At 43.1% G+C, this 144179-nt stretch overlaps 3 protein-coding genes across 5 annotated transcripts; 2 read left to right on the top strand and 1 right to left on the bottom strand.

The window, feature by feature from the left end:
• The first annotated feature begins 39987 nt into the window (after positions 1-39987).
• Il6st (interleukin 6 cytokine family signal transducer) lies at positions 39988-80183 on the top strand. 3 transcript variants are annotated; one of them, XM_041663276.1, is made up of 17 exons: positions 39988-40117; positions 47726-47812; positions 50882-50960; positions 53194-53499; positions 54439-54559; positions 58612-58772; positions 59401-59555; positions 61644-61803; positions 63231-63313; positions 64224-64434; positions 64848-65030; positions 67026-67127; positions 67295-67441; positions 68134-68274; positions 71023-71119; positions 76391-76472; positions 77169-80183. In XM_041663276.1, the coding sequence occupies exons 3-17, from the start codon at positions 50897-50899 to the stop codon at positions 77904-77906; spliced, it is 2751 nt and encodes a 916-aa protein (XP_041519210.1). In that variant the 5' UTR covers positions 39988-40117; positions 47726-47812; positions 50882-50896; the 3' UTR covers positions 77907-80183. The 3 variants fall into 3 exon arrangements, with proteins under 3 accessions (XP_041519210.1, XP_041519211.1, XP_041519212.1); XM_041663277.1 differs by lacking the exon at positions 47726-47812 and having other exon boundaries at positions 40006-40117; XM_041663278.1 differs by lacking the exons at positions 39988-40117; positions 47726-47812; positions 50882-50960; ... (3 more) ...; positions 59401-59555; positions 63231-63313 and having other exon boundaries at positions 61744-61803.
• Positions 80184-96387: 16204 nt separating this feature from the next.
• On the bottom strand, positions 96388-133853 carry Il31ra (interleukin 31 receptor A). Its single transcript, XM_041663464.1, has 15 exons — positions 133797-133853; positions 131338-131489; positions 129485-129602; positions 125191-125354; positions 119201-119343; positions 118347-118500; positions 115896-115975; positions 113319-113535; positions 107191-107376; positions 105618-105719; positions 104284-104430; positions 102578-102718; positions 99887-99980; positions 98114-98195; positions 96388-96926 (listed from the first exon to the last, which is right to left on the bottom strand). Exons 2-15 carry the CDS (start codon positions 131390-131392, stop codon positions 96459-96461), a joined length of 2151 nt encoding a protein of 716 aa, XP_041519398.1. The 5' UTR covers positions 131393-131489; positions 133797-133853; the 3' UTR covers positions 96388-96458.
• LOC121455782 (ATP-dependent (S)-NAD(P)H-hydrate dehydratase-like) lies at positions 126823-128197 on the top strand. The gene is made up of 2 exons (XM_041663465.1): positions 126823-126865; positions 127030-128197. Exons 1-2 carry the CDS (start codon positions 126829-126831, stop codon positions 127974-127976), a joined length of 984 nt encoding a protein of 327 aa, XP_041519399.1. The 5' UTR covers positions 126823-126828; the 3' UTR covers positions 127977-128197.
• Positions 133854-144179: the final 10326 nt, after the last annotated feature.

The following is a 144179-nucleotide window of genomic DNA, read 5'->3' as shown; positions in this document are numbered from 1 at the left end:
TGTGCATGGTGATAGATATGGATCTATTTTCATTCTTCTACAGATTGACATCCAGTTTTGCCAGCACCATTTGTTGAAGATGCTCTCTTTTTTCCATTGTATACTTTTAGCTCCTTTATCGAAGATCAGGTGTTCATAGGTTTGTGGGTTAATGTCAGGGTCTTCTATTCGATTCCATTGGTCGACTTCTCTGTTTTTATGCCAATACCAAGCTGTTTTCAATACTGTAGCTCTGTAATAGAGTTTGAAGTCAGGGATGGTAATGCCTCCAGACAAACCTTTATTGTATAAGATTGTTTTGGCTATCCTGGGTTTTTTGTTTTTCCATATAAAGTTGATTATTGTCTTCTCCAGATCTGTGAAGAATTTTGATGGGATTTTGATGGGGATTGCATTGAATCTATAGATTGCTTTTGGTAGAATTGCCATTTTTACTATGTTGGTCCTCCCAATCCAAGAGCAAGGGAGGTCTTTCCATTTTCTGGTGTCTTCTTCAATTTCTTTCTTCAAAGACTTATAGTTCTTGTCAAGTAGATCTTTCACTTCCTTGGTCAGGGTTACCCCAAGGTATTTTATGCTATTTGTGGCTATCGTGAAAGGTGATGTTTCTCTGATTTCCCTCTCTGCTTCCTTATCCTTGGTGTATAGGAAGGCAACTGATTTTTTGGAGTTGATGAAGATCCCATTCTCACCACACCTAAGGACCAGTTTTACTCCAGCTCCAAAGGAAAGATGGGAGGCAGGAAAGTAGGAATGGGGAAAGAGATGTGGCGGGAAGAGGTCTAGAACAGACAGCTCCCCTAGAGAAGGCAGACAGAACTGTCCACCCTGGGTAGATTCTGCTAAAGCAATCAGGGCCTGGGAGAAAATGAAGAGAGGAGAAACTATGTTTCCTACATTCTTGCAAGTTTGTGTGATTGTCCCTCCGCTTGGCAAATTGTCTAGGCTCTCACCAGGCCAAGAAAACAGAGGAATACAGAGGGTGAAGAGGACATGGAGGGCTGTCATTTCATCTCATCACTTGTGTTCAGATGACATCTAAGTAGACAGCAGAGATCACCTCTTCTTTCTCTTCCCTGACACTGTATGAGCAAATCTTCCTTGGAGGCTGCCTTCCATCTTGACTTAAATGCAAACCTATCTGCCTTTCTCTTCATGAAACCTAGCAGGTAAACAGCAAAAAGATGGCCAGCAAGTAGAAAAGGCAAATATCTGAAACTGCAATACAGAGACCAATCTATCTACAGAGGCTCAATTCCAAAAAACAAATAAGGGGGCACGGGGAGACAGAGACAGAGAGACAGAATACTTGACCAGGGCCCTCTAAATCTAGTGGTAAGAAGTCAATGCATGTCTTCTTCAGGTTCTAGGACTTAGCTTCATGTGAAAAGTGCAGGGCTGAGCTGTTATCTGATCTTTAGAAGGAACCCCCTCACCACAATACCACAGTGGCTGGGAAAACCCAGAGGGACTGAACTGAACCCCCAGCTCTCTTCTTCTTTTTTATCACCTTCCCTTTGAAGCATCTAGAAATACAAATCCCAGAAGGTGTTCATATATGAGGCTTGACAGATGCCTAAAAATTCAAGTGAGGAACCCGGGGAGTTGGCCGTTTTGAATACGCATGAGCATCTGAATTTGGTACCCACTTCCCAGAGCCAAGAAGGGGCTGGAGAGCCAGCTCGGCAGTTAAAGAACACGTTCTGAGGACTGAAGCTTGATTCCCAGCAACCATGTCAGGTGAAGTATGAACAATAAAAACCCCGAGACAGATATTGGGGTTCAAGCTGAAAATCAGAAAAGCAAAGCAGTCAACCACTAGAGAGACCTTTTACCTCTACTAAATCTTCAGACCAAAAGGGTGAGCTCTTGTGTCCACTAATCCTCAGACACACCAGTGAGCTCCTGTCTCTTCCCCTTTATATTCCTCTCTCCACCCAGCCATATTGCTCCTGTCTCCACCTCCCTAGTGCTGGGATTAAAAGTGTGTAACTCCCAAATACTGGGATTAAAGGTGTGAGCCACCACCACCTGGATCTGTTTCTAGGATCAATTTTGTGTAGCCCAGGGTGGCCTTGAACTCAAGGAGATTCATCTGCCTCTGTCTTCTGAGTCCTGGGTTTAAATGTGTGTGCCACTACTCCTTGGCTTCTTAGTGGCTTAGCTGTTCACTCTGTTCATCAGGCAAGCTTTATTTGTTAAAATATAAATAAAATATCACTACAGTCAGGTGTCTAACTCCAGCTCAAAGTCAGAGCCTCTGTACATACTTACGCATAACTTAAAATAATAAAAAGTAAATCTTTTACAAAAATTAAAGATAAAAAGCTGAGTAGAGGTGCACGCTGAGAATAGAAGCCCAACTGTGCACCTGCACACATGCACACACACACACACACACACACACATACATGCACACAAAAGCTCAAGTGATACGGTAAAGTCAAAAACAGGAAGGGTTGTGACATGGCAGAGCCTGAAAGAAGATTTGAAGGTTTGAATGGAGGGTGGATGTTTTTGAGCTCCTGAGAGTATTTGGTCTCTCTCTTGCCTCTGCTTCTCCATGTGTCTGCTTCCATCTTTAAAGATACAGAAAAAAATCACAACCAGGGTCTTACATATCATTGTTCTATGTTCTTCGTACCTCACACGTCACTATCACATCTCCTTGACCACTTGGCTAGTTTTTCTCATAGCCAAAGGCCTGCCATGTTCTACTGTGATCCTAAGACTGCAAATACTAGGTATCCTATGGTGTGTCTTGATCCAATGAATGAGGTTTCATTAATTTAGAGATTGGGTTAAACAGCTGTATCTAAGTGGTTAAAAGATAAAAACTTGAACTGGAGAGATAGCCCAGCAGTTTAGAACGCTTGCTGTATAATCATGAGGGCCAGAGTTCGGATCCCAGTACCCAAGTAGCAAACCAGGGATCCTGCACACAAGCTCTAAGGGAGCTGAGACAGACACGTTGCTGAGGCTTGATGGCTTCCAGCACAGCTGAGAACACATGAGCCTCAGGTTGGAAGAGAGAGACCCTGCCTCAAAGGCAAGGCGCAGAGTGATCAAGGAGGATGCTCAACATCCTCTTCTGCTCTCCACACATGTGCAGGCATGTACACTTACGTGTGTGTGCACATACCCACGATATGAATAAACCATCAAAATAGTAAAAGAAAACAAAGACGGCTTTAAAAGTTAGAAAAAACAGCAGATGTCCAGAAGGATAAAAATTCATAGCCAGCCAATGGATGATTCTGAAATTATTGTGTGGCTGAAGAGATGGCCCAGTAGTTAAGAGTGTGTGTTGCTCTTCTTAGGGACCCACATTTGTTTCTCAGCACCCAGCTGGAGTCTCACAACCATCTGTAACTCCAGTTCAAGGGATTTTAACTTCCTCTTCTGTCCTTAGCTGGCAGCAATGATCATAGACTTGTCACAGAAAACCTGTACTTGGGGTTTTCTTTTCTTTGGAGTTAACCATACATTCGGATATCTTATTCCCATCTCTCCCGACATCAACCTAAGACTGATGTGGCTAAAAACACACACCACCATGTCTAAGACTCACACAGAAACAAGGCAAAGGAAGAAGGCAATAAGTTAGTGATACTACATGGGAAGGTAAAGCTGTTTTCACCCCGGAGCACAGGAAACACCGGCACATCTCCCTCTGTGGAGTAGCCGTATCAGAAACGTCCAGGCCTCTGACACGCATTTGGACTTTGCGGTTCTCTTTGCCGGCTCCAGTCTGATAGTTCTGCCAAGGCCGCTCTTTACTCTCTCGTAGGTTTGCAGAAGACAGCTACAACTTCACTGAGACCTTCTGCTCATACAGCTTCTTTTTTTAGAGTTGCTGCCGCCTGGGAGGAAATGGAGCTACGCGTGTTTCCTTTCCATCCAACGTTGGCTCTTTGTGGGGAGGTAGCTGAGGGCTCACAGTTTGCTCCCACAGCTTGTAACAGTACTGTGTTTTCTTATAAGCCTCTCTTGAAGTCCCTGTCCTGTAAATTATTTATAAATTGTTTCAAAACCTCCAGGAAACAAGTTGGGCAAGTTCTCCCGGTGCCAGATGGCTCAGCAGACTTTCGATGTTGCTCATTGCATGGCCCTCTCCTAGTGCCCCAAACCCCGAAAGATGCCTAAAAAGAAAGTGAATAAAAAGCACATCACTCCCCAGGTTCCCAGGCAAAATCCCTTCCCACAGGAGAACACACAGAAAAAAAGAGTCGGATCTCTCTTAAGTGTAGAATAATGGTCGTGGTCCTCCAAAAGTTCCCACCACGTGCCTTCGGGTAGAAAAGCATAGGTACCTCCCAAGCACCTGGACTCTACCTCACAAACCATTGTGTTTAATCATGATTATCTATGGTTGAAAACAAACGAGTGCTGAATTCAAGGGACCATACTCGATTGGAGGAGAAGAGCAGAGGCACAGGCCCTGGGGGACCAGCTTCGCACTAGGAACAGAGTATTTTTATCCTGAGATTCATCCACTTCCAGGCAAGAGGCCTCAGAATCAAAAAAACAATATACTTATGACCGTTTTAGAAGCATAGACATATGTGTCAGGCCTCGTGAGACCTCAAATCTGATGTCCCAAGAAGGCTTCCCCAGTGGATAGCTGTTCCTTTTCTCTTATCAGAGAGCTGGCTGCACGGTGGCAGCCCCGGGAGGCTGTGTGAGATGAGTCAAAGGGAATTGTAATCCCCCTTTTAGAAAAATCAGCAGGGTTCACACCTGGGGAGAGAAAGAAGGAGGCTGAGAAAAGAAGGGCACAAGTTGGCATAGGTGTGGACACGGCATCAAAACCACCAGTAGCGTCAAGACGCACCCCAAAACAAGACACAGGATCAAACCTGAACTTGTTGCTACAGAACCAGTTCTGCACCAGACATAAACCACAAAACTCACTTTCTTTTCTTTCTGGGTTCAGAACTGAACTGCATTTCCTAGCGTTCTGTGTATTGCGGCATTGTCATGTGACTTGCTGATGGGCTATGGGATATGCCCCTTTCAGGCCTGGCCCATAATAACGCTTTCATTATCCTCCATAATCTCTCCCTTCTAAAGATGGTTACAGATGATCAAGTCAAGGATTCTTTGACCCTTAAAGCCACAGCTAGGAGGAAGCTCAGGCGTCAAGGATCTGTATTGATCAGGCCTCTTCTAACTATGAGATGAGTTCAGACGTAATTTTTATTGCTATTGCTAACTTATTCCAATGGCACTTGGTGTCTGCAGTGGTTGATTCATCCTGGTACATACTTCTTCATTCCAGTGTCTTTCAAATCTTCAAGAGTCTATGTTCATATAAGAGTTCTATAGCAACAAAAGGGATCCTGAGTTCCAAACCAGGCATGAAACAGACATGGAAATCAACATGTCCCATGACCTTAACTCTCTCTCTCCTTTCTTCTTTCCTTCCTTCTTTCTTTTCTCTTTCCTTTTCTTTCATTCTTTCTATTTTATTTTTTTAACTGAGAAAAATTTCATATGATAGATTTTTACCACGTTTTCTCCTTCCCCAATTCCTCCCAGATCCTTCCCACCTCCATACTCACCCAACTTCATATTCTTTCTCTCTCAAAAAAAAAACAAAACACAAGAAACATACACACACAAGTGCCACCCCCTACCATCACAAAACCACAAAAAAAACAAAACCCAGAATAAACCAGCAAAGACCAATAAGACAAAAAAAAAAGCCAAAACAAAGCATGCTATTCATTAAGACATTACCAGATGTTTTAGGATTGTAATTGCTACAATGAAACACCATGACCAAAGCAACTGCAGGAGGAAACCGTTTATTTGGAAGCTCTCACATCACTGTTTGTGTTGGAAGGAAGTCAAGACAGGAACTCAAACCATCAGGGCAGGTGCTGGTGCAGAGGACAGGCAGAGGTGCTGCTTACTGGCTTGCTCCTCATGACTTGCTCAGCCTGCTTTCTTATAGTACCCAGGACCACAAACTCAGGGATGGTACCACCCACAATGGACCAGGCCCTTACACATCAATCACCCATTAAGAAAATACTCTACAGATTTATGGAGGCATCCTCCCGATTGCAGTTCCCTTCTTTTAGATGATTCTAGCTCTGTCAAGTTGACATAAAACTAGCCAGCACACTGATTTATTTATTATGACTTTTTTAAAACAGATGTATGTTCCCCTCATTCGCCTCTGATCTCATTGAGGACAAGAGCTTTGTCTGTTTTATCCTCCACAGTCTATCTGCACCTAGCACGGTGCCTTTAACATATCTCATGGATATTTGTTAAAATAAATCCAATGAAATAAAAACAGGTAGGTGTAGGAACCTCCAACAGTCTTGTGTTGGTCTTAGAGAATTCACTTCTTGGCCAAGCTTAGCTATATGGTCATTTGAAAATGCATCACTACTTGAATGATAACCTCAGTGGGCAAAGAGCTTGCCTAACAAGCATAAAAATTTGATTTTTTTTTTTTTGGAGAAAGACTCAAAGGAAAAACAAATCCAGGTGTAGGGGGTGCACACTTGTAAAGCCAGCACTGAAGAGGCAGAGATGGGGGTGCATCCTTGGGGCCCCAGGACTGTCTTCTAACCTACTTGACTAGCTCAAGGTCGGTGAGTGGCCCTGTCTCAAAAAACAAAATAGACAGCACCTGAGGAATGACAGCCAGGATTTTCTTCTGGCCTACACACACACACACACACACACACACACACACACACACACTTCTTATACCTACACATACATACACACATATACCCACCCACAGAGGTACACACTTATACCTACACACACATACATATACCTACATATGCCTGTTACACATATGCACACACACACATACCTTCACACTCACAAAGAAAATGCCTTATTAGCTAAAAAAAAATAACAGCATTCATTCATCATTCTCCACTACGCTCTGTCTATACATTAATTTCATAACAGCTAGATAGATTCTGTCTTCTTGTAGATAATATCGCCTTTCTGGAAGGCACAGAAATCCTTTTTTCTATATGTTGTAGCCAAGACTGGCCTTGGAAGTAAAGTGCCCCACCCCCACTTCAGCCCAGGCAGCTGGAATGTTAGTAAAAGGCTCCCTGGCTGCCCCTTGGCTGACCTGCCTACTGGAACCTTTCTCTCAGAGTTCCAGGAATGCGTTGCTTTTGTTTTTTCAGAACGAGATACTGAGAGCACATAGTAATACCATTTTCCTGCTTTGCTTTTGTATGAATCTTGCGCTTCTCCCACAGAGACCTGCCTGCCATTTCCCTCACCCAGCCCCATTTTCCCCCAGCCACATGAAGTCAAAATTCCTCACCTTCATCTCAGTATCTTCTTAGCAATATAAATAATTTTGTAAAGGACATATTAAAAATATACTTTCTGCTTCCTTTGCTTTGCTTGTAACCTTACCAGGGGCAGATTCAGTAAGGACTTACTGATTTTCTTTTCTCCCTCATTTTGAGAATGAGCCCTTGGGATCACTGCTGCTTTGGTGGAGCAGTAGAAAGGATAGTGAATAAATTCTATATCACAGGTCAATGGGTGGAGGAGCTGGCAACTAAACCTGGTGATCTGAGTTCAACTCCCATAGCACGCCATGGAGAAAGAAAACAAAACAGTTCCCTAGAGTTATCCTCTGACCTCCATACATGTCAACACTGAGAACACTGTACTGTATATATATATATATATATATATATATATATGACAAATGGCTGACACAAATTTAGAGACAATGCAACAATCTCATTGTTCCACCCTCTTACAACACTGTAGCCAGAACTTTAGATTAGAACTTCAGATAAGCCTTACCCATTACTCAGAGACTGGCTACAAATGTTCCAGCTAGTCCTCATGGGAATAACCTTTGTTTCATTTTTTTTTTACAGGATCCCATAGAGATACCATTGCCCTCTAGACAACAGGAAGCAATTCTTAAAAAAAAAAAAATCAATGCCCTTATCCCAACAGATTTTGTTTTCTCAGGGTTATGGATAATTGTCATCTGTTAGGAGTTGGTTATAAGGATAATATGGCTGGGGGTGGGTGGGTAGAACAACGTTGTTTAGACTCAGAAATCTCTTTTGAAAAACAGAAAAAGGGAAATAGATAGGATAATAAGGTATCTACTTGTAAACTATTTTAGCAACTATTAGTTTTAGACAGTTTACATTGGCATAGATTCTTATATATTGATACATATATAAATTATTTTTGTGTTCCTGTCTTAGATAATTTGTATATTGATACAAATTTAAAATTGTATTTTTCATATTGTGTATGTTCCTATTTCTGTTTACAATACTTTTGCATACAAATGTTATTGTACTGTATGAATGTTTCTACTTCTGCTTAAAGATATTTTATATATTGATACAAATTAAGGATATTTTTGTCATATTGCACTGTACATTTCTACCTCTGTTTAGGATATTTTTATATATTGTAATAATTTTGAGATCATTGTCCTTATGCTGTACACATGTTTGAAGTCTTTTTAGTAATGTGACACTTTCATCTTTAAGCTATATAGGTCATTAGGATTTACAGGTTACTAGTCACCCATGTTTGTCATACTTATAGTTATGTTAGTTACATTCTCTAGATGCACAGAGATGTACTCCGCATAGATAGGTAATCTTCAAACACTTCAAAGACCTACAAAATATGGCATTTAATCAATAATTTAGAATTCTGTTGCCGTGAGACATGACTGTTCCTGGCAGCACTGATCTACTCCCAGGAGAATGATGGGCACTGAAAACACTCCATATGGAGCTTGTTTTCTTCTTGGCAAAACTGTTCTGTTGGGCAAAGAACTGCACTTGCCTTGACTGCTGACGGTAAGCATGCTGTCTAATCTGGACAAGCAGGACACAAGGAAAAGTGACTACTAAACCTTGCCAAGACAGGGTAGGACAGTCTTCCAAATCTTTCTGCTTCTAAAAATGATTAATCAGATATTCTAGGCCTACAGCCAAAGTTGGTTGCCTCAATGTTGCAGAGAAACTTTAGGTGAAGTTCTTCTGTTGAGAATTCTCTGTTCAGCTCAGTGCCCCATTTTATAATTGGGTTGATTAGCCTTTTGCGGTCTAGTTTCTTGAGTTCTTTATATATTTTAGAGATCAGACCTTTGTCAGTTGTGGGGTTGGTGAAGATCTTCTCCCAGCCAGTGGGTTGCCTTTTTGTCTTAGTGACAGTGTCCTTTGCTTTACAGAAGCTTCTCAGCCTCAGGAGGTCCCATTTATTCAATGATGCCCTTAATGTCTGTGCTGCCGGGGTTATACATAGGAAGCGATCTCCTGTGCCCATCTACTGGCTATGTGGGAGCCTAGGCAGTTTGGATGCTCACCTTATGAGACCTGGATAGAGGTGGGCAGTCCTTGGGCTTCCCACAGGTCAGGGAACCCTGATTGCTCTTCGAGCAGATGAGGGAGGGGGACTTGATGGGGGAGGGGGAGGGAAATGGGAAGCGGTTGCGGGGAAGAGGCAGAAATCCTTAATAAATGAATAAATTAAAAAAAATAAAATAAAATACTTGAAATCCAAAAAAAAAAAAAAAAAAAACTTTAGGTGATTGTCCGTCCAAGCAGCCAGTTGTCTCTGTCATTTCTTGCATCTTTTAAAAGTCACTTGGTTGCACTTTCTACTTACTCAGGTAATATTATTTTCCTTCTCAGGTCTTTAATGGGGCTGAAGACTAGATTATCTTATCTAAGGCATGTTAGGTATGAGACTTAGACTCCTCAGGATAGGACAGCTATTGGAATAATCTTTGTAATCTACCATTCACCTGTGGAGGCCAAACAATGCAGGCCCATTTACCTTGTCTGATAGAGAGTTTGGAGATTTGACAAGCACAGTTGCACTGAGTTCTAACTCAGAAGGTGATTACTTGGTTCTTTTAAAATTAAGATAGCTCAGTGCCATCCTGACAGGTGGTCAGGATATGCACAAGTACTTCTGCTCCTTTCTTAGTAATTATGAGGTCATCTGGGGAAGGATGGTGTACGTGACCTACAGCACCTTTGCTGTCTAGATGGCAGAATATTAATGATTTGATGTCTCAGAGTGATAAAGCAATTGACTGTATGTCATATTATTGAAGTCTTCTGTTACCTCCTCCCCCATTTATGTTGGGTATAAAAGCTGCGGAAAAAATAAACACTGGAGAATTTCAGGATTTCAGTCACTGAAATGCCCTCCCAATACTTTCTATGCTTTCTGTCTTATTATTTTTATGTGTCTTCATATTCTTTACTTATTTTTTTTTTCAATTCCCATGCCCCTACCCTGGTAAGAAGTATTTTTGTCAAGGCTGGTCCTCAACATCTGGACATATAGTGTGTGATTCTTACTTGACATTGTTCTTATTGGTTGTAGTTTAATTTTTGTGTATGTTATTACCCTTTCTTTCTCCTGGACAATACTTAATAATAATTCTTATTGTATATAGCTCTACATTAGATTTAGAACCTTCTTATTTAGACTGAAGGGGGAAATATAGTGGGTATTCACTCCCCATGACCTTGGGCTATCTGATCTAATAGAGGTGCTGCTTCTTGTCTGCCGATCTGACCTCTTAAAAGGAAAGAGGGGGGTGGCCACTCACTCTCTCATGTGGTGGTTGGAGATTGGACCACTGGGCAAATGGAGAACCACAATGGCTATTTGCCTTGTTGTGTATCTGTGAGTGTATCCTAATAAATTCTTGATACCTCTCATGGTTTCTCCTAAGTCTGAACAGAGGTGTCTTAGGCAGTGTCTTTTGACACTGTGTGGAGTGGCAACTTGCACAGAACAAAATACACAAGCTACATCTTCAGAGCCAAGGTGGCAGCAAAGTCATGTGATACAGCACAGTTAAATGCCATCAAGAACACCTTGAACACATCACATGTTTGATTTTGAGTTAGTTTCTGGTGGTTGCGTATTCAAAAACCTTGTATTGTTGCCAAAATTTTTGTGACAACTCACATTTGATCATGTGACCCCAAATGAGGTCACACCCTATAGGGAGAGAAGCTAGGCTTTGCTCGGACTTCTGCCTGCAGGGAAGTTTGAGATCAGGCAACTGCGATTGGAAAGTACTCTGTGACATGAGGGAAGTCCTGAGTGGACAAGTTTGCTTCACAGAAAGTAATTCATTCTTGTGGTGGCTGATCTAGTCCCTTGAGACTCGCTCACCTGCAGAAATATAATCTCCCCCAGAAAGGCATAATTCCATCTCTTGTAAAAGACAGTAACTTGCTTGTAAGAGTAATGTCCCGTTACACCTAGAAAACGTCCTGCCTCCTGACACTGGCACAGTAAGGGATCAAGATTTGGGATGAACAAACTATAGCACCTTCTTTCGTGAGTAAGGAACAGTATTCACACACACACACACACACACACACACACACACACACGCACGCACACACACACAACTTTCTTCACAAGATCTTATAGTTGGTCAGAGTTGAGTTAGGACTTGGGTCTCAATTTGTTTAGTGCCGAACCTGGTTACTTGACAACTGTCATACATTATCTTTCTTACATTCCAAACATTTACTCAAGCTTGGTCTTCTAGATAGTTCTCAGTTATCCTAAAAATAAATCAGATATTTTCCCCAAGAACCTGTTTTCTGGGTTTCTTTGGACTTTCTCTCTAAGAGCCCCGAGCTACCAGATAAGAACTACGACTCCCCTGACACCATCATGCTAGAGATGACACAAGATGACCGGAATGATCATCTTGACTGAGCCCAAACTTCCAGTCAGTGCAGGCTTGCAAATCAAGGCATCCTGGGTTCTCCAGGTCAGCCTGTCCAACCATTGTATGTCACAAAGACGCTTGCCAGCTCGTTAATTGCTAGGAGGACCCAGCACCCCATATTCCATGGGCAGGTGGTCATAGGCTGTATAAGAAAGCTAGCTAAGCATGCATCTGGAAGAGGCAGCCAGCAAGCAGTGTTTCTCCGTGGTTTCTGCTTCAAGTCTCTACTCGCGCTCTCTCCCTGACTCCCCTCATTGACCGGCTGTAACCTGTAAGCTGAAATGTGCTCTTTCCTCCCCTGCGTTGCTTTGGACCAGAATGTTGTATCGTAGCAACTGAAAGAAAACTAGAGCACCAGCCTAAAACAGCCATTTTAGGGTGACTTCCATGTGCTGTGGTACTAGAGTTCAGGAATTCAGAAGGAAGCAACACACTTACTGTCACTACAGAGCCTCCATTCCAGAAGGCAAAGATACTCAGTGAGCAAACAGCCAAGATGGTAACCGATTATTGTAAACGCCATGAAGAGCAGAAACAGGATGCTCTGAGAACACACAGAACCAAGATACAGAGAGCAAACAGGAAGCTTGGATGGAAGCAGATGCAAACACATGCCAAGAGAGATGCCAAGAGGACATAGCAAATCCAGAGGCCTTGGGGTTGAAAGGCTCTTGCTGCATCGTAGGCAAGGAAAGTGTCAGAGAGGAAGAAATGCAGAGGACAAGTAGAAGAGGGAGAGGGACAGATGACTCAGGGGCCAGGCTGAGTTTGTGTTTTATTCTAAGTGCTAGGGAAAGCCCTCGTTTAGGAAATGCATCCTGGTTTACAGCTCTTAGATATTAATCTGCAAAAATAATAGAGGAAGAGGAGGCAATTTAGGAAGCTATTAGAACAGTCGAGTTAGGGTTGCTGGTGATAACAGGGAGGATGGAGACAGGTGCACTCTGGGGCCTTTGCCTCCCAACCCTGGTCTGATCTCTGACAGAGAGATGAAAAAGCTCCCCCTGGGTTGAGATTATCTTTGCAACTTCTTTCCTCAGTGTAGAGGCTGTGAGGAGGAAGAGAAAGGCCCAAGGCTTAGGCAGAGGGAAGGGAAACTGGGTGGACAAAGGTGGCAGCTCCCTGACCACAGAAATCAGTTCAGCCCACAGCTGTCTTGGGCAAGCCCCTGGCCAGTACCCAGGACTGAAGAAACAGTGAGGCCTGCAATGCAAGCATCTTCCTTCCGCCCTTCCCAAATAAGCATCAACTCCCCTTCACTCTACCCTCCCTTGCCCCATCTTTGGTTGGCTCTCTCTTTTTGTTGTAGGAGTGAACGGCAAAGAAAGATTGCTCTAGATATTGCATTTCTCGTGCATTTTCAGTAATCCTCATTATCCCCCAAACAGAAATATGAGATAGGATGATTTGGAAGAGATTAATATCACTGCCAGGTAATCTGGTTACCCATTTTAAAAAAATCCAGCTGCTCCGATTATAAAGGTTTTAGTCATCCAAAGTCCTGGTATACAAAGTATCCAGCAAGCTCTATGTTATCTTCATGCGATATGATGTAGAAGGAGAAACACCTATTTGCAATTCAAAAGTATTAAAAAATTATAAAAATTACCTATGCAAGAAATTGGTAGGTGTGCATGAGAAAAGGCACATAAACAACAGCAAATTTGTAAAAACAAAACAAAAATTAGCAATGTAATTACAATAACTGAAGAAATATTTTATGCTCCTAAAACGCAATTAGTCTATATGTTTGATCCAAATCTAATTTAAAAGATGGTTTTATGAACTTGTAATAATAATGATAAAATAAATGAAAAAAAAAAGCATTCAGGGATAGCAGAGACATATTGAAAGAGAAAAGCTGGCCAGACAAAAAGCTAAGATAATTAAAACAGCGTTGGTTTGAGGCAAAAAGCCGAATCTCTTAGAAAACCTCAAAACAGACTACAGATGATGCAACAACCCAACTTCTGGGTGATAGAGTAAACGGCACAAACCACTGTTCCAATTACTGAGCCGACAATTCGAGTTCTAAGATTGGATTGCAAAGATATTACCTAGTGTACTGACTGGTTTTGTGTGTCAACTTGACACAAGGTAGAGTCATCAAAGAGGAAGGACCCTCAGTTTAGGAAATGCCTCCATGATATCCGGCTGTAGGGCATTTTCTCAATTAGTGATTAATGAGAAAGGGCCAGCCCGTGGTGGGTGGTGCCAACCCTGGGCTGGTGGTCCTGGGTTCTATAAGAAAGCAGGCTGAGCAAGTCATGTGAAGCAAGCCATAAGCAGCACTCCTCCATGACCTCTATGTCAACTCCTGCCTCCAGGTTCCTGCCCTGCTTGAGTTTCTGTCCTGACTTCCTTTAGTGATAAACAGTGATATGGAAGTGTATGCCAAACAAACCCTTTCCTCCCTGACTTGTTTTTGTTATTGTTTTTTTTTTTTGATCATGGTGTTTCGTTGCTGCAATAAAAACCCCCAACTAAGACAAATAGAGAAATAAAGAATCGTGTCAAGATATTTTATGATAGAATTATTTCTAAAATGGAAAGCTTGGCTGCAAAGCCAAGCGTGACGGCACACACCCGTAATTCCAGCACACAAGAGGCTGAGGCAGGAAGAACACAGTGAATTGGACACCAGCCACAGCTGTGTACCAAGTTACAAGTCAGCCAGAGTTGTATAGTGAGACTCTATCTCAAAAATCCCAAATAAACAAGCAATAAAATAATAGAAAAATAAAATAAAATAAATACCAAACAAAACATAGGCGCCAAGCCTAACATCCAATAGGAAAGCATTTAAATAACCTGTAGTACATTCATTAAATAAACATACAAATTTTTAAAAATTGTTCTCCCAGTGCGGGAAGATGTATAACAGATATTTCTAAAGGAACCGGTGAGATAGAAAACCCTGCGGGTGTGGGGGAGGGGGCTGGAAGTGTTCGGGCATGCTCACAGCCACAGCTGCCCAGCAGGCTGAGACACAACCTGAAAAACCACTATAAGTTTTGCACCTGGATTTTTTTTTTTTTTTTTTTTTTTTTTTAAGAAAGGAAAGAGTCTTGAAACATATCAAGGGGAATAACAGAGATTACATTGGGGGATGGAATTTATTTCCTCATTGTACTCTGCACATTCTAAATTTTCCAAAAAGACATGCGTGAAATTCTTTTCTAATCAGGAAACTGGCAATGCACTTAGGATAAAGCTGCAAATGCAATTTTGCACGACTTTCACTTTCATGGGGGGAGAGTTGGGCATGGGTCAGACTTCCCTGGACCAGTGTTTCCACAACAAATGACCTGAAGTGATTTATGAAGTGAGAAGATTGCTCGACTCACATTTCTGTTGATTGCGTCTGGAGATCTGACAGCCCCTCGGTCTGGGACCTATAAGAAGCGGTGTATCCATCAGGAGTGCACTGTAGGGCAAAGTAACTCACCTCATCCACAGAACCCAAAGAGAAGGGCCTGGAGTCTCAAAATCTTCCCCAGGGGCATGCCTCTAAAGACCTGAGGCCCATACACCGAGCCCCTCTCCAATGCTCCCACTGTCTCTCAGTAAACCTTTAATACGTGAGCTTTTAAAAGAACCCTCAGTACCCAAACCACAGCCATCCTACCTCTTCTCCCACAAACCTCCCAGAAACGGAAATGACAAATCTGGAATCCCTGTGAATGAGTTGAGCTGTGAGTGAAAGAGATGAATCTTCCTTCTGTTCTCAGAATCACTTCCTGTGATTTTGATGTGATAAGCACAGCCAACGTGTGAATAAGATACAGTCATAATAGCGAATGGGTTTATTTTTGAAGCAGAGGCAGGGAAGTGAGATAAATGTAACACCCAAGTGTGTTGTGTTGTTGTTGTTGTTGGTGGTGGTGGTGATGGTGGTAGTGGCAGTAGTGGTAATAATGGTGGTAGTGGTGGTGATGGTGGTAGTGGTGGTGATTGTGGTGGTGGTAGTGATGGTGGTGGTGGTAGTGATGGTGGTGGTGGTGGTGATGGTGGTGGTGGTGATGGTGGTGGTGATTGTGGTGGTGGTGATGGTGGTGGTGGTGATGGTGGTGGTGGTAGTGATGGTGATGATAGTAGTGGTTAGTGGTGATTGTGGTTGGTGGTAGTGATGGTGGTGGTGATGGTGGTAGCAGCAGTGGTGCTAATAATGGTGGTGGTGGTTGTGGTGGTGGTGATGGTGGTGGTGGTGGTGATGGTGGTGGTGATTGTGGTGGTAGTGATTGTGGTGGTGGTGATGGTGGTGGTGATTGTGGTGGTGGTGATTGTGGTGGTGGTGGTGATTGTGGTGGTGGTAGTGATGGTGGTGGTAATTGTGGTAGTGTAGTGATGGTGGTGGTGATGGTGGTGGTGGTGATTGTGGTGGTGGTAATTGTGGTAGTGTGGTGATGGTGGTGGTGGTGGTGGTGATTGTGGTGGTATAGTTATGGTGGTGGTGATGGTGGTGGTGATGGTGGTAGTGGTGTGTATATGTTATTGGGAATGAAACCCAGGGCCTTTCATATGCTAGATAAGTACTTAACCACAGAGCTACACTATAGATCTCAATGCTTACTTTATGACTTTAGCATAAAATCTCTCTAATCATTTGATCTCTCTGAATCTTAATATCACCACATTCATCACTTTTCAAGAAAGGAGAAAAGTGCACATCCACAGGACATAGCAGCATTGTCTGGGCTCTGTCGGTGAGTTCCATTGCTTAGCCAGTTCTTTACAATTTAATGTGATCCACAGAGACTGTTAATGTAAAGAAGCATTGCATTTGAACCTCAAAAGAGTGTATTTTATTAGTCATATGTTTATCCATTTATAGAAAAAATTCTATAAATCTCCAAAGCTTCACGCAGTAAAAAGGATGTTATTTACTTTTGTTTCAGTTAACAAATCTTAAGAGAAACATAGGTAGCTATACATGCTTAAAAATTTTTAGAGTCTGGAGACATGGCTCAGCAGTTAAGAGCATTTGTTGCTCTTGGAGACGACTTGGGTTTGGTTCCTAGCACCCACATGGTGGTTTGCAACTGTAGGTTAATTCCAGTTGCAGGAGCTCTGATGCCCTCTTCTGGCCTCCCTGGGCACTAGGTACACAAGTAGTTCATAGGCATACATGCAGACAAAATACTTGTACACATAAAATAAAATCACTAAAAGAGTTTTGCACATTTAATTATTTGGTAGGAGAAGGTAGGATATGCATGCATGTCACATGTGTGTGTAGAGAGATCCACAGAACAACCTACAGACCTGGTTCTCTCTTGCTACTGTGTATGCCCCAAGAATGGAACTCAGGTCACCAAACATGGTAACAGGTGCCTTTACCAGCTGAGCCAACTTGCCAACCCCAAACTCTGTGTGAATTTTAAACCATGTTTTTGTTTTTATCAGGTAGGACAAACATGAGTAGCCCTGGCCTGAAGTAAGGCCAGAATTCTTAGAAAATCCACCAACATTTTTTCCTACTAAAATCAATAGTCCTCCTAAAGTTGATCCATAAACTGTTAGACCTTCGTAATTTAACAAAAGAGAAAATACCTAAGATTTTCAAGAACTAAGATCCTAATGAGGGTCTATGGAACTTTTAGGAAGTCCTCGGTCTCTGTTTCTCCAACTTAAAACAAGGGCTACATAAAACCTAATAATTTGTAGTATTGCCTATCATTACATAACACCTAAGCTATTTGTAGCTAAACATTAAGTGACCAAACCTGTCAGGGTTCACTCGGGCCCTTGACATAAATTCCAACAGTTCCCCTGGCATGGGTGTGGAGGTCAGAGGACAATTTGCAGGGCTGGTTCTCTCCTTCCACCAGCAGGACATAGGGGTCAAACTCTGCCCGTCCTTGGCAACAAGTACCCCTACTCTCTGAACCCTCTCATAGTCCTGCAGATCTCTTTCATGCCCGACAATTGTGAGCAGGTCTGGTGGCTTACTGGCCCAGCTCCCTCTCTACTTTCTCTAGTGCATTTCCCATGAACCCACCAATACTAACTAGGTCATGAAGCTGAAAGGAATATCAATTTCCTTCTACCTGAGACCAAGGTCTTGACCCATCACTATACCCGGACAGGAATCCTTCATCATGATCCCTATGTAATATTCTCACCTAACATTAAGTCTGAGTTTGATGTATACCCATTATTGGTTCTAACCACCTTTCACATATTAATTCCTTTGATTCTTATGCTGACCTGTGAAGTTAAAATATTATACACAAAGACATGGGGAAATAGTAACAGACTAGCTAGCTTGTTTAGTGTCACTTGGCTAATAACTGATAGCACTGAGGTTTTCATAAGGCAGTGTGCCTTTAAAATCCTGCTCTTAACTGCTACGGTGTTACATCCCGAGAAAGAAGTTAATATTTACAGAACTCTTGCTGTATCAGACTATTTGCTGTCTCTATGGTGTCGCTTCTATTGTTTGTCCCTTTTAAAGGCATAAAACTATATTTTAGGAGGCCGGGCGATGGTGGCGCACACCTTTAATCCCAGCACTCAGGAGGCAGAGGCAGGCGGATCTCTGTGAGTTCGAGATCAGCCTGGTCTACAGAGCTAGTTCCAGGACAGGCTCCAAAGCCACAGAGAAACCCTGTCTCGAAAAACCAAAAAAAAAAACCTATATTTTAGGAAGGCTCAGAAACCTACCCAGAGGTCTTCTCCTAGCAAGCCAGGTTGGTGCTTTGAACTCAAGACCTCTACTCCCAAAGCACATGGGTTTTGTAGTTCTGTTTTGTTTTGTTTTTGTTTGTTTTAGTCAAGGTAAAATGTAACTCAAACTGACCTATAACTTACTATGTGGATGAGGATGATCCCCCTGCCTCTACCTCCCGAGTGCTGGAATTAGAGATGTGTGCCATCAGATCCTGTTTATGAAGTGCTAGAGATCCAAGCTGGGCCTTTGTGAGTCTGAGGCAAGCATTCCACATCCCAAGCTGAACACAACACATGCTGTTAAGTAGATCATTTTGGCTTCATCACAGGCTTTCCCTAAAGGAGGACACGTGTGTGGTGAGGAAAACCTGGGCATCTCTGTGGGGAAGATGGTGACATGGGCCACCAAGGACACGCAAATATGTTTCGTGAAGAGGTTGGTTGTTTTGAGTAACTTGGCAATTTGAGGAAGTTAAATGGGAGATTGCTGGCTGTGCTTCACACTGGGAAATGTACTTGCATTTTTAGTTCCTGTGGCTTGAAACAAAATCCCAGAGTGAATCATTAGCAGTGCACTCTGAGCCGAAGCATGGTGACTCTGAAGTCACCAGCAAGGGTGACTGACCTCTCAAGAATTTATGAACTCCTCGAAACTGGCAAGCTCGAAATCCACCACACTCTTAGCTCTGTGTCCTTTTAATCCAACATGACCCCGAGTCTCAGACAATATTCAATCATGAAAGATTGTATGGAAATTGTCAAGTGGGAAGCTTTTCCTGTGATAACACAGCTTCTCTGTAATTAAGATGTTACCCCAATCTTCATAGATGCAGTTGAAAGTTGGGAAGGTGACTATAGAAAATATACTAGCCACATACAAAGATTCATATCTAAAAGTTCCATCAGAGAGTCACGGAGGGACAAAACATAGCGAAAAGTCCCACCTTCTGTCCTTCTTCTGGTACCCATGAGCAGCCTACCATGATGCCAACAGTAAGAGGATGTGGTAGAGTTGTTCGATGCATTCCTTTGGGACATCTTGGCTCATCATTGCTTAGTGTTTCCTCGTCTTTTTGTCTAGTGCAGGACTTCGCTTTATGAAATTTCCTGTGTTTGTAAATATTCCTTGATTATAGGGATGAGCCTCCCTTGAGTAGGTTAAAATATAAACTTTAAGTCAATACAAAAAGAGCTTTAGCTCATGGGGAAAGATAGCTGTTCAAGTAGTGTGGTGGTTTCCTGGGAAGGATTCTTCTTTTCCAAAACAAAGCCACTTGTATGGGGGAAATATTTGTTTGGCTGAAAGTTGGAAAGATGAGGATTTGCAAGATGGCCATCGAAGACACCACTCCATCTATAAAGGTCCATATAGAGAAGATGAGGTTGGGAAATCATGTTAACACATCTACTAGGGAGCAATTGTGTGGCCAACTAGGGTGTTCTTGCTTACATAAAACAATCAAATGCTCGTAATGCAAATATAGTCACTGGTGTGGCATACACTGTCATTTTTAACTTCATATGTCTAGATACCTAACCACACACTAACAAAACCCAAGAATTCTCGAGTATAACCCTGTGGCAATAGTGCTAATATATGTATGCATAATCCAGTCTTCTAAGCAATCAGCAGTTCATAAACACATGTCGACTAAAGGATGGGTGACCCATCAATTGATTGAATGAAGGCATTTTCAAAATCAAATATACTGATACTCAATAAAATCACAAGCCATTAGTCTAAATAAATAACTCAGGGACCATTTCCCAAGCTGAATTAATGGCCACACTCAACAACAACCTTGCATTAGGCATATGTGAAATCAGTAATAAATTTCCAAATTAATCACTTTACTCACAGTTGGGTTGGAGGCAATAAGCAGAAGCAGAAAGGGCAATAATCACATAGTGGGATCTGCTGTGGGATCTATGCCTCAATGAGAAAGAGCATATGCCTCAAGCCCCTAGCCTGCTCCATTTTTCCCATAGCAGTTAACATCTTACAAAAATAATATGAAACTGACTTCTATATTATGTTTGTTTTTTTACTTTTGGCCCCCTCACTCTAGGCTAAAAGTATTGCAAAATTTAAGATTTTTCATTGACCTATACCAGCTCTTGAACAATTTGACTCACGGTAGTTACTCAATAAATATTTGTTGAATTCATAAGCTAGTTTATTAGTTAATAGCTTATACTTCCTGATGTACCATCCCACCACTGTCCAATGCTTATATGTCTCATCCCTGCCTTGGGGTATGAACAAGATCTTAAAGATTATTTAAGATCAATGGTTCTAAAAGTTCAGTCAGTAAGTGACGCTTTATCAGTCTTTAGTGGGAAAGTTGTTGTATGTTGCTTTTCCTTTTCTGGCCTTAAGATGTTCTTCTATTTTGTAAATAGTAGTGGCAGCAGCTGGTAATTAGCTGTGTGTGTGTGTGTGTGTGTGTGCGCGTGCACGCGTGCATGCGCACACATTTGCACACACATGTCCTTTATCTTAAGTTGGATTTATGTTTTTGTGTGGACTGAAAGTTTCACACCCAAAGAACCACTGATTTGGGCTGAAAAGGTGGGTCTGGCTGCCCTTCCAGAGGACCAGGGTTCACTCCCCAGCACCTGCACAGTAGACCACAACTGTCTGTAACTCCAATGCCAAGAGACCTGACAACTGCTGTCCTCCATGGACACCAGGCATGCACACAGTGACCAAACACATATTGGGACAAAACATCCATACACATACAATAACAATTATTATTATTTTTTTTAGAGAGTCATTTATTTGGCTCAAAGTAAGGAAACTCGGGGATAGAAACTACCAGTGCTCCTTACCTGATCACTTGGAAAGTGATAGTTGAATTCAACTCTTCTAACCCCAAGTCCAAATTTCGTTTTAGCTTTCGTGTTGTTTGAAGTCTTTTTTATCTTGGCTGGGTTTTGGGTTTTGGTACTCAAAACTGACCTAACACATGCTAAGTATGCATACTGTCTAACACAGAGCTGCATATCCAGCCCACAGTCTACGCAGCATCAATTTTTGTTTTGATTTGTTTTTCAAGACAGGGTGTCTCTGTGTAATAGGCCTGATTGTCCTGAAATTCACCCTGTAGACCAGGCTGGCCTGAAACTCACAGAGACCCACCTGCCTCTGACTCCTGAGTGCTGGGATTAAAGGTATACGCTACCACACCCAGCATAGCATCAACTTTTAAATAGAAAATCTTTTGCACGGGCCTAGATTTTGAGTGCAGAAATTACAAGTACAAAAACCAGCTGACTCATGGAGCTCACATTGGGATTCTGAAATAGCATTCTTTAAAATCTTCACATTTTAAAACTATGATTTTTGTTCTTGGTAATTTGAGAGACTGCTGGATTGCCAGTTCCAGGAAGAAGCTCAACTAAAACTCCGAGGATTGTAGGCAACCACAGATTTAACCTGTGTATAATGTATTTCCTAGTGGGTTTTCATTTCATGTAGGTGGATCAGGTCAGATTTATTCTTGCTTTCTGGCTTTGGTGGTGTTGATGGCTATGGTAGTTTTTGTTTTTAAGTATTGGATATGAAAATCAGCCTTTCATGCATGCTAGTCAGGTGTTCTTTCCTTGATCTACATTGTGTGTGTGTGTGTGTGTGTGTGTGTGTGTGTGTGTGTGTGTGTGTGCTTTGTGTGTGTGTTTGAAAGAGCAAAGTCAGCATGGTTTTATGTATGGTCCACAAGAAGACATGAAATCTTAATGTACTCAGAACACCGTGGAGAGTTCTAACAAGATGGTTTTGATGAATTCAACACAAGCTGCAGTGACTTCAAAGATAGGCATTCAATCTGGACAGCAACCTAGCTATAGTATAAGATAAACAAAGGAATCCACTGTGAACTCCAATTTTAAAGAATGATTGGAAGCTATATCCGGTGAGATGACCCAGCAGGTAGAAGTGCTTGTTGTACAAGTGGGTCCCTGGAATGTGGTAAAGAAAGAACTGATTCCTAAAAGTTATTCTCTGACCTCCACAGGCACTCTGTGACATATATGCTCCCATGTTAACACACACACACACATGCATACACTAATATTAGTAACGATGATGATGATGATGATGATGATGATGATGATAAGGAGAAACAGAAACAGGAGGAGAATAATGCAAGGCATGATCAACTTTAAGGAATAGAATAGACATAGAAAAGGATACATGTACACGGTGTCTCATTCAGCTCAGGCTGAATGGTAACAAAATACCATAGTCTAGGTGAGCTCCACAAACAAAAAGAAAAGACATTGATTCCTGACAGTTCTGGAGGCTGTGAAACTGAACAGCAAGGTGATGTTAGCTTGGTTTCGGATGGGTTCTCTGTAGTTTACAGTTAACCACCCTTTCTTGATGTGCTCTGAGATGGGCTTTCCTTAGAGATATTTCCCTCTTTCTCCCTTGTCTTATAGGGCCACCAATTATTTGATCCCATCTCTACGACTTTAGCTGCCTTCAGGACCTTCCCCAAGCCCTATCTCTAAATACAGTTTACACTGTGGGTTAACGCTCCAGCAAATAGATTTCAGGAGAACATAAGGCAGTGTGTCTATAGTCCCCTGAAGTAAATGTGGTCAGCCACACAATGTGACTCATTCTATGAAAGCATCATAGTTAAAGCTACTCAACAGTGAAACCAGTTGCTCACTTTCTGAAGCTGTGGCTTTGTGTCCCTCCAGGATGGCGAGAAACACATTCCTAGGGTGAACGAAGTGTGGAAGAGAATGCACTTCACATCCCTCTCGCTCAAAGCTGCAATATTTGAACTTTTTGACACTGCTATTTCAGTACGCTCACCATAAACACCCTTCTTCTGAAAGACTGGATCCATAGATGGTTATTTCATCATGCAGAGAAGGCTTAAAACAACATTCAGACAATGTATGATGACCTAAAATGTCACAGTTCTTGAATTTGCTGTGAGCTCTGAGGTCTGATTGTAATCTGGACTGTGCATGGGTTTGTAATTTTGTGAGAGCTCAGAGGTATGGTTTAGTCAGTTCTTGAACAGCATTCTCAACACTTGTTCTTATCAGTTTCTTAAGAAGAACCGAAGAACCTTCAAGAGGTTAAGTCTGATTCCATGAATGCGATTAGAAGTGTCTAATAGGTAAACTCATTTCAAGCATAGTGCTTGGTAACTATTAGGTAGGAAAAGCCCAGAAAAAGAAACTAGGTTGGGGGGGGGGGGGGAAGCAAGATTATTCGTTCATTGTTTTTCTCCTACACACTCCATGATCTCCCAGTAATTCTACAGATGTAGTTAAATCCACCAGACCAAATTTGGAATTATGGCTCACCCATAAATTCTTGGCAACCAACCCTATTTATTAATTCTGAGCTCTGTTTTACTGTGAACTGAGCTATGGCCAGTTTATGTGTGTAAGCAGAGACTGCTCGTTCATTCCTGGCCATCCAGACCCAAATAATCACACAGAAACTATATTAATTATAGCACTGTTTGGCCTGCTAGCTCAGGTTTCTTATTAACTAACTCTTCCATCTTAAATTAATCCGTTTCTATTAATCTGTGCATCACCATGAGGCTGTGGCCTACTGGTAAGGTTCCAATGTGTCCTCCTTTGACAGCTACATGGCGTCTCTTTGATTCCCCCTACTCTCGATTTATATCTCTTCCAGCCTGGCTATATTCTGCCCTGCCATAAGGTCAAAGCATCTTTATTCATTGGCCAATAAAGGTAACACATATACAGAAGGGCATCCCACATTATATATATATATATATATATATATATATATATATATATAGTATATATATATATTCTATTTTAGTTTAATACAAAATATTATTAAAAGTCATTGAACATAAGACAATAAAAACAAGTTAGTTGCAGTTGGTGCCCCACTATTTGGTAAAATGAATCATGCTATTGAGAATGTTAAGCAAAAAGATATCAAGATGCACACACATACACAAACACACACACACACACACACACACACACAGGAGGAGACTGTTTGTTCGTCTCCAGGTCACTCAGCCCCAAATAATAACACAGAAACTATATTAATTACAGCATTACTTGGCCAATGATTCTAGTGTATTCCTAGCTAACTCTTACATCTTAAATTAATCCACCTTTATTAATCTATGTATCACCACGAGGTGTGGCCTAACAGTAAAGTTCTGGCTTGTGGCTTGTGTCTTTCTTCTTCAGCAGCTATATGAGATTGTCTGGTGACTAAAACTTCTTGCTAATGATACCAGGGTTTTGTAAAGGAGGTAGAAAAAAAATCTTCATTGTATATTATCTAATTACTGATAGCTATCATGGAAAAAAATAAAAGGCATGCTGTTCTTTCTTTCCTTTTCCTTCTTGTTGCTAATCTTGGATGGAGCACATTTAACCATGAATAATCTTAGACTATAAAATAGCTCTGTCTCTAAGTATGATGTCTCAGAGAAGTTTCACCAACTCCCATCAAAGCATCTCCAATGTGGAGAGAGATCATCAGACAGCAGAAAAGACTTGTGATGTGTTTGTTCTCATTCTCCTTGCCAGGTTTGAATTCTTCAACAATTCCTTAGAGACTTCTCTAAGAAAAGTGGGCCTCTTGATCCAACATGAATGATGTCCTTAGATTAGAAGAGAGAGAGAGGGGGGGGGGATGTCTATGTGAAGATACAGGAAGTTATTAAAGTGATGATTCTACAACCAGAGTATCCCCAAAGACTGCCAGTGACCAGCAGAATGAAGGGGAGGAGGCAGAATCTTCCTTTCAGAGTAACAACCAACCCATCTATCTGGCAGTTGCGCTTTCAACTTTCACCCTCTGGAGCGTGAGGATCCCCCATAGTTACACTCATATGTGTATACGCGTGTTGGTGCTATACGTGATGAATATAATAGACCACATTTTTCTAATCCACTCATTAGTTGACAAACATGTAGACTGGTTCCAGTTCCTAGCTATTGTGAAGAGAGCAGCACAAAGGTGGAAGACAATGTGTCTCGGCCTTTGGATGCGTGTCCAGGGGTGGTGGATCTGGGTTTTCTGGAAGATATGATCCTAGGTTTTTGAGGAACCTCCATCTAATTTCCATAGTAGCTGTACCAGTTGTCACTCTCAGCAGAGGATGCAGACTCTGTCATCAGTGGATTTGTTCTATATACACATCTGAGAAGTAAGGACAAGTGATGCTGGGCCACGTTTGCCCTGGGTAGAACTGGGTGGAATCTCTGCTTATGTGCACCGCACCTCTAAATTCCATTCTGTTATCTTTCTTGGAATCAAGAAAAACAAAAGAAAAATAGCAACAGGAGGCAGACAAAGCAGGACACTGGGCTGCCCTGACTTCAGGGGACACCGTGGCCGATGCATCATCATTTGTCACCCTGGCATATTTTATACCGGTCTTCAAAGTGTGGCCCTGAAACAGCAACACAATTGTGACATGGCAGCTATTTTTGAATGCAAAATAGTCCCAGACCTATGGCATCAGAAACCCTGGCACAAAGCTGCTTCTATTCCAGGCTGATGTTTGCAATCTGCTAATAGAAGCCAGTCATAGTCCGCTCCCTTCATCACAGTTTTATATAAGAACAGACAGCAGTAAAGCCAGAGTGAGCCAATGAAATACAAAGAAGGGCCTTCTTGTGACAATTTGGGAAGATAATGAATCTCTCTTGTTGGATGCGCAAGATGGAGCATGTTGCCTGATTGCTATCATGCCATGAACTAAGTACTGGCTCTTTAATGGCGTTCTGTGACTGTTAATTCAATCCATTCAGAAACCCACTCTACCTCTAGACTGTGAACAACTAACTCATTTAAGTCAACTCTTCATTTTCTTGTATTTCCTTTTCTTACCTTTCCTCCCTTCCTCCCCTGAAGAGCACAAAGTTACTGGTGTAAACGGCCAGGATTGGCGGTTTAAGGCAGTTCCATTTGAAGTAGCTGAAGGAATCCCAAGACCAGCGCTCATTTCAACTCATTTGCAACCTATTGCTGCTCTATCCTCTGTTCCTCACAAATGTCACCTTCTCCAAGTGCTCTCCCATCAGTCTCCTCCCCTTTGTATTGAGTCAAATCCCACCCACTCTCCCAAGTCTTTCACGGGTCAATCAAGGTGCCTTGATCGTTCTGTCCAATCTGTCTGCCCTCCTTGGGCTTCAATTTCACTTACTCTGTAAAGTTCCAGTGTGTTTCCGTCACATATGGCCTTCTGTTTTCTCTCCTGTACACTGGCCCCTGTCACTGGACATGACTAAGTAGACATGTGAATGATGACTTGCCCTGCTCTTTGGAGAAGAAAATGTTGGGGTACCGGATGCTGACCCCATCATTAAGCCACGGATATTCTCTAGCTGTAACCACCTCATCAAATCCCACTATAATTGCGACTGTCATCCTATCATGATCTGTCTGGAGTCAGATAAGGGGGGAGGGGGACACCTGTTCAGTGAGGAAGAAACAGAAGAAACCCCGCATCAGCACCCAGGCCTTCTGTGTCTGCTCAGGTCTGTGCTTTGTGGCAGGAAGCAGAGAGTGTGAAGACTACAAGAACTGGGGGTTACAGTGTAGCTTAGTGTGTGAGGATGTGGTCACCACACCTGAACTCTAGAAGGTTCTCTCTAGAAGGAAGCTGTTGTCTAATTACAACCTCCAGGCAAGTCAGTTGACTTCTCTGACCCTCTGTTCCCTTGTCTGTAAAATGGGAATTCTAGTCATCTTGGTCTCGTTATACGACATGGGAAATGTTTGTTAAAGGTCATGTTCATAGACTACGTAGCATCCTGTATGGCACACAGTGAGTGCTCAACAAATAGATAAATGGTAGTCATTGTTAGGGGCCCAACCTTTCTGTGGCTCGCTGCTGGCTTCCCGTTCACCTGTGACGATGGGAGGTGAAGGCCTCTACACAGCCTCCTATTGGGTTAGTCTGTCTTCTGCTACTGTGATAAAAGACCTGAGGAGACCAAACAATGCAGGCCCATTCAGAGAGTTTGGAGATTTGAGGAGCTTAAGTTGCAGGTCCTTACTCAGGAGGTGAGTGCTTGGTTCTTTTAAATTAAGATAGCTCACTCTAGAAGTCACTCTCCTCCAGACAGGAGGTCGGGATATGCAAATGTACTTCTGTTCCTTCTCCAGTACCTAGGGAAGGACTGTCTTCAGCTGCACTGAACCTAGAGCTCCTCAGCTCTCTAGACAAAGGAATGCTAATGATTTGATGTCTCAGAGTGATAAGGCCATTGACTGTGTGAGTTACCCTTTTGTACCAGGTTAATAAAGTCTTCTGTTGCCTTCTCTCCCTGTTTATGTTGGGTATAAAAGAAGTGAAAAAATAAATCCTGAAATCCTGTGAATTTCAGGATTTCAATCACTGAATGCCCTCCCCGATGTGTTCTATGTTTTCTTTCTTCTTATTTTTATGTGTCTTCATATTCTTTACTTATATTTCTTCAATTCCCATGCCCTTACCCTGGTAAGTATTTTTGTCAAGGTCGGTCCTTGACAAATCATTATGAAAGGTTTGCTTTGTATCAGAAGTTTCAATTCATGGTTGTTTGCCTCTGTTGTTTTGGGCTGGTAGTGGCAAAACACACAATGGCAGGAATGCATGGTAGAAGAGGCTTGCTCACTGCAAAGTTACTGAGAAGCAAAGAGAAAACCAAAAAGGGCCCAGGTGCTACATCCCCTTTGGAAGCAAGCTCCGATGCCTTAACTTTCTTCCCATCTTTGCCTCTTAAAGAATCTCCCACCACCAATAGTTAATGAGGCAAACCTTTCATTACATGAGCCTTCTGGGGACATTCAAGACTCAAACTATAGCAGCTGTTCTTAGTCAGGGACGCTAAGGGAGCCGGGACCTGGAGTGCAGCTCGTCCTGGCACTCTGCCTGCTCAGCTGCTGTGCGTTAACTAACGACGAGATGTAAAATATCGCCACCATCCTCGCTCTCAGAACATCCCCTAACTCCCAGCACCACCTCTCTAACCCTGCAACAGGCACTGTCTGTTTCATCCACCCAGCACTCTCTAGTGCTCACAGTCCCTTTCTGTTTGTTCTTTCATGTGGCCCTTACACCAGCCTTGTGTGACAGCTAAGGACAATCTTTATTAAGCCTCCCTTTACCTATTATAAATGCAAAGTCCGGTGACTGCAGTTTGCCAAAGATGGTAGGGTCAGGAAGCTGCAGTCAGGGCTCAGCCCCAGATGATCTAGGCCAGACTTAGTCATTCCCACCCCCTCATGGCCTTGTGCCCTGTACAGGCAACGGGATTTCCCAATGAAACGCGTGTGTGTTCAATGTACAAGATTCTTTCAGCCTTATAACAGTGCTGGGAGGAACTCCTTGGGACCCACTGTATAATATATGGTGCCGCACATAAAGAGGAATAGACTTTTCAATGAATTGGCCATCTTTACTGTCATCCATTGCTTACTGGCCTGTTTCCTATGGCCTGCTCAGCAGGAACTCCAGGAGGAGCCATGGAGGACCATTGCTTACTGGCCTGTTTCCTATGGCCTGCTCAGCCTGCTTTCTTACACACTCCAGGGCCACCTGTCCAGGTGTGGTACTGCCACAGCAGGCTGGGCCCTCCCATATTAATCACTCATTAAGAAAGTGCCTCACAGGCCAAACTTATGAAGGTATTTTTCTCAGCTGTGGTCCCCTCTTCTCAGATAACTTCCTACCTCTGTCTAGTTGCCAAAAAACAAACCAAAACAAACAACAACAACAAAACACACACACACACACACACAAAACAGGGCACTTGCCTCCCAAATCTTTGGTTTCATCTCTAATAGGGGAGAGTAATACTAATATTCACAAAAGCAAAAGGTTTAAGCTGTCTGCTTAGCTTGTTATCTGAGTAGCCTACCAGTCTTGATTGGCATATGGCGGGTATCATTTCTAATCCTAAACCATGAGTAAGCAATGCTCTCTAAGCTACACCGGCACAGATAATACAATAAAGTAGCATAAGAAAACAACCCAAATCCAATGCTTATTCTTCAGCCTCCACCATTGCTCAAGAGAATTTCAGATATCTACCAAAAAAAGATGCTGCAGCCAGGCATGGGAACACAGGTCGGCAACTCCAGCACTCGGCTGGCTGTGGCAGGAGGATTGTGAGTTCAAGGTGAGCCCTAGTTACACTAATTGTGCACGTGTGCATGTCTGGGTATGCGAAGGATCTGCCATTCATGTTTTCATTGTTACTTTGAGAACTTAAACCACAAATTCCAACTTAAGCTATCGCAGTCAAATTGTAAAATATTACAGTCAAATTGTAAGTCATCACAAGCAAGCATTAAAGTAAAAACGATGACAACAATACAGATGACAATTATAGAAAAAGAAGTCATTTTCACATAGATGACATTCTATCTCACAATCCCTTGGTGGATGAGACTGTATTCCCATTTCACAGATAAGGAAACCAAGCTTCCGTGTCTCCATAACAGAGCCTCCGAGTCTCCTACCTCTACATCTAGACATTGCTGTTGATTCTTCTTCAGACATAGTAAAGATTACCACTTCTGTCAGATGCAAGAGACGGCACGGCCCCAGCAGAGTGGAAAGGAGAGCCAACCGCCTCTAACCCCTTAACCAGAACCTTCCCCTTTACTTACAATGTGGTTACCATGAGCTCTGGCAGCGGATACAGCATCCAGCCAGCCAAGGTCACAAAATGCAGCCCATCATTCTCCCAATATTGGAATGGTCCCATCCTTCCTTTCTAGAACATTATTTTTACAAAGGCTATCATATAATTTCCTCCAGGGAAGTTTTAATGAAATGCCCTGTTTCCTTATATAAGAAAGGCTCATGAAAAATCCTGGAACTCGCCTGTTATATCAAAGAAGATAAATATTTTGGTTGGCACGCTGTCAACTATTAATTCCCAAGTTCAACTTGACTATTTTGCTTAGACTATGAACTCATTAGTTTGGGCTCACAAATTTAGGATCTGAAACATTCTGGGAAAAGCCTAAAGGAATTGGCCTTCTTACCCATGAAAAGCACAACCCCAATGAAAATCACCTTTCATAGAGGTGCTCCTGTGTTTCTTAAGAGACCAATGCCAGGGAGTGCTGCTGGTTTTCAGGGTTGTTTGATGCTAGCTTCTTCCACTTAGCATCTCCAGGACCCTAGTGGTGATTTCTCCCACTTTTGGCTGTTTTTTTTTTTTTCACACAAAATGGGAGGTGTCTTAAGCTACAAGGAAATGTGAACTGGTGTCTAGCGTTTTTGTTATTAGGAAATGGTGGGGATGGGCAAAGGAACCACAGTGCAGGCCTGATGTTTGAACTGGCCATCTCTCCCTCTTCTCCCCTCCCCAGCCAAGCCTCAGAAGTTGTGTGGAGAAAGAACTCTCAAAGCTTGGCTATGACAAAGGCAAGACTAATGGGGGAGCAACTGGGCAGCTTTTCCTTCCAGGACATTAACTCAGGCCAGTCTGAAGAAAATATAGCGGCCAGCTAGGTTACTGCTGATATCTGTGCAGGCTCCACTGAGAGATTTCACTGGGCTGATAAAAATGTCATGAGTGTAGTCAGTAAAATGAGTTTACAAACAGCATAGGAGATTATTTAGGATATGGGGCAACAAAAGAAACAAAGTAAATGCATGTAAAAACACTGTTAGAAAAAAAACTAAAAGAATGCACTAACATGGTGATAACCCAAAGTCATAAGATGTTTCTATTATAAACAAATGATATAAACACACATACACACAATAGACACACAATCATAATAAATAGAATTTAAAAAGGAAGTCAGGATGGCAGTCATGAGAACTTGAAGTCATGAGAGCATAGTGGACAGCTGTCTCTTCCAGCCAGTGTACACTTTCTCCAAGAAGACAGTACTTGCTATGGGGAAATGCCCCCTTCCATTCCTAGAGGTAGGGCTGGGATGACTGACAGAAGGGGATCCAATGAACTGCAGGTAATCATCATATGTAGCTCCTCTGGGTATGGACACGCGATCTGATGAGACACGGGGAGAAGTTTCCTAGAGCTTCGAGGAAAGACGAGAGTTCATGCATCTGATGGAATGGTGTGCCGGTGGGAGGCTTGAAACTGCTGGAGTCATTTAGTTACCACAGACGGAAGACATGAACATGACTCAGGCAACCACAGAGGAGAAAGCAAGACTACAGCCATATTACCAAGGCTGAATGGAGGGATGGAGAGAAGGCTGGACCCTTTCGGCAGTGTGGATCAAAGCTTGCCTGAGGCCTGTGCACTTCTCAGGAATGTTAAGGAGAGTCCACTGATACATAACTCTCTCTGAGGATGAATTCTAAATCTACACTGTAAGCTGTGAATACTATTTCCACAGTGTTTAAGAGTCAGATCCCAGTGTCTGCAGATTCTGCCTTCCTACTCTGACAGTTGCTTCTTTGTCTGTGTATTATACCAACAATGAAATACTAGCTATTTCACCGCTGGAAGAGTTAGCTACCTTGAACTAACTCAGAAGTGAACATTATTACTGCCATCCTGATTTCCTTTTTAAATTGTATTATGATTGTGTGTGAGTCTGTTGTGTGTGTATATCATTTGTTTATGATATAAACATCTTTTGACTTTGGGATACTACCATATTGGTACATTTTTAATTTTTTTTAACAGTGTTTTTTAAATGTAGAGAGCCAGGCATGCTGTCTCTTGCATCTTACAGAAGTCATGTGTGTGCTATGTGTGTGCATGCTTATGTATGTGTGCAACTGTGTATAGGTGTCAGGTATGCATGCCCTTACACACACATACACACAGAAGCAAAAGACATCCTTCTCTACCACCCTCTACCTTATGCCCTTGAGACAAGTTCCCACTCACTGAGCCAGGAGCTGGCCTGGCAACCAGTCAGCCCTAGCAATCCTCCTGCCTCTGCCATCCACCGCACTGGAGTTACAGTTGAGTACACAGCACGCCCAGCTTTTCTCATGGCTGCTGGGCCATCATGCTTGCAGAGCAGGCTCACTGAGCCCTCTCCCCAGCCCTAATTCGGAAGATTGGATTCTTCGGGACAGAGAGCATCTCCAATATTATCCAGCTGATGGATCTTTGGGTTTTATAGTCTTCAGTACTCATATAAATAGGTAATGAAAAAATGGCAGAAGTACATTCAGGCTTATTTTATAAATCAAAGCCAAAATTTATTCATCAATTTTTAAATGAAACTCAAGTTAGTAAGTCCAACAGCAGACATTTTAAGGCAATCCAAAGATAAAGTAATTTAACACATGCTGCGTAATAACAGTGGGAAAATACTGCCTTTGTTTTCCTAATTAGGCCATTGTTTGTTTGTTTGCTTGTTTGTTTTTGTTTTTCAAGACAGGGTTTCTCTGTAGCTTTTGGAGCCTGCCCTGGAACTAGCTCTTGTAGACCAGTCTGGCCTCGAACCCAGAGATCCAACTGTGTCTGCCTTCCGAGGGCTGGGATTAAAAGCCATTGTTTCTATAAGAGCAAAAAAACTGTGTTTTCAGTCAGAGCAATGCAATTCATACACACAACAGTCATGATTTGGACAGCATTGTGGGCATTGTGTGGTCTGGTGGCATATGGAATGTTCAGGGCATGCTGGCTGTGTGTGGTGAGGTCACCAAGGCAACACAGGTGACTGCCACCAGAAACCCCTCGCATTTGTGTCGTCTTTGGTTTTGAATGACTTGTTGGTCATTGTAAGTTCAGAAGCCTTTTACTCTGGCTAACCTTTGTGTGATCCCCACACTCAGTTCTGAGACTCTGCATTTAAACAGCACTGTTTCGGAGGCTATGTCTCAGAATACAACACTGTAACTTCTTCCTTGACACGGGGCTTCACCCTTTCACACCACCCACATCTCACCCAAGGCGTAACCACTGTATCCATCCCTATTGGCTCCCTGGCTTCACTACCTGCTTCCGACGATGACTAAAGGGAATTAAGACTGTGAGTCCACTCTCTCGGTGCCATGCTACTTACCTTTCCACGTTTTGTCAGCCTTCAAGAAATCTCAAATGCACGTGCTGTCACTACCGACACAGATGAGGGCTCTTACATTCTAAGATGTTGGAAATTACCTAGGAACTGCTGGTCACACTCTTAACAGAGAGCTGTCCACACGTTCCTCACCACACCTCCTGCTCGCTGTAGTAAAAAGGGCGGCGGCGGGGCTGCGTCCCTGGCATCCCAGCCGCCTGCTCGGCTAGCTTATGCCCCGAAATAATTACACAGACACTGTATTCTTTTAGACACCGCTTGGCCCTTTAGCTCTAGCACTTACAGGCTAATTCTGTTATCCCGATCAACCCATCTCTAATAATCTGTGAGAACCGGTCGAGCAGTAAGTGGGGGCTACATGAGAACCTGTCCAAATGACAACCAATAAAAACACCATAGTGCCTCCCTGCAAAATAAAGCCCAAATTCTCCACGTGGCAAGGTATCTAAGGAAGGCCTCCTCCTTCTTGTACCCTTTTATCTCTCTCCCCTACACTCTGCAGTACTCTCATCTCCCGATAATTTGTCTTTTCACCGTCTTACTGTTTCCTCTTGCTGATCCCTTTCCCTGGAACTACCTCCGAGTTCTCAACTGCTGAGTTTATCTTTTCAGAGGTTGCTTTCTGGACAGAGAGATGATTTAAGGAATAAGGCACTTCCCAACAAGTGGGAGGACCTGAGTGTAGATCCCCATCACCCACATGAAAGCCAAGAGCAGTGGTACCTGTCTCTAACTCAGCACTAGGATGATGGAGAAGCAGATCCTGACTGCTTGCTGGTTAGCCAGTCTAACCAAAGAAGTGAGCTTCAGGTTCAGAAGAGTCCCCGTCTCTCTGACTCTGCCTACTTTCTCCCAGCATTCAGTTTAGTTTTTCTGCCTAGCTCTATTCTGCCCTGCTGTAGGCCCAAGCAGTTCTTTATTCATTAACTAATAAAAGCAACACATAGGCAGAAGAATTTTCCACATTATCTCCCATTTTCTGTCTAAATAAGAATGGTCTTAACTTTAACACATTACATACAACAAAACAGTTATCAAACAAGAATTACAGTTAGAATATTTAGTCCATTTACATTTGGCAAATTAAAGAAAATATCATTTATCCTATCTTTGCAAGTCTAAAGTTTTATATCGTCATAGAGCTGCTGAAGGAGAAAGATGCCCTCTGGAGCCCTCCAGAACTTTGCTAGTAGGTCATAACCTCATGGTGATGCACAGATTAATAGAGATTGCTTAATTTAAGATGTAAGAACTAGCTAGAAATATTCAGAAGTATGCATAAGCTAATAGGCCAAGTAGTATTTTAATTAGAAAATAAAAAGAGTCTCTGTCTCAAAATTAAGGTGAGGAGAAAGATATCCAATATAGTCTTCTGGTCTCTGGTCTCCATATACACACAGCCACTACCACGTGCATCCAACCAACCGCACGCGCGCGCGCACACACACACACACACACACACACACACACGGCTGATTCATAATATTGTATGTGTTGCCAGAGACTAAGGTGAAGAACAAGAAAATTTTCTAGTTTACCACGTAACAAAGTATATTCATTTATCTGTGTTGCTATAACTCAATACCAGATGCTGGTTGTTTTGTTTTTGTCTTATAAAGAAAAGTTCGTTCTTGAAGGCTGAAAGTCCAAGATGGAGTGACTCCTTCTATCTGGCTTCTGGTAAAGGTACCCTGGCTGTGTCACAAGATGGCATAACAGCAGAAGGAAATGCCATGTGTCGACGAGGCCACACACGTGGGGCTAGCTCCATAACAACCTCCCTTCATGAGATCAACAGTAATTCATTCCAAGGTGCTGCCCCTGTACCATGGCTACTACCTTCCACTAGGCACCAACTTTTAAAGGTCCCGTCTCCTCTCCACACCACCACACTGACAACCAAACCTTGAGGGAGACACATTCCAATCAATGTCACACCCAAATCCGGCTCTCTCTTTTTGCTCCAACTCCTTTTTCTCCCTGTGGTCAGAAGTTTCCAACCTCCCCAATTCCTTTTCTTGGATGAAAGGTCATTCATTTGAAATGATCTGAATTTTTGCTGTGAGTTTCTCATGGCCAAGAGTCGACTTCTGGGTCGGAACAGTCCTTAGATGAACGCCGAAAACTGGCAAGCAAGTTAGGCCACAACAGGCCATGGGAACAACATAAGCTGTCTTCTTCTTGGCGTGGACGCAGAATACAGCATATTGGATCTTGGCCCAGGAACCATTAACAAATAGGTAATATGAGCCGCTAGAGCACCTACAGCGGGAGGTCATGTTGGGAGACAGGCAGGGGGAAAGGCCAGGCTGTAGAGGACTTTATAAAAAGTCTTTGACAATAGGAACTGTCCATAGCTGCAGGGGAGCAAAATGGCCAGAATTTCAGTGTGTTGTATGATTAGTTTGAGGGCTTTTATTTACTGCTCTTAACAAAACAGTGATTCACTGTTACATTTTTATCTTACTATAATTTCTGAGCTGGAGATTTGGACGGGGTTCATCTAGACAATTCTGCCTCGGTGTCATTGATTGGGGCCACAGATTCATCTCATGGCTAAGCTGATCTAAAGTTCCAAGACGGGTCTCACTCACATGCTTGGTGCATAAGCAGGGGTAGCAGCAAGGCAGACATCAGCAGGACCACCTTCATTCCTCAGAGCTCTTGAGGTGATGCTCTCAGCTCTCTTGAGGTGGTCTGCTAAGATGCATGGACTTCATACATGGTGTCTCAGCCCTCCCAGAGGCCACAGGGGGAGCCCCCAGCTCAACTCAGGTTCGCTTGTCTGTATTCCTTCCATCAGTGCAGACTCAACTTCACATCCAAGAAGGGAACTAGTTCTAATTTTACCACAGAGTGTTAAGGGATTGTGGCTGTTTCTAGCCCAGCCAGGGATAAGTTTGTACATGAATGAGCCAGAGAGAACCACGCTCTTGAAATATTCAAGAATAAGTTCTCCCAAAATACTCTTTTTACCTTATCGGTTGCAGTGTGACATCGAGGTCATCCTTATTTGCTTATTTATCTATGGCATTACACTTTTTGCCCCTCAAGGAAAATATACATCACTTTAGATCTATATCTCAGTGCTGGCATGTAATTAGTAGTGAATGTTTAGTGAGGAAACACGCTGAACAATTGGAACAATTCATACCTGTTAGCACCTAGGCACCCTCACCCCCAAGGTCTCAACTCACGCCATATTCCTAACAGTACCTCCTTAATTCATAGATTCAGGACCCCCAAACAGCCCACTGTTTGATATAATTTTATTCTTCAGATAAAGATCTTAAGAAAAGTTTGATTGACAGTAAAATACTATTCCTTATGAACATTTTTGTGAAGGACCTTCCTTTTTGGGAGACAGAAGGACAAAGAGGAAATGGATACATGTCTACAGTAGATGAATCCTAAACTGAAAACAAAATCAAAGATGCTCACAAATGGTAGACTTGATTTTCCTGAGAATATGAGATACATCTCTATCCTAAGATAAGCACTGGATACAGCCCAAGGAAAGGGAAAATTGTTAGCAACTAGGCCGATAAGGCAAATATGGCTGAAGAAACAAATGACAGGACGGTTTAAATGACTGATCAAAAAGTTCTCAGTGCTTAGGAAGATGAGAACAGGTAGAAGATAACTGACAAGCTGTGAGAACAAGGTCTGGAGGTCACACTGAGGGCAGGCTGCAGGTTCCGAGGGAGTGAACACGAAAGGGAGGTGCAGAGGTAGGTGGCTAAGGACTGAGAATGAAACACAGCCCCAAGTTTGGGAGAGGGAGCGACTTCAGTCATAAACTGACGAGGATGAAGGTGTGGCTTTACCTGCAGGCTGCTTGCATAGAAGATGAAGGCGATGATCACAGGGAAAGGATGAGAAACTGCGAGCTCAGAGCAGTCACTGAATCATCGAGACGCACGCTGCAATCGTTAGATAGCAGGGTGTGTGATCAACTGTAGGTGTGACACAGAGTTTCAGAAACATCACAGGGCGCAGGCATAGGTCAGCAGAAGCAGGTAAAGGTTGTCTTCAGCTCTTGTCACCTGCATCCTGTAGCTTGTGTCATTAGCTTTCTTTGTGGGTCCCAATCACAGTTTGGGGGGGTCATATGCCACTCCTCTGCCCATTCTCCTTCCTGTTCTTTATTTCACTAACTAGTACTTATTATCAACCACATTTAGAAACAAGACGTTACGAAAAAAAGGTGCGTGTTGCGATGTTTGACAGGGCTGTCTAGTGACAAATTCTTAACCAGAAAGCGCTCTCATTTCAGGATCGACATTCTGCAGAGAGGTCTGGAAAAATCCAGCAGCCTCCACAGAGTGGGTATTTCCTATTGTCTTGTGGTTCTGGAACTTCTTTGTCCAACACTGATTCATCTTTTCTGTTCAGGATTGTTTGTCAAACTTATTTTTCTTGTAATGAGTGTGTGTCCTTTTGAGTTTATGTGTACCATGTGTATGCAGGCATCCTTGGAGGCCAGAAGAGGGTACTGGAGTCCCTGGAACTGTGAGCCACCTGATATGGGTGATGGGAATTGAACTTGGATCCTCTGCTATAGAGCATCAAGCATTTTAACTGCTGAGCCATCTCTCCAGGCCCTTTGCTTAGGATTTTAATTAATCTCATAAAATGTGAATTTCTTAGTGCCATGAAAGCCATAAATGAACGATAAGGTACGTATGTGTAAGGGCAGCATAGACCTTCATATTCTCCACCGATGGGTCAAGGAGGTGCATGTGTTTCAAGATACTAACCTCCTTCTACTCATGACTACCTCAGAGAAACCGAACTTTAAATGAATGCTGTAATGCAGGAAGGCCTGAGAAGCAATGGCATAAGAGACATTCAAGGATAACTGTTATAACCATGTGTCAAACCCTTTCTGCCTTTTAAAGAATTTCATTCTTGCAACGTAGCAGGCCAGAACCTTTATCATTTTGCAGACAAAGAAACTCCGGACTTTTCCAGGGCCACGGCGATCTGTACTTTTGACAGTCTGAAGCAGAGGCACCATGAACTGCTATGCATTGTTCCAAAGCCACCTTAGCTGCACCTTTGTAAGCGTTTCAATTGAACAACGCCTCTTCAAGTCTTTCTACCCCTATCTAGTCACACTCCGAAGTTAGCAGACAGCAGTGGCGAGAGGTGAACACATCTTTGGTTGAAGCATCAACCTCAAGCGTGTCTGGAACTCCTTTAATAGTGGCTTTGCAAAGCATCTCACCAACAGCTAAGGGGCCATGACTTAGAGCTGGGGTACAGAGATCTGCAGCAGAGAGAGAAGGAAAGGGGAGTAGGGAGATATGTTGTGCTAGATCCGTTTTATTCCAGCTGAATCTTCAACATAACAAAGAACTTTAAATGACTAATTTATGGGTATCATTTGCTCCATCACTGTAGCCTACCTTTCTCCCAAAAGTCCCTTGCCTGCAGTTTCTCTCTTTTTGAATCATTTTTTTTCACTTTTAATCTTTTTAAAAAATTTTATTGAGAATTTTATAGAGTATACTTTTATCACATTCTTTGCTGTCCCTCAACTCTTCCCACACACCCGTCCATCCACTTCCTGTCCTTTCACTCCTTTAGAACAAAACAAACAAAAAGATAGATGTTGGGAAAGAGAGAATCAGTTTTCTCCAAAGGAGTTACACTGATATCAACCACACTCCAGGGCAGGCCCCATGCTCAGCTAACCAACATGAACTGAAGTATTACTTTACAGATACACATTACTTATCTTTAAGCTTCCTATCTTGCTTTATGTGTGGGAGGGTACACACACACACACACACACACACACACACACACACACACACACACGAGAGCCTTTAGGTTCATTTTTTAGTCGAGGGAAAGGTGGTGAATTACAATGAAATTGGTTTTTCCGCGGTACTTCTAATCACAGATCAGGAGACGCAAACCACAAAAAAAAAAAAAAAAATCTGAGTTTCATGGCAAGTCACCAGTTCTGGGACTCACTGATCAAATCAATCACACCCAAACTCATTTACTAACAACAAAACACAGCACAGAAGCAGGGTTCCTTTACTTAAGCCTAGGATTGAAGTGGTCACCACTGGCGTGTGCATTTACAGCCACCAAGCCCTGCCCTATCCCCAGGGAGCTCCCTCGCCTCCAGAGCCCCAAGGGCCTCCGGGCGCTCTCCCGAGGCTAGCAGGCCCTCGGGGATGACCGCCCAAGGAGGCAGGCGAGGCCGGGCGGGAGGGATCGCGGGCTGCGGTCCGCGACCCCATTACCCTCGGGAAAATGGAACCTTCCGCCCGGCCACCCGCGCAGGAGCGGCAGCGGGGAAGCCTTCGATCTCGTCTGGGAGAGAAGACCGGGCTCAGCCACGGGAATCCGGGATGCCGGGAGCCGCATTACGGGAATCGCAGCTGCACGCAGCCCCTCCCCTTCGTCTCCGGCGACCCCGGACCAATGGCCACGCGCTCCGGGACTGATCCGAGCCAATCAGCTCCAGGGGTCCGACTCTAGGGGGCGGGCCCCTAAGGGGCGGGGCTAGGAGAGCCTAGGTCGGCCGCGGGCGGAGGGCGGCGTGTGCCGTCGGGAGGCCAGAGTTTCGAGCCCGCCGGGCTGCGGCTCAGCCGAGGGGCAGGCGGAGTGGGCCCCGATCCGCGAGGCTGCGGGACGCGCGGGAGCGGCGAGGCTCGCTGTCTGAGGTGAGGAGAGCAGGGCCCCGGCGCGGGAGGGGGCGGGCTGCCTGGCGCGGCCGCCACCTGGCACCCGGGGCCCAGCGGGGCCAGGCTGGAGCGTCGCGTACACCCGGAGCCCGTCAGGCCGGCTTGGGAATCCCCGCATTCCTTCCGTCCCCACGCCTGGCTCCCACTTTCCTGGCGTTGTCACTCGGCTTCTCCAGCCGCGTTCCTGACGCACAGTTCCGGAGCCCCCCACCCCAAAGTTCCCTCGGGATCGCGCGTCCTGGGTGACCGCGTCCCGCGTTCTCCCAGTTCCTGTGCCTTGTCCCCTGAACCAGCTATGGACATGGCTCCAAAAAGTGTAGTCTTCTGTGTCCCCTGAAATGCCACCCGCCCCAGACTTGACTTCACTCCCTGCTCTTGATTTCTCTTTCCCAAAGTGAACTTTTCACCCAGAAATCGCAACGTTTTGGCGTTGATGAAAAAGTTCAGTGATTATGAATATTAACGCTCCCTCCCGTCCCTTTTACGCACCCTTCCTAATACATCCCACTTGCCTTACAGCCCGAGAGCAATCCCATCTGTCTGTAAATTTTCACCTCCTCTCGTAAGGGAAAACGTTTGTTTGTTTGTTTGTTTTTCCAAGTAGCGGGGGCTCTCTTCTTTCCTTGATGGATGACGTTGACGTTGTAATTCAGAACGCCAAACAAGACATTGTCAGAGGCCTGGCCCACTGCTCTTTTTGTCATTTTCCCATCAAAAGGAAACTCATTTGGGCTTAATTTGTATAGTTATTGGACGTTCCAGCAGCTGTACCGCTTCAAAAGCCATCAGTTGATACTGGAACGTCAGGGTGAATCCTCCGCAAGATTAAGCTGTTTGGTCTGGTCAGTGCAGTAAACAAACCCTTCTAGATCATGTGTGACTGCCGGCTTCCCGTTGGAACAACTCTTAATTTGGAATTACTGGCTCATTATTAGAGGGGGTGATCGCCATCACCTTAAGTTGATGTTCATATTGGACATTTTGAATTATTTTTGAACTCTAAGCTGGAATACTGTATTAAAAGAATTAATCTGATTGTAGGTTAAATTGTGTTTTCCACAGGTTACTTTTAGGGAATAGCTATGCCCATTGGATTCGACTCACAGATGAAAGAAAAAATTTGCAAGGGGCAAGTGTCAGATAAGGATAAACTTTATAGTAGAATTTTTCACTCTTATTTGTATTATTGACACAGATGATCTAGAATATCATAAACACTGCTACCTGCTAATTTAATACAACATTGTTATGTAACTGGACATTTTGTTCTATTTTATTCATGACAGTTTTCATTTAAAAATACTTTTCCTAAGAGAATGTGACATTTCAGTTAAATTCTAGGATGGATGCTGATTATTATATACCTGTGATGTAGTTGTTACAATGTCTCCTTTTTAGAAATGGAAACAGGCTCAAAAATGATAGGACTCCAAATCCTGTGTTCACAAACCGCCCTGTTGGCAGATTTCTTATGGAAAATTCATTAGTATAGTTTGAGTGTTGCCCACAGCACTGCAGTAGCAGAAAGGGGTTTTCCCTAGGCATGATTTCAGACCTCATTTTGCCGCATATCACCTGGGTCCTGATACGTGTTGCTAAAAGGAACATGGAAATTCTCACAGCTTTCTCTGTGTCTTTGATTGCCGAGTGTTTTGATCATAGTGAGGTTTCTATTGAGATTATTTTACTAAGCATTCAGCCTTTCGTGGAATTCATAAAGATTCCTGAGATAGCATCTAGGTTCTTGAAAGTTTGCAAAATTGGATTGACAAACTGGTGTGTGAAAAATTACCTGGATACAGAGGCGTTTCATGTAAATAATGAGTGATGGAAAGATTGGAATTGAAGTAGCCAGTGTGTTTCCTAGAGGTCAGCCTTGAGACCCGGATAAGGTTTGGATAAAGGGGAAGCTAGAGAGATCCTGTTCAAACAGAACGGAGGGGACTGTAGAACTTCGTCAAGGACTGCCATGTGCTGTTACTTACAGGATATTCATTTTAGTAACCAGTAACTTGTGCAGCTTGTATGTCAGTCTCTGAACATAGCCTTACAGAAGTAGGCCTTAGTAGCCTCTGGCACACAATAGCAAGCCCCCAAACACAGACATTATGGTCAGATTCCATATTTATACTTAGATAATCTGAGTTTAGGCTGAACTCTTAACTGTAGTACATGCTACTTTTTTATATTGTCTACGTGAGTGACAGGGTAAAATGGCTCTACCAGGTCCTTGAAAGCTCATCATTAGGCTGGGAACGTGCCCAATAGGAGAGTGCTTGCTCAGCATGTGCCTGTCCCGGTTCAGTCCTCAGCACTGCATACATGTGTAATTCTCCATCAGTACCACTTCCACATGTGCATATATACATAAACTAACCTCTCCTTCAGTTGTTGGCTAAGGGCTTCAGGATTCTCAGCTTATGAAGCTGTGTAATTACTGTGCTCGAGTTTGGATCCTTTCAGGGAACTCTGAAAGTGCAGTGGGAACACAGATGTTTGTGCTTGTGGGGGAAATTCCACAGAGATGTTCATTTGGGTTTTAAACAATGGAACAGGGCAGAATCAGCAGGGCACTGGCCTTGTAGAATCAAACTGGAAGGCCTGGCAGGCACACGTTCAAGAAGGTGTTTTGAGGAAGTCTAGAAGTCTCTTGTCACTGGAGCTTACCATCTAGGTGTGGCTGCCATGGAAACGATGAAAGTTAGACCATTTTGCTGAGGCCATGAAAAACGGGGAGCTTAAATGTTTACTCTGCAGTTGGAAAACTAAAAGAATAATTTAAGCATAATTGGAGTAAAAAGCCAGATTGCTTATAATTCTCTCTGGGATTATAGCAGAATCGTTTGAGAGACATCTAAGGAAAGGGTCTGTCTTATGTAGTGGGCTGGGAGTTGAACCAGGGCCTTTCCACACTGGAAGCAAGTGCCCTACTATGAACTGTACCCCACCTCCTCTATTACCATTATTTTTAAATCAGACTGGCTGTTGGAGATCAGTTGGGCAGTGCAGAGAGATGAAACCAGTTCTCTGATAGACGAAATCTTCTAAGTGCCGTCATCAGAGGAAGAGGAGGTGGTGGTAGAGGAGCTGCGGTACCATCGTTAAGTGCTGTGGTCAGGTCCAGTCAGCAACAAAGACAGGTAGGTGAGAGGGCCGTGGAAGAAGTCTGGGTAAGGATTGTAACAGAAGTCAAGTTAAAGTGTAGATCAGAGAACCTAGGCAACCGAAAATGAAGAGTTGTTTATTGATGTGTGTGTGGGGGGGGGAGTTTCTGTGTGTTGGTCCATTATGTTGTATGTGTACATGAGCATATATGTTTGTAGGTACTTTTGAGGGCAAGATTTATTAAATTGATTTGTATCAGATGCAGAATATCTAAGATGATACATAACTAGAATTGAAGATTCAAGCCAGAATTCTTAAAATTTGTTTTGAAAGTAAGGTAATCGTTGAAGTTACATGTCTTCAAAGTACATATTTTAAAAGAAAAGTAGATTCTGAGTACTTTACCTTTGGGTTCGTTCATGGCCAGGAGATAAAAGCTAGCAGAGAAAAAAAAAGTGACTAAAGGAGAGAACCAGCTGCACTGCGTGGTTGCATTTTGAACCAGAAGCTAGCTCTGAGGAATTTAAAAATCAAGGAGGTAAACGGAAGGCCTCAAAAACACCTGTGCTGTCACAGAGCTGCCAGGACTTTTTGTTTAGAGTGATTTTGTGAGTTTCTCCAATCCCGAATCAATGCGCTGTGTCTGTTAGTGTGTGCTGAGACTAGACTGATGCTTTCAAGCTGCCTGGACTGCTCTCCAGACAAGCACCTAAATAAATGCCTTCAGTAAAGCAGGTGAGCTGCCTGTTAAAAGTTGAATGTCCGGCTTCCAAAATTCCAGAGTCTCTTTAGTAGCCACTCTCATCCTTTCTGTAAGGAAGGGTGGGTTAATTATTACTTGTAAATAGTGGGGTGCTGTCTCCTGTGCAGTCCTTTCTTGTGTAGAGGTCCTGTCTTACATACATGCCCTGCAATTGCACCCCCTAGTGCAAGCTGATTTCCTCAGAGCTCTGTTTCAGATAGCACAGTTCTTGTTGGTAGACCTTCCCATTGGTGATCTTCAACCCTACACAGTTTTCTTGTTCTCAAAACTGTAACCTTGTTTTATAGCTGGGTGCCCCGAGCCCCGAATAGGATATTCTGTTCCCAAATCACTTTGCACATATTTTACCTGTTAGCATTCAGCTTCCTGTAGTTGAGAACTGTTTGTCATCAATTGTATTTGCAGTGTTTTAGGTCTTGAGTGAGAACATGGCTCTTTATCAAAGTACTCATGAAACTCTCATTGACTAACATAGGCAAGATAACTTGTAAAAGATTTGTTCTCAAAGGTCATAAATGTTTTGTGTTTTCCAATAAGTTTATAAAATCTGACTTTTGTGCTTATTTTTTATTAACTTTGAAATGTGTTTGTATAATAAAAATATCCTTTTGTACTTTTCCTCATAGGACTTGTTCTAAAGTATATCTTTGAATAATGACATGAGAGGCAATATATATATAAGATATATACAATATATACATATGTGCATACATATATACGTAATACAGCCACACACACACATATATGTGTGTATATATCTTATATATTTTACACACACACATATATATATATGTAAAATCAAATTTTGTTTTGTATGCTGTCCCTATATTGCCCACGCTAGCCTCCAAGTCTTAGGCTTAATTGATTTTCCTTCCTCGGCCCCCCAGCTGAGACTTACAGGTGTGTGCATGCCCAGTTTATAATTTTTTTATTATTTATCTGGAATTTTTGTTTGTTTGTTTTGTGGTCAAACAAAGGGATCAAAACAGAGTCATGCACATGAAGATGTGCTGTGAACCACTGAGCTACATCCATCCTAAAAGTGATTATATACACTTGAACTTTTTATTTCATGCTGTTGACTTGTCTGTTCTTATGTGCCCATGCATGTTTTATTCTTTATATGTCTGAATGATACACTAAATCCTCTTTTTGTTGTCTGAATATTGGCCCTTAGTCTCTAATTTTTAATGTGAAATTTTAATTAATGTGTAAAGTTCTATAATAAACTATTTTGCTATTGGGTCAAAGTAGTCTTACGTTTTTATATTGTGAAATGCTTGTATAGTTCTGACTAGATTTTTCCTATTCTAGTGTTGCTTTTGGTGCTCGTATGAGTAGTATTTTTTTTCTATTATATTTCTTAGTTGGTTATTACTGATTGCAGGAGTGGTATTTTTTTAAATAATTGTTTATTCAAATACTATATTAAAGATCTAGGAGTCCTACTAGCTTAGCATTTTATCTTTGTTTGACATTGTAACAGCCACATATTTCAAAACTGGTGAAGCTGTCACAACAGTGGAAAAGGTGCATAAGAATAAGCAGATAGGTGGGAAAAGGCAAACCTTTTGTCTTGTTGTTCTTGTCGTTGTTTGTTTTATAAAGTGTTACAAGAACATAGTGCATGCACACTGAAAAGGTTTTTAAAAATTTTCAATAAAACGACAGGCCACAAACTGACTGCAGAACAATTACGTACAAATCAAATGTCTAACAAAGGCCTTATATCCAGAATATATATTCAAAACTGTCAAGCCTAATAATAATGACGCAAGTCTAATTAAAAGTTAGCAAATATTTAAATGTTCAAACCATCCAGAAAGCTCTATAGCTAAACATAACACCTGCCACATGGCCCGGCCATTCTAACCCTAGTATTCATTTCTTAAAGCTATGGCACGTGTCTGCACACGGACTCAGCACTAGTTAAGTTGCAGTATTTTAGCTGGGCGGTGGTGGCGCACGCTTTCAATCCCAGCACTGGGGAGGCAGAGGCAGGCGGATCCACAGAGCAGTCCAGTGTAGCCAGAGCCACATAGAGAAAGCCTGTCTGGAAAAACCAACTAACCAAACAAACAAATAGGTAAATTTACAGGTTGACAAACAGATAAAATTAGAGTATGTTATTTTCTCCAGAAGCCATAAGTCCTGGGACTGGAGAGCCTGCCTTGGCTCCCCTGGCCTCCAGTATTACTTTAGCGTGTAGCTGTGTCACTCCAGGCTCTGCCGTCTGTCATACGGCATTTTTCTGTGTCTCTCTTATGAAAAATATTTTTCTAATGTTTCAAATTCTAGGGCTTTGTTGCTGATCACATCAGCAGTGGTCCTGTTTCCAAAGGAGTTAAGTCTTGAGTCCATCTTTTGTAGGGGACACAGTTCAACCTTGAACAAACAGTAATCAAACTAAGAAAATTATGTGGCAATCTAGAGTAGGGCTTGACAAACAGTGGCCTACAGGCCAAATCTGACTTGCAGTCTTTCTGTATAGCAAGACTAAACATTTATCTGGTTCAGTATACAAAATATTTGCTAGCCTGTTTCAAATGTCTCAGATATTATGAAGGAGAAAACAGACACCAGGAGCGCAGGGCAGTGGGAGCAGTTCGGAGAGGCTGAGAAAGAGCTCTGTGGGAGAGCAAAGGCTGCAGACTTAACCTGTGCGGTGTGCATAGACCACTCATCACAGGTGTGAGCCTGACTGTATAAACAGAAACTTGTAGAATTTGGTGAAACTATCCAGCAACATTTTCACTAGCTATTTTTTCTTGGTAAAATTATAGAGACTCCACCACCTCCCCAAAACCATTTTTCACTTGAAAATTTAAAAATGTTTAATATTTAATTCCTTGTTATTGTGTCATATCAAAGGTGTAACATGTAGAAAGCAGCAATACAAGATTCAATTCTTTGCCTAAGTTTTAAGTTATCTCAAAAACTAGCTGGCACTGCTCAATTTAACCAAGTACCAGGCATGGCTGGACAGTTGAGTCAGCAGTTTTAACTCGGTGCAGGTAGAAGACGAAAGGTGTCATCCTTCTAAGGCCAAGGACCAGCTATTATTATCTTCAGCAAAATGTTCTTGTGGCATCAAGGGCGTTGAGTTAGATGTAGGTGACTTTAATAGTTGCGACTGTGTATTAAACCAGTGGTTCTCAACCTTCCTAACACTAAACCTTTGATATAGTTAATGTTATTGTGACCTCCAACCATAAAATTATTTTCATTGCTACTTTATAACTGTAATTCTGCTACTGTTATGAGCCATAATATAAATATCTTTGTTTTGTTATGGTCTTCGGTGACCCCCATGAAAGGTCATTTGACCCTAAGAGGTCACAGCCTACAGATTGACAAGCACTATTTGACTAACTGGGTCCTAGTGGTCCCAAAGGCTTGAGGCAGGAAGATTACTTGAACTCTAGTTGTTAATGGCCAGCCAGGACAACATAGCAAAACCTTTTCTTGAAGGGGGAAAAAGACATACTAATAACCACTGAGTTATTGAATATTCTCACCCAAGTGTTTGTGGGATTATTCTGAAGTGCTCTCACGTGTGCTACTCGAAAACATGAAGGATTTTAAAGAACACATGTGCAGATGGATCCAGGAGTTAGAGAAGGAGTAGGGCTGAATATGAACAAAATAGAAGTTCTCAAAGACGCTAGTACAATGCTTACCAGAGTCAGCTTTCTAAACAAGGCTCTCTGTCTTCACAGGGAGACCCTGAGGAAGGAACAAGACTTTTGGAGGCAGAGGACTTGCTTCAGATCCATGCCTTTTCATATGCTAATTCTGTGAGTTGGGTAAGTAGTTTGTCTGAATTTTTGCTTTTCTTTTGTAAAAGTCCAATAAATAGCTGGGCGGTGGTGGTGTAGGCCTTTAATCCCTGCACTCCTGGCAGAGGCAGGTGGGTCTCTGTGCTGAGTTCAAGGCCAGTCTAGTTCCTGGACAGGCTCCAAAGCTGCAGAGAAACCCTGTCTTGAAAAACCTTAGGGAAAAAAAAAGGAAAAATGACTAGTTATGATAGCATTCTGTTCAACAAAACAGTTCAGTATCTTAGCATAAACTGGAAAGGAGTGAAGGGTGGGTGATAGTAAAATAATTTAGCTCAATTTAATGTAGTTATGGCTAGTATTTTGCAGATGGAGTCTGAGTAACACATTCTGTAAAGATCACCTGATCTCTCCCCAACTCACCAGGGAACCCAGCTGGGCTTCACATAAGGTCTGCAGTCCTGGCTGTACCTTCGTCATAGTAACAGCTGATACTGGTATCCTGCTCAGTGAATGCAGTGCTTACTCAAGTCTTTATCCTGCCCTTGTTAGCTTTTTATAAATGGAAATAAATATGAAAGTCAGTGTAGGCAAAAATACTTAAAGTAGCACAGTTATTAAATATTCATCAGTTATAATTACACTGCTTTTTTCCCACTTGAGAAATCCGTGGAATGAAAGAACAAGTAGCGAAGCAGTTACTGCATATTTGTTCTGAGTTCTCCAGCAAACCGTCCATATCTGTGTGCCCAGCATTACTCGAGGAAGTCACTGCTGACACACCTTTTAGCACAGCACCGGCCGCTCACCAGAGTGGAAGAATCAGCAGTATAGAAGAGCCACTTCTGAAATGGACCTTTCTAGATCTGCAGTTACTAGTCATGTTTTCACTTTGTAAAAGCTTCCTAGAAAGCCTTTACAAATTCAAGGAAGTAATTGTATGCAGTTTTTTTGCAATATGTGCATATTCTGCAAGAACTATGGAGTAAGAGGAACATGTAATCCTCCTCTAATTTGAATGTTTACTCTCAATAGAATCAAAAGAAAAATTCAGCAGAATACTGTCCATATTAAAACAAAATAAGCCACAAGCGAAGTTGGTTGTACAGGATACAACACAGAACCCATCTGTACTTTGATGTCAGGCACTTTAATAGACGCTGTTTCCTCACATCTCAGTGAGAGTTTTAAAATTAGGAAGTAATGCTTCTAGTCACCACAGTGAAAGCTTTTCCATTTCCTCATGGCACTGTGCAGTCACAAGCCCACCCCGCTCTAGTTCTGTAGTGCGTGCGAGAGTTCACCAGGCTGTCCAGACTTGCACATTCTTACTGATTGCTATGGCTCGGTTACTTGACTCGGCCAGTTTGTCTGGCTGCTTCTTAGCAGCTTTGGGATGTGTTTTGGTTTTTCTTATTGCTGGGGGTCGAACCTATGCCCCGAGTATACTGTGAACCTGCTCTGTGGAGCTGCACCTCCTTGGGCATCCATGAACCATTTCTATATGTATACCCTTTGGAAGACATTAGCACGTGTTTCTTTCGATGTATGTAGACCTTGCCTGTATAGTGTTATTTGGTTATAATTAAGATTCAATGTGTAAACACTAAAAAGAGTGGGTCATTATTTTTGCATACTATATGTCTTAGTTGCAAAAGCCCTGACTGCCCCACCCTTACTACCATTTCAAGGATGTTGAAATACTGTTTCTCTTAGGAAGGCTTGCTTGCAGTTTAAAAGACAGCTGTAATGGCCCCCTCTAGAGTAAAAGGCCAGACTGTCTCCTACTCACTTTACCATGTGGTTTCCTAAGCCAGATCTTTTTGTCTTGTAAGACAATTGCTATCTGCAGGTGTCACCTGACTTTACAGAAGTCTGCGGAATGAGCTAGTAGTTAGCAAAAGAAACTTCGTTGCTGCTAAGAATTTTGTCTTTTGTTCCTAACTCAAGGTCTTACAATGTTTTGCAGGTGTTCATGAGACTACAGCAAATTAATTATCAGTTTCCAAGTAGAGTAGTCTCAGATCAGAGCCTTTGTCATGTTGGCACAATTCAGTGACGCTTCACAAATACTTAGAGCCTTGGTAAAGTCACCACCAAAATCAAATCAAGTTACTGAATAGCTCATCATCGCAAAAGACTCCGTCCTTCTCCCCTCTACCTCAGCTTAGGGATCCCTGATCTGCTATGTGTCTTCTTAGTTTGCCCATGCAACCTGTTGTGGTTGGCGCCTTTCACTCCACACACTTCTGTGAAGGATTTTTCCTTGTGCTTGATGTATCATTAGTTTGTTTCGTTTATTGCTGTGTACTATTTATTCTGCTTTGTAGATATGCCCTGAGCTGATTTGCTTTATCCATTCACCAATCAATAGACAGTTGGGTTGTTTCCTGCTTGAGATTTTTCTGAATAAATTTTCTATAAACATTTGAGTATGTCTTTGTGCAGACATACGTTGTTCTTATTTTCCTTAGATAACGTTGTTAGGTGTGTAATGCCAGGCCTTAGAGGATGTTCTTTAATAAAGCCTTGCCCACCCTACTATTTTCCAGAGTGTTTGTATCATTTTTGTTCCTGTCACTTTTTTAACTTGCATCTCTTTGTGAGTAGTTTAAAAATGTCTTTTCACATTTTAGTTACATGTGTTTATTTTTCTATAAACTGTCTACTCAAAAAACATGCTTGTTTTTCTATGAGGTGTTATAATCTTGAGTACTTTGTAGGCATCATCCTCCTGTCTCAGACAGTTTTAGTCACACTGAGCTGAATTTCCCATTTGTCTGGGCCTTCTGAGGTTCTTTAGAGGGGACCTTGCCATTCAGACATTTCTGAAGTGTCCTCCATCTCACATCATACATATTATGCATGCACTTGTATGTATGATTTCACACATAAAATAGTGGGATCTTTCCTTCACTATTGATGTCATCAAGCGGTTTTGTGAAGCCATAACTTTAGTGAATGGAAAAATATTCCCTTTCTGTGTTCACATAGACATTCTACCACCTTTCAGAAAATAGCTGCACAGTAGAAATAAGCCTTTGTTTAGCTTGTGTATAAGAGAACGGGTTTTTAAATTTCACAGTGTGTCTTTTACAGGAACATCGATGCAAGATGTCAGCACTGAGGATTTGGCTAACACAAGCTTTGTTTATTTTCCTCACCGCTGAATCTATAGGTAAGGTTCATGAAATATCCAACTCTACAAATTTGACTTTATATTTTATATACTATATAATTAGGCTCATGTTTAAACAATTGTGCTTATATATTCTTTCTAGGGTCATTATTGGGAGAAATGTCACTAGTACAGTTATGCCTGATAATATGTTTTATATCATTTATTTGAGTCATAAATACTGAATGAAACTCATTAGCTATATTTAAATAATGGTAAGGTTGGGGGCATGCAAAAATGTTTTTAAATAAAGGAATAAGAGAAAAAATCTGTTAATTTTTAGCACCTTTCTTCTCCCCAGTTACCCAGAAGTCATCAAGCAGTGTGGTTGCATACCAGAATAAGGAAGCTAGGAGCAGCACAGTTGATACTAATATGATGGCCACTTGAGAGCAAATGAATGAAGAAATTAAGAATATATATTTAGAAAACTTTAAGGAAATTTTACCTGTATGGGTGTTTTGCCTGCATTTATGTCTTTTCATGCACCACACATATTCCTGGTGCTGGGGAGGTCACATAAGTGTGCCAGATCCCCTGGGACTGGAGTTATAGATTTTGAGTCGCTGTGTGGGTGCTGGGAAGTGAACTCCAGTCCTCTGTAAGATCAGCAAGTGTTCTTAACCATTGAGCCATCTCTCCAGCCCCTAGAAAACGGTTTGACATAGCTATGACAACCAAGCATTGTTCAGTGGAGTCAGCAAACAGAAATATAGATCTGTGCAGATTGAAAGGAAACCCCTGACCTCTGTGGCAGATAGTTTGCAGAGCACTGCTTTAGGTCAGCTCTCTTCACACTGCGCAGGTCAGCTTCCCTTCAGTGAGAGAAAGTGTCACCTTACACGGAAGCCCAGATAGGATGGGTAATAGCCCAGAAACCCACTACCAAGCCTTGGTTGGGGCGGGGGGGGGGGGCAGCCTTAAACTCACAGATGCTGAAACTACAGAGATGGGGAAGGCGACTACAAGGCATCTGACCTGGATAAGTGAGTAGGAGGTAGAGGCGTAAGCATAAGAAGTACTGAGTGTGAGCTAAGCATGCTGACGTGTTATCTGTAGTCTTAGCACTCAGAATACTGAGGCAGGAGGACTTCAAGTTCAAGGCCAGTCTGGGCCCTATATCATTACTTTGAAAATGCTTACTATACCAACATTGTCTGATACTAAAACCAGGCAACACACAAATATACAAGCTATACACCAATACACTGATGAACACAGATGCAGAAGATCTTGAATGCAGTCCAACAGCACATTATTACTCTGATTAAATGCCTTAATTACAGAGATGCAAGGACTATTTACCATATACAAATGACAGCACTGACGATTGGAGGACAGAAACTGTATGGTCCCCTTAGTAAATGCATTTGATAAATGTCATGTAAAACTTTTCGTAACCTAAAATAATAAATTGGGTATAGGAAGAACATTTCAGCACACGTATATGTATCTCAAGTCCATAGCTAACGTGTTTCATGGAGAGAAGCTGAAAGCTTTTTCTCTAAGATCCTGGTACAAGACAGAGGTTATTTTCACTACCTTTATTTCTAACAACCTCTATTAAATGTGATATTTGAAGACCTAACCAGAGCAATCAATCAGACAAAAGAAAGAAATATAAAAGACATACTGCTGGGCCGGGCCGTGGTGGCGCACAGGCAGGCGGATCTCTGGGAGTTGGAGGCCAGCCTGGTCTACAGAGCAGTTCCAGGACAGGCTCCAGAGCTTTGGGTCACTCTCTTGCTGCAGTCTGAAGTTTGGTATATGGACATTATGTCTGTCTCTCTGTTCCTGCAGCCTCGCCTCCACCGGCATCCAGTGCTGGAGGGAGAGACTGACCACCTGCTTTCTGGAGTTTAGTTGAAGCTTTCTGAATCAGGGGTTGTGTGGGGGATGGGCAGCTTTGCATGACTGGTTTCTAAGAAAATCAGAATATTGAACCATGGGCTCAGTGATTTTTATATTTCGTACATTATCATTTGTGTATTTCTTTACAAATTTAGGTATTGAATTCAGACCACAATTTTTTTAGTCTTCCATTTCCTTTTCCTTCAGAGAATGATTATAATAAATTTGTGGAGTCTACATTGAGTACTGCTATCTGGATACCATTTTGTATTGGAACTATTTTTTTACCTTGTTCCTGTCCCAGTGCCAGGCCTTGAACCTAGGGCATCACATGTGCTAGGCAACATCAGGCCACTTAGTACAGCCTGTTGTTCTTTTTCAGGTCAACTTGTGGAGCCATGTGGTTATATCTACCCCGAGTTTCCGGTTGTCCAGCGTGGCTCTAACTTCACTGCCATTTGTGTGCTGAAGGAAAAGTGTCTTCAGGAGTTCCATGCAAATGCCAGTTTCATCGTGTGGAAGACAAACCATGTTGCTGTTCCCAAGGAGCAGGTCACCGTCATCAACAGAACCACATCTAGTGTCACCTTCACAGACATGAACCTCCAGGAGGTCCAGCTCACCTGCAATGTCCTGTCATTTGGGCAGATCGAGCAGAACGTGTATGGAACCACTGTACTTTCAGGCTGTAAGATTCTTGTCTTGTTTCTACTTTGCCAGACTCATTTTTAGTGATTTCTGTTAGTGTCCCAAGAACAGTCTTATTACAAAAATGTTGGAAATACTAAGCATGTTTTCACTGCTATACACGAACATATCGTCAGGCTCTTGGAAAATGCTTTGACCAGAGACTTTTTGGTATCCCCAAGAGTATTTTTTACCGATTTGCAGAGCTTCTACAAAGTTGATAGCAACTTTCTGTGTCTCCTCATTACTGAGAAACAGGTCCCTGAATAAAGAAAATGGAGAAACACTTGAAAAAAGAGGCCATGGCTTTGGGGAGAGCATGCAGGTGCATATGGGAGGCCTTAGAGGAGGAAAGGAAAGGGGAAGTGATGTAATTATAATCTTAAAAATGCATTTTTTAAGAAGAGTGGAACCAGCATTTACTTTTCTTAGGCTCCAGTGTCATAAAACAATAAGGACAAAAATTTAGCAGCAAGGTGTGGTAGTGCATGCCAGAAATCCCAGCACCTGGGGTGTGGAACAAGAGGATTGAGAGTTTGGGCCAGCTTGGGCTACATAGTAGGACCCTATCCTAAAGTACAAAAGCAAAATAAAGTATAGATGAATCAATCATTTTTGCTCCTGTAACTGCCTTTATTATTTATTAGTTTTAAAAACACTTAATAGAGACATTACTGATAATTTATCTGATTATAAATAAAAAAAAATTATATAGAAAACTAATGTGAAAGCAATAAATTAATGACATATGTATGTAGTGACCTAGAAAGTATTTAGAAGTTTGAAGAAAAATAATTAATATCTGGTTCTCATTACTCCCATATCTTTATCTTGGGTTTGTTTATCTAATTGGGGTGGGTCTTAATATTATATAAGTTGAATAACATTTGTGTATAAAGGATTTATTTTGGATAATAAAAAAATGCTTATATCCTTTCAGTTCCCCCAGATATTCCTACAAATTTGAGTTGCATTGTGAACGAGGGGAAGAATATGCTGTGTCAGTGGGACCCAGGAAGGGAGACATACCTGGAAACAAACTACACTCTGAAATCCGAGTGGTAAGTTAATGCCAGATAGGCCCTCTGTTGAATTATCAGACACTGTTGCTGGGGGCTTTCATTTTGTCAGTAGTGACACTGGGTGAATATTTTATAACATCTCACATCATCTGACAACAGAATTAACGTGCTCTTCCTGGGCACCGGTCACCAGCGAGCAGCGTGGATTCTGCCCCATGCTGACATCAGGAGAAACCCAGCCATGTTCTCTTCGTAGAGATTGCAGTGCACAGCTCTAAATAATGGCTTTCAGACACATTCACAGACCATGTGTCTTTGTCAGTGTTCTTTTCCTATGAAGAGACACCATGAGCATGCTAACTCTGAAAGAAACCATTTCATTGGGGCTGGCTCACATCCAGAGGTTTATCCCACTAACAGCATGGTGGGCAGACGTGATGCCAGGAGTTAGCGGAGAGTTCTCCATCCAGATCAGCAGGCCGCAGTAAGAGAGAGAGAGACTGTGCCTGACTTGAGCCTTTGAAACCCCAAAGCCCACCCCAGTCACACACTTCCTCAACAAGGACACACCTCCTAATAGTGCCACTCCCCAACACCAAGTACTCAAATATATGAGTCACACTATTGTTCTATCCCAAAATTTGAAATATTTTAATATCAAACTTTCAGCTACTATTTCCTATCTCCCATAAAATGTTTTCTTATAAAAATATTTTAAAAACGATAGAAAAAAACCCTTCCTATCTTTTAAGTTGATAAATTCTTCTCTTTCTTAAACATGCAATGGAGTTACTTGTTGGGTATTGTGTAACATATTTTCTCCTCCCTTTATTTCCTAAAGATTGTTGTCAGGTCTATATATTTGCCCAAATTTGGGTTGGATTTCTTTCCCCAGAAATTTCACCCACCACATTGTTTTCCTAGCATTAAGCTGAGGGCTGGGGAGATCGCACAGGCAGGAGGCTCTGAGCTCGGTTGCCTAGCACCTGCACATCAAGCCAGATGCAGTGGTCCAAGTCTGATTTCAGCTCTGGGTGATAGAGAGAGAGACTGGAACTTGCTGGCCAGCCAGCCGAGCTGCTGAGCTGCAGCTTCAGTGTGACACTGTCTTAGAAGTACAGTGCAGTGGGATTGAGGAAGACACCGACTGGCAGCCACTGGCCTATGTACATATGCACACACACTGAGCATTTTCTAATGCTGCCAACCTTATGCAAATTAAAAATCTGTTTTTTTGATGCGCACCAAAGCTAAAAGAATGGTAACCTGTGCACCCCTGTCACCTGATTCTCCAGTTACATCTTACTAGGTTTGCTTACCGCATGTATCTGCATCATCCTCCCCAGCAGTCAGTTTATTTCTTATGTAATGAATTTCAAAGTGAGCAGTGGGCATTAGTATGATTTATAGTTGAACACTTCAGTGTTCACATGATTAGATCAATATTTGAGTGTACTAGACTCTGCATATAGTACGCGCACAGATCTACCTCTAATGCGGTAAGTTTTGACAAGTGCACACACCTGTAGAGCTCAGATGATCCCTGAACTTTTACTGTGTTTCTCCTCAGTTAATTCTAGCCCCAACCCCAATCTATGAGGTAGCTACTAAGATTGAACAAGCTTGGGCCTGGAGAGATGACTCAGTGGTTAAGAACACTGACTACTCTTCCAGAGGACCCTTACTCAAACCACCACAGTCCTCTTTCTGAATTATTTTCTGACCAGTAGTGTCTCTCGGGACTGATGTCATTCACCTCAATTCAAATCATCTTACATGCAGAGTGTTGCCTTACAGCGTGACAAGAAAAGTGAGTACAATTGTAGCGGCATAAACGAATGCAGACAGATTGTAAAAATATATATAGTTTTAATGTAGAAATAGACTTACAGAACCACCATTCCCGCGGAGACCAGGAAAGCAGAAGAGACAGCTCGGAGCACGCTCGCCAAATTTATAGGCAGACATTAGCCCGAGGCGAACACGCCCCCAAAGGGGCGGGACTTATCCCTACATCTCCCCTTTTTGTCTAAATAAGACAGAACTAAACCAAATACAACTACCTACAATAACAACAAATAATAAATATAACAAACAATATTGAGAACAAAAGCTTTGCTAAACATTCTATCTCAAGGAGTCCAAATAATGTAAAGAGTAACTACAATCATATAATCTTCAACTCAGTCAAAGATCTGAGAAGGGAATAAACACTACTCAACAAACGAGATATATCCAAAATGTGCAACAATTGACAGAGACAACTGACTACCTGGGCAATCACCCAAAGTCTCGTTTGCAATGTTGAGTCAACCAATTTTGGCTAAGGCCTAACATAACTGACATACCATTATTAAAGGCAAGGAACTTTTCAAAACTATCTTACCATGTCTTGGCAGGATTTGACAGTCCTGTTTTATCCATTGATGCACGCTCTGTATCTGTGTCAGTGGTTGAGGTATGGGCATTTCTTTGCCCAAAGGCCAGTTCTGCCAAATAGAAAGGCTCCAGGTGGAGTGTCTTTGGTGCTCAACATTCTCTCGGGAATAGAGCGGTGTTGCCAGGAGCAATTGTGTCTCACTACCACAAAACTCTGAGTTAGATTAAAGGCCATTTTCTACAGCTCTTTGAAGAGGTTGAAGATTATCTATCTATACTGAGTATAATCTCTATATATCTAAAGAACCTGATTAGTCTGATTATAAATGACAAACTTAGATGACTATTTATCTATATAATTCTCAATATCTATCTAACTTAAAGACTAAGACAATAAACAACTGTGTAACAAATGAGGATAATGACCTCCAAATATAAACACTGTACAAATATACATTGCAATATGGTAAATATATATCAATACACAAACATTATATAAGTATCTTAATCGGAGGTAGAAATGTACACTGCAATATGGTAAATATATACAATATATATTTATCAATACAATATATGTCAATACATAAAAAATGTTTTAAACAGAGACAGAAACATGCATGCATACAATAGTCAATATAATTTAACTTTGTATCAATATACAAGAATCTATACCAATATATTTGTCTAAAAGCAGTAACTCACAATTATAAATCTATTATCCCATCACTTTTTTTTTTTCAAAATGATCCCTGAGCTTATAAAATTCCTCCCCCAACCTCCCAACCCCTAAATGATGTCCCTAAACCCAGGGGTAAATTTTACTGGGAGAGGGGACGTCATCCTCTAGAATTACTTCCAGCTGTCATGGGGGCGACGTTCTTTCTGGGGATCCTGTGAAAGTAAAATGATGGTTAAATTTCAAGATCAATGTCTTTTAAAATTGCAAATAGTCTCTGAGTATTTTGTGGAGGTCTGGCCAGAATGTTGTACAAGATGTGCACCATTTCAGCTAACCAAGTTGGGATCGTCTTGTGCAGCTGGTATCCAAAACAGGTCTTGTAGTAGCGCTATCAGTATCATGACGTCATATCAACCAGGTAGAGTTGTTGTTGTGGGGCCCCATCTTCTTCCTGGAAACTTCAAATGTCACTTCAGGAAAAACTCATTGTTCATTGTGAAAAACTTAAACATTAATCATATAGACATACATATATATTCAATGAAAGGCATGATAAATATATTCAATGAAAAGTATGATAGATATGAAGAAAAGCAAAGATGTTTTCTAAACTCATATTTAGGAAGAGGCTGTTAGAGATGTTGATATACCATACTCAATTTAGAGCTCACATACCGTCAAAGTGAAGCACGTGGAGTGTGTATACCTAGGATTTGGTGTTGCCCAACATGTCTTTATGGATGAGGTAGATCTGCTATTCTGAGATCACAGGAAATAGATAATATTAGTGAATATTTAAGACATAGCACAAAATTCTAAAATGAAGTTCTCTTAGATGAACAATGTGGAAATAAGACCATAGCTGTAGATCAAGTGCAGTTTTAAAAATATGTGATCTGTCATTGGTGACCAACATTTATTGGGAACTTTGTTGTAACAGTTCGGGTCATATCTAACTCTTTTCCAGTGACTTTTTACACCTTTATATTTCAAATTTATTTTTAATGGCTGATTCTTCCAATTTTATTTTTAGGGCAACAGAGAAGTTTCCTGATTGTCAAACAAAACATGGCTCCTCATGCATGGTTAGCTATATTCCTATCTATTTTGTCAACATTGAAGTCTGGGTAGAAGCAGAAAATGCCCTCGGAAAGGTCTTGTCGGAGGCTATCAATTTTGATCCCGTGGATAAAGGTACCTATAAGCCTGAATTTGAGAGTTTATCAGACTACACATGGTTTGTAGATTGCCTTTCAGACTTCAATTAATATAAAAATACTTCTTAGTGTAGTCTTTTTATAATATTATTAAATGTAGTTTGGAAACAGAAAAATAGCTATAGTCTGGCCACACTCATGGCCATTTTTTGTGCTTTTGTAATGTTTAATCATAGCTGTTTGTTCTGTGTTGTTTTGTTTTTGAGACTAGGTCTCATGTAGCCCAGGCTGGTTTTAAACTGACTGTATGTCTGAGGCTAACATTGAGCTGGTCTTCCCAATGTTACCTTTTGGTACTCATCCAGTTTTCCAACATCTCATACCATTGCAATCTCAGTGACTTTCTTGTTCTATTTTTATTTTCTTTTTAAAATGTGATTTGTTAAAAAAATAATTCACTGTTTTTTAAACCAGCATCTGAAAATTAGCAAACATATTGAGCAGACAAGAAGTTTCCTTAGCACCTTTTCCATTGTATAGCATCGTTTCTAGAGAGTTCATTTGGTAAAGATAATCTTATCAAGAAGGTCATAGTTGGTTTGACTTTGTATATGAAATTATAAAAGTAAAACATGACTAACCTTAGGACTTGTTTTATTCTTCAGTGAAACCCAGCCCACCACATAATTTATCAGTGAGCAACTCAGAGGGATTATCCAGTATATTAAAGTTAACATGGATCAATTCAGGCTTTAGCAGTTCGTTAAGGCTAAAATCCGACATTCAATATAGAACCAAAGATGCCTCCACTTGGATCCAGGTAAATTGAAAGTTGCTATTTATCCTAATAGGTTTTTGTTTTGTTTTGTTTTAACATTTATGAAAAATCTTAACTCTTTTCTCAGTGTCCTAAGTTTCTGATTATGTGAAACATTTCTTTTGACAGACATGCTGATAGAAATACACAGTGACTTTAAGGAAGTAATGCAGGGTCTTAGGAAAAGCATAACTAATAGAAATGAACGTATGCAGTGCAGGTTGATACAGAGATTTTAACGATGAAATAAAGCAGGGCTTGGCATACTTAGTTCAGACCATCCTTGCTACAGTGGGCTAAAACCTGCCACTGGCTTTTATAAATGGATTTTTTTTTTTTTTTTGGTTTTTCGAGACAGGGTTTCTCTGTGGCTTTGGAGCTCGTCCTGGAACTAGCTCTGTAGACCAGGCTGGTCTCGAACTCACAGAGATCCGCCTGCCTCTGCCTCCCGAGTGTTGGGATTAAAGGCGTGCGCCACCATCGCCCGGCTATAAATGGATTTTACTGGGACACATTTGTTGTCTTTATTTTGGGGGTTAGATTGGAAAAATTGAAGAGTTGTAACAGATTTTTCTGGCCCACAGCCCACTATACTTACTCTCTAACCCTTAGTAGAGGGTTTGCCAACTTCTAAAGTACAGGGAAGGATTAATGGGAATTTCAGAATTGGAAGGGAAAGGGTGGCTCTTAGCAAAGGAAGTGCTTGCTCCTGTCTCAAGGCCAGCACTTCATTGACTGCCTGGGTTATTTTTTGCTGCAATTCTATTTATCACTAATAGCCTACTTTTGCCTTAATTGATTGATTGGTCCATTCATTTATCTTCCTACCCTGGTTGCATTATGAACTTAGAAGGATATTGAGCCCAAAACCTTGGTACTACTTTCTGCTGCTCCATTTTCACTTGGGGCTCAGTTTGGGTTCGTGAGTCATACTGTATACAGAGGACGTGTACCTAAGTTCTTTAGGGTGTGTTGTAATACCTTAGATTCTTAATTCAGCAGTACAAAACCCCCACCCAACTTAACATCAATTTTTATATCCAGTATCTAAATCTTAGAGTGAAAGAAAAATTAGTAATTTTGTATATTTGATCTCCCCATGCCCAAATAAAAGATAAGTTTATTTACTAAGCTAGCTTCTGGTTTTCTTTTCTTTTTTCAACATTCATTTATTTATTTATTGTGTGTGTGTGCACATGTGTATGAGTACATATCACAGCATAGATGTGGAAGTCACAACAACTTGCAGAAGGCATTTTATCTTTTCACTATATAGACCCCAGAACTCATATTGTCATGCTAGTGGCAGGCGCCTTTATCATCTGATCATCTCAACAGCCCTAGCTTTTATTTCCTTGATGGGGTTGGATAGTCTCCTTTTCCCTGACAGAGGCACGTCCTTCCTTCTTGTGACTCCTGTCTGGTGTGCTGGCCTGGATAATCTCACTGTGGGTTCCCATTCCATCTGCCTTCCCATGGGCTAATGCATGGCAGAGTCTTGATGGGAAGGAGAAGGAATAGACTTGAGAACAACATGTTCATTTCTTCCTTCTGTGGAGTAAGCTGTCTCTAAGGCTGTGCCTATCAACGCTTTCCTCTCTGACTCTTCATCCAGGCTCTTTGTCCCTTTGGACATGGAGTTAGTCAGTAACAGTACAATTCCTAATGTACTAACCACTCGGATTCGTGTGTGTGTGTGTGTGTTTACTTGCCCATATCTTTTTACTAAGTCTCCTTGAAGTGTTTTGTTCTTGTTCTTTGTTAGTTGCGTTTAGTTGGTTTGGTTCTTTGAGGCAGGATCTCACTTCAGCAGTGTGGTCTGTCTTCACTAGCACAGTCCTCCTGTTTGATGTCACAAGCACATGTCATCTCTCTCATGTTGAGAATCCTGAGTATTGCAGATATCAGAAAAAAGAAAAGAAAGAACAGATGTATGTAAGCTATAGATTATCATATTTTTACCTTCATTCTTTCCAGAGGTTGAATTTATTAATCTTACATTAAATTGATTTCTAAAATTGCACTCAGTTTAGGAAACCTTATATATCGTGAGTGTTGGTGATGATGTTACTCAATTTGCTTTATTTTCAGGTCCCTCTTGAAGATACAGCATCTTCTCGAACATCGTTCACTATCCAGGACCTTAAACCTTTCACAGAGTATGTGTTTAGGATTCGCTGCATAAAGGAAGATGGCAAAGGCTACTGGAGTGACTGGAGTGAGGAGTCAAGTGGGATCACATATGAAGACAGTAAGTAGACAGCTGGGATCACATATGAAGACAGTAAGTAGACAGCTGGGATCACATATGCAGACAGTAAGTAGACAGCTGGGATCACGTATGCAGATAGTAAGTAGACAGCTGGATGAGGAGAACACACCAGTGGAATTCTTGCTATGAATTGTGTTGCCACATTTTAAAGATACAGACCTCTCTGCTCCTTAGATATGATCATTTTAGCCAAACTGTAGTGTTTTATTCTTTCATTGTAAGGGCATCACAAAGTAAAACTTGATATGTATTATTGATAGTGTAAATCTTTTTGATACCTGCTTAGGTTACATTTTTATGAAAGAGTATTTTAGTTGTTATTAAAAAATCATTCACTTAACTCTATTCAAAGAAGGTGGTCTCAAGATACCCCTAACTAGAGAATCGTTTCCTAATTCATTAAAAATCACACTGTCAAAGCTGGGTGTGGTGGAGCATGCCTTTAATCCCAGCATTGGGGAGGCAGAGATGAAAGCTCTCAGTAAATTTGAGTTCCAAGCCAGCCAGAGCTACATAGTGAGACCCTATTTCAAAAACAAAATAAAACACTGTCAAAAATATGTGTGACACATTTTTATTTTCCCTTCCAGCATTTGATAAGCCTTTGGAAAAGGAATGATTTGGGCTTTGGGTTGGTTTGCTTTAATTTTCCTTTTTTCATCATTGATTAAATTATAATTACAAGTACTGTACAGAATATAAAAGCACAAAAAGGTCTAGGGTCTAAAAATGGTCTCCTTGGGTCTAGTGAGGTGGCTTAGTGAGTACGAGCACTTGTTCTTTTGGAGGCCCGGAGTTCAGTTTCTAACCTCCCCATGGCAGCTCATAGTCTGTAACTCCAGTTCAGAGGATCCCACTCTCTCTGTCCTCCACGGGCACTGCATGCTATAGTGCATAGATATACATGCAGGTGAAACACTCAAAGTCTAAACAAATACACTCTCTTTACAGAGCAGCCTGTAAATACAGTGAGGCTCCATGCAGGAGGAAGCATTGCAACACAAGAAACAAATAGTGATGCCTCTTTGTCTGTTTGTTAGAATATACTTAACATTAAGATTAGAAAAGCTTTCCATTGTAATCCACAGCCAGGCACCATGGCATAGCTGTTCAGGAGGCCGAAGCAGGAGAATCATTTGAGTCTAGAAGTTCTGACCAGCCCTAGCTAACAAGGCAAAACCCCATCTCAAATAAAGAAATTGAAAGGTGGTGGTGTTCTAAATGATCAGCTGTTGCCTGACTAGTAAAAGACCCGGTACACTGTACTGCAGTGGGCCTGCTGCTGGAAAGAGAAACACTGTGATTGAAGGGCAAGACCATCAAGAACAAAAAGAATCGCTTCAGAATTTTACTGTATCATTAAGATAAAAAACATTTTATTTTATGAAGTTTGTGTTTTCTTTTAGGACCATCCAAACCACCAAGTTTCTGGTATAAGATAAATTCATCGCATACCCAGGAACCTAGATCTGCACGGCTCATATGGAAGGTAAAAAAAAAAAAAAAAAAAAAAAAAAAAAACTACAAAAAGATTTATACTCATCCCCCACATAAATGCATGTAAATGTTATTTTAAGTTTTTTAATACTTAGATTTTTATTCTATGTATCTTAATTTCCTTCAGGCATTTTATAATGTTAATGTAAAGAACCACAAAGCCTTATACAGCTAATGAAGAAGCCAACCAAGTTTCTGAACTTAGCTGATCCCTCATTTGGGAGTTCCGCACAGTTCATAAAAGGGTAACTTCTGTGAGAATAAGGCCGGTGTTATGAACTTCCCTGGACTCACTAGGGGAGCCTCCTAGAGAGAAACTGAGAAAGGCTTAGAGACAGCAGAATGTGGGCTGATGAGGCCACACATGTGCTGATTCAACCCATCATACTTTAAAAAGTAGAGAGAAAAATTCCAAAAGGTAAATAATGTAGACCAGCATCTCAGCTGCGCAGAACAGTGTAGAACCAGGAGCTAGACCATGCTACAGCCCCACTTCAGTTAAAGGGCTCTTTTCCTGATTTTGTTTATATTCTTTCTTGTAGTACTAAATTCAACACGAGCTCAGACTGAAGAGACAGCTCAGTAGTTATGAGCACTGGTTGCTCTTCTAGAGGATCCAGGTTTGGTTCCTGTACCCATATGGTAGCTTACAACTACCTGCGCCCCCGTCAGGGAATCTAGACTCTGTCTTCTGGCCTCCATGGGCGCAGTCATGAACACAGTATGTGTACAGACATGCAGGCAAAACACTAATATACATAAACATAAATAAATCTTTTTTTAAAATGAGTTTGTCTTTTCCTTCCAATTAAATATTTACAGGTTTGACATACAGAATTTGTGAATGTGAAAAATGATTATTCAAGACTCATAAAATAATTTTTGGTAAAATTTTATTATAGGAATTACCTCTTTCAGAAGCCAATGGAAAAATCTTGGATTATGAAGTGATTCTTACACAGTGGAAATCATTTTCACAGAATTACACAGTTAATGGTACAGAATTGATAGTAAATCTCACAAATAATCGCTATATAGCATCTCTAACAGCGAGAAATATGGTTGGCAAATCAAGTGCAGCTGTCCTCACCATCCCCAGCTCCCACTTCAAAGGTGCGTATAAGGCAAAGCCTCACTTGCGGGTGTCGGGGTTAAATGTGGACAGGGTCCCAAAAAGCACGGCACAGCAGCTGCTCTCTGTGCTCGGCAGCAGTGGCCGCAGACTGAGATCAGGAGGCTCCACCATCAGTACTTAGGAAGTACCTCCAGCCCTGTGTGGCTCACTTAAACTTTACAGCTAGCTTATTAAAAGGACAGAGACACAGTAATAACTTAAATACATAAAAACCTCTGGGGATTTTAGAAAAGAGAGAATTTGAGTTTAAAAAAATAAATTGACTACCTGTGTAAGTGCATTTTATTTTGGAGCTTTATGAGCCACATGGTTTGGATATGATGGTAAAATATTGAAATATCAGATCTGTGAGTGTTGACTGATTCTATCTTCATTAAACTTTGTTTTAAAGCGTCTCACCCTGTAGTGGATCTTAAAGCATTCCCCAAAGATAGTAACCTCTGGGTAGAATGGACTCCTCCATCTACACCTGTGAAGAACTACATAATTGAGTGGTGTGTGTTGTCAGAAAACTCACCCTGTGTCCCAGATTGGCAGCAAGAACTTGGCAACGTGACGCAAACCTACCTAAGAGGTATACCTCCCCAACCACTTAAGTAGATTCACTTGTCTGACTCCTTGAGACAGTTTCCTTTGCATGCTTTTCTTGTTTCCTGTTTACTAGGTGTTGTGAGCCACTGAAAAGACGTATAGCCTCACTACAGACTAGATGTGTGCTCTTGGCGAGTTACACTTAACACCTAGCCTCTCTGAACCATAGGGTCTCTGTGGAGAGAAGGCCCAATGCTTTTCTAGACACTTACAAAACTAATGGAGAATCAAGTGCAGCCTTTACTGCCTGTTGGTTGTTATGTGCTTAACTCAGCTAACTCCCTATGATGTAGTACTCCCTCCAGATGTAGAACAGTTCCCTAGTTGAACTTTGAGGGCCCTTGAGTACAGGGAGCCCAAAGAGGGGCTTCCATATGCATTCAAGTTCTACCATAGAGTGGTAATGATATTACAGGGTTCAAACAGCACTCTTCTATATGATTGTAGGTGCTACCCACTACCACATGACTGCAATCATATAACAGCTTTAAGGAAAAGACAGCGCTCTCTGTGTATGCCCTTTACTCATACAGAAGGGCAGTCCCCAGAGTCGGTGCTCCAGAGGGCGCTCTAAGACAGTGTTCTCCGTGTATGCCCTTTACTCATACAGAAGGGCGTCCCCAGAGTCGGTGCTCCAGAGGGCGCTCTAAGACAGTATTCTCCATGTATGCCCTCTTACTCATACATAACGGCGTCCCCAGAGTCGGTGCTCCAGAGGGTGCTCTAAGACAGTGCTCTCCGTGTATGCCCTTTACTCATACAGAAGGGCGTCCCCAGAGTGCTCCAGAGGGCACTCTAAGCAGGTGCTCCAGAGGGCACTAAGCAGGTGCTCCAGAGGGCGCTCTAAGCAGGTGCTCCAGAGGGCGCTCTAAGCAGGTGCTCCAGAGGGTGCTCTAAGCAGGTGCTCCAGAGGGCACTAAGCAGGTGCTCCAGAGGGCGCTCTAAGCAGGTGCTCCAGAGGGCGCTCTAAGCAGGGGTGGCTGCTGCAAACCACTTGTGCTTTACTGTAAAGTGCCCTGTTTGGCTCTGACCAACCTGCTGTCAGAGCCAAATGTTAATAAGCTTGGGTGTCTCCTTTGTCAGCTTACCCTATAAAAACCGTGGAGCTCAAAGAGCTCATCTAGAGAGAAGGATTCAAGGCCCACTACCCTGGAAGCAGCATTGTTAGAGCAATCTTTAGAAATGGCTAACTTTTTGGTAATAGGTGTCAAGAAAAGGTAAAATTTCTTTTTTTAGGAAGAGGAAAGGCTTGTATAATTTTATGGATGTTAGTGAGGGAAATATAATTCATGTTGAAGGTATAACTGTAATAACCACCTTACTTTTCAGGTATGATTGAAATATATTTTATAAAAGACCATTTTAACTGTTGCCTGCTAAACCATACCTTAGTTGCCTGCTACAACTACTTTGACCATTTGGAAGGATTAGAAATAAATGAAGTACTATATTCAAGTTTTTTCTTTTAAAATTGAGGGAAGCAGCCTTAGCTGTCATTTTCCCAGCACCTGGCCAACCGCAGCTGTGCTTGTGTTCATCTCACGGTTTTGCTGCTGGCAATTGACAGTCTCAAAATTAGCTAAAACACTAAACCGTCTCATAATAATCTGAAGTGTTTTACATACAGGCAGTCTACTTCTGTTAACAATATAAATACTTTTTATATTTCTTGGTTCACTCTCTTGTCAATAAAAGTGGCCTTTTGGTTTTTGTGTTTGTCAGCTAGGTAGCTCTCATAGCCCTGAACTCAGAGTGTAGCCCAGAGTCATTTCCTCCCACTTCAGCCATCCACATGCCAGAATCACACAGCCAGCGTCTTACTATATTAAGTTTGCATTTGGTGTATGAAGGGCAACTTTATATATAAAATTGCAGTTTCTAGAAGATAGGAAAATTAAGTAGTCATGAAATTATAAGGTAAACATGGAATTTAAATTAAATTTCTCATTTGGGGGGAAATTACTTTCTGTTCCTGTAGGAAGCCTTCTGGAGAGCAAATGCTATCTGATCACCGTGACTCCGGAGTTTTCCAGTGGCCCTGGAAGCGCTGAGTCAGTAAAGGCCTACCTCAAACAAGCTGGTGAGTCCACCCCTCCTCGCTTGCTTTGAGAAATGCCTTTAACATTCACTAAAACCTCAATCACTTTTAAGTAAGAATCCTTATTATGTTCAAATAATTTTATTACATAACTCTTTACTGGCGTGTGTTGCTTCCTAAACTTACCAGATGCATTTACTGTCTTCCAGCGCCTGCTAGAGGGCCTACTGTCCGGACAAAGAAAGTGGGGAAAAATGAAGCTGTCTTAGAATGGGACCAGCTTCCTGTTGATGACCAGAACGGGTTTATTAGAAACTACTCGATATCTTACAGAACCATTGTTGGAAATGAAATTGGTAATAAGATTGTGGCAATTACTAACTAAGGATATGTTACTAGAACTTTTTCTTCAGCTTTTAAATACTGGTTTCTCACATAATGTGTCTTACAGTATAGAGCATCCTTAGCAGACACCTGCAGATGTCTCTACAGTTGTGTTTATGAATCTGTTTTCTAAAACACTGTATTGTAAGCTGGTAGTGTGTCTCAGCAGGTCAGGGCATTGCCCATCGAGACTAATGCCCACAGCTCAACACGGTAGAGCTTGAGGGGAGCAAATTGAGAACTGATTCTCAAAAGTGATCCTCTGACCCTCACACATACGCACAGAGGAGTAAAGAAATGGGATTTTGTGATGATTTCAAACTTTAAATATTTCTTTGTCCTTAAAGAATTTTTAGTTTGGCTGAAGAGATGGCTCAGGGGTTAAGAGCACTGCTTACTCTTCCAAAGGTTCAGAGTTCAATTCTCAACAACCACATGGTAGCTCACAACCATCTATCATGAGATCTGGTGCCCTCTTCTGGCCTGCAGGCATACACACAGACTACTGTATACATAATAAATAAATAAATCTTTTTTAAAAAAATTTAGTTGTAAAAGTTTGCTGGAAAAGTATTTTTATTCCTTTTTAATACTTTACAATGCCAAATATATGACAGATAAATCAAATACACTGGATAAAAGAAACATCATTTTTTCCTTGCAGTTGTGAATGTGGATTCTTCCCACACGGAATATACACTGTCCTCTTTGAGTAGTGATACCTTGTACATGGTACGAATGGCAGCGTACACAGATGAAGGCGGGAAAGACGGTCCAGAATTCACTTTTACAACACCAAAGTTTGGTAAGAAGTCCTGAAGTTTATCTATTTGAAGTTTGACTAGAAATGGATTTACTCTGCTGAAACGTTGTTTAAAAGTACACTGTTGGCGGATGAAGATGCAGCATAGCGGTTAAGTGCTGAACAGCATCAGAGCCCTGGCTGTGCGTGTGTGGGAATGGGGGCGGGTAGAGTCATAGAATGGTGTGTGCACATTAGGACGCTTATGTTGTTCATTTGGTTTAGGTTGTTGCGTTATAGGAATTCCTCCCCCTTTGGAACCTGCTTAACTGGTGGCTGAGCCCACCTGTGCTGAAATCCCAAGGGCTTACTGACCATTCTTTGCAGGTTCTTCTATTCAGAGGGTGGTTTGTGTTGAGTTTGCATCTTTCCTACACTTGGTCCCTCTGCTTGAGACAGATTGCTTGAGAACCTAGTCTGGCTCCTTCGCTGCCCTACTGAAGTCAGTTCCAGCCCTGCCACTCCTGGTGAGAGGCACTCGTCAAGGACCCATTGCACTGCACTTTTCCAGGTTCTGTATCTGCAGCGCTCTGTCACTGGTCCAGTTTCCTCATATGCCGATAAAGACTCCACACACAGCTGCAGCTACCTTCTCCTTCCTGCCACGGCCATCCAGCTGTTTGCAAAACCCACAGATTTCGTAGTAATTGTAATAGATCTCTTTGTATTTGTCCCTCACATAATGGAAGGAAGCTGGGTGGCTTGTGCTCCATTCCCTGTTGGAATCAGCTGCCCCTGTGACCAGAGGTCCATTACTTTACCTCATCCTGTCTTTGCAAGTGAACTCCTTCCTTGTTTACATCCTTACCCCCTGGTGTGGCTGCTCTGTTATCTTCCTGAAGACTTACAGCACATTCTTTTTTGAATCATTGTAGACTTTCTCTTATTTTATTGAAACTATTTGTAATTTCCCAAATGCTGCTAGGGGAATGGTCTATAGTAATGTCCATGTTCATTGTGGGTTGAATGTAAAGATAATATATGAGTATGATTACATAAAATCCTGGTCTTTTCTACAAGGGAAAATTAATGTAGCTTCTGGAATGAGATCCCATGTGATGACATGTTCGTAGATCCATAACAGCTAATACTTGAAACATAAAGTAAACTTTAAAAGTATTTCCCTAGTTGCAAAAGCCATAGTCACTATAGGAAATTTTTGCAATACATTGTAAAGAGGATTATGAATTCTCTTTACTTTAGAGGATTCTCTAAAGTAATCTATCAATGTCTCTTCTCTATTTACATTTTTAAAAAATGATTCTGTTGTGGTGGTAGTTACCTGTCTGCAGCATCCATTACAACTTCCTCAAATGGCATGGGAGTCTTGCCTCAAAAGAGAGATACTGCCAAAAGTAATTAAAACAGCTATTTGGGAAATTTAATTCACAAACAATGCAAGTCTAAAGCCATCAGCAGGGGGTGTTTCACCTTTCAAGAAGGTTCTTGGAGGAGACAAAGCTGCATATATGATGTGGAAAATAGGACAAAGAAGGCATCTTGAGGACAGCAGGCACAGGGCCCAGGACAGGCACAAGAAACGCAGAGCTTGGCTTAGTAGCAATTATGAGAGCAGCTGCCCCTAAGTTAGGTAGTCTGTCTGCCCACAGGATCCTAGCACTCAGGATTCACATCTGAGTGAGAATCATGGTGTATGCCCACCAGTTCTGAGGAAGGGGTGGAGACAGGAGGATCCCAAGTTAAAGTCTGCCTCAAAAGCAAAAACAAAAGCCAACTACTAGTTTATTCCTAGCATTCATCTGTTTTTTTTTTTAAATTTCTGTTGGTTCTCATGGAATGTAGGTTACTTACAAGGGAATATATGTGATAGGAAACCAAAAATAAGTAAGCTCTATTTCTGAAGGGTTACGCTCCTGTTTTCATCCTATAAAGAGTAATGAAAAGGCATTAGCTCCGTGATAGATGACAGAGCGCAAGCTTAGCATGTGGTGGGCCGACTTGAGGCCTCAGCACCAGGAGGAAGGCAGGTGGAGAGAGCTGGAGGAGGTAACCAGGTGCTGCCACAAGGGAGATCGGTTAAGATGTCTCCAGCATCTCTCCCTCATGAGTCCTTTGTTAAGTCCTCTTTTAAAAGCATATATATGATTTGTGTGGCATTTAAGAATTTCAGATTTATTTGCATCTTTAAATATTTTATTTGTTTTTGAGACAGTATTTCTAGTGATATAGCCCAGGCTCAAGTCTGGCCTCAAACTCCCAGTCCTCCCCTCCCTCCACCTTCTGCATACTTGAGACTATAGGCAAGCACCAGTGTGCCGGGCCCACTTTGCTGCTCTTGAATGAGTTGTCTACTTGTCCACCCTCATGCCTCATGAGCATCCCTCCTTAAATTCTTAGTCTTAGAGCAGATATATTATCATTCTGATGATCATGACCCAGTGAGCTAAACTCATTTTATCCTCCCAGCCAATGTGTGTTTTATGCTTACTACATAGCCAGGTTTGCAAGTAAGGACAGAGAGAGGAAGAAAGACTACCTCAAAACTGAAAACGAGCAGGGCGGGCAAAAGGAATGTATACTTGGTTGATAATCTGCAGTGTAGGTACTTGGAAGACAGACAGACAAGACAGCCTAGGTGGGCTCCTTAGTGAGGCCAGATCAGCCTGGGTACATTGTGAGACACTGTCTCCATAAACAGAAAGTCAGGCAGTGTCCAGTGAGGACCTTATGCTTTTTTCCCTCTTTTTGTATGTGCTAACTGTTACTTCTCACTTACCTTTTGTCTTTTAGCTCAAGGAGAAATAGAAGCCATAGTGGTGCCTGTGTGCTTAGCGTTCCTCTTGACAACTCTTCTGGGAGTCCTGTTCTGCTTTAATAAACGAGACCTGTAAGTGCCAGTTCTCACATTGGAGCTGCAGTTTGTTACATAATAGTATTTAACTGTTTGAAGTTTACCATTGAACTGACTGTGTACAGATGCATCACCGCCATGTGTCCCCACTTCTCAAAGCCTCCTCGCTCACTCCTAACCTGTTCTCTCAGCCCCTGCCCCTGCCCCACAGGGACTAGCCCGTTTCCCTTGTAGCTTTGTCTTAGCTGGAATTTCCTGTGCTTGCAGTCTCTGTGCGTCTCACATTTAGCTGCTTGTGAGCTCATTCATGCTATTGTATTGCTCAGGTGAGTTTTTTTCTTTTATGCTGCTGCAATACGGTCTGTAGTGTAGTATATAAGGGAGTTTAGAGGTTACTAATTCTTGCCTATTGTTTATAATACTCTATGAATATTCACATCCCAAACTGCATGGGCACATGTTTTCATGGGCCTCAGATAATCACTTTATGAGAGGCCGCTGGAGCCAGGCATGCACCTCCATGGCAGAGCGTTCATATCACAAGTGCGAGCTTCTAGGTCCAGCTCCAGCACAATGAAAAGAGTAAAGAAACAGCCCCAAGTTTTCTCAGTGCTGCCCTCTTGCAGGCATCCCACTGTTACTGGCACTTGGTACCAAGGTGTTTCTGAAAGTGTGGGTGTGGCCAAGCACTCCTGTGTCTCATGCCCACCTTCCTGACCCCGGGGACTCTTCTCATGCATTGCCTCACTCATTAATGCTGTAGCTGGTGCAGTCTTTGTCCACTTTTAAATTGGGTTGTTTTGCAAATATTGAGTTGTAAATGTTCTTTTTGCTTGAGAACGAAAAATGTTTTCAAATGTTTTGCAAATTTTGTTTCAGTTTGTGTGTTTTCTTTTTTCGGGTTTTTTGTTTGTTTGTTTTTTTGTTTTGTTTTGCTTTTTAAACTATGACTTTGGGAAAGCAGAAGTTTTTAATTTTGAAGTGTCCTTTCCCAGGCTTTTCCCTCTGGTTCTTGCATTTTGTAACCTTTTTAAGAAATCTGTCTACCCTGGGGTCATCTGTTTTCTTCTAGAAGTTCACTGGTTTTAGCTCTATCATCTGTAATCCACTCTGAATTAATTTGGGGCATAGTTTGGGTCAGGGTCAGGTTTCTCCCTCCCCATCTAGTTATATGAATTTTGAAACAGCTCTTTTCAAGTAAATGTATTTGTTCCTGTGCCAAAAATCAGTTGTTTCTGTAAGTCCATATATACTTCTAGACTCTCATTTCTGTTCCCCCAAACTATGTTTATTCTTTTTGAATTTTTATGTTTTGAGATTGGTTTTATATAACCCAGACCAGTCTTGAACTCCTGTCCTGAAGTAATAAGGGCGGCGGCGGGGCTGCGTCCCCAACACCCCAGCCGCCTGCCTAGCTAGCTTATGCCCCGAAATAATTACACGGACACTGTATTCCTCCAAACACTGCCTGGCCCATTCTCTTCTAGGCTAATTCTCACATATTAATTTAGCCCACCTCTAATCATCTGTATGTAGCACCCCAAGGTGCGCTTACCGGGGAGATTCCAGCCTAGTCCATCCTGGGTCGGAGCTTCATCCCGGGAGCGGGGCATGGCGTCTCTCTCTGAGGCGTCTGCTCCCGAGAGGAAAGCGGTCGAGTCTCTGAGCTCACTTCCTCTTCCTCCCAGCGTTCTGTTCTGTTTACTCCTCCCACCTATCCTCTAACCAATAAAATGGGCCAGGGCAGTGCCTTTATTAGCCAATGACCTTCCTCCATCATTTCCCCTTTTTCGGTTTAAACAAAAAAAAGGCTTTAACATAGCAAAATTACATATAACAGCCGGGCGGTGGTGGCACACGCCTTTAATCCCAGCACTCGGGAGGCAGAGGCAGGCGGATCTCTGTGAGTTCGAGACCAGCCTGGTCTAGAAGAGCTAGTTCCAGGACAGGCTCCAAAACCACAGAGAAACCCTGTCTCGAAAAACCAAAAAAAAAAAAAAAATTACATATAACAAAACAGTTATCAAGTAAAAGTTACAATAATCTTTATCATAACTAAGGAAAACTATAACTATAACTAACTATTCTTAACTCCATCAAAGACTCCAGAAAGATATATTACCTAAGTAAACAAGAACTAAGAAACTTCAAACTCTAGAAATGACAAAGACATCTCACTGCCTGGACAGTCACCCAAAGTTCTTTTGTACCGTTGGGGCATCCATCTTCAGCCTTCAGGCCCATGGTATCCAGCAGACATTTCCATAAAGCAGGAAAATTCAAAGTCAGTTCAGTCACTATCTGTTGTGTCCTGCAGAATGTCTCGCAGACTCTTTCAAAATGAATCAGGAACCCTGAAAGATCATCTCACTTTAGGCAAGTTCAGTAGTCCTCTCTCTGCAGGTTCTCTGTGTCCAGTTTATGCAGTAGTCCAGGCAAGAGCAGTTTCTTGCCCAAATGGCTATCAAACTCCATCAGGTGCCTCTTCGATGCCCATCTTCCTCTTGAAGTAGATTGGTGCTGCCAGGAGCAGAGTGTCTCATTGTCATGAAAAGTCCTCAGTTATTAAAACATTAAATGTCCTATTCTGTAATCTTTGAAAGACATGAAGAATGTCTATCTAAAATATATCTCTATATATATAGAAAATCTAACTAACATGACTACAATGATTATCCATTAACAACCTATATTTCTTAATTATACATTACATATTTAAATGAACTACACAATCACAATACCTTAATCAAAATCAGAAACACTTATACATATAACAAAATTGACCCTAAATTTCTATCAATAAAGCAAAGTCTATACTAATGCAAATTATTCATACCTATATCATATCCCCCTTTAAATGTAAAAGAACATTTATAAACCATATTTGGGAACATGGGCGCAGTTTTTTCTCTCCAAACTGCTTCCTGCTGAATGGGGGCGTCGTTAATTAGGTCTTTCATGGTATAACCTGTGTGTTAGCTTCATCTCAGTTGGCAGTAGAGCGAAGCAATTTTTTGAAGGCGTTCACACCAACCCTTCAGGAGGGCGTGGTCCATCATACCAAATCGGAATAGAAGAAATGAACAGCGTCTCATCCTCTGTGAAAACAAAATAAGAAACTCCTTTCCAAAGCATCATGTCCTTAGGTCCAAATTTCAAATTCAAGGCATCAAAATATCTATGTTGGATTAGCTCAGCAGCATTTATAAATAAATATCTTTTAGTAGCTTTTGCTCTTTCCTCAGCATTCAAATAATTCAAAGAGAGCATAATAGCATACAGTATCAAAATTCTCTGTGTATTTTCCATCTTTGTTCGTTTTATTTTAACCTCTATTTTGTTTATTTTTGCTTTTAACTTTTTGCTTTTTGAGGCAGGTTCTCTGTATCTTTGACCTGAAGTAACTCTGTAGACCAGGCTGTCTTTGAACTCTCAGAGATCCGCCTGTCTCTGCCTCCCAGGCATTCGGGATTAAAGGTGTACACTACTACACCTTGAACTCACAGAGATCTGTTTGTCTCTGCCTTCTAGGCACTGGGAATAAAGGTGTGCGCTACCACACACAACAACTCTCTTCCTTTTTTTTTTCTTACTTTAAGAACTTCAACTTTTAGCTTGTACATATTTTTAACACACTTTAAACCATTCAGAAATTTTCTCTGTCTTTGAATCTCTCTTTACTGTATATCTCTCTTTTTCTGACCACATGAATCTTTAATTTACCAAGCAATATCAGTAGGATTAAAGGCGTGGCTTTGCTGGCTGGATCCAGCCCATTCCTTAGCTTTCCAGCCTCATGGCTGAGGTACTGGCTGTAGCCAGCAAGCGAGCTTCAGCAGCCTGTGCTTGCAAACCGCACAAACGGCTTGCGTAAAAGAGTCAGAGTTTGTCCTGACAGGACAGCCCAGAAAGCCGGCATTTTTAAACGGCGCAGTTTTTTTTCTGCTACGGCTGAAAACCGAAAAGCATGCATTCAGCTTTTCGTCAACACCGTTTAAGTGTTTCGTGGCAGGACCTCTTAATGAGCTGCAGGCTTTGCAGCTAAAGCTGAGTCAGGAAGCCTCTCTTAGATGAAAGCGCATGCTTGCCTCTAACAAGCAGAACAGACCCAAGAACACAGCGAGTCTAGTTGCCATCAAACAAATCGTAGCACTTTACTCCAAATGCTCTATTCAAAAGCTCTGTCTCCCGCAGGAGCCAGACAGAGATCCCAGTGGCGGCACAGCCCTAGGAAGTCTCGCTCTAAAACGACACAGCGTTTTTTTCTGCTACTGTTGCTGAATCAGGAAATCTCTCTACAGCACGCCACCAACAAACAGCAAAAATCTGTGTTAAACTCTCTTTCCCTTATTTTTAAGCCTTCTCAGGTTTTTTAAATGGGTTTAGTTGTCCACACGTTGGGCGCCATATGAAGTAATAAGGGCGGCGGCGGGGCTGCGTCCCCAACACCCCGGCCGCCTGCCCAGCTAGCTTATGCCCCGAAATAATTACACGGACACTGTATTCCTCCAATCACTGCCTGGCCCATTCTCTTCTAGGCTAATTCTCACATATTAATTTAGCCCACCTCTAATCATCTGTATGTAGCACCCCAAGGTGCGCTTACTGGGGAGATTCCAGCCTAGTCCATCCTGGGTCGGAGCTTCATCCCCGGGAGCGGGGCATGGCGTCTCTCTCTGAGGCGTCTGCTCCCGAGAGGAAAGCGGTCGAGTCTCTGAGCTCACTTCCTCTTCCTCCCAGTGTTCTGTTCTGTTTACTCCTCCCACCTATCTTCTAACCAATAAAATGGGCCAAGGCAGTTCCTTTATTAGCCAATGACCTTCCTCCGCGCTGTTTCTGCCTTCCGAGTGTTGGGTTTATAAGTTGAGTGTGCCACCGCTGCTACCTTGTCTTTCTGCTCCATAATGTCTTATTTTTTTTGGGAAAAAACAAGTTTATCATATTTTACTTGATATTAGTAAGCCATTTTTATTTAATTCTCTGACTGAATACTTTTAATTGAACGTTAAATGTCTTTGCATTTGTTTCTGATAGGACACATCACAACCTGTTATGATCTAAAGTTCTTAATTGATTTTATTAGAGGAATTGAATACTGATAATTAGCATTGGTATTGTTAACCATTTTCCATTAGGAATACAGTCTGTATGTGTTTTATTAATATCTTTTTCTTGGTAACAAGTAATAATTTGTTTGACTTTAGGATAACAGATTATTTTTGTTGGTTTGGTACTTAAGATGCTTGGATGACAAAGGCTTCTCATTGTTTTATGGTTCTACAAATGCCGTTCTTCTTTTCTCTTCAGAATTAAAAAACATATCTGGCCAAATGTTCCAGATCCTTCAAAGAGTCATATTGCTCAGTGGTCACCTCACACACCTCCAAGGGTAAGATAATATCTTCTTACTGTTTATAGTATACAGGCTTATTTATTAGTGTATGTTTATAGAGTTTAACTAAAATATATTCAGACCTGGTAAAAATAGATTAGTTCTTAAATAGCAATTGTCACACCGTAAATAATCTCTATCCATTCTAGCACATCGTTTGTCATAGGTCGTTTGTGCATTCCTCGTGCTGTTCAGTAAACACAACAAAGACTTTGTTGAAAATGGAAACTAAGAGCCTGTTATAGGGATCTGGGCTGGGTGTTAAGTGCTGGTGGCATCCTGCTGTCTTCACCCTGAGCAGATGAGTCCTGGGAACTGCACTAGACTCGTCACACACAGACCATACCCTAGAGGGGCAGTCCTTCCTAGCCCTAGAAATCCTAAAACTTAATAAGTCATACCTGTAAAATTTTATAGTTTACAAAACCTCACTTATTCAACTTTGCATTTTTAATGTTTCCAAGGCATTTCTTTTGTCTATTTAATTCTAGGCCTACTGTAAGTATGAAATATTCAATACTATTTAGAGCCTGTTTATAGCTTATAACAATATTAATTTGGAAACTGGAAATTGCACTGATTCAGACTTCTTTATTTCATTTATCTGCACTGCAGCTGGTTATAGAACTTGCTTAGGTGGCTAAAACAATTGGAATATTCCCAGAGTAATTGTTCATTTTTCTTTCTTTCCAGCACAATTTTAGCTCCAAAGATCATATGTATTCAGATGGCAATTTCACTGATGTGAGCGTTGTGGAAATAGAAGCAAACAATAAAAAGCCTTGTCCAGATGATCTGAAGTCATTGGACCTATTCAAGAAGGAGAAAATAAGTACAGAAGGTCACAGCAGTGGCATTGGGGGGTCCTCATGCATGTCGTCTTCCAGGCCCAGCATCTCTAGCAATGAGGAAAATGAGTCTTCTCAGAACACCGCGAGCACTGTGCAGTACTCCACTGTGGTGCACAGCGGCTACAGGCACCAGGTTCCCTCAGTGCAGGTCTTCTCCAGGTCCGAGTCCACCCAGCCCCTGTTAGACTCCGAGGAGCGGCCAGAGGACCTGCAGTTGGCAGATAATGTCGACAGCAGTGATGAGATTTTACCCAGACAACAGTATTTCAAACAGAACTGCGGTCAGCCTGAGGCCAGTCCAGATATTTCACATTTTGAAAGGTCAAACCAAGCCTCGTTGGGCAGTGAGGAGGATTTTCTCAGACTGAAACAGCAGCGGGTTTCAGAGCACATCTCACAGCCCTGTGGGTCTGCGCAGCAGGGGCTGTTTCAGGAAGGCCCTGCAGATGCTCTTGGCGCAGGGACTGGGGGGCAGGTAGAGGGATTTGAATCATCTGGAATGGAGACAGCAATGGATGACGAAATCCCTAAAAGCTACTTGCCACAGACTGTGAGACAAGGTGGTTACATGCCGCAGTGAAAGACTGGCTCCTGCCCAGCTTCAGTGGGACCTGTAAGGGAAAGCTAGAACACTCGCCTGTGACTTCAGATGAAATAATCATCGCCCTCAAGGACAAAGTCACAACGGGGCCATCTCTATTCCAGGTTATCTGGGATTCTCCTTCAAGCACTACATGAACTGACTTTATCCTCTGAATAGCTGAAGGACTCTGTGCTGTTTCAGGACGTTTGCACTGAGATTTGTAAAGTTCTTTGTTTAGCTGCATAGAGAGTAGGGAATTCAAATAAGCCGTAGTGCCATGTGGCTGCGCTGCTCTAAGGAGACTGACTAGCCGTCCGAACCGCAGGAGCAAGGGTCCAGACCTCCTCAGCCAGCACTGCCATAGGGCCGCCTGTCCAGATTTTGTCATCTGGCCAAAGAGATGGTTAGGGCAGATTCATTTCTGGTTCTACCAATTAGAAAATACTGGCTTGCGCCCTGCTGTTTTTACCAATGTTACCAGTTGTTACTGAGGAAAAGAATGAACTTTTAAAATGAACTATGTAAAAGTACCCATTTTCTTAATATTACCCAAAACCTCACAAAAATCTGCTTATTGATAACTTCTTTCAAAGCCAGTTTCAGCAGCCCTGTAGAAGGCACCCATAAGGGCTGGCAATGAACACCATAAACTCTCTCAAGCATTTAAATATCACTGTTTAAGTTGGGGACACTTTTCTGGACACAGACAAACACCAGGACAGATGGCTCCAACGTTTGGTTGAAGAGACACTTTATACACTGTTTCTTCCGCTTAAAATTTTTCCAGTTGACTCCACCTTGCTTTGTTTTCAAGGACAGCAAGGAGGTGTTCACTGAAAGGCAGCCTTCACCACGGCCACAGGCAGAATCCCAGAACACCCACTGATCTCAGTGTCCGTCACAGCGGTAGAGGTCCTTGTATGGAGCTGAAGGAGCCGCAGGGTCTTGTAAAGTTTACTGGGTGGGGATTGAACCCATGGCCTTGTACTTGCTGGATACTCACTCTGCCACTGAGCTACCCACCCACACATCTCATTATGTTGTTTAGGCTCAAGTGATCCTCCTGTCCCAGCGTTCTGAGTGTCTGGGACTTTGGGTGTGTGCAGGCACACCCAACAGAAGATGGTGTTGTTCATATCTGCCATTTCTGAGGTAGAGTTTTACATGCGGCTTGGGAGTATCTTAAACTTGGTCCTCCTGGTTGCTTTGTTATTGAACAATCCAGGTATCCGGGGCTTAGCACTAAAGCCATTAATGCGTTTGTGCCTAACTTTCCAGTGTGACATGGAGGCAGGGGCTTCTCCATTAGTGACTGATTACCACTAGGTGTGCTCACGGGAAAGTTTCAGAGTTTGAGAGCATGGGCACACTTTAATAGTTCATGGAGGTTACCAAACAAAAGGCTATGAAGAGTGAACTCATTAGGTTGGATGCAGATTTACTTTTTACTCTCAAGAATGTTGTTTATATTAGACTTGCTGATATATATTACCATCTATATTTTTATAATAGCTGATACTTTTCTGATTTCCTTCACATGTATAACCGTCGTGAGACAGTAGACACTTCTGTTCTCATAATATTCAGTTGCCCACTTGGCAAAACCAACCTGATACTGGGAAAATAGCAGAACTGAAGGTAGATAATCAAAGTCAGGCTCAGAGAGGTCAGGTGGGGCCAAGACCAGAATTCACACTACAGGGCAATGGCATCATCACCATTCAAGCTGGACATCAATGTCTGGTCTGGGGCAGGACTGAGCTTTCTATGTATATATGCCCAGAAATGAACACTTGCTGTATTTTCCATTTTCTCACCGAAGGTAGCCCAGTCATATTGCTGTATTCGTGTTTAGCGGCAGCCTTCCTCCTGTCTAGTAGCGGTGCTGTGAACATTGGAGCATGAAGTCTACACGGGGGTTGGGGATGATTATCCAACGTAAGTTCACGAGTGAGCATGAGAGATCACTGAAGGACGAGCCTCAATGAAGCAAGTTTGCATGTTGACTCCCAAACAGGAAATGTCCCAGTGAGCCAGTGCCCTCACCAACAGAGACAGTTGTGTGGCTACTGCATGAGAACTCATTCGGGAAATGTCTAATGGATCAGCTTTGCCCCAAGAGAGAACCAGTCATAAAACTCGATTTAAATGTAGACTTCGCTACAGCATGTTTTAGAATAATCTGAGTGCATGTACCTTGTATTTTAGATAGGCAAAGAAACTAATCTGGCTTCTTTATGTAAAACCAGTCTAATAAAGCTAGTTGTATAGTTACTGCTTGACTCTTTGATGTGTGGAAGCGTAGTTGGAAATAAGGCACACTGGAAAACAGCCTCTCTTGGCCTCCACTAGCTCTTTGCTTCTAATGCAGTTACCTCAGAGAAAAAGCAGTCAACATAGGTTACACATCCTGCCATGGTCTCGTACAGATCTAATGCTAAATCACTATTACAAAACTGTAGAATTTCAATCTTTAACCTACTCAAGCAAAAAAGTTAATCCTCTTAAAACCCCCAGTCGGTATTCGGGGACACAAGGAAGCAGATGCAGGGAGAAAGCTCAAACCCCACCTGGTTCTCGTTTATTCAGTCTGCAGAATTCCGGGGTGCACGTTTGTCAGCTCATCCGGGGACCGTAGTTCTGTAGTGACGTTAAAGGTTAATGAAGTAGAAGTGTTTATTAAAGCTCAGGCTTAAAGCAGGACAGCCCGAGGACCTTCGGACATTAAATACCATTTTTAAAGCTCTCTCTTTTTTCTACCCACATAATTAGTAAAACTGGCATAAATCTAGACCTAATAATAACAGGAGTTTGCTAGAAGTTCGCTCTTCTTTTTCATGTTACTGAGTTTGCTTTAAAAACAAGTTCTTTTTTTTTTTTAAACTTTATTTAACCTTATTTCATGCACATTGATATAACGATGTTAGATTCTCTGGAACAGGGGTTACAGACAGCTGCGAGCTGCCATGTGGTTGCTGGGAATTGAACCCAGGTCCTCCGGAAGAGCAGTCAGTGCTCTTAGCCACTGAGCCATCTCACCAGCCCCTAAAAACAAGTTCTTAACCTATCTCCATTGTAAGGATTTTAGGGAGATGTGTGAAATCAATAAGCTGCAGAAACTGTAAAGGTCAGCTGTTAACAATAACCCTTAGGCTCACTCTACTGCAGGTGTTAGGATTATTTGGCCTGGATAAGATTACTTTTAAAATGTGCTGTCCTATAAACTGGAAAACACACAGCCATCAAATGGCAAACTGTTTAGGGCTAGCGTAAAATGGGGCACTGCAGACTTCAAAGGTGTAAAACAGCAGACCAACCCCTGGCCAATCTGGGGCTGGGCACCATTTTCAAGTTATTCATAAGCAGTTCATATGTCAAGACAGAATTTTATCCAGCTAGATGTGCGATCTCTTGGCTTCGTGGTTTGTTTTTTCTGTCACAGGTAGATGGGCGTTTGCTCACTGCGTCCAAGATACAAAGACAGCTCCAGGTAAACCGCGTTACTCATTTATCTTACACTTTTACAGGGCTTCTTGCCCCACCCCCCGTAAGCCCCACACACTGGTTAGGTTTTTATTAACCAGTTGTTAGTACCGTTGATGGGTCGGGATGAGAAGGCACTAGGCTGGTTCCGTAGAGGATTTAGTCCTGTTACCACCAGCGTGGTCAGGTAACGACAGGTGCAAATGCTGTTCATGAATAGTGATGTGTGTTGTGTCAGAAACAGGGATGCTACGGAGGTGAGGATTTGAAGACCGTAGCCGTCAGTTGGAATATACTCGGGAAGCAAGTGCACTTGGCTCGCCCAGTGCGGCCGTAGGCCTGAGGTATGGCTCCTTTTCATGGCTTTGCTCTTGGTTGTGCTTCATTTGAGCACAGGTTTGCCTACTGTTTAGCACCTGCCTTCACCCGTGTAGCTTCTTTTGGAAAGCTCGTGCCCGTTATTAGCTCTAGTGAGTTGCAGGTGCCGAGCGTAGCCAAGGCTGCCAGTTTTATGTTGACTTAACCCTCAGTGTCTCGCTACATCAGCTCTAATCCTTTAAGACAGAAATTGTTGGATTTTCTGTGCGTGGTCACCACTATCTGTCGTGCATAATGTGTTGGTATTTATCATTACTGGTGTTCTTTAATATGGGTATTAGTATAGATGATGTTTTATGAGGGTTCTATGGCTTTTTAATGCTATTTTGGCATAATGGAATAGGAGTTAGAATAAGCTGATACACCGTGCTGGCCTCAATAACAGAAGACATGACAGTTTTCAGATTTACTCCACAAATTCTGGAATTCCAGCATTTTCCCTCCCAATGCATGGTCCCCTAATGCATTTATTTGCTCGGGAACCAAATATAGTGGTGCCGCGCCACCTTGTGGCCAGTTGGTGATGCTGCAGTCTCCACATTTGCCTCTACTAGAAGCTAAACCAGCAAGGATAAAGGTCCCAACTACTTAGGTTTCATCTAGAAACACAGTGGATCAAATCCTACAAACTAGCCAAGGAGTAGATTTCACTCCTAATCTATATTGAAATTTATACAAAAACCTTCACTTCGGAGTATTTGTTTAAATCCCATATCCACTACAGTTCCTAGAGACACAGCCTGCCTTCTAATGTGCTATCTGTGGGTAGAAGTCCTTCCTGCTTTCCAAAGGGTCATTGTTTTCCTAAAGGGAAATGCTTGTCTTACCTGTCTATTGGTTTGATTTTTCTTAGAGGAATATATACAAATCCTTCCACCAACTACATGTGTGCTCTTCCACGCAGAGGACTCGGGATGGGTGTAAGCATTTAGGCTGGGCTTCCTGTCTCCGCAGGAGAGCGGGAGATCTTCTAGTTCTCCAAGTGATTGACTCTGAGGAGGGCACCCAGTATTTGAGGGATAAATAGACCAAAGGAGATAAAGCCGGAGATTGGGAGCCATTGGGTGAAGTCTGAAGTGGGCCGAGAGCAACAGGAAAGGGGACAGCAAAGACAAGAGGCAGCGTGACTGACAGACCAAGGGTCCTGGGAAAAAGGAAAGGCAACCACTGTGCAAATAAGATGCAGCCCATTTCTGAAGCTCTGAACACATCTAAACAGCTCTCTCATGGCTGGTAAGGAGGCCCCAGGCTCTGGGTCCAGGAAATCCAGCCTCCTCCCCAGGGCAGCACCCAGGGAGATCTTGACATCAGGGACCCATGCCAGGCCCAACAAGGCTGTCTATGAGAGCTCAAGAAAAAAGCCGACAGCGAAGACCACAGTATGCAGCCTGGGCAGGTGTCTTCACTCAACCACACTGGAAAACAGGAGCTGGGAAACAGTCTGCATCCTTTCAGGGAAATTACAATTACACACCCAAGAGGAGACAAGAAAATGTATTCCTAGTAACAACTGGTCCACACCCTCCTGAGTTCAACCCTTTCTAGTCAGAGACCCATCCTGAAGTGAAAGAAAGAAAGGGAGAGAGAGAGAGAGAGAGAGAGAAAGAAAGAAAGAAAAAAAAGGTGCAAAGCCATACTTAGGAAAAGTTGGGGCTTTGGAGGACTTGGTGCAGCCTCTTAGACACTCTTCCTTGGGGTGACAACAAGAACCACCACCGTTGTTCACAGAACACCCGGTGCGTGCTAGACCCCACACAGTCCTGTCAGCACTGGATTAAATCTCTCAGACATGAGGGTGATGTTCTTTCCCCCCCTCTTCAGGTTACAGCAAATGGGGCTTAGGAAGTCATCAAGCCATGGGTGAGAGGCAGCAACTTTGAGGCTCAAAAATGAGTGAAATCACAACCTTCTTGCTCCAAATAACTGTGTTCTGCCTTAAACACTGGGGAGCACCCGTCCAGAACCAGGACTGGTAAAAATAACCTCTGAGAAGGCACTGTGTGGTGCGCTCAGCTGAGTCTGGCAGGCCTGCCCAGCTTCTCTAGAGCAGGGTTGTGATGCTGACTGGCGCTGACCGTCCCATGGGGGTGGTCTCAGCAGTGGCTGAACATTGGCAGTGTGGACGTCCATCCCATCGCCTAGATGGACATGTTCAGAGGAGCACCGCTTACCCTCAGGGTCTTCCGTGGATAGGGCAGGAGCTTCCCCTGTTCAGGGGTCTCCCCATCCTATCAGGTTTCTCTTGGTCCCTTACCATTTCCACCTGGGAGTGGGTCCTTAAGTCACCACACCTGGATGTATCTCATTTATGTCTGGGGAACTCTGATACCTCCCGTCTCTGTCCTCACTTCTGTACAAAAGTAACATTCTGATTTGTGATAGTCCTCTGGGGAGTGACAGTGGCCAGGTGAGCAAGGGGGGGGGGGGTAGGAGATGGTTAGTTGTGGAATTGTCTAAAGTGACAGACTCATTGAACCCCAGTTCACCAGACTTCCTGGGCTCGTGGGAGTGCCTGCTTTCATGTCACTTTTAACACCTAGCGGACCCCTGGCTCCATTTGGAAAACTGGCCAGATCCTGTCAGCCTAGACGCTCCCTTCCTGCTTCTACACCTGATGCTGCTTTAGCTGACCCATGTCTTCCGCCTAGAACTACCTGCCTTCAAGGGAAGAGCAATCTCACCTTTGTGTCATGTGCCATGTCTAAGTGACGGTGGTCCCCAAAGTGATTCCTGGATAAGCGCTAGTTGGGTGTGTCCATTTTAACACACAGCATCCATCTGTACATCTGGCATGAGGGGGATCTAAGGCTATTGAGTTCTTCAGGAACCTACAAAGCAATATACTTAACCTTAAATAAAGAGCTATTGCCAGCAAGCCAAGAAAAAAATTGTGAAATTGAAATAAAAGAATATCTCATTAAATGTGTAATAAAACATGTCAGCATCATTCTCTTGGAATTTATAAAAATGTTATTCATTTGTAGAACACTTACAAATGTGGCTAGAATTGATGCCTATTTTAATTGGCAGGACTCCTGAGCCAGTTTGGTGGATATATATATATATATATATAATCACAGGATGTGGGACGCAAACATCAGAGGATGGCAAGAACTCACCATGGCGAGTTCAGCAGCATATTATCTCCAAAATAAAAAATGTTAAAGTGATTCCTAAGAAGTCATAAAAACTTCCAACCCTTCCTAGTTAGAGACCCACCCAATACTTTCAAAAGAAATGACACATTAGAACCTTTAACAAGTGTTATCTGTCTTTCTTGGTTAGAACTTGGATGGTCCTAGTTATGATATTAGAAGATGTAATACATTTCTTAATACACTAAAGTTCTGAGAATATTGCAAGTAGGAACAATTTCTTACAAATAGTTTAAGTGCTAGGATCATCACTATCACTTCAGATGAATTTTATTTACATTAAAAAACAGCTCATAAAAAATCAAAGGTAAAATGGAAAATTGATCTCAGTAATTTTACGAGAAGATCCTTGTTTTAAAATATAACACATAAAAGTATATGCTCTACGATGTTCATAGCAGCATTGTTTGTGATAGCCAGAACCTGGAAACAACCTAGATGCCCTTCAATGGAAGAATGGATGAAGAAAGTATGGAATATATACATATTAGAGTACTACTCAGCAGTAAGAAACAAGGACTTCTTGAATTTTGCATACAAATGGATGGAAATAGAAAACACTATCCTGAGTGAGGTAAGCCAGACCCAAAAAGAGGAACATGGGATGTACTCACTCATATTTGGTTTCTAGCCATAAACCAAGGGCATTGAGCCTATAATTAGTGATCCTAGAGAAGCTAAATAAGGAGAACCCAAAGAAAAACATATAGGCATCCTCCTGAATATTAACCTTCAGCAAGCGATGAAAGGAGACAGAGACAGAGACCCACATTGGAGCACAGGACTGAAATCTCAAGGTCCAAATCAGGAGCAGAAGGAGAGAGAGCACGAGCAAGGAACTCAGGACCGCGAGGGGTGCACCCACACACTGAGACAATGGGGATGTTCTACTGGGAACTCACCAAGACCAGCTGGCCTGGGTCTGGAAAAGCCTGGGATAAAACCGGACTCTCTGAACATAGCGGACAATGAGGACTACTGAGAACTCAAGAACAATGGCAATGGATTTTTGATCCTACTGCACGCACTGGCTTTGTGGGAGCCTAGGCAGTTTGGATGCTCAACTTACTAGACCTGGATGGAGGTGGGGGTTCCTTAGACTTCCCACAGGACAGGGAACCCTGATTGCTTTTCGGTCTGAGGGGGGGGGGACTTAATTGGGGGAGGGGGAGGGAAATGGGAGGCGGTGGTGGGGAAGAGACAGAAATCTTTAATAATTAAATAAATTAAAAAAAGAAAAAGAAAGAATGCTAAAAAACAAAACAAACAAAAAAAACAAAAAAAACAAAATATAACACATATATTTACTCTTTTTATTAATACATGTTGTTCATTGACTAAGAAAAAAAGTCATAGCTGAAAGATACATAGTTAACATGAAGTGAGTTAAGTGTTTCATTTTTTTGAGACAGGCTGTCCTGGAACTCACTATGTAGACCAGACTGACCTCAAACTCACAGAGACCTCCCTGCCTCTGCCTCCTAAGTGCTGGGATTAAAGGCGTGCCTCACCAAGCCCAGTGAACTCAGAATTGATAGTATGTGGACCCCTGGGGTGCAGGACAGCTCTCCCACCTTTAAAACATGCTAAGCCAGATCCACCCACTGTCACTGATCAGCAGGCTATAACTCAATCATTCAAAACCCTGATGGACAGGCCAGCAGCCAATCGGAATTCACTGCATTCTCCAGTGGGTTATTTATTTTTTTATTTATTTTTTATTTTTATTTTTATTTATTTATTTTTGGTTTTTCGAGGAGGGCCGTTCATGGGACCTCTGAGAAGATGGTTGCTCGAGGACAACGATAGATGCTGCCGGCCAACCGATGACTTGTCCTGTTGTTATCCATCGCGGGTGGCTTCCTTGTGCTACTGTGCCCCTACGGAGAAAGGTCATCTTAGGGGACGAGACAAGGCAAACCTTCAACTCGGGCCCCAAGTTCACTGTCTCGCTGGTGAGAACAAGTTAAAATGGGTGTCGGCCCCACAGTGAAGCAATCTTCCCGCTGTGAGGAAGGCACGCCGTGTCTCTGAGACTGACTCTCTATGACATGACTACATGTTTTATGAACTTTCCTAGGGAGTCTATTTATAGTCACCCCAAAGAGAGAGGGCAGTGAGAGATCAAAGAAACGATCCCACCCCAGTCCAGTGTGAAGAAGTGATGGGTTTGTGACTCACAGCAGCATGGGGAGGAGTTCCTTACAGAAGCACAGGCAGCAGCAATTCTGCCAGTTCCCCCCCTTCTCAGCAGTTGTGCGGGTCACGTGTGGGTAACCCCAGTGCTCTGATTGCAAGAGCCCACAGCTCCTTGCCCCATGGGGCCAACCATTTCCCTAGCCAAGGGTTTTGCCTAAGCTGACAGTACCAAACGTGGTACCTCTTGAGGGTGGGTTTCAATTTCATCTGAAAGTGGCTGGTTGCGCCTGTGCTAGTCACGTCATGATTATAGCTATGGGCACATTTTGCCTCGCATGCTGACAGAGTACCATGCTTTGCCTCAGCCAGGTAGGACCATCGGCAGCCATTGCTCTCCAGAAGCCTGCGGCTCATCTTCCATCACTGCTAATGGCAGCCAAGGGTGTGTGTGGTAGTGGGGGTGCAGTCCAAAAGGTTCGGGGCTGATGCCACAGGCCTGTCTCTCCAGTGGTTACACCTAGCCGAAACAAGGACCCTAAGCAGAAGGAACAATCTCTGCCTCAAAACGCTTCTCTTCAGTGAGAAATGAACACACTTGCCCACCCCTGAGTCGCGTTTCGTTCTTTATATTGCTCTATCTCCACATCCGTCCGGCGCCCACTGTTCTTAATGCTCTAGAAGCCAAGGCATACTTGGCCCCGGATCCACCCAAGTCCAAATATTCTGTACCCTGTAAGAGACCAACAGGTCCACAATGCAGTATGAGGTCACCAGTCATCCTGCCTGGTCTTCACCTGTAGGCAGCCTTGGCCATCCTCTAGGGAAGCTGCTAGAACCATTCCAAGCCCATGAGGTCTCCCTTCCTCCAAAACAGTGGAACCCCTCCCACCCTTCGATGGCCTGTGTAGCCGTAGCTGTCAATCCCGAGGGAACACAGAATCACTTTTGTGATTTTTACCCTGAGGACTCCAGCTTGACGCAAATCTTGCCACGTGTGCCTCCGGGTGACCCTGACAGGCTCCCGTATTACCGTTTCTCATTCCGCATTGGTTGTTCTAGCACAGTGCTTCTCAACCTTCCTAACACTGGGACCCTTTAAGACAGTTCCTCATGCTGCGGTGCCCTCCGACCATAAAATGATTTTCATTGCGATTCCATAACTGTAGTTTTACTATTGGTATGAATCATGATGTAAATAAATATCAGATATGCAGGATAGCTGATGTGTGACTGACTCTTGTGATGGGGTCGTGACCCCGCGACCCACAGCTTGAGAACTGTTGCAAGTCCCTTCTAAGCTTGCTGTTTGCCTGCTAGTCTAAGCCACTCTGGACCCTCCAACACTTGTAAAACTCATGAACCGCCATGGGGCTAAGCCAAACCACAAAGCCTACACCATTTCTGAGATCAGCTATGAACTTGGCTACAGGTTGTGTGCATCTGAGGCTTCATCAGGGTGTGGGACTTCAGTGCCCAAACACCAGTGTCCTAGGCATAGGAGAAGGTGTGAAAGCTATCGATTCGGTCCCCTCTGATCCTGACCCCTCCCAGTTCCACAGAGGCACAGACTTAGACCTACAAAAGCTGAGTGTGACGTAGCCGCAGCTCCCAGCCTTTGGCTAGCTTGTGGCTGATGACCGCCCTCAGGAGAAGCAGCCCCCCCCACCCACCCAGAGAGGAAAGAAAAGAAGTTGGCCAGGGGAGTAGAAGCCGGGACTATCCAGGAAGGCTTTGTGACTTGCATTATAAAGAGTGTTACTGGCAGAGATTGAGTCAGATAATTCTGTGTCATTGAGCCCATAATGAAATGGTAGCATGGCCTGGGATTGTAATGACCAAAGAGTGTAAATGTCCCCAGGCCAGGGTTCTCCCAACTCTCACTCCCTTCCCTCTGTCCCTTTCTGAGGTCTGGTCCCAAATTTACGTACTGCACTCCAAATTAAACACGCACAAGCTGCTGGGCCCACAAGTCTGCCTTTCTTCCCACACACCAAGTTAGCCACGTCTTGCCTGACCTTAAGCATCCATAGTGCTATGTGGCAATGGGCCTCATACCATAGACCTTGCTCAAGGGACTGTCCTGGGCTCATCCCCTCAGTTTTCCCAGCCAAGACCTTCAGGGGGTTCCAGAGAACACTCATGAGGCACACATCCCTGTCTTCTAGTTCATGTAGAAGTTTTTTATATTGGGTTTTGTTGTCGTTGCTGTTTCTGGTTTTAATTTGGATTGGGGAGGATGCTGACGCTCTCTATTCTAGAAAAGGGGAGGGAAATATCGTAGGCCTGAGAGCAATTGCCTTTGGGTGGAGCCTGCCGCCTGATGATGAAAGGATGTTCCCTGGAGCTAACCCATAAGATGCCCTGACTCCATCAGCTAGGAGGCTGTTGCCAGGCTTGTGCAGAAACCAACAGACAGCAAGTTGTCATTTTTCCTGGAACTCCTATTGATTTCCTGGAGGGCAGCACAGCCTGGTGGGTAAACATATCTGGGGAGGGGGGAGGGACTGGGCAGACCCCTTAGTACATGTTGATAACACACTAAAAATGGACAGCCTAGTGTCTAAGTAAACTGTTGGTTGTGGAAAGGCCAGCTACACTACTCTAGGTGCGCTCCGGCCTCACTGCTGCAGGTGTGCTCTGGCCGCTCTACTGTGGGTGTGCTCTTTAGAGCTGCTGTGAAGCACAGAGACCACGGATGTCCCCATGTCTAGCTGTGGTTATTGGGTTGGCTGGTTGGATAGCTGCACGGATGGATGGATGGACAGACAGACGTACAGACAGATGGATCGATGGACGGATGGATCATCGGTGGGTTTTTGTTGTTTTGAGATAGGGTCCACGACATACTCTAGGCTGGCTTCCAATGCTCCTTTCCTACCTGTTCCCCGTGTACTAATGCTGGGATTACTGGTGTACACAGCTACACCCGAACCACTTCTGGTCTCAGCCCTCCTAGGGCTCTGAACATTTCGTTAGTTGCTGTCCCGTGGGCCGTCTGGGATTCTGAACTGAGATGGAAGTGCTTAGCCCCGCCCTTCCCGTGCCCCTCCCACACTCCTCTATTTCTCGGAGCCTGCCTGCAGATGGCGACGCGCACGTGTTTGCTCTGTGCCCCCCCCCCCCCAAAGAAAGATTTGCTATCTCTGCAAAGCCGAATGGCAGAGGTGCAGCTGGGCCCGTGGCCTGATGGGCGCTAGGGAGTGTCAGAGGCCCAGTTCTAGGTGCTAGGCAGGGTGTCAACAATAAGATGAATTCCAAGCCTCAAACTGCCTGCAGCCCCACCAGGTTGAGAGGCATGACTGCGGGAAAGCAGAGAAACACAGCCCTGATGACTTAGTAGAGGGAGGAAGAGGCCACAGCCACAGGAGGAGTGTTGAGGACCAGCCTCGACTGGATCCACAAGTTCCAGGGTAGCAGAATGAAGATTAGAATTATTAAAAGTGAGCAGAGATAAGAGAGAAATAAGAGACAGAACACAGAACAGCATTGGGAGGGAAATTCAGTGAACACTGAGCTGCCCCTTTATTTTCCATGTCTTTTCATACCCCACTCCAAAATGGGAGGGGGAGCAACAGACTTCATTACAGAGTATCTCTGGCCTTTGGTCAAGTTGGAGCTGATACACCTCTGCACTCAAAATACTACTTAGCCACTCGAGGTCAGGACCTCCTGTTTTGTAGCCACTTGTCAACAACTTTGAAAGAGCAAAACAAACTCGCACTCTCTGACCTCTGGTAAAGGTGGAACCGACTCACATCTGTGGGCCCTGGCAGAGGGGGGCACGTTCTAGGAGCTAGGAAGGGTTAGCATGCTTCTCTGGTATGTGGCGCGGCTTTGACTTGGGCCCAGAGAGACCCGGTTGGACTTCCAACTGATACGACTCAAATATAATTATGTTTGCTTAATTAAATTGATGATGATGATGATGTGCAATAGTAATGAAGGGGCTCAGATGACAGGAGACTTCATGGAAGACGGGATTCCTGGGAGGAGGAACAGAGACGTGACGACCTGGAGAATCCTGGTCACCTGGGGTTCATCCCTCCACCACCACACACCCTGATCTCTGTTCACTGTGGGCTGCCCTTGCCCTATGCCATCATGGCTGTCTTTCTGTGTAGACAAGACTGGCTTCAAACTTGCAGCAATCCTCCTGCCGCTGCCTCCCACTCTGCACCATCACACCTGGCCAGGTTAAAGGATTACAGAATGAAGGAGGTGAAACCTTAGAAGTATAGAAAATTACAAAGGCGGTCTTATGGCTTTATTACGCGGATGCTCAAATACAAACGTGTTGACAGTGAAGTACCTGGAATGTTCCCCCCGTAGCAGTCCGCATGTCTTCCTCCCCACTCTGCGTCCCAGAGTCATACATTACCCAGACACATAATAAATCTATGGAGAAGCAGACATGCCTAACCTCCAGGGATGCAGAATGATTTCTGCTGCAATCATCGGACTCTGTGACCTTTCTGGTTTCCGTATTTTTATTTTCGTTTCAAGTCTAGGCCTCAAGACAGTTCTCTCCCATCTTGCCCTATTCATAACAGTTGAGAAGGATAAAAGACCCCATGTCTACGAGTGAAGTTGGCAGTGTATGTATCCCACCTTCTCTGAAGAGCTCTGGAAGCCCCTGCTGACTCAGCTTTTGTCCCTCCTGAGTCCTTCTTCTAGATCCTTCTTGGCAGCTCAGGGGAGGTCCCTTGCCCAGGGCTCTGCACACAGAACTCAACACAGAGGGGCAGTTGTGACCTCTGGGCTCCTGTACCATGGGCTGGCGCTGTTTGTGATCATGTAAAACTCCCCACTGACCCCAGTGTGCAGAGGGAATGAGGACCTGTAGTGTCCTCTCTAGGCTCCACTCTCGCAGACCCCCACAATAAGAGGGCAAGACACCAACACCACATAACTGATTGTAGATAGGCCTTATTGTTATGGCTTAGATAAAACACTGCAGTGCCCGGAGGGATGCAGCAGCAGGCCACGAGGGCCAGCAGGTCCCAGGCAGGGAGCCACCGGCGGGTGAGAGACAGAGATAGATAGGTACGCCATGCAGAGAAAGTGGGTATTTATTTAGTGGGTTATGGAGGGGAAAGGAAAAGGGGGAAGGGGTGAAGGGGGAAGAGCAAAGAGAGGCAGAAAAAGAAAGAAATGGGAGGGGAGGAGAGGAGGAGAGGAGAAGAGAAGAGAAGCTACCTCTTTGGGAGAGAGATGGCAAAGAAGGAATCAAGCTGGATGGAGAGAAGATCCCCTTGCCTCGGGGTTAGGATGGGGAAGGATGGGGGAGGGAATGGGAGGGACTTGTCTCTTAAAGGGACAGGACAGACCATTACACTTATCATAGTTAACGTTCTCAAAAAAACAATTAACAAAAGCAAAATCAAGCTCACAGCAATGAAAGAGCAGGCTGTCAATGGAAAAGTAACCAGCTACCCCCCAGGCATCTCTGGTAACACCAAAAATCACTGTAGCCTTAAGAGGTCATATCAGGCAAGATGTGATCATAAAACCTTCAGCAAATTCAACTTTGTAAACAGCTCCAAGTAGACAGGACAAAAGTAAGAAAAGCTCCCCTGAACAAAGATGTTTATCGTAGTCACTCCCTGTACTATAAAGATGTTCAGCACAACCGTGTTGACTAAGGACTGTCTCAGAAGCCACAGCGTGTAAATACATGGACCTCTAGGGCGGCTGTTCTAAGCATTCCACCCCAGCATTGCTGGCATTTGGAGACCAGTTCCTTAGCTATGAGGATGAGGCTGGTCGTGCCCTGTGGGCAAGATTTCAGCCCTGCTGGCTGCTGCCCACTAGATGCCAGTAGCACCCCTCCCAGCCATGGCAGTCAAAGCATCTCCAGGCATGGCTCCTCTGACGTTGTAGGCGGGAGGGCAAACTCACCCTGACTGAGAACAACCAGTACAAACGACAAACAGATGACAAATAGATGCCAGCTCTCCACAGGGCTGGGTAGAGGACAGGAAGTGATAAGGGCTGGGCCCCCAGTGTGTGCCCTTCTACAGGAACCAAGTACTCAACTAGAAAACCAGAAAGGTATCCTGGTTTTGTTGTGGGTTGTGTGCCTACATATGTGTATGATGTGTGCCCACTCATGTGCCTAGAGGTCAGAGAGGGAGGCTGGGTGTCTTCCCTCATCACTCTCTGTCTTGTTCCCTTGAGACAGGGTCTGTCACTGAATGAGGAGCCAGGCTGGAGGCTAGCACACCCCAGGAATGCTCCTGTCTCCACCCTGCAGCCCTGATGTTATAAACATCTATGGTGACACCCAGATTTTTATGTGGGTCCTGGGGGTTTGTGCTCAGGTACTCACACTTGTTTGACAAACACAATTATCAGCTAAGCCACCTCCCAGTCCCTTGCTTTTTTTTTCTTTTTCCTTTTCAATTTAGCAGCTAGTTCAGAGTTAATGATGTCTGAGCCCTACACAGGAGCAGAAGTCCCCAGAGCTTTGGCAAAGGGGCAAATGGGAAACACCACAGGCTCTGCCATCCTAAGTCTCTGCCAGTTACTGAAGTTGCTTTTGGGCAGAAAGGGGAGCAGCCACAGATAATAGGCAAATGAGGCATGGTTAGCCCCTCCTCTAGTAAGCTTCATTTGCAAGCCCTGAAATTTTAATTTCAGGTTAGAATGTTAGGCATTTCCTTTGGATGGTCTGCTCTTGGGTGATGTTCAGGTAAATCTCAGTTTGTGGTTCTTCCTGCAACCAGGTATTGTTTCAGGGTAAACTACTGAGCCGCAGGCCTCCATTAAACTTAAGGATGGCTGAGTCCTACACTGGCAGGTGATAATGGTTGGAAGTAAAGAACTTCCTTTGGGTGGTCTGTTTCTATTTAGCTTATCATGGCTGGCTCCTACATTGGCTGGCTCATCCTTTTTCTTTGACAGAAAAGAGGGAAAACACAGATGGCCTTCTTTACCCAGGGAGGCAACCCCCTGGATGCTAATAGTGGACGCCTATGGTGAGTGGATTCAGGAAAGGAATCCATCATGGCCTCTGAGCCTGCATCCTGTGATTCCGCCTGGAGAATGCAGTGTGGAAACTGTCCCTAGAGCTGCCTCTGCTGGGACCACCCCATAGCCCACCTGGGACAACACAGGGCCAAGAGCAACGAAGGTAAATCTGGGGTGTGGCACAGGGAGGCCGAGAGGAAGAGAAAGAACTGAAAAGAAGTGGAGGTAGCACCTGAAAAGAGGGGAACGCAGACCAAAGGCAAACCAGGGAGGCTGAAGTGAAACAGAAGGGGGCAGGACAGCTGGTGCAAAAGACAACCCAGGATGCTGCTGGCATCTGTGATGCCAGGGTAGCAGAGGTAGGCAGGGGGCATTGTGTGTGTGTGTGTGTGTGTGTGTGTGTGTGTGTGTGTGTGTGTGTACGCATGTGTGCATGTATTCTTCCACCTCTCTTTTTCTCTCTCTCCACTGTTCATGGGCTTCAGATTCAAAAGCATCATCATGCCTTTTTTTCCGTGACCCCCTTGAGACTCCACCAGCTCCACTAACCTCCCACAATCCCCCAGCTAGAGGCTGAAGGGTCAGAGAGAAGAGGTATAGGAGTGCCCTTGATTATCCCTCCCCAGGTCAAGCTGGAAGGCTGAGTTGAGCCTCCCGGGGGAGAGGCTCTGAGGAGCTGTGCTGAGCTACACAGCAGGAAGGGAACCAGTTCAGAGTGGCCTAGGATCAAATGTCCCTTTGGTTAAATCACTTCCTAGGCTTGAGGGCAAGACAAGGGATAGGAGGGTGATCTCCAAAGTGAGAGTCGGGTCCCCTCAGGTCCCTCCCTGGTTCCCTATAAACCTTCACTAGGGACAAAGGAAGGGGCTGGGGAAGACTGCAGCCACTGAGGCACGTTTTTTAAATGGCCTATGGAGGGAGGGAGGCTTCGGGAAGCAGCCTCAACTTCCTGTGCCCACAGTAAGATTGCAGCCAAGTGACTGAGGACCCAAAAGGACAAATGCGTGCATCCACTGATCAAACTATGTCTGGGCAAACACACGACTCTAGAAGACTTCAAATGCAGCCCTGCAGACGCCAGGCTCTTGAACATCCTCAGAATCCGTCCCAGGGAGGACTGGGGAGGTCAAGTCTTGACAGCAACATTGGTCTGTCATTATCTCGAAACGTCAGGGTCTTAGGCTAGAGATGAATTCTGCTGAGAGGAAAGGAAGGCGATGCATTTGCACAACTGAATGGTGGCTTGTGAAATGTATGTCTGTAACCCAAGCACCGCCTACTCAAACTCTCCTAGCTTCCTGGCTGCACATCACCTCCTGTCACTCAGCCACTGTCCCGCCCACTGTGATCTCATCAGGTTCCCAGGGACCGGCCCACTACTGTGCACAGCTGCACAGTTCCCCAGGCCCAAGCATATAACAACCCCCCCCCCCCACACACACACACACACTCCCTCTGGTCACGAGCTCTGTGTTTGACTATAGCAAAGGGGCAGAGGTCTCAGGACACAGCAGTAAAGTTGCTGAGCACTGTGTGCTCCCAGGCCCTGATTGTATGTGGCTGGGAGAGACCTTTTCCGGTCTGCTCAGTAAGCATTCCGGGGCTCCATGCCAGCGTGAGGGGCAGTGTCTCTGAACAACAGCCACTGCAATGTTTGGTGCCTTCTTCTCTACTACCAGATATGGCGCAAGCCAGAAGAGCAGCGCGAGCTGAGAAATGGCCAACAGCGTGGGCATACCTGCTGCCTAGCCCACGATCCAGGCCAGTGTCTTTCTGGAGCGTCTCCCATTTCCTGATTTAGTAGCTCTCAGTGTGTAATAAACCTGGGGCAGATGGGATGTGGAGAACACTTTTGCCTAACATAAACAAGACCCCGCTGGGTTCAACCCCGAGTGTTGCAAAAATAAAAAACTAAATATAAATTGGTGGTGAAGAGTCCCAGGAAGGGCATGAGGAAGACCCTTGAGATGGAGCAAGGGCTAAGGAGCCTGGCAAACCATTAGGAAGCCACTCCACTTCCTGGCCTCTGCACCAAAGAGAGAAATCTTGTTCAGGAACAGGGTGAGGAAGGGTTGAGATCAGATTCCCACAGGAATCGAGTACCAACCAAACAACCATCCTGGAGCCCTGAGGGCAGCTTCAGCAATGGCCGGGGTAACTTCATCCTTTAGGATCTGAAACTGGGTCCTTCTCTGGAAGTCATCGTCTCAAAGGGGCTGGGTGAGATACTCGGAAGAAAGTGACTTGATTTTCCTTGTAAAGCACTTCGTTCTTCCTAGAACAAGTTGACATCTGTGTCACCATGTTCCAAGAGACTTAGCAGCAAAACGAATGGGGAGGGGCCAAAGAAGACTTCTGGAAGTCTTGGTGTCTTTGCTAGGGAAGGGACCCACGCAGTCTGCGAGGGCTCACTCCACAGCGGCGCTTAGATTTCTCTCTTGATGTGCTCTGGGATATTTCCATGCACAAGAAACTCTCTGGTGGTCACTGAATTTTTCAGATACGGATTCGGAGGTCGCTCCTCACTGAGAGGCTCTGGTCCTGGACTCTGACCGGAAGACAGAAGTTGCTCATTGAATTCTGTGTATGTCTCTTCTGTCGTTCCCAAACACTGGTTATGGGTGTCTCCAGGAATAACCTCGGTTGCAGGGGGCCTCTTAAAGCTTCCCCCCGGGGGACAGTCAGGCCTCGACGGAGAGGTCACATATTCATTCGCCTCTCCTCCCAGAATGCTCTCCTGACCTTTCCTAGCTTCCTCTGCAGAAAGGACTTCCAGAAAGTTTTCAAAGTTTACCACCAACTTGTCAATGAGGTCAGCGGGGATAGAGCATGGTTTTAGGATCCTGTCTTCTGTGCTCCCAGGGTTGTCAGACTCCTTAGGACTGGACTTCCTCTACAGAAAGAAAAGGGGGCAGACACCCCGGGAGTCATGTGAGGAGTACAAATGGCAGAGCTGAATCATTAGATTTGGGACACAGACTCCCTGCCCCCATGTACAGCCCCTCACATCTCTCACTGGTCCAGATGGTGACCCGCCACTTCCTCAGGAGCTGAGGAGCAGCACCCCACGGCCCACACTCCCTCTAGAGAGTTCAAATCTCTCTTCTACAGCATATCTGCAAAGCTCCAGGTGAGATGAAAACCCTTAGGGAAAAACCATAAAGGTAGGCACCACCAGGAAATCTAAGGCCACCTGACAACAGGGCAGGGCTCTGCCATTTTTGTCTTCTGCTGGCCCATGCCTGGCAGGCAGATGAGAATTAACCAGTGCATGCTGTAGAGGCCTGACCTGCACACTCTGCAGAGTACATTTCATTGACTTAATAAACAGGAGAACAAAGAGGCCAACATAAAACACAAGAAAAGGAGGGAACAGAAACAGTTCATTACAAAAATGCTCCTTTAGAAAAATAAATTCTGAATTGAAAAAAAAAGACTAACATTTTAAATTCTTGCATCAAGGAAAACCTATGAAAGGGCATTCAATAATAAGGATTTAAGAGCTATGGTTCACTGAGCTGATTTACTCTTAAGGGGGAAATCATAACTTAGGCATTTTTCAAGTTTCCTATTTAAAAACATACTTAAAAGGAGGATTTCTACTTGGAAAAATATATCAGGAAACGCTACTGCCAATTAAATAATTTTTGACTCTCTCTCCATTGAAAAGATGCCCTTGGGTTACCATTTTCCCCAGCATCCTATGTCTCTGAATGGCCTCCAGATTAATTTGCTCTTGATTGCTTTTTAAATGACCACAGAGTTGACAGTCAGGCCTCTTGCTCCCCATCACAGAGCCAAGTCTGTTAACACAGTCCCTTCTCTGTGGCATCCTTCAGGATTGGTTTTATGTTGGGAACACCTCAGGCCCTGGCGATGCTCTTTCCTCTAGCCCCGAGGGCAGGGCGAAAGTCAAGGCTGGAAGGCTGATTCCAGCTTCCCTTTCAGCTGTTTCCTGGGTCTTTCAGACTTCAGTTCTTTCTTGATGAACCCTGAGGAAAGCCTCTCCCATGCCCATCCACCCACTCCACCTCCCCCAGCCAGCCTACAGTTTCCTAGACAAAACCCAGTAGAGTGTACCTTGAAATCATCTCCGATCCATGTGGCTAAACTACTTTCAGCAGGGTTGGGAACATCAGGACAACACAGACGAGTCAACCAGCTATTAAAAGATGAGATTTTAGAAGAGGAGGTAAGCTCGAGGCGTGGTCCATGTGTAGTGCGTGGCTGAGCTAAGGGCAAGGCTTTCTAAAGGCAACTGTGTGACTCTCTGTTCAAGAAGAGCATTGTTATTTGAATTAGAATGTCCCCCACAGGCTCATATGTTCAAATACCTGGACCCCAGTTGGTAGAACTGTGACCTTGTAAGAGGAGGTGTGTCACTGAGGGCAGGCCTTGAGGTTTCAGAAGCCCACCCATCTCTGTCTCATATGGCTGTGTCTCGAGATGTGAGCACTCAGATCCTGCTCCAGAGCCCATTCGGCCTCCTGCCACGCTCCCTACTGTAACCATCATGGACTCTAACCCTCTGAAACTGGAAGTCTCAAATAAAAAGTTTATAAGCTGCCTTGGTACAGTGTCTTATCTTAGCAATAGAAAAGGAAAGACAGAAGGTAACTGCATAGCTCCCTATTCAATAAGTGTAAACTTCCACACTCTAGCCTGGCAGGAAATATGGAGCAGTTGTCTATGGGATACCACAGGAGATGCATGCTTCCCCCATGTAATTATGTCCTTACCTTCCTTTCTCCATCACCCCTGCATCCCTACCCTGGTCCTGATGATGGAAACTGAATTAAAGCCACTCTTGGCAGATATATTCTTGGGAGCAGTTAATATACTAACCACCCACGCTTCTACATAGTGGTCCCCAAAGCATGTTCCCAACTTCAGCACCAGTATCACCAAGTAATCAAAATCCAGATTCCTAATCTTATCCCAGAACTCTGAGTCAGACGCCCTTGGGGCAGGACCTGATTTTTTGACGTGTGCCAAGATTAAAGCTGGTTACTCAAGAGCACGGTGTACAAAAACCTGGGCTGTGACTTGGCTGCATCACACTGTTGGTAATTGACGTTGAAGTGTGTGCTTAATCACGAATGAATCACAGCTGCTGGGCAGAGGAAGCTCAAGGGCCAATGTAGAGCGCTCTACCAAGGAGAAACGGGGGCAGCATAAGGCTCACTGCAGGGAGTAATACAAGATGCTAAAGACAAATATTTCCCTCACACTGGCAAGAGCAAGCAGGACAAACGTGCCTGCAGCCAGCCTTCCAACTCCGCGCCACAAAGAACAGGTCTCTTTTCCCACCCAGCTGGCTAACGCCCCGATCCCAGGGCTCAGTCTCCTCGCCACGCCAGCGTCAGGTGATAAACAGACACTGACAGAAAGAGCCTATGGGGCAACTGGTACTCCTTGGTCTCAGAGGAATCTAGACTTGGTGTACAGACCTGTACAAATATGTCTTCTTGTTTGTTAGAGTTCTGATGAGTCCGAGGGTGTGGCCTTTAATCATTTCCACAAAGATGAGCCAAAGGAATGAATGAATTCCACCCCCTCAGGGAGGAAGCCCTCTGATACCAGGGCCACGGCACCTTCCACTGCTTTCTGCTGCTCATTTCATTTTATTTTAATTTTTTTAATGATTTTTTTAACTTTATTTTATGTGCATTGGTGTGAAGGTGTCAGATCTCGTGGAACTGCATTTTCAGACAGTTGTGAGCTGCCATGTGGGTGCTGGGAATTGAACCCGGGTCCTCTGGAAGAGCAGTCAATGCTCTTAACCGCTGAGCCATCTCTCCAGCCCCTCTGCTGTTCATTTTAAAGATAATCACTTTCCTTTTAGAAACTCACTTTGGCTTTTTGAGACCAGACGTCACCGTGAAGATGCTAAGGAGGAGAAGGCCTCCTCCAACCAGAGATGTCAGGAGGATAATTTCAAAGACACCTTTGCAACAAAGAGAACAAAATACCATTGTCAATATAGTTCCCCGATTCATTGACAAAAATCAAATAACTTTTTCTTTTAGCCTCAGCAACATCTCTCATTAATTTTCTTCTATTTGAATTCAATTTCTTTCTATTAAAACCATTGGAATTTGGGTTCCCCATCTAGCTGTCTTTCCCCCATGTGATATGACAGATATTGATAATTTTTCTTTTGTATTAGCATATATCACTTATACAGAACAATGGGCTTCATCATGACATCTTCAAACATTATACATTATATACTGATAGATGTGTTCACCAGGGTCATCTTCCAACTTCATTCATTCAGTCAGTACTTACTGAGCATAGCTATTGGCCAGACATCATTCTGAGAAATGAAAAAAATAAGAAAGCAAGAAATACCAGATCCTTTCTCACTGGTTCTTATATACTGGGGTAGAGAGACACACACAGTAAAACTCTGACACTTAATCTAACTATTGATTTGCCTGGATGGAGGGATGCCTACAGAACAGTAAAAGCGTGCTTCTGTGTCTCTGTGAGGGTGTGTTCAGAGGACTAAACTGGAGAGCAGCTTAGGGGAAGACCAACATTCAGGGACCCGAATAGGATAAAAGTGGAAAAAGAGAAAGCCAGTCAGCAAGCGCAAGTTCCCTTCTTCCTAAGCCTGAATGTTGATTGCTAGAGGCATTACCCATGGATTTCATACTTCAGCTTAGCCAGCATTTGGACATGGACTCATGCTAACAACTCTCCAGAGAGCTCCCAGGCCTCCAGCTTTAGACAGGGACTGTATCATTAACCCAGATCTTATTCTAAAACTGAGTGGCTCCCAGGGTCTCTGTTTTGACGGCATGCTGATGACCACTGTTGGAAAACCTAGACTCCACCTACATAAACCATATCTGTTTTGTTCTTCTACAGAATCTAAAACAGAATAAAGGGTAAGGTGGAGGGAGGTTAACAACTTAATTTTGCATTTATGTATCATTTATCTAATTTTTTAGATAGGGTCTGCCTCATTGTGTAGCCCACACTGGCCTGAACTCACCGTGTAGACTGATCTAGCCTCACACCTCCCATGTTCCTGCCTCTACCTCTTGCGTGCCGAGGCTGGCATATAGCACCATGGTTAGGTATGCTCACGAGAAAGAGCTGCCCTGCACCACTACAGAGAAAAGCCTCCAGGAGATGCATAAGCCTTGGAGAAGGAGCAAGTGAGAGAAACCAGAGGCAGGGAGTGAAAGGAGGCAGGGGCGGGAGTGACCGGTGGGTTTTCTACAGGGAATCTAGAACTTGAAACTGTGACCGCTGTGTCTGAGTGTCTTGTAGAGGGCTGAGAGACAGGTAAGAACACTAGCTGCTCTTGCAGAAGACCCAGGTCCAGCTCTCAACACCCACATGGCTGCTCACAACTGCCTATAACTCCAGTTCCGGGTGATGTGAACCCTCTTCTGTATGTGGTCCACGTAAGTTCACTCAGCTACACACATTTTTCAAAAGAAAAAAAAAAGGTGGGATGGACGGAAGTTGAGTGGTCTTAATCTAATCTACAAACCAAAGAGGGAAATCCTAGGCTCCGACACAGTATCTTGTTCTCAGCTTGATCCTGAGAGAAAATACCATGAGCTGCCCAACTTGTATCCAGTGCTCTGAAAACACAGCATGATTTTTTTTTAAAGAATTTTTCAAAGGCAGCATCAAAGAGAATGCCAAGATGACATTGCTAGTCCACGGAGGAAAACATGCTTTCTGTGCAAAGGCAGATGCTCTGCTCGGGGTTCCCAGAGGCACAGTCTGTTTTATTCTTTTGGAGTATGAATCACAAAAGGATTTTGAGATGCACGAGAAGACTCTTTGTTTGGCTTGTCCTAGTTATTGCAAAACCTAACAGTGTCACGTGTGTTTTGTTTTTCCAGTTTTCTGAAACAGGGTCCTCCTGTGTAGCCCCAGCCATCCTGGAACACGCTCTGCAGAGCAGACTTTTCCCTTCTTTTTCCTTCATCTAGAACACATCCACTGCCTTCCTACTACATATCTCCCTTAGCCAACAACCATATGAACCGCTACGTTTTACATGCTTGTTAATCTATCAAGGTCTTCTTGCTCTCCGTGTTTTCAATGTAAAAGCTGGTAAGCTGAACACACACACACACACACACACACACACACCTTTTTGCTCAAAACCCCACTGAGTCTCTTCCTGTTCACTGGTAACCTCTGATCGGCCAGTTTTTTCTTCCGAGGTTCTGTTGCACAACCCCTGACATTTAGGAACTAGCGAGTGAGAGGTGGGATGACAGCCTGCCCTGGAACTACTCATGGCTGAGGCTGAAGTTGATTGCTTTCCCAAAGGCTATTGGGGGGATGCCTATCAGGAAGGAGAAGCAAAGTGAGCAGTCTGTCTTACTCAGCCCTCAGTGCGCCTGCTCCTCTGCAGCTCCTTGGTGTTCATCTTTCAGGGAGGTGGCCGACCCAGAGAGAGCACAAGGCTTCATGCTCTGCTGCATTCTGCTGGCTTTCCAGCTCTTGCCAAATGGCATCTCCCACCCAATGGAAACTCCACGCGGGGGGCCTGAAGCTGGTACTCACTGATTGACGAGGTCCTGAAGTTTATTGTTTTCCCATTGGTCCCCCCAGCTCCAGTGTTGGCCATAACCCATACGGTATAAGAGGTCCTTCGTGTCAAAGACTCCAGGTCATACTGCAGGACTTGTGAGTTAACTGTCTTGGCTGGAGGGAGAGACAGAAGCTGAACAGTTCAGCAAGCCAAACTGAAAGTACGCATTAGTGCTGACCCTCAGAGCCCTGGCCTGAAATTCTAGCCAGCCCTCTCTCAACTTTTGCTTAATTCAAGTGCATCGAGATGGAACAAAGACCTAAATATAAGAGCTAAAAGTATAAAACTCTTCAAAAGCCAAAATAAATAAGTCACAACTTTGAATTGTGAATGGTTTTTTAAAATATGATACCCAAAGCATGAACAACTGTATAAAACAATAGTAATCTGAACTTCATTAAAATTAAAATGCCTTTGTCCATCAAAAGACAGTGTAAGACTAAAATAACTATCTACAAAATTAAGAAAATATTTGTAAGTTATATATTTAATAAGGAGCTTGTACCCACATTATAAAGAACTCATAACTCAAAACCACAAAGTCAACCCAATGTTAAAATGAATGAAGAAGTTAAGAGGATATTTCTTTGAAGAAGATGGACAAGCAGCCAATGCCTACACAGAGGGCTGCTCCATATCCGTAGTGACTAGAGAAAAATAGTTTTCTAAATGAGATATACACTGTAAGATTTATTTATCTTATCTTGCAGTGAACTCAGAGCCTCGTGCATGCTAGGTAAGTGCTTGAACTCTGCGCTGCCCCCTCAGCCCTGATTACATCTTTGAAATAATCTGGGCAGGAAATGAGTAGACAGTCTGGTAGTTTCCAGAGGCTGTGGGGGGGAGGGGAATGGGAGCCACTGATTAAAGAATACAGAGCTCTCATAGGGAGAAGAAACAGGGAAAGGTGACGGCTACACAATACGATAAAGGTTCTTAAGATCTAAAAATGTTTAGTGCTAATTTTTACATTATGGATACCCTACCATAACAAAATCAAATTTAACCTAAATGAGAATCCAAACATAGCCCAGAGTTTACGGTGCCAGGAGATACTGTGGACTTAAAATGAAGCACCCAGGGTAGTGGGCGGTAGAGCTCTGCAGCCAGGCAGTGCCACCAGACAAAGTCTGTCCCCCGCACATGAACCCACTCCTTAAGCTGGGCAGATTCCAATAGGGATAATGGTCATTGAGTCTAAGGGGGTGGGTCAAGCCATTCCGTGACTGAGCAGGAGAAATCACTTCAGCGCCCCCCATTCCTCTTTAGGGGGCTTGCCTACATTCTTCTTTAAACTCTTTCAACTAAGCCGGGCAGTGGTGGCGCACGCCTTTAATCCCAGCACTCGGGAGGCAGAGGCAGGCGGATCTCTGTGAGTTCGAGGCCAGCCTGGTCTACAAGAGCTAGTGCCAGGGCAGGAACTAAAAAGCTACAGAGAAACCCTGTCTCGAAAATCCAAAAAAAAACAAACAAACAAACAAAAAAAAAACAAAAAAAAACCTCTTTCAACTATTTCATGAGGTGGTGCTCTTGACTCTACATACAGAGAGGTACAAAGAGGCTAGGTATTTGTGTAAGGTACAGATCATAGCCCTGGAAGTCCCCCCCTGTGTCAGGTCTAAGTCACATCATCTGGGGAGAGGGGCCGATTGAGTTTGCTCAGCTTGAGAACACTTACAGAATTCTTTTTCACCTTCAGCTTGGCAAAATATGGTGTAGTTATTGATAAATCCCATTCTTCTATTCTTGGGAATCTCTTCCCACACGACTGTGGCTGTCTTCAGACCGATGTTCTCCACCCTGGTCCTAGGACCTTCGCATGGAGCTTCAGCGGACAGGGAGATGAAAAAAAAAAACACGAAGGTTGAATCCCACCCAGGAAGATCCGCCCCTACCCCAGAGTTGCTACCATTGTTCAAGTAAGACCTGAAATGCTGGGGGTGAAATAAGGTGGATGCATCAACTAGTTTGTACAGGTTGTTTGTTTTGTTTTCAGTCAGGCCTATCATATACGACCACAAGGAATTTCAAAGCACCAAGAAAATGTGCTTTCTTATAGGTCCCCCATTCCAATGATCACCCAGCTTTCATTTCTATATGTAAAGCACAGCTATGATCAGCTGAAGTCTAACCTCCCTGGCCGAACTGTATACACCAGGAGACAGTTGCCAGCGTTGAAGCTAGAAGATGCTAACTTTCAAAAAGATGAAATACAATCTGAATAATGTGCAGGAAAGCCCATGCTCCTGGAACAAGCTCTTGTAGACCAGGCTGGTCTCAAACTTACAGAAATCCACCTGTCTCTGCCTCCCGAGTGCTGGGATTAAAGGCGTGTGCCACCACCGCCCAGCACTTAAAAGATATCCCGGAGGCTGCAAGACATCAGCCCAGTGGCTAAAGCGTTTGCCATGCAATTCTGAGGTCCAGTTAAGCTGGCCATGGTGACCTGGCTTGTAATATCGGAGCTGAAGCGATAGAGACAGGCAGATCTCTGGGGATTGCTGGCAAACCAGCCTAGACTGATGGGGAAGCCCAAGTCCCAGGGAGAGAGTCTCAAAAAATCAAGAAGGTGGATGGCTCCCGAGAAATGACAAGCGAGATTTGACATCTGGCCTCCACACATGTGTACCAAAACACACACGGCCAGTATGCACACACTCACAGAGAATCACTTTCAGCAAGTATCCGATGAACGTGATGGGCTTCCTGGATCGATCTTCATTAATGTTAACTTTGGTTCCAGCGCTAGTTGCTGCTGTATTGTGCCGTCAGGCAAGGAGTTTCGCCTCTGTGAACCTCGATTTCCCCTTTGTAAAGTGGGAAGTGACCGGGTCTGTTGAACTCTTTATTTCTATCTGCCCACCTTTGAAATCTAGTCACTCTGTACCTGGGGCCCAGGTGTGCCCAACACGTTTGAAAGGGAAGATTAAGCTGTGATAGAATTGGACCTGATGACAACCCAGCATCTGAATTCACCAAAGTGGGCCCCCGCCAAGGTTGAGCTACACGTACCTCCTTCTTTGGCATAAGCTTGGATGGTGTATGGCTGGCCCACTTCTTGTCCCAGCACTGGATACACTGATATATTATAGCACAAGAAAGGCTTTAATTTATCTTGAGGTAAGAGGGGGATGGAGAGAGAGAGAAAAAACTGCATAAGTACACATAATAGAATAGAGGAAACGAAGGACTACACCCCGCAGAAGACATTCTGTTTCTAGGTAAGATGGTCTCTACCATCTCTTCTGTTCTAAAATGGTCTAACTCCCAGAACTAAACTGAGGACAGTTCTAATAAAATTTACAGCCCCATCTTGAACAGGGAGAGAAGCCAGTCCTTCCTCCTCCATTGCTGATTGTATCATATGATTTGGGCACATGCTGAATAAAATGTAACCCTTCTGACAACAGCATATATGAAAATACCCTGAATTCTAGCTCCTCTATCTGCCTGTGTTACTTTATATGGCTTTTGGTTTGTTTTTGGAGACAAAGTCTCATGATATAGCCCAGGATAGTCTTAAATTCAAGATCCTCCACTCTACCCAGCCTCCTCCAGAGAGCCGGGGCTATAAATACATGCCAACCATGCCTGGCTAGCGTGTTCTTAATATAGATGCCATGAAGTACCCGGACACAGCCAGAGTGCTGAGACATCCCAGGCGAAGCTAACTTAAGTCTTACATGGGGAATGGACTTTCTTGAAATAAAGTCTGTTTACTCTGTCTGTCACTGAGGAAGGGGCCTAACTCTTAAATGGGCCACTGAGGCAGAATGGAGCTCAGAGGTAGGACAAATGGTACCCAAAATCTGGTTTCACCCCAGGATAACTGGGACTCTCCTCAGGTAAAGGTGAAGATTGTGGGTTTTGGGGGCGGGGCAGGTGCACTATATTGTTGAGCTCACAGCGGCTGTGTTCACTGTGGACATGTTCAAACCAGTCAACATTCCAGCATGAAGTGGGCAGGAGCTCATGAGCCCCACTCCAGCTGAGGCACGATTATGGACAGTTGACGATGGATAGTGAGGGGAGAGTCATCTCTCTTAAGCGTGTGTACCCCACTCTGCGATAGTCAACCACTATCCAGTGGATGGCCACACACCTATGCCCATATGGGCAGCACTAATTAGATTCAGTGGGTCATTAAAAAATAAAAGGAAAAAAGGGAGGAACAGAAGGTTGTGAGGGGTATGGAGAAAATGGGAGAAGTCAGAGGGAGGAATTAGCATAGATATGGGCAAAATGCATTGTGTGTTCACATGAAATTATCAGAGTCAATTAAAATATTATTTTAAAAAGACTCCCTTTTCTATGTCAAATTATGATTAGCCCTGGCAGGGTATCTAGTAAGCACCATTATTCCCTGTGTCTCTATTGACATGTATGGAGAAGGTTGTGTTTACTTCCCCCACCTGGGGACAGGCTTTCTGTGCCAGCTTCACCCGGGACATATTGAGAACTGTGACAGTTTACTAAACTTCTCCAGGGCTGTCCCTCACGTTACAGCTTTAAAGAGAATTCAAAAGTTGATTTCAGTGAAACCGAATCCCACATCAAGGGAGCCTGCAGGGTCTGTGCCAGCTACCTTGCTCGATGGTCCAGTTTGTGACGTGAAACACGGACTCCCACGAAAGGGCAGAGAACTCCGACTCTGCCATTTCTGGGAGCCACTCCACCATCCAAGAGTCCACCTCGGGAATGGAGCTCTCCCACTCCACCACCAGCAGAGGCTCAGCAAGGCGGGCCTGCATATCTCTGATGCACTGGATGGCTGAAGAGAGAGGAAAGGACAAATTCCCAGCTGCCACACTCGGCCCAAATGTACCAGCCCCACAGGCATCCCTCACTGCCAGACTGCAAAATCTCCACTGTATCATCTCTTGCCACTTTATTCTCATCCTTTTCCCCTTTCTTTACCCAATATCTCTGATGATGAAATGACTTCTTAATCTGCTCTTACAGCCCCCCCTCCCAAACTGCTTTCCAGAAACAGACCTCACTAGTGAGCTAGAACCCGAAGGGACATATGTCCCATGCCTTCTCTGCCAGTCAAAACCTCTCCCAGCAGGAGTGGGAACCTAGTCTCATCTCTAAAAGCTCATGGGTTCCCAAACTGACTCTGGACTTGAGATTCCAATTGCTACTCCTGCACGAAAGCCAGGTAATCTGTCCACTTGGAAAGGTGGCTCTGGGAAAAGTGAGGCTTGAAGATGTTAAGATGAGGCAGGGGAAGAGCCTGGGAGAGAAGCGCGGAGCCCGGACATCATTGCCCTCTCTTCCTCAGGACTCCTGACTCTTCTCCTCTGCCCCCTCTTGCCTCCCCCTACCTCCCCCTACTTCCCCCGCCTCCACCTGCCTACCCCTTCCTCCCCCTGCGCACATCTCTTATGAGTCGATGAATATCCTCCAAAATGATATCCCCAGTGCTACAGAAAACGACCTTATGAGAAGATGGGATCACCGTAGATGTGGTGTGGATGGGGGCCCTGCGTTCAGCATAACTGATGTCCTTATGAGAAAGGGATGATTAGGGAGGGCAAAGCCAGGAAGACGGCTCAGTCAGTAAAGTGCTTAAGACACAAGCACGAGGAACTGAATTTGATCTCCAACACCCACATAAAACACTGAGTTCAGTAGACTGGGGAGACAGAGACAGGGGAATCCCTGAAACTACTCAGTTAGCTGGTCTACCTAAGCTGGTAACCTCTGGGACCAGTGATTGAACCGTGTCTCTTTATTGCTGGGATGACCTAGCAGTAAAGAGAACTTGTTCTTGCAGAAGGCTAGAACTGAGTTCCCAGCACCTACATTGGATGCTCACAAGTGCTGTCAGCTCAGGGGGATCCAATGCCTATGGTCTCCTGGGGCACCTACACTCACATGCACACACCTACATACAGGCACACACATATACACATGATTAAAAATAGTAGGAGGATTAAAAATAGGAGGAAGTGGTGGTGCATGACTTCAACCCCAGCACTTCAGAGCCAGAGGTATGAGGATCTTCTTTGAGGCCAGTTAGCCTACATAACAAGTTTCAAACACACACACAGAATCTTAAAAAATAAAGTGGAGAGATTGGGGCTGGAGAGATGGCTCAGTGGTTAAAAACAGTGGCTATTCTTCCAGAGGACCTGGGTTCAGTTCTCAGAAGCTCACAACTGTACTCAGGTTCCAGTGGATCTGATTCCCTCACAAAGAAACACAAGTCAAACACCAATGCATATAATTTTTTTAAAAAAATTAGGAAATAAAAAATAAAGTGGAGAGCAATTAAAAAAGACAACCGATGTCTGTCTCTGGCCTCCACACATGTATACAAATTAACATGCACAGAAACACATTCAAGAGAAAAGGAAAGGAAAGGAAAGGAAAGGAAAGGAAGGAAAAGAAAGAGGAGGAGGAAGGGAAATAGGAGCTATTGGAGCTGCCCCAAGCCAGAGCCTAGGGCCCCAAGAAGCTTGGAAGGATTAAGGAGAGTCCTCATCTAGGGACTCTTGGGGGGAGCATGGTCCAGTCCACAGCTTGCTTTTTATACCTCTAGCCTCCCTAACCAATGTGTTCCTGTTGTTTTAAGCTGCCCAGTTGGCAGTGGGACAATAAGGTGGTACCTTGGTTTAATTAGCCTCCTCCCTGCCTGCCTATGTCTTCCACTTCCTTCTCTGGTCTCCTGGAGACACTTTGGTAACAAATGCCTTGGCAAGGAATCCTGCCCTGCAGATGAGTGAGCGTTGCTTCCAAACCTCACACTCTTCCTGCCCACCAATCCTGGAGCTCAGAAAGAGCAGGAGAGCTAGGTCTACTGTGCCAGGTATGAGGCTAGGAGAAGATCATGAGGAGGTTGGAAAGGAGTCCAGAAACTATGAGTCAGTCATGCAAGAGGGGAGGCCTGGCCTCAATAAGGAGCACTAAGAGACAAGTTTCTAAATCACCCTACAGAATAAAGACTAATTGCTGGCTCCATCCATTCCTCAAGAGGAACCCGCTCCCGATATAAAACATTCTCAAGAGGAAGAGGAAAACAAGATTAGCCCCAAAAGCAGGGAAGAGGTTAGACTTCGAGCATCATTGATGTCTTACGACAGATCACCCTGGATCTAGTAAATACCATTCTCAGGACCACTTCCCCCTTGCCAGCTGAGACTCATCACCAACTCTCCATGATGCTGTCGCCACTGTCCCACAGGCTAACTCACCACAAGTGGCTTATCTTTTCCACATCCTGTACCAGACCACTGCTGCCCGTGACCAAAGACACATAAAATTCAGGAAGTTCAAGTAGAGGGACCCTGAGGGTTATCTCTGCCAAACCTTTATTCTAAAGATGAGAACATGGGGCCCACAGAGGCACATAATCATCTTGGCTTGTATAGTATCTGTGACCAGAATCCCAAAGTCACCTTATGAATATGAATTTCAGCAGTTTAGTTCATGGAGACAGGCTGGAATCACACTGGGAAAATCGTGCACAAACTGCAAAACTGTCCCGGATCTTTTCATCATGTGGAAGACAGATCTAACAGCATCTGCATCATGGGGCAATTCACAGCTGAGATAGCCTGTGCCATCTTACCACAACACCTGACACAGCCCAATACACAACATGCACTGATCATATTAATGCAATGATAGCTAAGTGTCAAAAATATTATTACCTAACTCCCAGGTGATTTTATTTTATTAAACAGAATTTTGTAGAGTCTTAGTTTTCTGTGATAAATTATGATAAACACTGAAAGAGCAGTCAGAGGTATAACGGACATTATCTTTTCCTGTGTCTCCATTAACATGCACGGATAAAGCCTTTGACACACATGGGTGCCGCACCAAATAGCTGCTGTTGTCAGTGGTCACCGATACTGGAAAAGGAAGACTTATGCTTTCCTAGTTGTCTATGACAACATTCTGCAAACTTCCTCTGTAAGAGCCAGACAGTAAGCATTTTAGTGTTCACAGGCTATATAACACAGCCTCCTAGAACACAACGGTTGTACAAAGAGGCCACAGAGCACATGTAAAGATGCATATTAACAATATTTCAAAAACTTTGTTTGAAGAAAATAAAAGTGTACCAAGCTGGATTACCAATACTTTGTCTAGGACCATTATAGGCAATAGCTTCAATACAAAAATTAAAAAAAAAAAGGCCCTCAGTGAATTTAGCATAACTTTAGCTAAAGTGCATTTTATAGTATTTTTAAGTTGACAACCCATATCTAGCAGAAATGTATTTCTTAAGAACGATGGTAGTGGGTAGGGATATCAGTGGTAGACAGCTTCGCTGTATTGCACCCCCAGTGCTGCAGAGGGAGGAAATGAGACAGAGACACGGAGACAAGAGAGAACGACGACAATGAGACCAGAGATGAACTCAACTGGTAGAGTGCTTGAGACCCTGGTTCAATCCTCGGCAGAGCATGTACCTGGCTTGGTAGTACACTTGGAAAGAAGGAATACGGGAGTTACAAACTCAAGGTCATCTGCTGCTTTGTGCACTGAGGAAAACCCAGTTACATGAGACCCTGCCTCAAAACAAAGATGGTAGTGATCTGCGTGGGACAACATTTCCAGAGAGGATCTCACTCCCTCCTCGCAAAAGTTTGTGATGTGGTTGTATTATGAAAGCATTCCAGGTTACACCCATCCTAAAGAGGTTAGCTAGCTTTCCCAATGGAATGGTGCCTTTTGGAAGAGCAAAAAAACCCAGGGCTGCTGGACTCCAAGGACAATGTATCCATCCCCTGTTCTCTATTGCTTCCCATGACGGAGCCACGGTGGGAACCGCCAGTACCTCCATTTAATAAGAAACACATATTCCAATCACGTATCATTTGTTGAAAATACCACTAGAATCCTAGACACTGGAACAAAGGTGTTAAGGACCAGATGGGCATGGTGGTGCAGATCTTTAATCCCAGCACTCAGCAGACAGAGGCTGAGGGATCTCGGAGTTCGCAACCAGCCTGGTCTACAGAAGGAGTTCCAAGATAGCCAGTGCTGTTACACAGAGAAACCCTGCCTCAATACCATTAAACATTGACTCAAAACACAAGAGTATGAGTTTCCCAGAATCCTGAAATGAAGACAGAAGAGGGTTTAAGAAGAGAAGAGGGAAGGGAAGGCAGAGAAGTCTAGAGCTAGTTGTACAAATGTCTGAGCCAGGCTGAGCTGTACAAATGTCAGCTGCTATGTTGTTTGGTGTGTCCGAAATTATATTTTTAAAAAAGAAACAAACAAACAAAACCTGGCAAATGAACAGACAAAACCCTGCCCTCCAGGTTCACTCTCAAGAGTAGTGGGACAACACAAATTGGACTCATGGTGGGAGGGAGAAACAGAAGAAGAAAACTCTAATCGGGGGAGGTGAGGAGGCTGGGGGAAGAGGGTGGATCTAGGAGGAGGTAGAAGGAGACGAATGTGGTCAAAATACATAAATGACATTCTCAAGAATTAATAAAAATATTATTTTAAAAGATTTACTGCCCTCGTGGGGTATGTATTCTCTTGAAAAAAGAAAATGTTGGGAGGGAGGAAGGGAGGGAGGGAGGGAGGGAGGGAGGGAAGGAGGGAGGGAAGGAGGGAGGGAAGAAGAGAGGGAGGGAAAGATAGAGAGAAATTGTACTTAGAAACCTGAGGAGGAGGGAAAGGTTGAAATACCAATCCCAAAATGAGGAGGCTGAAGAGAAAGCTCAGTAGGTGTTTTCTAGACAAGCATGAGGGGCTGGGTTTGGGCCCTGAGTACCCACTTAAAAGCCAGGCCTGGCAGAGCATGTCTGCAGTCACAGCATGGGAGGAAGCCAGGAGGGAGTTTCCTGTCAGGTCACTAGGTGAGGGATCATGTTCCAAACAGTGGCGGGGAGAGAGGAGGAAGGTGTCGACCTCTGGCCTCCACAGCGGTGTGCTCTGGTTCCCTCACGCTCGCTCGTGTACACACACACACACACACACACACACACACACACCCATGCAAACGTGCAGTACAGCGCTCACTCCCTCACACACAATCCACCTAGGCTTTTTATTCCAAAACATAGAAAATAAGGCTTTGCTGCTTTGCCTGTGTTTGGTAAAATGCTCAGAACTACTTCAGCAACAGTGTAACTGCCAGACATGGTGGCTATTGTCAACAATACCATCCCTCATGAGGCTGAAGCAGAATGGTCTGTAAGTTAGAGGCCAGCTACAGAGTGAGATCTTGTCTCAAAAGAATTTAACGAACAACTAACTGGCAAGTTTACATACACATATAAGCAGTTTTCCTAGCTGGTCCGTCAAACAGAAGGGGAAGGAGAAAAAACAGGAGAGTGAGCACTAAACCACAGGGCAGAGCCATCTGGGAAGAAGAGGGTTCAGGAGAACACACAGTCATTGAGGACACAGGCCTCAAACACGACTGTTTCTTTTCTGTGGCTCAACCCATCACCCAGCCACTTGGACCAGAACCAACAAAAGTAGCGTGCAGAGCTTCCAGGCGCTGACTGTGCTGTGTGATTCAGGCTCTAAACATGCAGCCCAGACTTTGCTCTGAAGGAACTGTATCTTGGGGTGAAAAGTCTTACTGGTTATCAGCAGGTTCTGTTCCCCCACAACAACCTAAAGAGCCCTTGCTCCAACCCTTCTATTTGATTCAGGAGGAACAACTATCCCGAGGACACGGACTGCTCTTTCTTCAACCAGATGGAACTAGACGCTCGAGGAAGGGGTACTTACTCTCCTCATGAGCTGCTGGGATCCTCAGGACGGCCTCTTGAGACTGACCAAGAAAATTAAAAGAAGTCACAGACACGTAGTGTGTCTGGCCCGTCAGAAGCAGTTCATACTGCTGGTTGGTAACATTGTTTATCTCTGTGAGGTTGGTGCTGTTTTCTGCAAAGTACTGTATGTTGTAGCCAAGTGTTCTCTCCAGGATGGGGGCTCCTTTTGCCTTCTGTATCCAAAGAAAAGAAAGGAGATTGTCGAAACCAGAAAGAGAAAGACATGGGGACAATGATAAATGGAGCAATGTCATGTTAGCCATCAGATGCTAAGTTGTAACATTTGCCCTGTGGTGATGTTAACCCTTCAAGTGCCAGAAGAAATGATTTACCAAATGGTGCCTGCATATCAACTCTCAACATGAAACCAGTTTCATGGGTCTAAATTGGGACTAGCAAGCCACATCCCCTTCCTTCTGCGTCCTTCATTCTGTCATGCGCAGGTAGAGGTATAAAAGCTAAAAGGTCAAGGCTTTCCCTTCTGGGTCAAAATCAAGTTCAGAAGTCATCAAAGGTGGGTGGGTAGCTGTGCCTTTATCTTTTACTCCCACAGCTCCCCGCTCTAGAGAGGGAAGACAGATGTCCTGGACCAGACATCCAGCTAGGTAATCCAGCCAAAATACTCAGGGTTTCCCTGCCAGTCCCCTCAGCAGGAAGCCCGAAGTGCAAGTCCATAAACTGTGACTCAGATTCCTATTTGTAGTCTTAAACTTGGAGCCACTGACCAGATGTTTTGTCTGCGAGTAAACATATGAATTATTTCCCGGGAATTATAGGGATTCCAAGTTTTCCTGTATTAGTTACTGATTGCAAACATCATGGAGTAGAATGAGAGGACCTGTGGTCAGACAGAGTTTTAATTCACTTTGGCACAACATCATCACAGTCCAGGAATTCCCTTTCATTGACCACAGCAATGAAAGACCAGCTAGAACCTCTAAGGACAAGGATCCCCCTGTCTCCCAAGACAGTGCCTTATCTTTCCTTCCCCTTTAGCCTTTGCCGATATGGTACTCATATCTTATAAAATTTGCTGGGTTTTATTTTCTGTTCATTTTCAGTGCTAGAAATCCCACCCGCAGCTTTACCCACACTAGCCAAACTCCCCACCACTGAGCCCATCTTAGTCACTACTTCAGTGTGTCCAGATCAGCGATTTTCAAGACAATCATAGAATCTCACCACCTTTACCACTATCAAGACTTTCGAGTCTTTTAGTGAATGCTTTGCTAAATAAGTTGACTTCTTAGAAAACCCTCTCCTACTGAGGCATAGAGAAGACAGTCCTCTAGGAAGGAGGAGGAGGCAGGTGGGGAAGCCTGGTCACTTACTTCCCAGGCTGGCCTCTTGCCTCCTACCTACCACAGTATAGCTAAGACCTCGCAAGGTTCACCCCTCACTTTCCTGCCTGAAGACAAGAGTGTGAACAGAGCCGTCTCTTTCCACACCTTACCGCATCTGGGGTTCATATCAATGACTTCCCAACTTTGGCTGTGCTCTCCTATGCCCCTGTCTCTGCCACCTAAGGATGTCCCAAGAACATAGACAAAAGCAGTGTCAAGCCTGCAGCAATTGGTTTTGGATGTCACTCAGCCAGCTAGGGTGATGTCTCCATTTAAAAAGCTCTAAGCTGCCAAGCGTCAGCAAATGGATCACTTCCTAGTGGCCCTGGAGACACATTAGATCGAGCTCTAACACATTTTCCCTCTCGCCATCTCTTCTTCCCTTCAACCTCTCCTTTATCTCTTTTCTGCTTCCTGCAGCTTGTCTTCTGCCCCTTCCTTTCCTGTTTACCTCTTTGTTTTCCTTTCTGTCCCTTCTCCTCTTCTTTTCTTCTTAGTTCCTCCCTCCCCATCTTCCCTGTATCACCTACCATCTTCATTTTTCCCCTCAAGCCCAGGTTGTCATCCTAGAAAGGATCATGTAACCGCTCTTCTGCCTTTGCACACCACACTACTTTAGTACTTAAAGGAACACACGTCTCAAATATGTTGGCAATATCAGATGACCTGCCCCCCGTCGATGCTCTTCTTGGGTGTAAGGATGAGGTTGCAAAATCTTGCACTATATTCTAGGGGATGGCAGTCCCGGGGGAGCTTCCTCAGGAAGACCATGGTGCATTCTGCCGTTGCACTTTGTAATTGCCCCAATTATAATGATTCAGATAGAAGAAAGTATCCCATGTCTGTGATGTGTACTTGGGCTTTCTACACGGTAGCTGATGGGGAGCTTCTGACCTGCACAGCTGTGAGTTCTGAGGTAGCACAAGGACCTATAGGACAGGATGGTAGGGTAAAACATTGAGAATCATGGGGTTTTAAGGGGAGGAGACTAAAGGTTTTTTGTTTTGTTTTCAAGTTTTTTGAGATAGTGTTTCTCTTCGTAGCCCTGATTATCCTGGAACTCGCTTTGTAGACCAGGCTTGAACTCACAGAGATCCACCTGCCTCTGCCTCCTGAGTGCTGGGGTTAAAGGTGTGCACCACCACCACAGGCTTCTAACCAGGGAGTTAAGTACAGCGAAGGAAGATCACCTTCCACAGCAGCACCACCTTCCTCGTTCCATCCACACCGGCCGGGCCCACAATTCTCCACAGGTCCAGGATGTGCGGAACTGGAAAGAACAAGAAGGACTGCGTAACTGACAGAACGGGGTTGTAGCAGCAGATATCCCCTGGACCACTGGGCACTCTGCCCTTGGCAAGGAGGGGACAAACAAAGCAGAGAGGAGGGAGTCAGCCTTGTAACGCCCAACAAGGTCTTCATTCCAGGGCTGAAGGGCTGGAATCAACCACATCTCCAAATAAATCTGCTCTTCTTCTGATAACTTAATAACAGTGTAAAGGAGGAAGAGTAAAATATGCTCCATTGGGATTCACCTGGTCCCCTAAAGCTGGGTGGAAACGCACTTTGTCCTCTGAAATTTGACACCTGTGTACATTAACACACTAGCCCTTCCATCTGCAATCAATCACATACTAGTAGACCTACCAATGACCAACAGTGACAGTGGCTAACTTCTAGCAAGTACCACTGCACTAAGTGTCTTATCTGGATGAGCACATATAATCCCTACAGCCCATCACTGTGGGGATCTGACATTACCATCCTCATAGAGAAATGAAGGAATTGCCAAATTATACAAGCTTTAAAGTAACACAGCCAGGATTTAAATCCTGGATATGTACCATATGAATAGATATTTAAACAGAACTTTTCAGATTATTAGACAGATAGTCCTAATAATGAATAGGTTAAAAGAAAAAGGTAGCACCTCAATTTGGCTTAGAACTTTTCAAATAATTATAAGGTTTGAGAAGATACGAATTAGACAAATAGAATTCCATTATGAAATAGGGAATAGATGATTTATGAATTGGAAAACAAGAACTTAGGAACTTCTGGAGTTTAGGTCATACAATCATCTAGCCCTCTCAGATCCTGAAAAAGAATGAAGAAAAACAAAAGCCAAAAAAAAAAAAAGGCTCTGCTCAGAGCCAAAGTTCTCTGGGGGTGGTTTGTAAGTGTTGATCTGGTTAGTCAGCAAATGACACCCAGCTGAACTAATAAACAGAAGAAATAATAACTTGTCATGCTGACAGCAGAATAAGTTGAGGACATGACATGAGGACATACTGGACCGAGAAGCAGGCTAGGCTTTTTTTAAAAAGAATTGTTAGAATGGGCCATGATAGCACCATGAAAGAAAAATGATGGCAACAGCAAGGAGATTTGGACAAGCCACAACCACACTCTAGGTGCTATTTCATCACCGAACTACCCGGTGAAGGGTGTAGCTGGGAAGAGGACAGTTTGGGCCATGAACGTGAGGTTCATTCTGATGTTTGTAGGAAGAGTGCAGCTCAACCCTGATTATTCAGCACACCTGGCTGTTTTCAGCATGCATTTTATGTGATGTTTTATACCTATAGTTATTTGTATTGCTTGGGCATTCGGAGATGATGTTTATAGAATATATGATAAACATATACAATTTTAATCAAAAAATTTATTTTTTTAATATAGCCATCAATATGTGCTAGACCTGGTCCTTTGACCCAAGCATGTGGTTTTGAATTTTCTGTGGTATCTTTCCCACATTACCAGAGCATGGCATGTAAGAATTGAATCTCAGACGAGACGGGCACAATTCCCCATGCCTGAAGCTACATCCATGAAGAGAAGGTTACAGACTAAGCCTGAACCCCTCCCATGAGGAATGCAAATTCAAAAGGTATCATGTGGGTTCCAGAATCCAACCAAAAGGCTGAATATAGCAAATATGTGATAGTTCCAAGCTGGTCTCACAGAAATTTAAGCAGGCTCGGGAAGAAAAACAAATCCTGGGTCATGAGTACAGAAGTTGTTCCAGCGGCCAGTGTGTGAACTGACTCTTTCTCTTGCTGTCATTAAAAATATGACCTATTTTCTTGTATTATCACTACAGTCATATACTTAGTGACTATTTTAAAGATTTTTAAGATGTATAGTTTCAACTTATCATAGGATGTCATTATAGGAAATCATATCACTTCTAGTGTGTAAGAATCTCCTAAGAGGGATTGGAGAGATGGCTCAGTGGTTAAGAGCATTGGCTGCTTCCAGGGGTCTTGAGTTCAATTCCCAGCAACTACATGGTGGTTCACAATCATCTATAGTGGGATCTGATGTCCTCTTCTGGCATAAAGGTAAATATGCATATACATAAAACAAGCAAATAAATATTTTTTTAAAAAATCTCCTAAAGAGTATGACAGATAAGATCCTATTTCTCTGGGAACATAGGTTGCTATAGTAACTAGTCATCTGAGGAACACGGCTCCCTCCCAGGGGCTCAGCAGATACTATTAGTGCTTATGAAGAGGGGGCCCGCAGATACGCTAGGACTTGCTTTTCTCAAGATGAATCCTAAGCATGGCATGTGTCAAAAGCCAGCAAGACTAGAACCAGGATAAGCAGACTTTGAATAGCAGAGAGTGGCTTGCCTTCCTCCATAGTCACTCCATTTTTTTCTTGGCTCCAGTTGCTCCAAAATCTTGACTCATTGGTCTTGAATCGTAGAGCTATGACATATTCCGTGAAAACCTGAAGCCCCGTGAGGTTGTAGACCTTGTTATGATCCTCGAAACTGACCTCTTTCTGAAAGACAGAATGGATGCTAAGCAGAAACAGAGACAGCATGGATTATTTTACTGTGTGTGGGAAAAGGTCCATGACAGCTGCCTAGACATGTTTAAAACATAGGCTGAATGTCATGTGACTAGATATAATCACAGAGGTCTGGAAAATAAATGATAACCAAAGAAATAAGAGTCACTGTCCCTGAGGGTCTGCTGGCTTGCCACAGGGCTCTGAATCAGTCACCACTTTTATGAATGATAAAGCTATAGAAGTTATCAAATCTGAAGGTTTTAAACATCAGAAAACAAAATGTTAATGGTAAGTTTGGGGTAGCAGAATAAAGAGTCTAAATAGGCTGAAATAATGGATGAGACTTCCATGAAGAAATCCAATGGTAATTAAAAAACACTTGAATTTTGGTTAATTTTCTGGTGGCCGACACTGCTGTACACAAACCAGGATATACTATAAATGCAAATTTCTAATTATTTAGGGTGTTATTGTGCTCAGAATACAAAATGCATATGGTAGAATATGCTTCCAAGCTAAAATCACAAATGGAAGATGGAGAAGTAGAATAGTACAATAGTCACTATTATTTTTTTTCCTGCTTCCCATGTAAAAAGAAAAAAAAAAAACCACAATTCCAGATGAGCAAAACTGCCAGTGAAATCATTCCTCGGGTCTCTAGCAGAAATACCATAATGGCGGAACTTACCCAGTGGGTACTGTTCACAGCCCTGAACCGAAGGGTGCACCTTAGAGGATCGATAGGAATCTTCTCACGGGGTTTCCACCATATCTGGAACATCTGATGCGAAATTGGATTCACACTTAAAATTATAGGTGGTTCAGTTTTCACTAAAAAAAAAAAAAACAATAAAATAAAACCCTCATAATTATAGACTGACAGAAGATACTAACAACATCCACCCAGAGTTGAGTGCGCAGACACCCCAGAGAGCCAATGACAGCCCATAATCTGTGGCTTGCTGTACGCAGATCCACCAGCAGGCCAGTGGGAAGAGAACGTCACTCTCCCAAAGCCCTGTACCGAAGGAAAGAACATGCCCAGCCAGAAGAGGAGTGCTCCCATGAGTCCTGCGCAAATAAGTCCTTTACTCAATACCAGGCAAAATGATAGCAAAACAAAAGAATATGTTCAGTGACGACAATGATGCAGTCATAGATAAATATGGCTCGTGGAATAACCTACAACCGAATTATTTATGAAGAGTTGGCAGAAGCAACTAGCAGGCCTGTGTCCTTGGCCCCCATGCTGGAGAATGGCCAGCAGAAAATGCCGCTCATCTTCCTTGCACACCGCCAACATCATGGGCCCAAATTTCCTTTCTTGAAAATATGTATTTTAGTCAAGCATGGTGACTCATATTTATAGTCCCAGAACGTGAAAGGCTGGTGGATACAGACCAAAGCCCTGGCTTAAAGAAATAAAAACAATTTTCTTGAAAAATCCTGAAGTAGGGGGACATCACAACAGACATGGAGGAAACCCAGAGAATCATCAGGTCATACTTTGAAAATCTGTGCTCCACAAAATTGGAAAACTTAAAATAAATGGACAATTTTCTGGATAAATTTCACCAAAATTAAATAAAGACCAATTAAGCAAATTAAATAGACTTATAACTGCTAAAGAAATAGAAACAGTCATCAAAAGTCTCCCAACCAAAAAAGCCCAGGACCAGATGGTTTCAGCACAGAATTCTACAAGATTTTCAAAGAAGAACTAATACCAATACCCCTCAAATTGTTCCACACAATAAAAACAGAAGGAACAATGCCAAACTCTTTTTATGAGGCTACAATTACCCTGATACCCAAACCATAGGAAGATATTACTAAGAAAGAGAATTACAGACCAATCTCACTCATGAACATTGATACAAAAATACTCAATAAAATACTGGCAAACTAAATCCAAGAACATATTAGAAAAATCATCCACCATGACCAAGTCGGCTTTATCCCAGAGATACAGGGATGGTTCAACATATGAAAATCTGTCAATGTAATCCACCATATAAACAAACTGAAAAATAAAAACACCATATTATCGTCTCATTAGATGCTGAAAAAGCTTTCAACAAAATACAACATCCCTTCATGATAAAGGTGTTGGAGAGAGCAGGAATGCAAGGAACATATCTAAACATAATAATGGCAACATACAGCAAGCTAACAGCCAACATCAAACTAAATGGAGAGAAACTTAAAGCAATTTCACTGAAATCAGGAACAAGACAAAGTTGTCCACTCTCTCTATATCTATTCTATATAGTACTTGAGGTCCTAGCTAAAGCAATAAAGACAACAAAAGGAGGTCAAGGGGATATGACTCAGAAAAGAAGTCAAACTCTCATTATTTGCCTATGATATATGATAGTTTACATAAGTGACCACAAAATTTCTACCAAGGAACTACTACAACTCATAAACACCTTCAGTAATGTAGCAGGATACAAGATTAACTCAAAAAAAAAATCAGTAGCTCTTCTGTACACAGATGATAAATGGGCTGAGGAAGAAATCAGAGAAAGCCACAAATAGCATAAAATAACTCGGAGTAACTCTAACCAAACAAGTGTATGATAAGAACTTTAAGTCTTTGAAGAAAAAAATTGAAGAAGAAACCAAAAAGTGGGAAGAGCGTCCATGCTCTTGGATAGGTAGAATTAACATAATAAAAATGGCAATCTTAGCCGGGCGGTGGTGGCACACGCCTTTAATCCCAGCACTCGGGAGGCAGAGGCAGGCGGATCTCTGTGAGTTCGAGGCCAGCCTGGTCTACAAGAGCTAGTTCCAGGACAGGCACCAAAAACTACAGAGAAACCCTGTCTCAAAAAAAAAAAATGGCAATCTTACCAAAAGCAATCTACAGATTCAATGCAATACCCATCAAAATCCCAGCAAAATTCTTCACAGACCTCAAAAGAAAAATACTCAACTTCATATGGAAAAGCAAAAACCCAGGATAGCCAAGACAATCCTGTACAATAAAGGAACTTTAAATACTTCTCTGACATCAAACTCTACTACAGAGTTACAGTACTGAAAACAGCCTGGTATTGGCATAAAAACAGATAGGAGGACCAACGGAACTGAATCAAAGACCTGGATATCATTCCACGCACCTACAAACATCTGATTTTTGACAAAAAAGCAAAGCATATAAAATGGAAAAAGGAAAGCATATTGAACAAATGGGTACTGATATAACTGGATACTAACATGTAGAATGAAATAGATCCATATCTATTGTCGTACACAAAACTCAAGTCCAAATGGATCAATGACCTCAACATAAAGTCAACTACACTGAACCTATTGAAGAGAAAGTGGGAAGTATACTTGAACGCATTGACACAGGAGACCACTTCCTAAATATAACACCAGTAGCATAGACACTGAGAGAAACTATTATTAAACAGGACCTCCTGAAACTGAAAAGCTTCTGTAAAGCAAAGGACATGGTCAACAAGACAAAATGGCAGCCTACAAAATGGGAAAAGATCTTCACCAACCCCATATCAAACAGAGGGCTGATCTCCAAAATACACAAAGAACTTAAGAAATTGGTCATCAAAAGAATAATCCAATAAAAAAAAATGTGGTACAGACCTAAACAGAGAACTCTCAATGGATGAATCTAAAATGGCTGAAAGATACTTAAGGAAATGTTCAACATCCTTAGCCATCAGAGAAATGCAAATCAAAACAACTCTGAGATTCCATCTTACACCTGTAAGAATAGCCAAGATCAAAAACACTGATGACAGCTTATGCTGGAGAGGATGTGGGGTAAAGAAAACACTCCTCCATTGCTGGTGAGAGTGCAAACTGGTACAACCTTTTTGGAAATCAGTATGGTGATTTTTGATTTCTCAGAAAATTAGGAACAACTTTCCTCAAACCCAATAATGCCACTTTTGGGCATATATCCAAAGGACATGTGCTCAACTATGTTCATAGCAGCATTGTTTGTCATAGCCAGAACCTGGAAACAACCTAAATGCTCCTCAACAGAAGAATAGATAAGGAAAATGTGTTACATTTACACAATGGAGTACTACACAGCAGAAAAAAAATGACGTCTTAAATTTTGCAGGCAAATGGATGGATCTAGAAAACATATTGAGTGAGGTAACCTAGACCCAGAAAGACAAATATAATATGTACTCACTCATAAGTGGCTTTTAGATATGAAGAACAAAAGCAACCTACAATTCACAATTCCAGAGAACCTAGACAACAATGAGAACCCTAAGAGAGATATACATAGACCTAATCTACATGGGAAGTAGAAAAAGACAAGATCTCCTGAGTAAATTGGAGAGTGGGAATCATGGAAAAAGGTAGAAGGGGAGGGCGGAGGAAGGGAGAGGAGTGGAGAAAAATATATAGCTCAACAGATCAAAAAAAAAACTACTGTTAAAAAATGTTTAGTTTCTAAAAAGAATGTCACACTGTTAATCTTTAAGTCCCTGTATTAGAAGTCTGGTTCTCACCTGTGGCTACTGGAAGGTCATGGCACTTTTAAGGGGTGGAGCCTAGTAGGCAGTTTTGGGGCGGCACTAGGCATTTACTTTTGAAGAGGACAATGGAGCTGCGATGACTTTCTCTCTCTTCTGTTTTGTTCTCCAGCCAGGAAGTAAAGGGCTTTGCAGCAATGGGGCTGACCAGCACAGACTGAACCCTCTAAAACAAGTCTTTTCTCTTTAATAAACAGTCTAGATATGTGGTATAGCAACAAAAAGCTGACCAACACTGTTAGCACTATGTTTAAACTACCCCAGGAGGCTAGAGACATGGCTCAGAGTGTGTAGTGCTACCACAGAGGACCCAAGTTCAGGTCCCAGCACCCACGTCAGGTAGCTCACAATCACCTTTCAGCTCCAGCTCCAGGGGGTTCGACTCCCTTGGCCTTTATAAGGTCCTGGGCCCATGTGTGTGCATGCTCCCACACCCACATGCAAAATTAAAATTAAATAAAAAGACACCTTTTAAAAAGTGAGCTCAATGGGCCAGGCATGATAGTACATGCCTATAACCCTAGCACCTGAGAGGCCGAGGACATGAGAATCAAATTTCATTTTAGCTGTATAATGTGAGGCCAACCTGCCCCCAAACACTGAAGTCAAACAATCAAAATTACTTGGAATGGAACAAATGGGCAAAGTGCAGTCATTTAAAAACCTTAGAAGAAAACACAGCAAAAAATTAATTAAAGTTGGTGATGATTTGTTTCTTAGAGGCAATCTCTGAAGCACAAGCAATAAAAGAGAAACCAGTGCACTGAGTTCATCAAACTTATTTTGCTGTCTAAAAAGACACTATCAAAAAATTTAAAAGATCAAAAAAATGTTAAAGATCATCCAAACAAAGGGAGAAAATATTTGTTAATCACCTATTCCAAATAGAAAGAAACCTTAAAACACAACAGAGCTGGGAAGGGATCAGTGGGGTAGGAGCAGGACAAGAAAAGTCATGGGAGGAATATTATCAAAATATGTTTTATATGTGTGTGGAAAGGCCATGATGAAAGCCATTGCTGGTGATTAATATAGCCAATGAAATACTTTTCAAAAAAAAGTAAAAATGGGCAAGATTTTTAAATGAAACAGACACTGCAGATGCCACAACGTGAATCAGGACCCCAGTGGGGTACAAATCACACTGACCCACCAGCACGACTATAAAGAAACCGGAATCTTCATACACAGTCAGTGAGAATGGTAACGGCTAAAGAAGAAGTTAAATTGAGTTGCCAAGGGACACAGCAATTGCAGTAGGTATAGATCTAAGATCATTTAAGATATTTTCAAGCAAACATTTATACCAATGTTCACAGAAGCACTATTTATACTAACCAGAAAATAGGAACAACCTAATTGTACCCCAGCTGACAAATGGATCGATGTAAGACGACACACCCATTTCATGGAATGTAAGTCAACCATTGAAATGGAGCAGCGTCTTAACAAATGACAGACCTTGAAGTCATTATAGAAGCCAGATAAAAAGACCACAGATTACACAATTCTATTTATATGAAATGGTCCTAGTAGGTAAATCTATAGGGATAAAAAAACATGCTTGAAGTTGCTAGAAGTTGGAGGAAAAGGCAAAAAAAAATAATTAGGAACTTGCTACTGTTAAGTGTGAAGTTTTTTTTTTAATTATATTGAATTTAATCCTATTATTGAATTAGTGGTAATATTTAAAGAATTTTATGCACATAATAAATCCACTGAATTGTATACTTTAACACTTTGAATCTATAGTATATTAATTATATTTAAATAAAGCAGTCACTTTAAATTTATGGTTAAAAAAATTTTTTAAAGTTCGAAAGACAACAATTGGTGACAGTTTTTTTAAAAATAAGAGTTCCTCTTTTCCTTCACGAGCAACGATGACATGCTGGGGAGACCCTGTTTATTTCATACCTCATACTGCAAAAGAGATCAATGGTCAGCCAGAACCCTCCTGTTTATCACTCTTTTTCCTCATTTAATTAATTTCTTCCATCTTCTCCTTCCCTCTCCTCCCCTTCCTTCTTCAATAGGCATCTTTTCTAGGCCCACAGCACATACCTATTACTCCCTCAAACTCCGAGTTTATTTTGAGAAGGAAGTGGGAGAGTAATTATTCCGTGTAACGACGCTGATGTCATCAGCCACTCACCGATGTGGCCGAGGTTCCAGCTTGTGATGTCAGATTTCGTGCTCCCGTCTCTGTTCTGAGCTTCTACTTCAACAGTGCAGATATCTGGGTGTATTATATACGAACGGGAAAAAGAACACGAAGCATTTGTGACCTGCTTGATGAAACTCATTTTCCCAAAGGAGCTTCGAGAGAAAAGGAAATTCACCATGAGTTCAGTACAGACTGCTGAAAACAAAATCACACTTACAAGTTCTAAGTAGTATTTGTTAGTTTTGCACTGGGTTTCTCAGAAGTGTCTGGTCCAGGGTTTGTATCTCTCTGTTAAAGGTCCCTGCATCCTGCCTGCCTGAGATGCCGTGAGCTACACAGACCTGGAGACAAGCAGACTGTCTATATGACTGTGTATTCTTACCATCAGAAACACAAACAGATTACAATCAACCCCATAGACTGTGTGATAATGCATTCCTACTTTAAGAAATAAAGAACAGATTGTTCAAATGCAGACTAGAATTAGAATATTAAAGCTAGAGCCTTAAGGATTTATCCTTTCAAGCCAGGCACTGGTGGTGCATGACTTCAATCCCAGCATTCAGGAGGTAGAGGCAGATGAATCTCTGTGAGTTCAAGGCTAGCCTAGTATACAGAGTGCATTCCAGGACAGCTAGGGTGACATAAGGAAACTATCAGAGGGTTTGCTAAATAATTATAACTATAAATAATATTTAAAATTATGGCTATTATTATACTCATGGTTACTGATGTGGAAAGATACCCCACCTTCTAATAGGATACATAGCATGCACAGATTGATCAGTTTTATACAAACATACATTTATGTGATTTGTCAGAGATGCTTGGAAAGCTCTTCATAAAGATGTTTAAATTACTGTCTTTTGAGGGTGCAATTGAAAACATTTGTGTGTTTCATGATGAATTTTTTATCATTTGTATATTGTTTTTTAAAAAGTCATTAAGATAGATAGCTCTACGTACAGATAAATAAAATATTGATAAAGAGATAATAAACACATAGATAATAGATAGAGGACAGGTAGACGTGGTGATTTGAATGAAAATGGCCCCTGTAAGATCAGATATTTACATGCTTAGTTGATGAACTATTTAGAAAGGATTAAGAGGTGCCAACGCCTCCAGAGCGGTGACAGGTGGGCACGGACATAACCTACGTGGTCCTGAGGCTGATCAGATGGAGCAGAGATGGAGCAGAACTGAATAGGAGGCTCAGTTTGCAAGTTGTGAGTGTGTACTGGGGAGGAACAGAGCTTAGACATGTGGAATCTAAGGATCAGAGAGAACCTGGAGGTTGGGGTAGTGTTGTGTCACCGGCACAGGCAACAGGAAGAGCTGGGTTTGATCCTAGCTTTGCCTTCGAGCCAGTTCCTTAGGTTTTCTGTAAAGCGAGGGAGGTGATGTTTGCACCACATAGGGGTCTGTATAGGGTGAACAAGGTGAAGCCACAGACAGTACTCTACGAATGGAGTAAATCCCAAGTGTGGACTGTGATGGTTGCTAGTCCTATAGCTAAGGTTTGCAGGTCATAACTTGGAGTGGCGGGCACCCTTTCTTTCCTTTTGCACACTTCCAGATCTCTTTAAAGTCCTGATTAAAAACTACCAGGCGGGCCGAGCCGCCATGGGCGTCAACTCAGTGGCCATCAGCGCCTGCGGGCGAGGGGCTTCTTTGAGAGATGGACTAAGTCAAGTGACTTACGGGATTCGGAGCTCCAGTTAGACCCTTATTTTTGAAGTTTCACTGTGTAACCTTGGCTAGCCTGGAATTCCCTTTGAAGAGCAGCCAGACACATCTAAGACCCTGTCCCAACAGGTGGAGCAGGAGTTTTACAAAGAGCATTCTCCCTCCATACAGCACACTCGACAAAGGACATGGAGAGTTTTTTTCAGTTGGTGAGAAACATTGTGCCTGCTCTAACCTCGAAGAAACACAAAGGGCAGGACGGAAGAATAGGCATAGTCGGGGGCTGTCAAGAGTACACAGGAGCACCATATTTTGCAGGAATCTCGGCTCTGAAAGTGGGTGCAGATTTGACCCACGTGTTCTGTGCCAGGGAGGCTGCGCCAGTGATCAAGTCCTACAGCCCAGAGCTGATCGTCCACCCCGTCCTTGACAGTTCTAATGCTGTTGAGGAGGTGGAGAAATGGCTCCCCAGGCTGCATGCCCTTGTCGTGGGCCCTGGCCTAGGTAGGGACGACCTTCTTCTCAACAATGTCAGGGGCATTTTGGAAGCAAGCAAGGCCAGGGACATCCCTGTGGTCATCGACGCGGATGGCCTGTGGCTGATAGCTCAGCAGCCGGCCCTCATCCACAGTTACCAGAAGGCCATTCTCACCCCCAACCGAGTGGAGTTCGGCAGGCTTTGGGAAGCTGTGCTCAATAGTCCTGTGGACACCCAGGGCCACAGTGAATCCGTACTGAAGCTCAGCCAGGCCCTGGGGAACATCACAGTGGTCCAGAAAGGAGAGCATGACCTGATCTCCGATGGTCAGCAGGTGCTTGTGTGCAGCCAAGAAGGCAGCAGCCGCAGGTGTGGGGGTCAAGGAGACCTCCTCTCAGGCTCCCTGGGTGTCATGGCGCACTGGGCCCTCCTTGCTGGACCGGAGAGAACAAATGGCTTCAGCCCACTACTGGTGGCTGCCTGGGGTGCTTGCACCCTCACAAGGGAGTGTAATCATCAGGCTTTCCAGAAGTACGGGCGCGCCACAACCACCACCGACATGGTCGCTGAGGTCGGACCTGCCTTCAGCAAGCTCTTCACGACCTAAGCCAGTGCCGACTGAAGGGTGCCACAGACTGTCCTCTGCGTACCGAGCCTAAACTAGCTGACAGAGAATTTAGGACACAGCCGTCCATCCTGACTAAATAGAGTTGAGGTGTTATGACACTACTGTGCTCTTGTGCGGTTTTCTTGGCTTCTTGGCAGCAACAAGGAGAAAGTGAGAATAAAGATCTCCTAGCAGCCCACCTGCATGGGGCTCGTTCCAACACAGCAAAAAAAAAAATAAATAAATAAAATAAAATAAAATAAATAAATAAAAAAATAAAAACTACCAGGCATGGGGCTGTCCCTGTGCCCTCTCTCTTCCCTGGGAGGAGGATTTATTCTGTTTTTCTTCCTTTCTTGTTTCTTCTATTGGGAACATAAAGTAGACTTCTCTTTCAGCGCACCTACTTGTGAATACACACACATACAGAGTCTCTGCCTCCTGCTGAGAGCGCGCGCACACAAAAACAGACTTGCAACAACTGGTTCTCTATTTGAAACAGAAAAAGCAATCCATCTCACAATAATCTCCAACCTGAATACTTTTGTTTTTAAGGGAACAAGAAGTAATAATTTTATTAGCTTTTTTACAATAAACAAGCAAACAAACACTTGCAATACTAAAACACTTGACTATTTGCTAGAATTGCAATATTTATTTATTTATTTATTTATTTATTTATTTTGTTTTTTCTAGACAGGGTTTCTCTGTAGCTTTGGAGCCTGTCCTGGAACTCCCTTTGTAGACCAGGCTGGCCTCGAACTCACAGAGATCCGCCTGCCTCTGCCTCCCGAGTGCTGGGATTACAGGCGTGCGCCACCACCACCCGGCCAAGAATTGCAATTTTTAAATGATAAAAATTTCTATTCTAATGGAAATGTAATCAAAATGGATGCTTGAGGCAGTGAAGAAAAAGCAGTGGCCACTGAACTGACAGCAGGACCTTAAAAAGCAGTGGCCGACTGAGGCAAATCCTTAGCTCTAGGCCGCCATTACACCACATCTGGATCCATGCAGAAAAACAGTTATATAGCTCCTTCTAGAAAGGAGTATGACCAAATAAGGTAAATGAAGACCTTCCCCCTCTGCTCCTAACTGGGGACCACTCTTGGCCACTCTGGCATCTCTAAGGGCAGATCACCATGTGACCTACAGTCATCCCTCTGCAGCTTCAATCCTGTCAGCATATCTGTGAGGAAATGAGATGCCACCTAGCCACTCTATAGAGATAGCTGTCACACACAAGTTGTCACTGGGAAATGTCTTCCTTCTAAGTGACTTGACTCCTGGGTGAACCTCTGCCTCCTGCTGAGAGCACACACACATACACACACACACACACCACACATGTCTCTGCCTCCTGCCGAGAGCACACACCACACACACATACACACAGTCTCTGCCTCCTGCTGAGAGCACACACACACACACACACACACACACACACACACACACACACCACATGTCTCTGCCTCCTGCCGAGAGAACACACAGTCCCCCACACTTACTAAGTCAGCCTCACAGTATAATTGGTGCCACCAATTTCTTCCTCTGGACTCCAAGTACAATTCATATTTTTGTCAAAGTAGAAAATGCAGGAAATGTTCTCGGGCTTAGCTGGCAGAACTAGGGAAAAGTCAGAGAAAGATAGCATCAGTGCACAGAAACCATTGCTGGCACACCATAGTTTAATCAACACTGTCCAAGTGGCATTTGCTAGGTGCAGTCTCCTAATTAGACTCAGGAAATGTTTGTCACTTCAGTTATTCCCTTTGAAGAACTGATTTCTACTAAAAAAAAAAACTTTTACATTCATTCCTAATAAAAAATACTTAGAAGCAAAACCTACTGTAAGTGAATATTAACTGCAGGTGAATTACTAAGCCAGGCATCAAATGAACGCCTCCAAATAAGTGATTATGATATGGACTTAAGAAAAGCTCAAAAATGCTGATTTATGCCATACCTTTATGCACCAACCTTTTTTCCCTAAAGAAAACACATCTTAGAGCCGATGTTCCTATTGAACAGAAAACGCATGCAATGTTTAATTCAGAACGGGGGTCTAGAGCCATAAGGCGTCCCTAAGTAGTAGAATTTACATATTCATAAACAGAATTGAGAATAAATTACAGTGTCAGAACATAGTCCAAGAACGGAGCTGTGTGAGGAGAATTCCGAGTGCTTGTGAGAAAACTCTAAGAAAACAAGACAAGAGTCTTATGACCTCAGTTTCTTCAAGACATGGAATTGTTCTTTCATGGAAGTGTGTTTACATCTTAAACTAGCCCATCTCCATTAATCTGTGTATTGCCATGTGCCTGTGGCTTACCCAGTAAAGTTCCACCCCCAGTATGTCTCTTGTGGGGCTACATGGCTTCTCCTCAACTCTTCCTTCTTTCTCCCAGCATTCAGTTTAGTTTTCCCTGCCTAGCTCTGCTCCACCCTATTTCAGGCCCAAAACAGCTTCTTTAGTAACCAATGGTTTTCACAGCATACAGAGGGGAATCCCACATCAGGCTGCCTTTTTCAGAGCTTGCTGCTTGCCATACAAGAGAAACCAAGACATTTGATATGGATATCACAGAAGAAACCTAAGGAAGAGTAAATGTTCTTCAGTATCATTATCTCTTCTTCTTGAACACACCAGAGAACTTTACCCTTGGCCCTTTAAGATTAGGAATGGTCATGGGGCAATGCCTTGACCATCTGACATGCAAGAAACATACAATTGCTAGTAAATGGCACTTCCCTTGCCTTTTAATATCCAGACCTGAGTGATCCTTTCTATCTTAATTTTTTAAAAGTAAGTTGTGATAAAATGAATCACCTCTTAGGTTAGCATGGTCTAGGTGTGATCAAACTTTTGACAACGGCATGAGAAACTCATCTATAAGCTTCAGTCTTGAGAACAATGACACTGAGTTACAAACAAAAATTGCAAAAGCTATCTCATAAAGTAAGCTTGCAATTTTATGCCAGACTATACTTATAGCTATCCCTTAGGTTGTCTAGCCCTCTGATACTGTGGCAAGATGTTGTGATCAATGAATGTGTTGGTGCTCATTCACAGCTAACCTGGAATGTGTGTAGCCTGTGGATTACATGTCTAAATGATCTTGATTTTAAGAGCATCTCTTCATTTAAGAACAAATCATCTCTCCAAATTTAATGTAAGAACATGCACTTTCTGTTGCCAGCACACATATGCAAGCTTGCATTCGCACGCACACACACACTCACTCAAAATCTCACAGATTCTATGTTGTTCATCTATGGATGTTCAGAACTTCTTTGTTCTGAAGTTAAAATTTCTCATCCAAAAACATATGAACTGCATGACCCACGAAAGCTGACCTACCTGCCAGGCTGAATTTGCAAAGTAGAGGGAACACCCACAGTGCCAAGGTCCACATTGTTCCGGAATTCACACCCAGAGGCTTGGCCAGAGCTCAAAATCTCATCAGTCAAGTGAGAGGTTGCTTCTCTGTCTCTCTATTTCAGTGACAGATTCTAGGCATTCGGGTAGGAAGGAGAGTTTTATTTCTATACCACCCTATCCCATCCATCCCCCATCCCATCCCCTACCCTATCCATTCATCCTCCACCTCATCCCTCACCCCATCCATCCTCCATCCCATCCCCCATCCCATCCCATCGGCTGTCTGTCACAACACAGATCTTGTCATAATTACTACATCAACCCCAGTCCCCATTTTAAAGATGTGTACTGGCAGCAGGTTTTCCTTTGGTCACAATGCACACTACTCTGCAAGACCCAAAGCAAACAACCACCGAGAACAGGACTGAGGCAGATAGAAGGCACCATGACTCTGTATAGATTAAGGCCACTTCTAGTCTTTGTCTCAGTTACTGAGCTCTGGACCAAACGAAACAACCGAGAGCTTCCCAGAAACTCTTATTTCTTGTCTCCCAACTGTGTGTGCTGGCCTTTCCCCTTGTAAGATTATGAAGTATACTTGGTTTTGTACCTGGTTCTTGGCTTAGAACTCCTTCCTCAAGGCAGACTATAGAAACTAATTTCTCTTTCCTGAGATGAATCATAGAAACAGAGATTCTAATTTCCCCTTTCTTCCCTTTCTCTTTCATAATAACCTGGTAAGCCTGCTCCTCTGAGTTCAGTGAGTCGTTCAGACAGATTAGCTGAATTCAAGGAGGAAGTCATAGCAAGGATGATTTACAGTCAGTTGGTCCGAAAGCACAAGTAAAACCGCCCAAGGCTTGGAAGTAGGAGCTGCATTTTCGGGGAGTTGGTGTCTCCAACCTGGGGGGTCTGATGTTATCTCCGGGAAGATGGTATCAGAACTGAATCAGATTGGAGGACATTTCTCTGGCATCGGGTGCCACAGAATCAATTGTTTGCTATGTGAAAAGTCCCCACCCGTCTGCTGGTAGAACTTTCTGTGATGATTGCGCGGCAGCAGCAGAAGAAATCAAGACATTCTGTTTCCCCTACCACTCGTCATTCCTGGCAATTTAACCACTTCCCTAGACTTACATAAAGACCAATCTATGTTAGGACGCATCCCTGAACACCCGGAACCTTCCTTTGAGCCTCTCCCACTGAGCTAGCTGCATGGATGGTTCTCAGCAACAGACTTTCTGACTTAACCACTGGTAGTTTTGTGAGATCAAAGCCTGCTCAATGCAGCGTATGGTGTGTGGTAGACACTCAGTACTCCTCATGTAGTTGATAGTAAGGAATAAAATAAGAGCCAGCTCAGGGCCAGGAAAATCTAAAGATGGATCAAACGTGAAAGCGTAACTCATCCCAGGGAGAAATGAGAGATGATGGGGCACTGGCATGGGGACGGTGCTAAAGAAAACAAACAAGCAAACTTCTGGAGAAAGCTACAGGGATCAGAGTCTCTTATGCATACAACAACCTAAATGCCTACTAAGTAAAAATACTTAACCAATCAGAATGAGAGCTTAGACCTCAGGAGGCCGAGGCCCAGGTTCAATTGTGAGTTCCACACCATTGTACTCGCCTTAGCAAGTCTGAGGACAGCTTAAGACACAAATAAGCTTCATTCATAAAACTGAGAAGACAGTAGGAAGAAAATAAAACTGTCATCAGTGAAAGGGTGGACTGCTGGCTGTCGGGCAGCAGCGTTCAGTGCCTGACGCTACTCCAGAGAATTTCTTCACTCCGGAGGTAGCTGCTTGGATATAAATGAGTATAGGACACCAAGCAAACTTTTCATTTCCCAACGAAGAACAGATAAGTTTTGAAAAATTTTATCATGTGGACTGGCAAGATGGCTTGGAGGGTAAAGACATCTGGGCCTAGCATGGCTATCCAAGTTCAGTCCCCAGACTTCACATAGTAGAAGAGAATTAAAGCCCTGCAAGCTCTCCTCTTACCTCCAATATGCACACACACAAATGTAATTAAAATTTTTATCAAGATAAAAATAAAAAACTTAAAAAGAAACAAAAATTTGTCATTGTACAATAACATCCTTCTGTTTCTCATTATTGAAATTTATGTTAATCTGTTTCTAGTTTTAGGAGAAAACATGTCTTTTAGTCTTCATTCCTACTTTATTTACATGCTCAAAAATATTATTAGAAAGGGAGGGAGTTCCCAATGTTGAAATTCCATAAAAACACATGCTACCAGCTCAATAATTGAATCAATGTATAATTATCTATATAATAAAGCTAAAACTGTTACCAATAAATTATTTTTCATTTTTAAATCTATGACTGTTTCATGCTAAATACAATGTAACATATGATGTTTTTTAATTAATATCAATCATCACTTCATCCCTTTATCATGAGAACACTTACCTGTTATTTCTGAGAGTTTAGAAAGAAGCTTTAAACAGCTCACAGCGCTATGACAGCCAGGGACAAAGCTGGAGAACTTGTATCTGAAGAAAGTGTGACTTTCTAGAAACTAGAGACGCGCTGGCAGTTGAATTTCTTGGATTCAGCGCTGGCAGTTGAATTTCTTGGATTCCTTCAGCATTGCACACAGGGAGAAGAGCCCAGCTCTCACTTCCAAGAGCTGGGTCGTGGCTTCTTCACAAGGGACAGAAACAGAGAGGATAGCCAGAGTCGTTACTTTTTCAAGCTACCAATGCCAGAGTGAGCTGCTCTTACTGAGGGCTGTCGTGCTGTAATTCCTCCGGGGAATTTGAGCACAAAGCAGATAAAGGCTTGGGTTTCCTTCTAGAGTTGGAGAACGACTGTGATCTTAAATATTCCATGTCGATCATAATTATACAAGAAAGACTCAGAGTAACTAAGCAACCAGCATAGCCCTCAGGACGAGGGCCCTCATTCTAATGTGCGTTTGTCACAGGGACTTTTCTGCTTGTCTTTTTTTTACCGTAAAGCACCACAATTGAAAGAATTGCCTATTGGCTCTAACCGTTGATAGATGAGCGGGCTCTCCCACTAGATCAGAAACAGACTTAGGGACTTCAGTCAGTAAAATCTGTGTAGTATGGGTGGTAGGTTCCCGTACAATTGAAGAACTTCAGTCAAGGACCTGTATCTCATCTGTGAGAAGGAGAAATGGAGAATCTTCATAGTTGGATTGCAGGTGAGACAACCCACATAAGAAAGTTATGGATCACCATGCTTTTTTAAGTCAACAAAGAGCATACTGAGTCCTCTAGGCAGCTGACCAAGTTCAGACTAATGCCTAGGAAAAGCACGTGTTATTCTATTAGGAACCAGCCTCCATCTGAATCCCCCTACTGCCCTGAGCACCATTCGGGCCTTAGTCCTGCAGTGAACAGAACAGATCCCTACGAAAGCGGCCCCATGTCCTCCACCAATAGACTCTGTCCTTCTGCTCATCACAAACCCTTCCTCTAGGCCCTGGCCCTGGCCCCTTTCTCAGCTGATAGAATTGATTCTTATTGTAAAGGTCACCGGGTCACAAGTTTAAGTGTGGAAGAAAAGTAAAGCACGAGGCCAGTCTCTGGAAGACCCAGACCCATTGCTGGCAGAGATGGCACTGTCTCATTTCAGCCTTCGCACTCTCTGGATCACCCCTGCTACCCACCCCCACCCCCGGCAGGGAGGCTTCATTGATGATTGAAAAGACAGAAGTGACTCACTGCGTAAGAGTACTTGCTGCACAAGCACCAACACCTCAGTTCAAATCCCCAGAACCCATGGGAAAAAAACACACCTAGTCACACCCATGCTTGTAACCCCAGCTCTGTCCTAGCCGGATGATTACTAAGGTTTGGGGCTGCCAGCCCAGCTCCAGGTTAAATGAGAAACCATTTCTCAAGGGAATGAGGCAGTCAGCATTAGAATGGGATGCCAAGGTCCTCCTCTGGACTTCACATGCACTTGTGGGCAGGAACACTTTTATGTGTACATACACACACACACACACACACACACACGCACACACCGGACACACAACGGGCAGGAACACTTGTATGTGTACACACACACACACACACACACACACACACGACGGGCACACAACGGTTTTTATCCAGTACTATTTATTGAGGGAAATAATAAAACATTGTGCAACCAGAGAGACAGATTCTAACAGGGCAGCCACAAGACCACAGCCTTGTGAAAGATACCTCAAAACCCAAAAGTTTCCTTTCCAGGTTGCCCAGAACCAGGAAAGGCTTTTCTGATTACAGGGTTAGCAGAAGGGGAAGCCCAAGGGAAGGGTTGTAGGACTTCCTGTGTTAGAAAGACAATACCCCTGCCATCCCTCAACTGTCTCTTAGAGGGGTGAGGAGACTCATTCTCTGCAAAGGAATAATAGGGAATTCACAAGCATTCTGCTGTGCTCCCATGGAGAGCTACAACCACTTCCTCACAATCCTGCCTCGTCAGCCTTTACTTGAAATGGAGCACTATGCAATGGGTAGCTGCTCTTCAAAGAAAGACCCCTTTCTAGGAACTGGCCTGCTCAGAGGAAATGCATTTGAACAGAGAAGTTGGAAAAGCCCCAGAATTCCTGAACAGTACAACGAATATGCCACCCTGGACTCTTACTGCCCTCGGTGATGCCACTTCTCCATCTTACACTTACCAATTACGACACCAATGGCAGCTGCCATCAGGGATGAGGAAACCACCCAAGCAGTTACTGCTGGCCACAAGCAGCGGCCAGGAGAGAGAGGGGAAGTGGGAGTCTCCTGCCTCTGAGAATGTTGTCTCTACCCCTCACATCCTATCACACGCTACAGCGCGAAGGAGCAAGAGAGATGGCCATCCCACTCCCTAACAATCCTTCACACCACGTGACACCCTTGCCATTTCAGTTGTCTCTCGAGGTGGGCTCTTAGATCTTCAACTTTGTCTGATTCCACTTTAATTCCTTTCATTCAGTCAGTCATTCATAATCCTTTCAACTATTAGTCGACAACCGTCCTGGGCCGGGCACAGTGGAGTAAAACTGTCAACCAAGTCTTATTAGTCTGAGAAATTCTGAGGGGCTGAGTGAGTCAGGGCAGCTTGCTTGACAGTGTCGGCACCCCCAGTGTTAAGTCTAAGGTACTGGACCTTATGGCTACGCCCAGTTGTTTTCCCAGTCTTTACAAACACCAAGCTGCCCTGCCAAGAGGGTACTGAGGCACAGTACTGAGTACAGTACCTCGGGGTTCCCCACAGGATCTGCTGTATAGTTTTTCTTCTTTTGTTGAAATAGAAGGGTCCTCTCTTCTCATTCTCTTGTTGCTGTGCTGTATGCGGGTTAATGTGTGAGCATGTATGCAGAGGTCAGAGCTCAACACGCACGCAGAGGTCAGAGCTCAACAGACATCTCCACCTTTTAAAGAATGTGTAAGTTTGAGTATTTTGCCTAAATGTATGTCTATACATCACATATGTGCCTGCTGCCTGCAGAGGTCACAAGTGGCATCAGGTGCCCTGGAGTTACAGACAGCTGTGCGTGGCCTTGTGGGTGCTGGGAACTGGAACCAAACGCATGCCCTCTGGAAGAGCAGCCGAGGCTCAGCCAACTCTCAGTGGTTCAACTAGCCTGGCTGGGCAGAGTCCCAGAGACCCTCCTGTCTGCGGGATTACAGGCTGTGTACTGTTGTGTGCAGCTCTTACGTGGGCTCCAGGGGATTGAACGTGGGTCCTTATGCTTGTGTGGCAAGCACTTTACCACCTGAGCCCTCTCTAGCCCCTCATTCTCTAAAATGCTGATTTGGATCCTAAAATGATCTCAGCTTTATACAGCACTTACACGGGTATTTTCACTTAGGTCCCTGAAGTATAAGGTAGATAACTTACATTTCATATTTATTTATATTATTTAAAATTGTGTGAAATATATTTTATCTATTATATTTTATAAGTTATAAAAGATTGCTATTTTTTCATAAGTCAAACTCAGCCAAATATTAGCAATTTAAACGTAAGAAGTAATGGTCCCCTTCTATATGAGGGCATTAAGTGCTTTCCCAGGATTAAATTAAGAGGTGTCAGATGTCTGTCTGCCTCCAGTCCTAAAGTCAGGAAGCCCATTTAGGAAGTAGCTGTTCCAAGGGAGAATGCTCGAAATGGCCAGCAACCAGACTAACAAGACCACAACCACATTAGAGCCCACTAGGTGTTAATTACATTGTATCAATTGGACCCTCATCCACAAATTCCTGTAGACCTGGCGCTGTCTCCACTTCATAGCCAAGCAAATTGGACACCAGAGAGTCTGTAAACATTTCACTAATGTTTACAGAAAAAAAATACAGTTTGTGAAGGACAAACATACACCCAAGCTCTTCAGTATAGCCCTCAACTAAACTGTATGATACCACTCAGTCCTTTATTCTCCCCTGTCTCTCCTGCTCCCAAACTCTACTGGCCACAAGGCTCTGGCTCCAACTCACCTAGCTGTAATTTTCGTTAGTCTGCAGTTTAATTCTATTTTTAATTTTTAATTTTTTTACATTTTTTAATGATTTACTTTTTTAAAATTTCATTTTACATTCTGACCACAGTTCTCCCTCCCACCCCTCCTCCCATCCTCCCTTTCGTTAAGACAATTTTCCTAGCCTCTCATTCCCGACCCCCATGACTCCTCACCTCAGCTTTTGAGAATATGACTATAAAAGAGTCTACCAACTACCAACAGCTGTCTCAGCAGTGACCTCAACAGCTGTCCCAGGAGTGACCCCAACAGCTGTCCCAGGAGTGACCCCAACAGCTGTCTCAGGAGTGACCCATGAATGGGCTCTGACCCATCATTTTAAGCGAGCAAATTCATATATAGTAGGAAGAAGGGAGTCTGATTATCAACAGCTGAGTCCTCACACTCACCTTCACGATTAGGTGGTACCCCATCTTGTCTGGCTTGTTCCACAGATCCTTGTGGAAGTCAATGCAATGAACAACCCAGGACCTAGAAGGTGATGTGCACTTTATCCTCAGGGAGATGTGTGCTTCCTGTTTCACCGAGGGCTTCCCTTTTGCTTTTAAATCCGGCCCAGCCCAGGGTGGCACTTACCCACTTGTGCTGGGAAATGGCTTGCATTATTGTAACTGCACAGTTAAATGAATAATTGTAGGCTTCTGCTAGACCACTCAACTTAAAAGGAAGTGTCCTCTAAGACGCCATAAACAACTCAAGGAAATTACTCAACTTTCAAGTTTGGATTCGGGAAGTCTCGACAAATGTGGCAGTGGGTCTGAAACGTTTTGCTTGTTCTCCACTTGAAGAAAGCAATTTGCAACCATGACATATGTCAACCAGGAAGGAGCTAGAAGGAAGAGGTGATGGTAGATAACTCTGAAGAGAGGTTTATAATTCTTGCTCCTGTCCAAACTGAGCTGTGTATCTATATTTGAACCAAGCAGAAACTCGGCTTAGTTACCAACATTAATACTGAAACCTAACAGTATATGAATCCCTTGCTATGTGCTGGGATCAGCACTAAGAGCTTTGGTCTTCTAAACTGATCCTCACAATAATCCTGTGAGATGAAGAGAAATCCTACTGCACAGGTGAAGAAATTCAAATTAGTTGAGAAACTGAAGAAAATGGGGAGCTGTGTTGGTTTCTTTTCTGTCAAGTTGACACAAGCTGTAATGATCTGAGCAGAGGGAACCTCGGTTGAGAAGACGCCTCTGTAAGATCTGGCTGGAGGCAAGACTGTCAGGCATTTTCGTAATTAGTGATTGACAGGAGAAGCCCAGCCTATTGTGAGTGGTGCCATCCCTGGGCTGGTGGTCCCAGATTCAGTAAGAAAGCAGGCTGACCGAGCCATGAGGAGGAGCAAGCCAGTAAGCAGCACAGTTTGATGGCATCAGCCCCTGCCTCCAGGTTCCTGACCTGCTTGAGTTCCTACCCTGACTTCCTTCAATGGACTGTGATTCAGGATATGTAAAACAAATAAAACGTTTCTTCTACAAATTGCTTCTGGTCACGGTGTTCAACCACAGCAGTAGAAAAGTAACTAAGATAGGAGCCAAGAACTAAACCAAGGCCAGCGGACACTGTTTCCTAGACACCAAGGTCACGTTAGATGATTTGGGGGATCCCTTTGAGTGCCACAATCCTGCAGCCTTTTGTAAATGGCTGATAAAGTCAGCATGGAGAAATAAAAACCAGAGAAGAGGTTGTGCCATAACAGGGGAGAAACACAGCCTATGTTTTAAGATAAGGTACACAGCAGAAAAAAAATTAATGGTATCCTGAAATTTGCAAGCAAATGGATGGAGCTAGAAAACATCATATTGAGTGAGGTAACCCAGACCCAGAAAGACAATTATCACATGTACTCACTCATAAGTGATTTTTAGACATAAAGCAAAGAAAACCAGCCTACAAATCACAATCCCAGAGAACCTAGACAACAATGAGGATCCTAACAGAAACATACATGGATCTAATCTGCATGGGAGGTAGAAAAAGACAAGATGTCCTGAGTAAATTGGGACCATGGGAGAGGGTGGAAGGCAGAAAGATCCTAAGAGCCAGAAGACCAGGAAGTTTGTATTGAGATTGTGTCTCCTAGAAACGACAGGGAAGCTACTCCCATGATACATTAACATTATGGTTGATGAAATAAGGCCTGAAAAAATGATAATATCAATGGACATATTAAAAGGGAAGGAGAAAATTCCAACAGGACCTGCCCCCAGACCAAGAACTATAGGCAACTACTGATTGCTGAGAGAGATGGTCTCTCTTGGTAGCGGTGGAGTACGCCTTTAATCCCTGCACTCAGAGAGGCAGTGAGTTTGAGGCCAGCGTGGTCTACAGAGTGAGTTCTAGAACAACCAGAGAGCCAGAGCTACACAGAGAAAACCTGTCTCAAAAACAAACAAACAACAAAAAAAAAAAAACCGAACAAACAAAAAGGATCACACATGGTTCAGGAATTTAAGACACCAGTAGACACAACTGACCTTCATTTTTCATGGCTTTTATTTCTAAATTTGCCTACTTATTAACATTTATTTGTAAACTCTCTCATTAATATAGTATTTTGGTTATTTGTAGATGTGCATCTAGTATCAGAAAAAATAAGTTACTTGATGCCCAAATTTCCAGCAGAAGTCAAACAGGCTAACTTCTGATGAGAATGCAAAGTATATATCAATGGCCACATATATATCTTTGAGTACCTTATGAAGCAAATAAAAGTCAGACAAAGCTTCATCCAGGCATAAATAAGTGTTTAACCCTGAGTTCAATATTGATGAATCAACAATACACTACAAACAAGGTATTTTTTTTTTAAGGGAAACACACTCAAAACTAGGTTATGCATTATTTAGGTGATGGAAATAGCATGAGAATGGATAGAATTCCTATAATTGAAGAACACTTGTTTCTAGATAGAAGGGTGGTGGTGAGGGGGAACAAATGAGAACAAGGTCTAAAGATGCATATGTATGAAGATACTATGACAGAACCCAAACTCTGTTAGGTCACCTAAAAATATAATTAAATATAATAAAAAAAACAATCAGCCGATCCTGCACATTCTTCTCTAGGGTCTAATCCGCTGGAGCTGCCCCCACACTGCAGGCTTGGACCAGCATGTACATCCTGCATACCAGCTAGGTCTCCTCTGTCTATCAGACTTCAAGCCACCTAAGCCATTCCCAACCTCTAGACCCAACTTGCCCATACAACCTCTCTTCCACCCCAACCTGCTATGTCCACATCAGACACAGAACAAAAGAAGTCGATAGGCCCAGATATCATTATAAAAATACAAACAATATGAAAAACCAAACCGACCTTTCCTTTCCATAATCTACCAGTCCTGTGGAAGTGTTTGCAAATGACAATTACCGGAGGAACCCCAGGATACAGAATTTAAAAGAACAATCACAAACTTCATCCAGGAATACAAATAATTGAAAGAAGACACAAAGAAACAGCTCAATGAAATAAGGAGAAAGAATTTAAGGAGAGTAAGCACCCAAGTGATACACAAGAAAACACAAAAGATAGGCTGATGGATATGATGAAGAGAATCCAGGACTTTCTAATAAAATTCAACAAGGAGATAGAACGCTGAAAAGGACCGAAATGAAAATGGAATTGAAAAGCCCAATAACTCAACTAGAAAACTCAAAGAAAACCCTTACAAGTAGCATGTATCAAGCAAAAGACAGAATACCACGACTCAAAGACAGAGTATAAAGACCAAATAAACTAGAAAATAATAAATTTTAAAAACACAAGAAAAGAACATTCGGGAAATGTGGGACTCTATGAAAAGGGCAAACTTTCTAATTATAGGTATAGATGAGAGAGAAGAATTTCAAGATTTTAAACAAAATCATAGAAGAAAACTTCCCCAAACTAAGGAAACACATACAGAATCAAGATGCGCACAAAACACTAATAGGCGAGCCCAGAAAAGAAAATCTCCACAGCATATCAGAGTTAAAACACTGAGTATATAAAACATAGAAAGCACATTGGAAGCTGCAAGAGAAAAAACACAAGTCTCATATAAAAGAAAATCCATCAGAATAACAGCTGATATCTCAGTGAAAACTCTGAGAGCCAGAAGGGCCTGGAGCAACGCATTCTAAGTCCTAAAAGACCATAAAGACCAGCCTAGACTAATACATCCAGCAAAACTATTTGCCATAATTAAAGGAGAAAAAAATTTTTCCATTATATAAACAGCCTTATATAAGAATTACATCCAACAAATCAAACCTAAAAAATATACAGGAAGCAAAATTTTGGACTGAAGAGAGGAAGGATCACAGCCAGAGACTGAATGCACAAACAATACCACCCCAAATCACCAATATGATTACTGCAATTAACACACAAATATTTCAACAATAACTTTAATATCTACAGCCACAATTTCAACTCTAAAGATAGGCATTACATTGTAGTAAAAGAAAAGACAAAAGTACTCCAATCAGATGGGATCAGAAAGCAAGCAGGCATACCTATCTGAATACATGACAAAGTAAACAAAAACTCATCAGCAGAAATAAGAGGGACACTTCATCCTAAACAAGGGAATAGTTAACTAAGAAGAGATCACTGTCTTAAATACACATGCACCAAACTCTGGTACAACCAATATCATTTAAAATGTACTACTGGATTTAAAGAAACAGATTAATACCATCATGTTATTAGTAGGAATTTTAATACCCCACCTTCACCAATATAAAGGCTATCGGGACAAAAAAAAATAAGCATCAGAATTCACTGACATCATACATCAAATGTACTTAACAGATATCTACAGATATTCCACCCAAAGACTACTCAGCAACACACTGAAGCTTCTCTAAACAACACCACATCCTGGGATACAAAACAAATCATTACAAATTCAAAAAGGCTAAAATAACTGTGCATCCTTTTTTATTGCAATGCAATAAAATTTAAAATCAATAGCAAAATAAATCTCTAGTAAATACACAAACTTATGGAAATTAAACAGCTCAATACTGAATGGATCAAAAAAATCAAGAAATAAAAAATGTCCTAGAACTACATGAAAATGAAAACATAATACAACAAAACTTCTAGGACACACCAAACACAGTTCTATAAGAAAAATTGATAGTCCTAAGTGACTACATTAAAAAAATCAGAAAGCACAAATAAATGACTTAATGATATGACCCAAAATTTTACAAAGGCAAGAACAAATCAAATCCAAAGAAATCAAGAAATAAGAAAAATAAGAGCATAAATTGATGAAATAGAAACAATACAAAGAATCAGCAAATCAAAGAGCCTGGTTCTTTGAGAAGATGAGTGGGTCTGACAGATCCCAACTCACCAAAAAGAATAGGAGCCAAATTAACAGAATCAGAAATGGACAATAAAATATTACACAGATACCAAATAAATTCAGGATATTTTAAGGGAATAATTTAAAAGCTTTACTCTATTAAGTTGAAAAACCTAAAATAAATAGATGAATTTTGAGATTCAAACCATCAAAACCAAAAAGAAGCCAACAGCCTAAATAGACACAAAATAAATGAGTTTAAAATAGTAATAAAAAGACTTCTAGCTACAAATGACCCAGGCTCTGATAGATCAGCAGAATTCTACTTTCTGTTTCAAAGAAGACCTACAGTAAACACTTTTTAAACTATTAAAAAAACTAACTTAACAAAATTTAAAAGAACAAAGGAACACTTCAAAACTCCTATGAGGACAGTATCATTCTACTACCAACACCAGGTGAAGACAGGACAAAAAAGAAACCATAGGCCAATATCACCGATTAACATAGACTCAAATATGCTCAATAAGATACTTGCAAACAGAATACTGGCCTACATCAACAACATTATCCTCTATTACCAAGTTAGCCTGATCCCTGAAATGTAAGGTTGGTTCAACATACACATGTCAATAAATGTAATAAACCACATAAATGGACTTAAGAAAAACAAACACATAATCATTTCAACAGAAGCAAAAATTAAAAAGCTAGTGACAAAATCCAACATGACTTCATAATACCTCAACATAATAAAAGCTATATATGAGAAACCAACAGCCTACAATCATCTTAATTGAGAAAAGCCTGAAGCAGTTCCACTGAAATTAGCAACAAGACAAGAGTTTCCCCTATTCTCACTTCTTTTCAATATTGTGGGTGACATACTAGCCGGAATAATAAGGCAAAAGAAGGGAAAGAGATCATAGACATACTCCCATTTGCTATAGCCTCAAAGAAAATAAAATACCCAAGGCAGTGAAGAACACTACAATGAAAA

The sequence above is a fragment of the Microtus oregoni genome, unplaced genomic scaffold, assembly GCF_018167655.1.
Source record: "Microtus oregoni isolate MIOR12 unplaced genomic scaffold, Mior012 000014F_ref0000157, whole genome shotgun sequence".
NCBI lineage: Eukaryota > Metazoa > Chordata > Mammalia > Rodentia > Cricetidae > Microtus > Microtus oregoni.
The sequence above is the reverse complement of the archived record's forward strand: the minus strand, read 5'-3'. Positions and strand labels throughout refer to the sequence as shown.

Coding starts and splice junctions, on each gene's coding strand:
- Il31ra (XM_041663464.1), bottom strand. CDS start 131,392: ATGTGGACCTTGGCACTGTGGGTGTTCCCTCTACTTTGCAAATTCAGC. Junction 129,603..131,337: donor TTGCAAATTCAGCCTGGCAG/GTAGGTCAGCTT, acceptor ACTTTTCCCTAG/TTCTGCCAGCTAAGCCCGAG. Junction 96,927..98,113: donor GGATCGGAGATGATTTCAAG/GTACACTCTACT, acceptor TTCTTTCTGTAG/AGGAAGTCCAGTCCTAAGGA.
- Il6st (XM_041663276.1), top strand. CDS start 50,897: ATGTCAGCACTGAGGATTTGGCTAACACAAGCTTTGTTTATTTTCCTC. Junction 61,804..63,230: donor TGGGATCACATATGAAGACA/GTAAGTAGACAG, acceptor GTTTTCTTTTAG/GACCATCCAAACCACCAAGT. Junction 76,473..77,168: donor CACCTCACACACCTCCAAGG/GTAAGATAATAT, acceptor CTTTCTTTCCAG/CACAATTTTAGCTCCAAAGA.
- LOC121455782 (XM_041663465.1), top strand. CDS start 126,829: ATGGGCGTCAACTCAGTGGCCATCAGCGCCTGCGGGC. Junction 126,866..127,029: donor GGCCATCAGCGCCTGCGGGC/GAGGGGCTTCTT, acceptor CAGGTGGAGCAG/GAGTTTTACAAAGAGCATTC.